The sequence below is a fragment of the Phyllobates terribilis genome, unplaced genomic scaffold (genome assembly GCF_046119375.1).
Source record: "Phyllobates terribilis strain yellow unplaced genomic scaffold, ASM4611937v1 Scaffold_11__3_contigs__length_659146591, whole genome shotgun sequence".
NCBI classification, from domain to species: Eukaryota; Metazoa; Chordata; class Amphibia; order Anura; family Dendrobatidae; genus Phyllobates; species Phyllobates terribilis.
The window spans coordinates 598,799,351-598,943,529 of NW_027362771.1; the positions used below are offsets into that span (position 1 = coordinate 598,799,351).

The 144,179-nt window shown below is 49.2% G+C and overlaps 1 protein-coding gene across 2 annotated transcripts; it reads right to left on the reverse strand.

Annotated features, from left to right (window-relative positions):
* Positions 1 to 19,823: 19,823 nt before the first annotated feature.
* Positions 19,824 to 84,007, reverse strand: LOC141165393 (nicotinamide N-methyltransferase-like). Of its 2 annotated transcripts, XM_073650983.1 has the most exons (4): positions 83,762 to 84,007; positions 66,965 to 67,035; positions 20,783 to 20,990; positions 19,824 to 20,377 (listed from the first exon to the last, which is right to left on the reverse strand). In XM_073650983.1, exons 2-4 carry the CDS (start codon positions 66,993 to 66,995, stop codon positions 19,948 to 19,950), a joined length of 669 nt encoding a protein of 222 aa, XP_073507084.1. In that variant the 5' UTR covers positions 66,996 to 67,035; positions 83,762 to 84,007; the 3' UTR covers positions 19,824 to 19,947. The 2 variants fall into 2 exon arrangements, with proteins under 2 accessions (XP_073507084.1, XP_073507085.1); XM_073650984.1 differs by lacking the exons at positions 66,965 to 67,035; positions 83,762 to 84,007 and adding an exon at positions 59,872 to 60,043.
* Between the last annotated feature and the right edge of the window lie 60,172 nt (positions 84,008 to 144,179).

Consider the following 144,179-nt stretch of genomic DNA (forward strand, 5'->3'; position numbering starts at 1 on the left):
TTGCTGAGCCCATTCTACTTGTTGGCTCAGCTCCAGAATCTCACTCTGGAGGAACTCCGCATCCTCCGGGGATAATTTACTGGCTTCTCCCTCCAGGGTGAGGGGGGTTGCTTGCCACTGCAGCAGGCCAGAGGCGGAGGCTGGATCCTGGCTTCCGTCCATGCTTGCTGCCGGGTTCGGTCTGTCTAGACTTGTTAAAACCACACCCTGTCTCCATTCCTTCTCTCTTCCTCCCCTCCCCTTTCGGGGGCAGTCCTGACGCGCCCCCTGGGCCATGTTCAGGGAATACCCGGAGCCGGATCTGTTGGGGTTAGTAGTCCTCGTGGCGGTGACCCGGTCCGTGCTCAGGGTGTCAAACTAAGTGGCGGAATTTAGTAGAAGATGTTATAGTGTTCGACTACGCCACCCGTTGAATGCGGTTATGAAGCCGCCGCTGCAGGGCAGACCGCTGAGGCCGGTGGTACGGTTGTGCAGCGTGGATAGTATAACCCCCAACGGGAGGGGTATGGCCTCAGGGCAGCGGACGTGGATGATGGGGATAGCAGAATTGCACGCAGGCACCAGGAACCACTCAGAGACGGTGCGGTGTAGTTCAGGGTCTTTACTGGAGGCAAAGGTAGACCCTCCCGGGAGTACTGGCTAGCGATCGGGGCCTGGTCAGTCCGTGAGCAGATAGGATCTCCCCCGGCCAGGCGGAGTTGTAGGCCTCCCCAACTAATTGTACTCTCCCTGGCTACCTTGCTAGAAGCGGGTAAAAGTAGCCCACGTCCCTGAGTGTACCGTGTGGTGCTCACCCGTATGGCCGGTGACTCGGGGCCTTCTGGTAGCCTCCGCTCCACGACGGCGGTGCTGGTCCCTTGCGTGTGACCGTGCCTTCGGGTTTCTTGGCCAGAGGACCTGAAATCCCCTGCCGGTCGGTTTCTGCTGCTGGGTATGGATCAGTCCCCACAGCCTCGGACTCCGTGTCCGGTGAGATCTCTTCAGTCAGGACGAGCTCTACAGCTTCCAGTCCCTGACCCCTTTTATCACTGCTCCCACAGAGCTCCTGATCTTGCTCTCCCTGTATCTGCTCCACTCCAGACCAGACTGTGTCTCTGTCTGGGACTCCTCTTCTTCTCCTCTAACCCCGCCTCAGTCCCAGTTTATATAGGGGAAGTTCTTCCCCTCCCAGGACTGGGCAGGAGGTGTTGCATGCTTAGGGTTCCTGACCAGGAGACCTCCCACCTGCTCTCAGACGTAATATTGCTATTACTGTGGTAACCAGACCCCTGGGGTGCCACATTCCCCCCTAGTAAAATTTAGTACTCCGGGACTAAACATATTTTTGAAAACATAACAGGGTATAAACAGGAACAATACAATAGGGAAAAAAAACACGTTAGGGTGGTCACGGCGTGTCCGCAACCGGGTGCAATTTTTGAAGCAATAAGGGTGACCATTTCACCAAAGAACGGGGAGCCGTAACCAGGTAGGGGTCTATTTTACATGGTCCAAGGCTACCAGTTCCAACGGCTGCCTGGTGACGATGGACTGCAGGGGAGTCTTCTGGCTGGCACGGTCCTTCCTTCTTAGGTTGCATGGGCCACAGTCTCTGCACCACCTCTCGATGGTTCCTCTCATGCCTACCCAGTGGAATCGCCCGCGCAACAGGAACTCCAGCTTCTTCCATCCGAAGTGCCCAGCTCCGTCGTGGTATGCCTCCAGTACCATAGCCACGTCTCTTCTTGGCACCACTACTTGCCAGATCAGTTCATGCGCCCGGGAGTTAACCATTCTGCGACACAACTTCCCCTTGTAAAGGAACAGTCGACTTTTCTCAGCCCACAGTTGCTTGGTCTCCTCCGGAGCGTCTGGGTCAAGGCGGGCATCTGGCTGAGTCAGCATCTCCTTCACTAGTCGGACGGCGGGGTCACTGTCTTGCGTTTCCGCCCAGTTGTAATGAGGTAAGGGGTTGAACGTAGCGGATTGCTTACCCCTTACATGGTGGGAATACTGGGTAGTCCCATGACGGTGAAACGCGGGGAGTTCAACTTCTTCCAGTTCCTCTGGATCTTCCCCTACGTCCGGTAGGTTTGGCATTCTGGACAAGGCATCCGCGTTGGTATTGGAGCGTCCTGCCCGGTATTTGATCGTGAACTCATAGTTGGACAGGCGGGCCATCCATCTCTGCTCCAGGGCACCGAGTCTTGCAGTGTCCAGGTGTGTCAACGGGTTGTTATCCGTGTACACGGTGAACCGGGAAGAGGCGAGGTAGTGCTTAAAGCGTTCGGTGACTGCCCACACTACCGCCAGGAACTCTAGCTTGAATGAGCTGTAATTCTCAGGGTTTCTTTCGGTGGGTCGCAGTTTTCGGCTGGCGTAAGCAATTACCCGTTCTCTCCCCTGCTGGATCTGGGACAGTACGGCTCCTAGCCCGATGTTACTTGCATAGGTGTAGAGGATAAAGGGCTGGCTGTAATCAGGGTACGCCAGGATTTCATCCCCCGTGAGGGCCATCTTCAGCTGGCGGAAGGACTCTTCTTCCAGCTTCTCCCATCTGAAGGGCGGCTTCTGGTTCTTGGCCTTCCTGGACTGGCCTATCAGGAGGTCCTGCATAGGAGCTGCCTTTTTGGTGAAACCGGGAATGAATCTTCGGTAGTAGCCTACCAACCCGAGGAACTGCCGCACTTCCTTTACGCTGGAGGGTCTTGGCCATTCCTTAATCGCGGTGATCTTATCAGGGTCGGGAGCCACTCCGTCAGCACTCACCACGTGTCCCAGGTACTGCACTTTTGGTTTTAGCAGGTGACACTTCGACGGTTTCACCTTCAGACCGTAGTTTGCCAGGGCTTCAAACACTTCCGCCAGGTGTTTCAGGTGGTCCTCGTAGGTTTTGGAATAAACTATAACATCGTCCAGGTACAGCAGGACCGTCTCAAAGTTCCGGTGTCCCAGACAGCATTCCATCAAACGTTGGAAGGTTCCTGGTGCGTTGCAGAGTCCGAACGGCATGCAGGTAAACTCGCTAAGTCCCATCGGGGTAGTGAATGCGGTCTTCTCCCGGTCCGCCTCTGCGACAGGAACCTGCCAGTACCCGCTAGTGAGTAGTGTTGAGCCACCCCCGTAGTGTTCGAGTTCGGTTCGGTTCGTCGAACACCCGTGTGTTCGCCGAACTGTTCGTCGAACTGTTCGTCGAACACCTTCGAACACCGTTAAAACCAATGGCAGGCAAACAAAAACACATAGAAACACATAGAAAACACCTTCAAAGGTGTCCAAAAGCTGACAAACTGCTCAGAAGACACAACTAACACATGGAAAAGTGACAAGTACATATAGTCATGCGAAAAGAAAAGAGGTGGAGGAGTAAAAGGAGGGGGAGACACAGATATAGGCATGTCATGCCCTTCTAAAATCCAAAAAGTGAGAAGCCGAGACGGCCAGTCCGCTCCTGCCCGTGCCACCTCCGTGTCGCCGGGTTTGTGCCAGAGCCGCGGTGAACCCTGACGGCCAGCCCCCCTCTCCCAATACTGGTGCCTGTCCGCTGGTGGGTCGAGAGAGCCCCCCTGTGGTGGAGGCAGCTCTAAGCTTTTTAATTTAAATTGTCCCTCTAATTTGAATGAATACACTTTAAATCCATTTACAAGGATCTATTGGAGGGCAAGTCTCATGCCAGCAGCCGCGTAATTCCAGCTCCAGTAGCGTCCACTAAAGCTGCTGCAGTTAAAAAGCTTTTATAAGGATCGAGCTCGGCTGTCCACCGCAAGGCATCCTAGTGCCAGTCCCAGCCCCTATGCCTTGGGGTGCCTCCTGATGCTCTTCACTAAGTATCCCGTGGTCCCGAAGCATTTCCTTTGAAAAAATTAAGTGTCCAAACTACAGGTGGTGTAGCTTGCTTAACAGCCGGGATAATCCGCTGACTAGCAGACACTGCTACTAGGCACAAAGTATTTCCTGGGCTAGATGCAGTTAAAAATTTGTAAGTAGATACTCTCGTTGGATGCTGAGAAAGCATTCCATAGAGTCTCCTGGCACGCCATATATGATTCTCTTAAAAAGCTTGGGGTAGGGGTCTAGGGGACCCTTTTATAGCCAAAATCACGGCCCTGTATCACAATACGTCACCTAGGCTGAAGATAAATGGAACTGTAGCACCGAGGGCTCGGTTGCTACAGACGTATTGCACCTCACCCAGAGGTGTGATATCTCACTCTCAGATAAGGATGGAGTGTGGATCAGGACCCGACACCTGCATGCATTACACCACATTGCCGTGGGGCAGGGCGACCAATATGCCCCTGAGATGGGCACGACAGTCCCTGTCCTTGGCTGGAGTGGGGGGAGGGAACACTGAGGAAGGGGAACCCTGCAGTGCAGGAGCAGGGAGGAAGCAGTTCCTGGGTGCATTGAGAAGGGAGTATAAAAGGTGGGCACCATCTTAGTTCAGTGCAGAGAAGTCTGAGCAGAAGTGGCAGGGAGCAGGGGCTCTGCATGAGCTCTGCTCCGGAGGCGGGCCTAGTAACAGAGGCCCAGGCCTGCAAGAGGGAGAAGGAAGGAAGAGGAGCGGAGAAGGCTCCAGGAACGAGGAATGAAGGGATCCCAGGGGTGCGGACGGGCGAGTCGCCACCGCACGCCCGAATCCACCTGCGTGGAGGGGTCAGGCCAAAGGGGGAGACCGGTCCCCGAACTAGTGGAGGCAGGAAACGACCCTCAGCTAGAAACCGGAGGCTCTGACATTTTATGTGGCGCAGCCCCTTGCTCCACCCGCTAGGAAGGCACCACATAGGGTCAGGGAAACTGGCGCCAAGTTTACCAAGAGGAGGCCCGAGGCAGCCGGACAGAAGTGTTGGTAAGAAAGGCCAGACAAAGGACACACAAAGGGGGTCCTGTGAAGCGCTCCAAAGTTATCTGGGAGTTGTCTGAGCCCCTCACCTGGTGAGCACAGTACGACGTGGGCAGCCGTTACCTGCAGACGTGGTCTGGATAATAAGAACTGTGAGTAAAGGCCCTGAACTGCATCACTGACTCCGTGTCGTTACTGCTGCTGCCCTGCACCATCACCCCCATCCTCCGCATACACTGCCCTGAGGCTATACTCCTCCCGTGGGGAGTTATGCTACGCTCTGCTGCACCCACAACACCAGCCTTAGCGGTCTGCCCTGTAGCGGCGGTTCACTCTGACCGCAATCCACGGGTGGCGTAGTCGGACATTTAAACATCAAAACCACATAAATAGTTCCGCCACTGGTTTGACCGCCCTGAGCCACGGAACCGGATCGCCGCCACGAAGACTACAACCACCAGCATCCACCAAAAAGGGTCCGGCTCCGGGTGTCCCAAGGCCCAGGGGGTGCGTAAGAACATTTTCATCACCTTTCACAATCACCAATGGGACAAGGCAGGGATGTCCTCTGTCCCCTCTCTTATACATCCTAGTGACGGAGCACCTGCTCTCATCAATTTGCCATAACCCCAATATTAGGTGGATTGAGGTGGGAGGCACCGAGTACAAGTGCTCTCTATTTGCTGATGATGTCCTAGTATATATCACTCAATCACATATATCCATCCCTGCTGTTATGGCTGAAATAGATCACTTTGTTACATGGTAAAATTTTAAAATCAATGCAGCGAAGTCTGAGGCCCTCGATGTCTCCCTCCCCAAATCCATATAGGATTCCATCCAGTCCAACTTTCCCTTTGCCTGGCCCTCACAGGGTATCAAATACTTAGGAATTCCTATTCATAGAGACCTCTCCCATCTATGTTATCTTAATTTTGGGCCCTTTATTGAACAATTCCATACAGACCACGGTTGGCAAGTTAGAACTGTAAGATTCACTACGTGAACCACTGGTGTTTTGTGGAAAAGCACATGTACACTGTGTTCCAAATTATTATACAAAAAGTGTTTAGGAGTGATAAGGGAAGAATTTGTTGTTTGTCAGTTAAACTCATTGATGGTGATGTGTGTCAGGGCTCTTTATATCACTGTAAGCAATTGCAGACACCTGTGCTAATTAGTTTGGCAGGTGTGTCCAATGAAAGGCAAGACTACTTAAGAAGGCTCTCTCACATTATTAAGCAGCCTACATTTTCTGCCAAAATGGGAAAGAAAAAGGATGTGTCGGCTGCTGAGAAGCAACAAATTGTGGAGTGTTTAGGTCAAGGCATGACTACAATCAACATTGTGCGATGATCAGGATGAAGTGTCTTGGCAATCAAGAAGTATGTAGCTGATTCACAGTACACACGTGTGCGTGCTGATAAGGGCAAATTGAGGACTCTTTCCTACAGGCAATTACGTCAGGTTGAAAGAGCAGCGGCAAAAAAGCCTTGTCATAGCAGCAGACAAGTTTTTGAAGCTGCTTGTGCCTCCAACGTCCCCCGAACAACAAGATGCAGGGTCCTTCAGAGGTTTGCAGCTGTGCATACGCCATCCTGTCGACCTCCTCTATCCACTTCACACAAGCAGAAACGGCTCCAGTGGGCCAAACATTACATGAAGACTGATTTCAAAACTGTTTTGTTCACGGATGAGTGCCGTGCAGCGCTCGATGGTCCAGATGAATGGAGTGGAGGATGGCTGGTTGATGGACACCCCACGCAAACACGGCTACAGCGCCAACAAGGAGGAGGTGGAGTAATGTTTTGGGCTGGAATCATGGGGAGAGAGATTGTCGGCCCCTTTAGGATCCCTGAAGGCGCTAAAGATGAACTCCATAATGTATGTGGATTTTCTCAAACAGCACTTCCTGCCATGGTTCAAGAAGAAGAACCGTGTATTTCACAGCAAGATCATTTTTCTGCATGATAATGCACCATCTCATGCTGCACATAAAACATCTGCATCTCTGGCTGATATGGGCATAAAAGGGGACAAACTTATGGTGTGACCCCCATGCTCCCCTGACCTCTACCCCATTCAGAACCTTTGGAGCATCATTAAAAGGAGTGTCTATGATGGCGGGAGGCAGTTCACATCTAAGCAACAGCTCTGGGAGGGTATTCTGTCCTCATGCAAAACAATTGAAGCAGAAACCATCCAAAACCTGACAAATTCAATGGACGAGAGAGTTCAGAAGCTCCTTTCGAACAAGGGGTCCTATGTGAAAATGTAACATCACCTAGAATAAAGTTTTGAGTTGAAAACTGTTTGATTTCAGTTTCTAACAACCTGCTAATGCTTATAATTTCAAAAATGACCATTTTTTTGGTCTTTATTAAAATGAAAAGGTTGATCGAAAAGTTTGGGGGATCTAAGAGTGTGGCAACCCAGTAGTCATGATTACTTCGAATTCTGACAATATGAGGGTCATGCTGCAGGTAGTGCAGCAAGAAGGCACTTATGTGTCTTACGCATCTCGGAGCCCCAAAATTATTTTCCGGGCTAGATGCAGCTAAAAATTATTTTTAATTTTAAATCTGGTGAAGCTTATTATAGATGGCCTAATAGGATCAGTGCTGCACACTGCTACAAAGCCCAAATTATTTTCCAGTCAAGATACAGATAAACATGATTAGTAATTTGAAAGCTTAAAACGGTTGGTAGGGTGATTTTAACCAATCATCAAGCTTTTACTCTCCCCAGGATGACACAGGGGTAGAAAAGTCGTTTCGGATCCATGATTTGTTCATCTTTATGAACGTGAGTCTGTCTACATTATCAGTGGAGAGCCGCGTGCGCTTATCTGTCAGCACACCACCAGCAGCGCTGAACACACGTTCAGACAGAACGCTGGCTGCGGGGCATGACAAGATCTCCAAGGCGTAAGTGGCTAGCTCCGGCCATTTATCCAGATTGGAAGCCCAAAAAGAGCAAGGGTCCAGTGACACAGTCGTGGCTTCAATGTTTACTTGGAGATACTCCTGTACCATCGTCTCTAGGCGTTGACTATGTGTCAGACTTCTTGTCTCCTGTGGCCTTGCAAAGGATGGGCTAAAAAAGTGGTGAAATGATTCCGCAAAATTGATGTTACCAGCAGATACTGTGGTTCTGTTACGGTTTGAGTGCTGAACACTTGACGGTCCCACGGTTGGCAAGTTGGAACTGTGAGATTCACTACGTGCACCACTGGTATTTTGTGGAAAAGCACATGTAAGATTCTGCAACAGTCTCTGCTGATACTCCTGCATGCGTGCATCCCTTTCTATGGCAGGAATAATTTCTGCAAATTTACTTTTGTACCGGGGATCTAACAGTGTGGCAACCCAGTAGTCAGGATTATTTCTAATTCTCACAATTCGAGGGTCATGTTGCAGGTAGTGCAGCAAGAAGGCACTCATGTGTGTTGCGCATCCAGGAGCACCAAGTCCCTGTTGTGTTGGTGGCGAGGTAACAATCATGCTTCCTTCCTCTGTCCTCTCCCCCCAACCTCGCACAACAGAAATGTGATCAAGGTCTCCCTCATCTGATGAGTCTTCCATCAGTTCGTCCTCCACTTCTTCCTGGGCTCCTGCACCTTCCTCACTAGTTTGGCTGCTACCATGCGCCCTGGTAAAATCATCTCCCCCACCCTCACATGCCTGCCGCCCTGGTGCTGCCGACCGTCTGGACCTTGCAGATGTTAGCCCTTCCGCATACAACTCCTCCTCCTCTACTTCCTCCACCTCCTCTTGTGCCACCACCTGACTCCGAATTCTGTTTAACATGTGCTCCAGCATGTAAATCACCGGAATAGTCATGCTGATAATGGCATCGTCAGCACTAAACATCTTCGTCGCCATTTCAAAACTGTGCAGAAGGGTGCATAGGTCCCTGATCTGAGACCACTCCTCCAGCGTGATTTGCCCCACCTCTGAATCTCGTTGGCCCAGGCTATACGTCAGAACGTATTGCACCAGGGCTTGTCGGTGCTGCCACAGTCGCTGCAACATGTGCAGAGTTGAATTCCACCGGGTAGGCACATCGCATTTTAGCCGGTGAAGTGGCAGGCCCAACGACTTCTGTAGAGATGTAAGTCGCTGAGCTGCGGGATGCGAACGGCGGAAGTGAGCACACAGCGACCGTGCCCTCTGCAGAAGGCCATCTAGTCTGGGATAGTGGGCTAAAAATTACTGGACAACCAGGTTCAACACGTGAGCCATACAAGGCACGTGTGTGACATTGCCCCGGCGAAGGGCCGCACCCAGGTTTGCAGCATTGTCGCACACGGCCTTCCCTGGTTTCAGGTCCAGTGGAGACAACCATTCATGAAATTGGTTCTCCAGAGCTGACCACAACTCCTCAGCTGTGTGACTCACATTTCCCAGACATTTCAATGTAAAAACCGCCTGATGACGTTGAGCCCTACTGCCAGCATAGTAAGGAGGTGTGCAGGATCCCTTCTGCGCAGTTAGAAAGCTTGTGGCATGACCAGACAGGCTTTGGGTGCAGGTGGAAGACCGAGAGGAGGTTGAGGAGGCAGAAGCAGTGGAGGAAAAATGACATAAAGAGGATTGACGCACAACTCGTGGGGACGGCAAGACTTGGACAGCAGCCCCTTGTCCTGCTGTCACCATAGTTACCCAGTGCCCAGTCAGCGACATGTAACGCCCCTGTCCATGCCTACTCGTCCAAGTGTCTGTGGTGAAATGCACCCTGTCACACACAGAGTTTCTCAAAGAAGCGGTGATGTTGTGTGCGACATGCTGGTGGAGCGCAGGCACACCTTTCTTTGAGAAGTAGTGCCGACTGGGCATCTGGTACTGGGGCACTGCGACGGACATAAGGTCTCGAAAATCCTCTGTGTCCACCAGGCGGAAAGGCAGCATTTCTGTAGCCAAGAGCTTGCAGATGGTGAAATTCAACCTCTTAGCTTTCTCATGGCTAGGAGGAAATGGTCTTTTACTTGTCCACATCTGAGGGACCGAGGGCTGGCTATTGTGCTTAGACGGGGTTGATAAGGGTGTCCCCGGCAAACTGCCGGTCTGTGAGGAAGATGCAGGCGGACATGTTAGGTTGCCTTGATCCAAAGGTGGTGCTATCGATGTCGGACAGCGCTCAAGACCAGCTGGTGTTACCACCTCCAAAGAAAATGATGACCTGCCAATCACGCTGGCTGTTGCAGGTAAAGAGGTGGCAGGTCTGCGCCCCAAAACAGGTGTGACTGCTGTCCCCCCAGTCACAGAGGATGAAGAGGCCGCGGATGCACAAGATATGGCAGACGGTGGTTGGCCCGGCCGGCTAGACCGCATTGTAGCACACTGAGCTTCCCACTGCAACTTATGCTTCATGTCCATGTGCCGGTTCATGCATGAAGTACTCAAACTATGTATTTTTTGGCCTCTACTTAGCTTTTGCTGACAAATGTTACAGATAACACGAGTTGGGTCATCTTTATCGATCTGAAAAAATGCCCAGGCTATGCAAGGCTTAGCACCCATGCGACCTGAAGAGCCACCACGACTTGTGGTGAGAGGCAGAGTTGTGTTTGAGGATGCAGTTGTTGACGTGCTTCCAGTACTACGTCTCTGTCCAGGAAGGCGCAACCTGACCTCGTCGTCACTAGCATCTTCCTCCACCTCCTCTGCTGACCTCATCTCTTGGCTGACTGTGGGTTGACAGTAAGTGGGATCTCCGACCTCATCATCATCACCCTGTGCGTTATCACACCCGTCGTCCTCAGAGCCAACCTGTTCCTGCCCTGACAAAAAACTAAAGTTGTCGCTCCAATCAGGTATTTGAGTCTTATCATCGTCTTCCTCATTGTCTCCACCAACAGGAGTTACAGTTTGGGAATGAGGGTCTACATTATGGTCAGAACCTTCTGCGTCTGGTCCTGGATCCGACTCATAAAGATTCTGGGCATCAGTGCAGATCATTTCCTCGTCTGGATTCACAGAAGTGCTGGAGTCGACCTCTGATTCCCAGGCTATAGTATGAGTAAACAGCTCTGCAGACTCAACCATCTGTTCTACCTCATACTCAGACGGGCAGCTGGAGATTTGGGAGCTGTGAGGAAGCAAGTGCGATTTGGGTGACACCTTTGAGGACTGGAGTATTTGTGATGTTGAAGTTGATGTGGAGGAGAGCCCACTTAAAGGAGCACTTGATATCCGTTGAAGCACCTGCAGTTTTTGTGCCTCATCTGGAATTTGTAGCGATTGGCGTGGCCGTAAGAAAGGGATCTTATCACATTGTCCGCTAAAAGAAGTAGACATTTTAGTTTGGCTGGAAGATGGTCTTTCTTCTGCACCTACCCCACGGACACAACCTTTTTTCCCCTTCCCAACACGCCTATTCCCCTTTCCACCAGCAGCAGGCCTTTTTCCACTCATTTTGGTGGTTAACTAATTCACAACTCTGGAGTTGTTTGCACAAAAAAACAATGGATGGTAACCGAGCAGAGCTGAGTGGCCAAACTGTGGTATTAGGCCAAAACTATTGGCTGGGTTAGATGCAGAAAAAAATTATTTTTAATTTGCAACCTGATGGAGGTCAGTATAGATGGACTAATAGACCAAGTCCCACACACCGCTAGAAGCCCAAATATTTTTTCAGAGCTAGATGCAGAAAAAAATTATTTTTAATTTGCAACCTGATGGAGGTCAGTATAGATGGACTAATAGACCAAGTCCCACACACCGCTAGAAGCCCAAATATTTTTTCAGAGCTAGATGCAGAAAAAAATTATATTCAATTTGCAACCTGCTGGACGTCAGTATAGAAGGACTAATAGAACAAGTCCCACACACTGCTAGAAGCCCAAATATTTTTTCAGAGCTAAATGAAGAAAAAAATTATTTTTAATTTGCAACCTGATGGAGGTCAGTATAGATGGACTAATAGACCAAGTCCCACACACTGCTAGAAGCCCAAATATTTTTTCAGAGCTAGATGCAGAAAAAAATTATTTTTAATTTGCAACCTGATGGAGGTCAGTATAGATGGACTAATAGACCAAGTCCCACACACCGCTAGAAGCCCAAATATTTTTTCAGAGCTAGATGCAGAAATTTTTTTTATTCAATTTGCAACCTGATGGAGGTCAGTATAGATGGACTAATAGACCAAGTCCCACACACTGCTAGAAGCCCAAATATTTTTTCAGAGCTAGATGCAGAAAAAAATTATTTTTAATTTGCAACCTGATGGAGGTCAGTATAGATGGACTAATAGACCAAGTCCCACACATCGCTAGAAGCCCAAATATTTTTTCAGAGCTAGATGCAGAAAAAAATTATATTCAATTTGCAACCTGCTGGAGGTCAGTATAGAAGGACTAATAGAACAAGTCCCACACACTGCTAGAAGCCCAAATATTTTTTCAGAGCTAAATGAAGAAAAAAATTATTTTTAATTTGCAACCTGATGGAGGTCAGTATAGATGGACTAATAGACCAAGTCCCACACACTGCTAGAAGCCCAAATATTTTTTCAGAGCTAGATGCAGAAAAAAATTATATTCAGTTTGCAACCTGATGGAGGTCAGTATAGATGGACTAATAGAATGATGCTATGCCCAAAAGATTTTACTTCACTAGGTGCAGTAAAAAAATTGGTATTCTATACACAGGTGGTATATCTTGCAACACAGATAGGCTACTCCACTGACTAACACACTCTGCAATAGGCCAAAAAGTATTAGCTTTGCTAGATTCAGCCAAATGCTGTGAAAAAAACTTGCACAGCACTGGCACAGACCTGCCTGGCAAAAACTGATAGGAACTGATGTAACCTAGTCCTGAAAAGGACTCCAATTACAATTAGTCTTTACTCCCACAATCTATCTATTTAAGAGCACAGACCTGCCTGATAAAAGTCGTAGGAAATGCTGTAACCTAGTCCTTAAAAGGACTGCAATCACAACTATTCCCTACTCCCAAGCTATCTGTATATTTGTGCGAAAATTGGCTTGAAATTAACAAGGTATAGCGCACACAGCAACAGCGGTGCCGTCTAACACGCAGCTGCAGCAGTGAGAAAATGGTGGCGACGGGGAAAATGGCTTGGTCTTATAGGGCAAGGACATGTGACATACACTGCCAATCACACATGCCCTTGCTTGTGTGAAAAAAAGCACTTCGCTCCGTGTGTGCGCTGCTGATAGGCTGACAGATTGCACCTCCCCACTGCAAATGCGGGAAAGAGAAAAAAAAATGGAGATCTTCATTGTTCCTGCAGAGATCCATCCCCTGCCCCTCCCCCCGCCCCGCTGTACACTCAAACTGCGTATTAACATTAATTTTCATCATTACTGAGAAAAAATCCAGTTATGATTTTGGTGCACGAACAGTTATCGAACATAACCTCGAACAGCCGAATTTTTCTCAAATTGTTCGTGTTCGCCGACCGGCTCGAACACCGCCCAAAACAGCTCGAATTTGAAATTGGCGAACAGTTCGAGTAGAACAACGCTCATCTCTACTAGTGAGATCCAAAGTGGAGAAGAAGTTAGCAGATTTTAAAGCAGCCAAAGACTCCTCTATCCTTGGTAAGGGGTACGCATCTTTGTGTGTGATACGGTTGATTTTCCGGTAATCTACACACATTCTCATGGTGTTGTCTTTCTTTTTAACCAAGACTAGTGGAGCTGCCCAGGGGCTACAGCTATCCCTGATTACCCCAGCCTCCTTCATATCTCTAAGCATCCCCTTGGCGTGTTGGTAGTGTGCAGGGGGTACGGGACGATACCTTTCCTTTATGGGAGGATGATCTCCCGTGGGGATGTGATGTTCCACTCCCTTTACTCGCCCGAAGTCCAGCGGGTGTTTACTGAACACTCTCTCGTATTCCTGGATCACCCGGTAGACTCCCTGCTTTTGGTGAGCAGGTGTGGAGTCAGTACCCAAATGCAGTTGCTGACACCAGTCCTCCGTTTGTTGCTTAGAGCCGTTACCTTCCTTTGGATGAGATGGAGGCAAGGGTTCCACGGACTGTACAGAATTTTGGTTGATGGTATACAATTTGGCTAGCATAGCATACCGGGGCAGGTACACTTCCCTCTTCCCGATATTTATTATGCGAACGGGCACCCTCCCATGGCGTACTTCAACCACCCCCCGTGCCGTCAAATGGGCCTACTGTCTGAGTAGACTGGTTCTACCATTGCCTGGTAATCTCTACCTCTCAGACCAATAGCTGCCCGGCACCAAATCATCATTTCACTTTTCGGGGGAATGGCAATAGGGAAAGGGTCACACATTCTCACGCTACCAATCTCACCACCGGAGAGTTCCACCTGTTGCCGTCGCATCAGTGCCCGGATCTCTTTTTGGAGCACTCGCTGCTGGCCGGAGCTGGCGTTCTTGGCAACCTGCTGTAAAATGAGAATCACCTCTGCAAGACAATTTTCAATCACATTAGTTCCTAGAGTTATCTTTGGGTGACTCTCGCGCTTGTCAATGTCCACAATGATCAGTCCCTGTGCTGCCAGTTCGACTTTACCGATTTTAATGGTCATCTCTTTAAATCCGATCTGTTGCACGGGCTGACCATTGCTGGCGATGATACTCAAGTCGTCGTCTGGGTAGCGGGTTATATCCGAGTCATTCCAGTACTGCTTGAAGAGCACGTACGGGATGGTGGTGACCTGTGACCCGGTGTCAAGTAGGGCACTCATAGGAATGCCATCCAGTACCACAGGCAAGACTGGACGTCCTCCCACGTATTTGTCATGCCAGTTCGATGGGCCTGGTGATCTTATTCCTAGGGGTTGGCCCTCTACCCCAGGTTGTGCCAGTTTAAAGGACAGTACCTTGCCATATGTCCGGGTTGATTGCAGAGGCGGCAGATGGGTTGTCTGTCCTCGTTGTATCGGTCGCTGGGTCTTCCTCTGGCCGGTGGGGTCCTCCTTGGTCGGTGCCACGGGATATCCTCCGGTCCGGATGCCAGCTGGATCTTCCCTGGAGTAGAAACCTGTAAAGACTGCACAGTTCGGGTTAGAGCGGCAACGCTTTTAGTTAGCTCTTGGACCTGATGGTGCAGGTCTGTAGCCGGGTCATTGTTTAAAGCCTGCGCATCAGCTCCCACAGGCCCTGCCGACAAGGGCGCCGTCTCCTGGTGGTAAGTGGTAGCAGGGCGTTTGTGGGTCACAGCGCCACCTGGTGCCGGTTCTCGGAGCACCCGGATGGCTCTGTCCTTGAACTGTGCAAAGTCCAGATGAGGGTCCTGTAAGGCCATTGCTCGCAACTGGGTTCAGTGGGCATTGCAATGTAGACCCTCTATAAATTGTTCAGTCAACAGCTTGTCTTCGTTTCCCACGCCGTCAGGGTCGGCCTGCTTAATGGCTCTCAGGGCCTCTTGTAGGTTTAGTGCATAGTCCCTTATATTCTCATGTGCTCGCTGCTTGCACCCGTAGAATCTAACCTTGATCTCGGCTGAGGTACGGGTATCAAAGGTGTCCTTCAGCCGGGCTAGTATCTCTGCGACAGTCCTCCTCCTCCCAAGTGGCCAGGACTTTACCTCCCTTTGGGCTGCCCCTGTTAATTGAGCCACCAGGATGCTCACTTTTTGCTCTTCTGTGAGGGGGTACACCTGGAAGAGGCTATCCAGCCTTTCTCTGAAGTCATTTAGGGTATGTGACTCCCCTGAGTACTGGGGTAGCCAGGCTGCCCCCGGGATATAGGGCATGGTGAAAGGCATGACCGCAGCAGCGGTGGCGCTGGCGGTGGCTGTGGCAGTGAAGCTCTCCTCCGTATCCGACATCCTCCTCCCCCCTAGTGGACCGTGGCCTACCTTGCGATGATCCTCTTCCGTAGGCCGCGGCTCCGCCGTGGATCGTCAGGGTTGAGGACCTTCCGTCGCGCTCCTGTGACGTCGGCGTCTGCTGGGCTCCTTCCAGGACCTTACGCAACATCCGGACGTGAGGCGGGGCTTCAGTTCTCGCGCGCTTTCGGAGTCTACGCCCCTCTTCTTCCCGCGCGGCATCCTCAAGATGGCGTCCAATAGCGGGAAAACTCCACGGATGGCGGGAAGAAGGCAGAAGATGGCGTCGGATGGCGGGAATCTTCACCACAGGTAAGTTTAACAGTCTTTTTCAGGCACGCAGTACCCGGTGGTTGCGGGCACGGAATCCTGCCGACTACGCCAAAGTTGACGCGCCCCCTGGGCCATGTTCAGGGAATACCCGGAGCCGGATCTGTTGGGGTTAGTAGTCCTCGTGGCGGTGACCCGGTCCGTGCTCAGGGTGTTAAACTAAGTGGCGGAATTTAGTAGAAGATGTTATAGTGTTCGACTACGCCACCCGTTGAATGCGGTTATGAAGCCGCCGCTGCAGGGCAGACCGCTGAGGCCGGTGGTACGGTTGTGCAGCGTGGATAGTATAACCCCCAACGGGAGGGGTATGGCCTCAGGGCAGCGGACGTGGATGATGGGGATAGCAGAATTGCACGCAGGCACCAGGAACCACTCAGAGACGGTGCGGTGTAGTTCAGGGTCTTTACTGGTGGCAAAGGTAGACCCTCCCGGGAGTACTGGCTAGCGATCGGGGCCTGGTCAGTCCGTGAGCAGATAGGATCTCCCTCGGCCAGGCGGAGTTGTAGGCCTCCCCAACTAATTGTACTCTCCCTGGCTACCTTGCTAGAAGCGGGTAAAAGTAGCCCACGTCCCTGAGTGTACCGTGTGGTGCTCATCCGTATGGCCGGTGACTCGGGGCCTTCTGGTAGCCTCCGCTCCACGACGGCGGTGCTGGTCCCTTGCGTGTGACCGTGCCTTCGGGTTTCTTGGCCAGAGGACCTGAAATCCCCTGCCGGTCGGTTTCTGCTGCTGGGTATGGATCAGTCCCCACAGCCTCGGACTCCGTGTCCGGTGAGATCTCTTCAGTCAGGACGAGCTCTACAGCTTCCAGTCCCTGACCCCTTTTATCACTGCTCCCACAGAGCTCCTGATCTTGCTCTCCCTGTATCTGCTCCACTCCAGACCAGACTGTGTCTCTGTCTGGGACTCCTCTTCTTCTCCTCTAACCCCGCCTCAGTCCCAGTTTATATAGGGGAAGTTCTTCCCCTCCCAGGACTGGGCAGGAGGTGTTGCATGCTTAGGGTTCCTGACCAGGAGACCTCCCACCTGCTCTCAGACGTAATATTGCTATTACTGTGGTAACCAGACCCCTGGGGTGCCACAGTCCCATGGCAGTCTGTTGTCAGTCACTCCTTGCGACGTCCTCCCTGCCTTGACGGACACATCTATGCGGATAGTTACTGTTGCAAGGGGCAGGGTGTGCTTTTGGCGCCATTCTGGGACCCGGCCCACGATGGGAGGTTCCATATTGTTGTCTTTGATCACGCACATAATGGTGCCCGTTCTTTTGGGGCGGGCGCCACATTCTATGTGGAAAAACAGTTCTTTAGGCACACAATACCCGCTGTTAACAGGCTGGTCACGTATCCTGTTCGTGGCGCCAAGATTGACTCGCCCCCAGGGCCGTGGGGTACTCGTCAGCCGAGCCTCTGGATGCCGATGGGGGGATATCACGGTGACTGGTCTGGTCCGTGGCCCAGGGCGATCAACAAAAAGGGGGTTTATTTATAGGGGATTTGTAAAGTGTTCATGACGCCAAAGGTGGAATGCGGCTAAAGGTAGCCGTCGCTGCGGAGCAGTCCTCTGGAGCTGGTGTTACGGCAGCAGGGATAGTGTGGCTCTCCACAGGTAGAGCTAGCTCCAGGGCAGTGTAGGAAGTGTAAGTTGCGCTGGGCATTGCAGTGCGGGGAGGCAGGAGGGCGCAGATGAAAGAATGGACGGAGGCAGTATGGTGCATTCATCCGAGTTTTTACTCACAGTTCTTATGACAGTTGCACTGGTGCACTGTACGGGTGCCAGCCTCCCACGTCGCGCTGCGTTCACCAGGCAGGGGTTTAGCACTTCCTCAGGCAGATTAGGAGCACCTGACGGAACCCCACTTTCTTGTGTTCCTAGCCAGACCGTCTTCGCGCTGGGTCTTTCTCCCTCCTGCCCTGCGCTTCCCCACTCTTAGTCTCACTCGGGTTCTCTGAGGTCCCTCCTGTCTTGCTGGAGTTCCCAGACCTGCTTGACCCTCACGGAGATTAGAATGAGGCTTCGGTAACTGACTATATAAGCCAGAAGCCTCCGGTTTTCCAAGCCGAGACATGGAGTAACACGGCTGGCCCAGGGGCCGGTCCCCTTCCTGCGGCATAGATCCCTCTGTCTTCTGGCAGATTTGGGGCATACGGATGCTGTCCAGCACTCGCCGTACCCCCTGGGATCCCTTCTTTATATCGGAGCCTACTCCTCTGCTCCCCACCTGGGCCTCTAGGACTGGGCCCTACTTGTGGAGCAGAGCTCCTAAAGAGACTCTGCTCCCTGTCTGACTGACACTCTCTTCTGTTCTCACCTCATTCTGTTCTGCCACCCTAAGATGGCTTCCCTTTTTATATCTCACTCTAGAGTGCTCCCCTAAACTGCTTCCTCCACCCACACCTACTACTGGTTCCCCCTACCTTTGGGTTTCCCCCACTCCAGCCAGGGTCAGGGCTCAGCTCTACGCAACCATGTTGCCCTTCCAGCCGGCCTGGAGTAGTGTAGTGTTGAATGCGGGTGTTGGGGTTCCAGGCAGCACTCCCTCCTTACCTGAGAGAAGGAGACACCACACCTCTGGGTGAGGTGCAGTACCTCTGTGGCGACTGAACCCTCAGGGGCGCCACACATATATACAGGGGCGAAGACAGAAGTGTAGTCAGTCAGTCCAAGGTCAGGGCAGGCAGCATGTGTTCAAAAAGCTAAACTGAGGTCAGGAGTGGAGAGGTCAGACAGAATAGGTAAAGGAGCCGGGTCAGTAACAGGAGAGATGAGACAAAATAACACAGGACTGATTGCCTCGTATAGGGAGGGGTGTACTGCTGATTTCTAGTTGGGACCTGGGGATTTATTTTTTGTTCCTTCATTCACAGTCGGAGCCGCCAGAAATTTCTCATTTTTATGTAGCTTCACCATATGACATCTGTTTTTATTGTGTCTGTTAAAGCCGTGTTCACACGTTGCATAAATACTGTCTTTTGTTTTCTGTAGGTGTCCGCACCAAACTGCACAATAAAAATCTCAGATTATTGCATTTTTGTGGCTTTTTTTATGCCTTTTCCCCCTTATTTGATGCAATTTTGGTGCAGATGTGAAGCAGCATTTTTAATTGGTTTTTATAGTACAGAAAAGTTTTGATTCTGCACCTAAAAAAAGTTTTTACATGCATTTTAGGATTCACATAGAAGCTTGTAGAGAAAAAAAACCACCAAAACCGCACTGTTCAGCAGTGTCTTTAGACCACAGGGGGCGTAGTTTTCATGAAATCACATCCACTTTGCTTCTAAAGTTAAACACAGCAGAATTTCTTTGAAAAAAAAAAGCAGCAGAAATTACGCAGCATTTACGCTACATGTGAACACGGCCTAAATGTCCAAGAAAAGTGGATGTGATTTCATGAAAACTCCTTGGCGCTGTTGTACTGTGCGGTTTTGGTGCATTTTTTCTCTATAGGCTTCTATGGGGAGCCTCAAAAAAAGGCATGTAAATAAAACAACGCAATTGCGTTTTTAAGCAATTATTAACTTGTGATGGATATGTCTTGCCGATGGTTTTATTTATTCCCTGTTTTGATTGTTGTTTGTGATTTTTTAAATATATATTCAATAAAAATAATGTTTTTATATTATCAAATTCTCTTCTTGGTTGTTGAGCAAAATCCTTTGGGCTCAACATAGTGTTGAAATATTGAATTTTTTGAAGAGTACTGATTCATTTTGGACATTTGTGATTATGTTTGTGAATACGGTCTCAGCGTTACATATTTCTTAAATTTTTTATGGGTTTAATGGAAACAAAAAATCAAGCATGCCATTTTTTTTTTACGCCATTTACTGATAACCATAAACAATCTGATCGCTGTGTTGTGCAAGTTGCTAAGATTATTATTAAGATTAAGACTTTTTATAATAAAGACAAATCATTTATAGTCTTCCACACTAGACACAGAATAATGACATTAATAGAATTTAGGCTTCAAATATAGCACTTGACTTGGAGACTCAGATTCTGTCATCTCAGACCGACATCTCTTTGTGAGCTGCAATGAATGAGACAGCCTTATAGTCAATGAGGTCACTCACAGACGTTCTCTCCTTAACCTTCAAACAGTCAACAATAAAACCTTCTCCACTGAGAGCTTTCAGGGACAAATTCTCATCGTAATTGAAAATATGGAACTTGTTTTTCCCGACTGTGTAATATGTTGCATTTAATGCCCCTATTAATATGAAGCGTCCTCCGGGTTTCAGCAGCTGTGAGATCTTCCTGAGATATCTGATGTAATCATCTTGGCTTTTGCTGATAACATCTAGGAGCCAAACACTGATGATACAATCAGCTAGTGGTAAGACGATGGGATCCACCATATTTTCTTTCTCGAAGTCACATTTCACAATATGTTGAAGGGCTGATCTCATTTTTTCATCTTTGTCCTCTAATTGGTCACTGAAAGAAATGCGAAAAATGAGGAAAGTGATTGTCCCATGGGATGACATGAGAGGTCCGTGGTTAGCGCTGGACTATTGGCTTCTAAGCACTGGGGAAAGACGTGAAAACAACCAAGACTATTGTATTTTCACACTGTGTCTGTGGCCAACTCATCAGCCAGTGGCTTATTTCTGTTAGAACAATACGATTGTCAGACCAAAAGTGGACATGTGTGATGGGCACCTCCCCTCACCACCAGTTAGCCACCACCCCATACACATTAGATTGTTGGCCGAACCTGTCGATATCTACTGGTTTGGCCAACATTAGCCTTAAGATTTGGACTTACGAATGCATTCATATTTTCTGTACTGTAGAAACAATGACATTGAGGCTCTCCCAATTTTTGGACAAATACTTCACCTTTTTTCTTCTATGTCTACATGAAGTTTTGCAGTATGTCCCCAATCAAATGCTCCTGTACGTTCGTCCACCCATCTTTTCAGCTCCATTATGCATCTGTCATTGGCTTTCAACACTATGATGTGCTTGAAAAATTCACAGGCGGCATAGAGAGGATGAATCATGGAACCAATACTGAGGTCAATCAAAACGTCTCCTTTAACATGACCTGCAGAAAAAAAACTCTGAATATTGAAACATCCAAACATTATAGGTGGCAACGTCACAATAATGGGAGACATAAACATCTAACATACAACTTTCATCATCAACTTTGTCTCCAGCAATGAACAATGAATGGAAAAATTAGAACGTAACTTCCCTGACAAAGCGATAGCGAAACGTGCGATAGAGTGGTGTGAGGGTTTTTTTTTTTTACACACACATATATATATATATATATATATATATATATATATATATACATATATATATATATATACTCTGTGTGCAGAATTATTAGGCAAGTTGTATTTTAGAGGATTATTTTTATTATTGATCAACAACTATGTTCTCAATCAACCCAAAAGACTCATAAATATCCAAGCTTACTATTTTTGGAAGTTGGAGTGGTTTTTTTTTTAGATTTGGCTATCTTAGGAGGATATCTGTTTGTGCAGGTAACTATTACTGTGCAGAATTATTAGGCAACTTAATAAAAACCAAATATAATCCCATCTCACTTGTTTATTTTCACCAGGTAAACCAATATCAGTGCAAAAAATTTAGAAATAAACATTTCTGACATGCAAAAACAAAAACCCCCAAAATTAGTGATCAATATAGCCACCTTTCTTTATGATGACACTCAACAGCCTTCCATCCATAGATTCTGTCAGTTGCTTGATCTGTTTTCTATCAACATTGCGTGCAGCAGCCACCACAGCCTCCCAGACACTGTTCCGAGAGGTGTACTGTTTTCCCTCCCTGTAGATCTCACATTTTATGATGGACCACAGGTTCTCTATGGGGTTCAGATCAGGTGAACAAGGGGGCCATGTCATTATTTTTTCTTCTTTTAAACCTTTACTGGCCAGCCACGCTGTGGAGTAGTTGGATGCATGTGATGGAGCATTGTCCTGCATGAAAATCATGTTTTTCTTGAATGATACCGACTTCTTCCTGTACCACTGCTTGGAGAAGTTGTCTTCCAGAAACTGGCAGTAGGTCTGGGAGTTGAGCTTCACTCCATCCTCAACCCGAAAAGGTCCCACAAGTTCATCTTTGATGATACCAGCCCATACCAGTACCCCACCTCCACCTTGCTGGCGTCTGAGTCGGAGTGGAGCTCTCTGCCCTTTACTGATCCAGCCTCTGGCCCATCCATCTGGCCCATCAAGAGTCATTCTCATTTCATCAGTCCATAAAACCTTTGAAAAATCAGTCTTAAGATATTTCTTGGCCCATCCTTGACGTTTTATCTTATGTTTCTTGTTCAAAGGTGGTCATTTTTCAGCCTTCCTTACCTTGGCCATATCCCTGAGTATCGCACACCTTGTGCTTTTTGATACTCCAGTAACGTTGCAGCTCTGAAATATGGCAAAACTGGTGGCGAATGGCATCTTGGCAGCTTCACGCTTGATTTTCCTCAATTCATGGGCAGTTATTTTGCGCCTTTTTTGGCCAACACGCTTCTTGCGGCCCTGTTGGCTATTTACCATGAAACGCTTGATTGTTCGGTGATCACGCTTAAAAAGTTTCGAAATTTCAAGACTGCTGCATCCCTCTGCAAGACATCTCACATTTTTGGACTTTTCAGAGCCCGTCAAATCTCTCTTCTGACCCATTTTGACAAAGGAAAGGAAGTTGCCTAATAATTAAGCACACCTTATATAGGGTGTTGATGTCATTAGTCAACACCCCTCCTCATTACAGAGATGCACATCACCAGATTTACTTAATTGGTAGTTGGCTCTCAAGCCTATGCAGCTTGGAGTAGGACAACATGTATAAAAAATATCATGTGATCAAAATACTCATTTGCCTAATAATTCTGCACACAGTGTAGTTAAGTAGCATTATTTATTCTGGGGACAACACACAGGAGGCCTTCTCCCTCCAAGCACAGACCATGTGACAAACAACAGCCTCCATTATATAGGCTGTTAACCACACCCAGAGGTGAGGTATGTGGGTAGCTGCATCCGCCCATTCTCTCCTAGCTACCCGTAACCTGGCTCCCAGGTGCACCAAACGATCCTCTTAGTGCTTATGTGACTAGAGGAACACTCCTGGCTACATCACAGAGACCAGCCATCTTTGTGATACATATCTCCCATCGACTACACGACCATTAGCCACCTCACATACCTCCCCCCTCTGCCTAAAGCCGTGGGGCTTGGCACTTTCTACTACCAGACAGGGGATTCTCTAGAGATCTTCGGCATTACCATGTAGCTTCCCTGCTCTATGTTCTACATGGAAGTTGAAATCCTGTAGGACTAAAAACCAGAGAATGACCCTGGCATTTTTACCCTTTGTTTCCCTTATCCATCTGAGTGTGGCATGGTCGGATACCAATCTAAATTTTCGACCTAATAGATAGTACCGTAACGTGTCCACTGCCTTCTTTATGGCCATGCATTCCTTCTCTATGACGGAAAAATTCTTCTCACATGAGGACAGCTTCCTACTCAGTTAGAGGACAGGGTGTTCCTCCCCGTGTATCTCCTGGGAAAACGCTGCTCCTAAACCAACATCTGAGCCATCTGTCTTTAGTACAAACTCTTTCTTGAAGTCGGGGGCAACCAGAACCGGTTGCCTACACAGAGCCACTTTCATCTCTTGAAAGGCCGTCTCCGCCGCTGCAGTCCACTTGGCCATGGCTGATTTTGTCGCTTTAAGGAGGTCAGTCAGAGGTGCGGCCACCATGGCGAAGTTTGGGATGAACCTCCTATAGTATCCCACGATCCCAGGAAGGCTCAAACCTGTTTCTTTGACAGCGGTCTTGGCCAGGTTTGGATTGCCTCCACTTTACTGATATGGAGTTTGATCTCGCATCTCCCCATTACATAACCCAGGTATTTGGCTTCATCTTTCCCCAAGGCACATTTCTTCAGGTTTATTGAAAACCCTGCCTTCCTTAGAGCATCAAACACTGCCTGGACCTTTTCCAGATGACTCTCCCATTCCGACTGAAGATAACAATATCGTCCAGGTATGCTGCGGCGTATTTCTTATGGGGTGCAAGGATTCGATCCGTAGCTCTCTGGAAGGTTGCAGGGGCCCACTGCAGTCCAAACTCCATCCGGACATCCTGGAAGCATCCGTCCGGCATAGAAAACGCAGTCTTCTCCTTTTCTCCCTGTGCCATGGGGATCTGCCAATATCTCTTTGTCATATCCAAGGTGGTTATGTACCTTGCTGGCCCAAGTTTCTCAATCAGCTCATCGACACGCGGCATCAGATACACATCGAATTTGGAGACTTCATTCAATTTCCGATAGTCATTGCAGAATCTCCACTCGCCATCAGGTTTTGGGACCAGGACAATCTGGCTCGACCAACCACTCTTGGACTCTTCAATGACACCGAGCTTCAGCATACAAGCCACCTCTTTGGAGATCAACTCTCGTCGGGCCTCAGGTATCCGATAGGGCTTCAAGTTCACATGCATATGTGGCTCCGTCAGAACCTTGTGTTCTGTGACACTGGTGCAGCCCGGCAATTCTGAGAACAGGTCCCTGTTCTTCTGCAGCAACTCCCGACACTGCTGTTTTTGCTCCTTTGTTAGCGTCTCCACTATTGCGACCCCTCCAACCTCACCTTCTGGTTTGAACAGCAAGCATTGAGCGTCCAACGCTTCTCTGTCTTGCCGCGGCTTGATGAGGTTGACGTGATATATCTGGTATGGCTTACGTCGTCCCGGTTTATGAACCTTATCATTCACATTGCCAACCTTTTCCACCACCTGATACGGTCCTTGCCACTTGGACAAGAACTTGCTTTCCACGGTAGGTATCAGAACGAGGACTCTGTCATCAGGATTGAATTGCTGCACTCTGGCTGAGCGGTTGTAGACCCTGGCCTGCGCCTCTTGTGCCTGGAGGAGATGTTCTTTGACAATGGGCATCACCTTCACAATCCTCTGCTGCATCAGTGTCACGTGCTTGATGATGCTTCTGTGGGGCGTGACTTCAGCTTCCCAGATTTTCTTGGCTATATCCAGGAGACCTCGCGGATGTCGGCCATACAGAAGTTTGAAAGGCGAGAACCCCATAGAGGCCTGTGGAACCTCTCAGATGGAGAACAGCAGATATGGGAGGAGACAGTACCAGTCTCTACCATGCTTTTCTATTGCCTTCCTCAGCATACTCTTTAGCTTTTTATTAAATATTTCCACCAGGCCATCTGTCTGAAGATGGTACATGGAAGTCCTCAGTTGGGAGATTTGCAGGACCTTGCATAACTCCCTCATCATCTTACTCATAAAAGGTGTTCCCTGGTCGGTCAGGATCTCGCTTGGTAAACCTGTCCGGGAAAAATACGTGGACCAATTCGCGGGCTATAATCTTTGCGGAGTTTCTCAGGGGAATTGCTTCCGGATAGCGTGTGGCATAGTCCAGGATAACCAAGATATATTGATGCTCACAAACAGATTTAACTTGGGGACCAACCAAGTCCATGGCAATTCTCTCGAATGGCACTTCAATAATGGGCAATGGCACGAGGGGACTTCGAAAGTGAGAGGTGGGAGCGGTTAACTGGCACGTAGGGCAGGACCTGCAATACTTTAATATTTCCCGGTGACACCCGGGCCAATAGAACCTCTGCATAATCCGTTCCTGTGTTTTTTCCACTCCTAGATGTCCCCCCAAGATATGCGAATGGGCCATGTCCAACACCTTCCGTCTATAGGGACCCGGCACTATTAACTGTTCCACCAGCTCTTCCCTCACTTTTGTGACCCGGTACAATAATTCCCCACTTATCATAAAATAGGGAAACCTGGTGTCAGCCCCTGGCTCCTGTGCTACTCCATTTATGACCATGACATTATTGAAGGCTTCCTTCAGAGTTAGGTCCATATGTTGGGCAGACCCAAAATTCTCGCTGGTCACCTCTAATTCTGGGATGTCAGACTCAGGGGATCCAACCTCCTCATCCTCCACAAGGACACAACAGGCTAATCCGTCTGATTCTGGCTGTGGTGATACCTCTTCAGGGTTACCTGGTTTCTTCACCGCGCCAGTGAACCCTGAACACTTCCCCCACAGATCCCAAAATAAACAAAAGTCCCGAGTCTGAACGACGCCAACCTTGTGGTACTTAGTACCATGGGCTGTTTCAATGTCCACTCAGGCCATAGGATAGTCCTTAGCATTGCCATGAATGCACCGTACACCGACCTTTTTGCCCAGGATCGGTTGGAGAGGAAGAGTGGCCCTCACAAGGGTCACCAGACTCCCAGAGTCTAGCAGCGCGATTACCTGCCGCCCGTTCACCTTCACGGGACACGCTTGTGACCCCTAACTGGGCCGTGGTACCTCCAGCAGATCACATCAACCGTAGGGACCTTGGGCACCACCTCCCCCGCCCCATTGGACCTTGGACACCCCACCCCCTTTTGGGCCTTCGCCCCCTGTTGGGATCCCCAGTATGGAGTGGGCTGCCTTCCCAAGGAACCTTAAACCCCCTGGTATCTCTCAACTAGTCCGACCAGTTCATCCGCATTCCAGGGTACACTCTATGCAACCCAAGTCTGTATGGGCCTCGGAAGGGAGTGCACAAACCTGTCCATTACCACTCGCTCTAGCATCTGCGTAGGCGTAGAGGACTCCGGCTGCAGCCACTTCTGGACCAGGTGCAACAGGTCAAACATTTGGGAGCAAAGGGGTTTGTCCCGGTAATATGCCCAGCAGTGGACCCGCTGTGCCCTGACAGTCATCATCACCCCCAAGCGCGCCAGAATTTTGTTTTTTAATTTACCATACTCCTTGGCGTCCTTCAAAGCTAAGTCATAATAAGCCTTCTGGGGCTCCCCCATCAAGTATGGCGCCAGCACCTCTACCCACTGCTCTGGCAGAAGTCTCTCTCTCTCTGCGACACTTTCAAACACCGTCAGGAATGCCTCTATATCATGCCCCGGGGTCATTTTCTGCAGGGCTCCCCTTACCGTCTTCCGAATGGAAAAATCGCTCACTCAACCTTATCATCGGAGCTGTGGCCGAGCCACGGATCACCTCTGCTAGCAAATCGATCTGCTGCTGCTGTTGTCAGCACTGATCCTGTTGGGCCTGCTGCTGGAGCTGGAGCTACTGCATAAGCAATTTGGTGGTCTCCTGTTGCGCCATCTGCAGTTGCAGTAGCATTTGTTGGTGCGGCGCTTGTTGCTGTTGATGCTGCGCTTGTTGCTGTTGATGCTGCGCCTGCTGCATCTACAACAGATGCTTGAGCAGGTCCTCCATCTTGTCTTGTGTCACTTGCTGACTTATGGCAGACTTCACCCAGGACATGAAGTCCTTCTTATAGCAGTCACACGTGTTCACTGAGAACGCTGCCCACACATCTAACACCAATTGTTGGGATTGTACTCACTCAGGTGTGATGAGAGACAAACAGGAGGCTTTAAATGCCCATAGCAGTTTATTAACTTCATAAACCGTTAAAAGCAAAATGCAAACAAACAGCCTTTAGTGCAGCCAAAAGCAAAAGAGAACAGTCCTTTAAGCAAAGTCTCTTGGTAAACCAGACCTGTGGTCACACAGGCTGGTAAGCATCCAGCACACAGCTCAGTCTGGAGACAACACACAGGAGGCCTTCTCCCTCCAAACACAGACCATGTAACATAGTAACATAGTTTTTAAGGTTGAAGGAAGACTAAGTCCATCTAGTTCAACCCATAGCCTAACATGTTGATCCAAAGGAAGGCAAAAAAAACCATGTGGAAAACACTAAGCTCCACATTGGGGAAAATTATTATTATTTTTTTTTAATGTGACAAACATAAGCCTCAATTATATAGGCTGTTAATCACACCCAAAGGAGAGGTATGTGGGTAGCTGGACCCGCCCATTCTCTCCTAGCTACCTGAAAACCCGGCTCCCAGGTGCACCAAATGATCCTCTTAGTGCTTATATGTACTAGAGAAACACGCCAAGCTACATCACAGAGTCCAGCCATCTCTGTGAAACATACCTCCCATCGACTACACAACCATTAGCCACCTTACAATACTGTAATGCAGTGGCTTGCTGCATTGCTAAAATGTCCAGGGGGTGTTTTCTGGCTGACCATTTACCTCCCCCTCAGGTGACTGATCACGTGACTGTGGCATCATCACAGGTCCTGTGTGCACAAAAGGATATATAAATCCTGGTGGTTTTTGAAATGGGGAGAGAGAGGCCTGGTGAGGCCTGGAAGGCAGAGGCTGGATCCCTGTGTCTAGGATACCAGTAGCCTTGGAAGGCACGTGACCTGGAGGCCACATCTGGTGAGCCTTAAACGAAAGCTTTGGCGGAACAGAGCTGAGAGAAGCAGCTACGACCCGGCAAAGGTAAAAACCTCTTGATGTGGACATTGATATTGTTACCTTGCTGAAGGCTGTATCTGGAGCCAAGTGGGCATATCTGTCACTGGAAAGACTCTTGGATATTATATGTGTAACATGTCGGCGAGCCAATGAGATGGACTATGTTATGAGTGGTTTATGATATGTAATAAACTGCTGGACTGTGAATTACCGAAAAAACGTTGCATGTGTGCTTTAATTGGCCCGGTGAAGTGAGTGCCCCTCAGGGTGATGAATAGCGCTACCTTACATGTGGTTGGAGAATGTGGGCAACTGCAGCCAGGTTGCTAGGGGTAACGACACAGGACGACGAATGTAGATGCCAGCATCTTGCTGTGGCTCAGCGGGGTCATGAAGATTAAAGCATCTGTCTGTAACTCGGCGGGGTTACGAAAATTGTCGTCGCACTAAAACCTGGTTTGCTGTGGCTCGGCAGGGTCACGAAGATTAAAGCATCTGGCTGTAACTCGGCGGGGTTACAAAAATTGTCGTCGCACTCAAACTTGGTTTGCTGTGGCTTGGTGGGGCCACGAAAAATTTCCGGGGAGAGCGGTGTGAAGTGTCTAATGTGAACAGTGTACCGTGATGGCTATGAATGGAGCAGTATCCCCAGATGGAATGGAGAAGTGGTTAGATAACCATCTGCAAACGCTCTTCAGAAAAATAGAGTTTTCTGAAGAAATGCAGGAGCAGATAAAGATGGCTGTGAAGGGAGCAGCAGATGAGACTGAAGTTGCTGAGCGGTTAAGGTACCTGTTAAAGTTACAGCAACAGGACATGGTGCAGGAACGGCAGGAGCTGTTGACACCGTATAGAATGGCGGCAGCGGACCATTCTGTGAGTTCTCCTGGGGCGCCGGGATTGTCCCAGAGTGCCCGGGGAGGTGGTAAGAGATGTTGTGAACTGGGTCCTAAGACTATCGCGAGGGGTTTTTTTTTTTTTAAAAAATCCCCCTACAGGTGTGGGTGTCCACAAGGGGGTGGAGTCTCAAAAGGGGCGGAGCTTCAAAAGAGCGTGGAGTATAGAAAAACAAAATTGGTTACTGGTTGTGGGTTGGTACCGCCTAAAAATGACAATTTGATCGTTGATAGCAGGGTAGCTCCAGTAGAAGGGGTTGACGTCAAAATGGGAGGTGACTTGTTGGTCCACAACACCATGGGGAGTGACACAGACCCCATAGCTGATGGTGACACTACAAAAATAGAAAGAGAGTTCAGTCAGGAGGAGCTAGACGAGGTGAGAAAGTCCCCCTCTCGTCGTCGACGGCGCAAGGGCCACAAAAAAGTTGCTCCTGTAGCCTTTGCTGAAAGGGCAAATAAAGAAAATGCAATGTTGTGTGCCTTTATTCCGAGTGTGGATCCTCCTTTAGAAGCAGAAGAGTTGGATGCAGTTGTGCAGATTAGTTACAAGCAGGGTGATCTACTGAGACAGAAGGATCAGGAACCAACAGCCCTGAAAGAGGAGGTGGCCAATCCTGACCAAGAGCTGGAGCCTGTCAGGCAGCAGTATCAGAGTGACGTGCAGCAGCTAAGGAAAAACCTGGAGAACGTGTCCTCAGACCAGCTGAGCCTGGAGTCTCAACGACAGAAAATAAACCAGGTTGTGAGGAACTTACAGCGAGAACTGGAGGAAAGCAGCAAGGAAGTCAACAACTGGAAGGAAAAGTTCCAGAAAAATAAAGAGGAGGTTTTTCAGTTGAAGCTTGACAAAGCGGAGTTTGAAGATGAGCTGTGCGAGATGAAAGATTGTTTCTCCCTGGTACAGTTAGAGCTGATGCAGGTGAAGCAAAAGCTGGATGAGGGTCTACACCAGAGGGATAGGGAGCTGTCTGCCCTAAAAGAGGCACTGCAGGATGAAGTTTCTGGACGTGATCAAAACCTAGAACGACTGTGCAAACAGTTCAACCGGGAGCTGTGTGAATCCAAGAAGGAGTATGGTGAACTTAGTAAGGAACTGCAACAAATTAAGAGAGACTATGAGGATCTCCTCAAGGTTAAGGAAAAACTAGAGGATGATAAGGCGGATACAGAACACATGCGCCAAGTGATTGAGACCACTATACAGGACACCCGGGATGAGAATGATGATCTCCGCAGAAAGATTCCAGGACTGGAAGCTCAGGTGAAGGAGCTGCAGATGTTCTGTGGTGATCTCCAGAGGGCAGAGATGTGCCTTAAGGATAGAATCTGCAGGATGGAGGAGTCTATCGGAGAAGGGAGGTATGAAGCAAATGCCTTCTCGAATAATGTGAGCTTGGATGATTCGGTGGATGTAAGAGCCGAGATCAAGGAGCTCAAGGAGACGTTACAAGCCCATTTGAAGCAAGAGAAGCTTGAGAGACTGGCTGTCGAGAGCCGAGTGGGCGCATTGGAGACAGAGAGGTCTGAGAGAGTTCTGCTGATAAAGGAGCAGTTGAAGCAGGAAGAGCTTCAGAGATGGGTTGCTGAGAGGTGAGTAGCTGAGCTAGAGGAAGAAGTTGTCGAGCTCAAAGGTCGCCTGGCAAAGTACCAATCAGTGAACGAGGCCTCCTTGGAGAAGGAGAAGGGCAAACAAGTTGCGCTCAATCCTTTAATCCATAAGAAGGTAGACCTGAGGAGAGCTGAGAGAGTGCTAAAAGAAGATAAGTATGAAATGGAAGTGGTCAAGACGAGAATTCTTGAGTTCATAGCTGGGAGTCAGCTCAGGGGAAGCATACAGGGCGAAGAAGCTGAAAGTCAGTTGTCCCTGAAACCTGAGCCAGATGATAATTTGGAGACCATTGGTGAGACAGAAACGTCTCGGTACAAGTGCCTCCTGTACCAGAAGATTTGAGAGAAGAATGCACCAGAGAGTCAGTGCATGAAGAGTTCAAGAAGGCCATGGGAGCCTGTAAGGTGTACTCTACCTCAGGAGCTAAACAGCTGGTGGTCCTGTCCACAACCGAAGTCACAGTGAAGAGGGTGGCTATCCTAAGTGACATGCACTGGCGATGTATTCGCACGAAGCGGTTTGTCCGGTTGAAGACAGAACAAGCCATTAGACAACTGGAGCTTATGAGAAAATCTCAAAGTCTGTGGGAAGAAGTCATCCGGGTGCCTCAGGCTCTGGTAAGAAAGCTCATTGGGAGAAATGGCTGAGCCATGCAAATGATGGTAAAGAAGTCTGGTGTGATGAAAGTAAGCAGTCCACGTGATCGTTAGGACTGGATACCAGATGAAGACAGCATGGTGTCATTCTCCGCTGTAGGAACGGAAGAAAGTCTTGCATATATACGCATGCTGATGGAGTACCAAGTGACCTACCTGCGAGAGGTAGAACAGTTGAATCTCGCCAGACTGCGAATGGAAAGACAGCATCGCCTGAGCAGCAGAAGGTGGCAGCCATCTAGAAATTGTGAGACCAGACCGAGAAAGGGCCCTTCCAATAATAGGACGGCTACAGTAGAAGTTAGAGACCTTTCAAGATGTCCTGAGGATAGTGGGCGTCCAGTAACTCAGGTCTGAGAGGCCCATACAAACGACCCAATAGAGTACAAGACAGCACGAAGTCAGACCTGACTACAAGGGCAAGTGAGTCACACTGCTGTATTAACCAATGGGAGCGGGGGAGGTCTGACAAGGTTACGACTCGGAAATGTGACTTGACGAAGTTAGTGACAATGAGAGATGGTAGGTCCATAAGGAATGGGCTAATGTTGATGACTAGTGTTGAGCGATACCTTCCGATATCGGGAAATATCGGATCGGATTGGATCGGACCGATACCGAAAAAGTATCGGATATCGCCGATTCCGATACCGGAAACCAATGCAAGTCAATGGGACAGAAATATCGGAATGAAAATAAACCCTTTCTTTCCTTGTAGGTTAATTCTACATGAAGGAAAACAACTAAGAATAATGTAGAATGTATTGGGGGAGACAATAAAGGCATAGAGGTTTAGCCCAATCAAATGGAATAGCAGGAATTAATATTTTTTTTTAAGACGTTCTGAGTTACGGAAATATTGACTATGTTAAGTATTTTTATATTTTGTCAGATATTTATGTTTCACTACTTCCATGCTCTTCACCTTCTTTTTTACTTCTCCCACACTTTCTCCTTCATCATCCTCAGCATCTTTTTCATCCACTTCTTCTTCACCTTCTTCATCTTCTTCTTCTTCACCTTCTTCGTATTATTCTTTTTTTTTACATTTTTCATATTCTACTTCTTCATCTTCTTCATCTTCTTCTTCTTCATCATATTCTTATTTGTGACAGGCATTCCTGTAGTTGTTATCTATAAAAGGTTGGACATTACACCTTTCGTTCTGCCCGTCACAAAAGATTTACAACAGGATTTGTCCGCGTTCAGTTTGGCCTGCAGCAGCAGGTCTTTTCCAGGGGCACCACGAGGAGGAACGGACTCACCCCCATACACTGCTTAGTCATCTTCTGCTTATAATTTCGATATTATCTTTTGCTCTGATTTTTAGTCTTATGCTTAATGTTCTTCCGCTTTTTGTTCTGCAGCTTCTTGTATATCTGCTTCTTGGTTTTCTGTCTCTTGTTTCTCTGTATCTTGGTGCTTGTCTTCTCTTCTTTGTCCTCTTGGTCAACTTCTTCAGGGTCATCTTCTTGGTCTTCTTCGGGGTGGTCTTCAGGGTCGTCGTCTTCGGGGGTCCTCGTCTTCGGGGTCCTCGTCTTCTTCGGGTTGGTCTTCTGGGTCCTCGTCTTCGGGGTCCTCGTCTTCTTCGGGGTGGTCTTCAGGGTCCTCGTCTTCTTCGGGGTGATCTTCAGGGTCCTCGTCTTCAGGGTCGTCGTCTTCGGGGTCCTCATCTTCTTAGGGTTGGTCTTCAGGGTCCTCGTCTTCAGGGTCCTCGTCAGGGAGATCTAGAGTGATTACCAAGAACCATTTCAAAAAGCTTGAACTTGGAAATGTAGCAGAAGGTACAAGAAAGCTGAGGAACTACCGAGGACCAGCTGACGGTACTGGAACCCGGATGGGTAGCAGAAGGTACAAGAGCCAATGGAACTGCCGAAGACCAGCTGACGGTACTGGAACTCGGTTACTAAGCAGGAGGTACCTGTGCCAGTAAGCACTACCAAGGACCAGCAGACGTTGGTGGAACTTGGATACCGAGAAGGAGGCACCTAATCCAAAGGCACTGCCGAGAACCAGCTGACGGTACTGGAACCCGGATGGGTAGCAGAAGGTACCCATGTAAAAAAAAGTTCAAGGCCGCGAACCGGCCGCAGTTACCAAAACCCACAGTCCTACAGGGGGTGCTTGTCCTATTGGCACTATGGAACCAGCCTTCATTGCCAGATCCCGCAGCCCACATAGGAGTCACCTAAACTGCAGGCACCATAGAGTCGGCTAACCCGACCGCAACACGACAGGACAACGCATTGGAGGCAAAGTGACGTTGACACTACCCGGAAACAGCTGGCGTGCTGGAACCAGGCTGGGCAGGAGGGAGTACCTATGCCAAAGTCACTGCCGAGAACCAGCTGACGGTACTGGAACCCGGATGGGTAGTAGAAGGTACAAGAGCAAATGGAACTACCGAGGACCAGCTGACGGTACTGGAACCCGGATGGGTAGCAGAAGGTACAAGAGCCAATGGAACTGCCGAAGACCAGCTGACGGTACTGGAACTCGGTTACTAAGCAGGAGGTACCTGTGCCAGAAAGCACTACCAAGGACCAGCAGACGTTGGTGGAACTTGGATATCGAGAAGGAGGCACCTAATCCAAAGGCACTGCCGAGAACCAGCTGACGGTACTGGAACCCGGATGGGTAGCAGAAGGTACAAGAGCCAATGGAACTGCCGAAGACCAGCTGACGGTACTGGAACTCGGTTACTAAGCAGGAGGTACCTGTGCCAGAAAGCACTACCAAGGACCAGCAGACGTTGGTGGAACTTGGATACCGAGAAGGAGGCACCTAATCCAAAGGCACTGCCGAGAACCAGCTGGCGGTGCTGGAACCCAGGGTAAATACTAAAAACAGAGTGGAGCCAGAGGTGTAATTGGAGCAAGTTTTAAATCAGTAGTACAGTGGATGTGGACAAAGCAGGAGAATTTGCCGGACACACAGCAGGGAACAGCTGACGTTACTGAACCCCAATAACATGGCAGCAAGTGTTGACTGTGCAGACGGCACTTCCGAGCGCCAACTGGCGGTGTTGGAGCTCAGGGATAATACTGAAAACAGAGGAGCCAGAGGTGTATTTGGAGGAGGTTTTAAATCAGTAGTACAGTGGATGTGGACAGAGCAGGAGAAATTGCCGTCCGCACAGCAGGGGAACAGCTGACGTTACTGAACCTCAATATCACGGCAGCAAGTGTTGACTGTGCAGACGGCACTTCCGTGCGCCAACTGGCGGTGTTGGAGCTCAGGGATAATACTGAAAACAGAGGAGTGAGAGGTGTAATTGGAGCAACTTTAAAATCTGTAGTAGTGAGAATGTGGACAGAGCAGGAGAAATTGCCGTCTGCACAGCAGGGGAACAGCTGACGTTACTGAACCCCAATAACACGGCAGCAAGTGTTGACTGTGCAGACGGCACTTCCGTGTGCCAACTGGCGGTGTTGGAGCTCAGGGATAATACTGAAAACAGAGGAGCCAGAGGTGTAATTGGAGCAACTTTAAAATCTGTAGTAGTGAGAATGTGGACAGAGCAGGAGAAATTGCCGTCCGCACAGCAGGGGAACAGCTGACGTTCCTGAACCCCAATAACACGGCAGCAAGTGTTGACTGTGCAGACGGCACTTCCGTGCGCCAACTGGCGGTGTTGGAGCTCAGGGATAATACTGACAACAGAGGAGCCAGAGGTGTAATTGGAGCAACTTTAAAATCTGTAGTAGTGAGAATGTGGACAGAGAAGGAGAAATTGCCGTCCGCACAGCAGGGGAACAGCTGACGTTACTGAACCCCAATAACACGGCAGCAAGTGTTGACTGTGCAGACGGCACTTCCGAGCGCCAACTGGCGGTGTTGGAGCTCAGGGATAATACTGAAAACAGAGGAGCCAGAGGTGTATTTGGAGGAGGTTTTAAATCAGTAGTACAGTGGATGTGGACAGAGCAGGAGAAATTGCCGTCCGCACAGCAGGGGAACAGCTGACGTTACTGAACCCCAATATCACGGCAGTAAGTGTTGACTGTGCAGACGGCACTTCCGTGCGCCAACTGGCGGTGTTGGAGCTCAGGGATAATACTGAAAACAGAGGAGCCAGAGGTGTAATTGGAGCAACTTTAAAATCTGTAGTAGTGAGAATGTGGACAGAGCAGGAGAAATTGCCGTCCGCACAGCAGGGGAACAGCTGACGTTACTGAACCCCAATAACACGACAGCAAGTGTTGACTGTGCAGACGGCAATTCCGTGCGCCAGCTGGCGGTGTTGGAGCTCAGGGATAATACTGAAAACAGAGGAGCCAGAGGTGTAATTGGAGCAACTTTAAAATCTGTAGTAGTGAGAATGTGGACAGAGCAGGAGAAATTGCCGTCCGCACAGCAGGGGAACAGCTGACGTTACTGAACCCCAATAACACGGCAGCAAGTGTTGACTGTGCAGACGGCACTTCCGAGCGCCAACTGGCGGTGTTGGAGCTCAGGGATAATACTGAAAACAGAGGATCCAGAGGTGTAATTGGAGCAACTTTAAAATCTGTAGTAGTGAGAATGTGGACAGAGCAGGAGAAATTGCCGTTCGCACAGCAGGGGAACAGCTGACGTTACTGAACCCCAATAACACGGCAGCAAGTGTTGACTGTGCAGACGGCACTTCCGTGCGCCAACTGGCGGTGTTGGAGCTCAGGGATAATACTGAAAACAGAGGAGCCAGAGGTGTAATTGGAGCAACTTTAAAATCTGTAGTAGTGAGAATGTGGACAGAGCAGGAGAAATTGCCGTCCGCACAGCAGGGGAACAGCTGACGTTACTGAATCCCAATAACACGGCAGCAAGTGTTGCCTGTGCAGACGGCACTTCCGAGCGCCAACTGGTGGTGTTGGAGCTCAGGGATAATACTGAAAACAGAGGAGCCAGAGGTGTATTTGGAGGAGGTTTTAAATCAGTAGTACAGTGGATGTGGACAGAGCAGGAGAAATTGCCGTCCGCACAGCAGGTGAACAGCTGACGTTACTGAACCCCAATAACACGGCAGCAAGTGTTGACTGTGCAGACGGCACTTCCGAGCGCCAACTGGCGGTGTTGGAGCTCAGGGATTACAGTTCAGGTGGTAGAAACATGAACAGAACAGGAGACCTGGATACTGTTGCCAACCAATTATTTATTCTGGAAGAGGACTGGCAAATTCATGAGAGATCCAGGCCTTGTTCATTTTGAGAAAAGTAAGCCGGTCAACGTTATCGGAGGATAGTCGCATGCGACGGTCTGTTAGTACACCACCTGCGGCACTAAAGACGCGTTCCGATAATACACTAACAGCAGGGCAAGCTAGCACCTCCAATGCATACTGACTAAGCTCTGGCCATGTATCCAGCTTACAGACCCAAAACTTGAAGGGAGAAGAGCCGTCTGGGAGTACACTAAGAGGGCAATACATGTAGTCTGTCACCATCTGACGGAAACGTTGCCTCCTGCTGACTGGAGCCGTCTGTGATGGTGTAGACATTTGTGGCGGCGGGGACACAAAACTTTGCCACATTTCGGCCATACTGGTCTTGCCTTGTGCTGAGGCGCTGCTTCTGCTCCCTCTTTGTGCAGAGCTTCCTCCACTGCCTCGACGCACTGAGCTGCTTTGTAAAGCACTAGCAGCACTGCTCTCGGTTGGAATGGAGAACATGATGGAATGCACCAGTGCGTCTTGGTACTCCCGCATTTTACGCTCCCGGTTCAACGGTGTTATGAGGCTTTGTAAGTTGTCCGGGTAGCGAGGATCTAGGAGGGTGGACACCCAATAATCAGCCGTGTTGAGAATGTGGGCGATGCGGCGGTCATTTCTCAGGCACTGCAGCATGAAATCAACCATGTGCTGCAGACTGCCAACTGGCCAAGAAACGCTGTCCCCTGCTTGAGGCGTGATCTCTGGCTGCTCTGCATCACCCCACCCTCGCTGTAGAGCATTGTGTACCTCCCTCCTCTGGACAGATGTCTTCCTCATCCATTGACTCCTCCTCATCCTCCTCACAAAGTGTCCCCTGCCTAGGCCTTTGTGAGGAACCACGTTGCGCAGACTGTAGAGAAGCAGATGGCATTTGTGACTCCTCATCCTCCACCTCTTCCAAAAGCTCGTCCCTTAGTGCTTGCAGTGTTTTTTCAAGCAGGCAGATAAGGGGGATAGTCATGCTGACTAGTGCATCATCTGCACTCGCCATCCGCGTGGAATAATCGAAGGCACGCAAAACGTGGCAAATGTCCTTCATAGAGGCCCACTCAGTGGTGGTGAAGTGTGAACGGCGCGCACTGCGACTTGTTTGCGCCTGCTGCAGCTGGTACTCCATTACTGCTGCCTGCTGCTCACACAACCTCTCCAACATATGTAACGTTGAATTCCACCTGGTGGGTAGGTCACATATGATGCGATATTCCGGAAGACGTAATCGGCACTGCAGAGCTGCAATGCGTGATCTTGCATTGCTGGAACGCCGCAAGTGAGCACACTCTATGCGGACCTTGTGAAGCAGTGCATCAAGATCCGGATAGTCCCTCAAAAAACTCTGCACGACCAAGTTGAGCACATGTGCCAGACGTGGGATGTGAGTGAGATTGCCTAGGCCCAGAGCTGCCACCAGATTTCGGCCATTGTCACACTCTACCATGCCTGGCTGGAGATTCGCTGGCACAAACCACACGTCGCTCTGCTGCTTGATGGCATTCCAGAGCTCCTGCGCTGTGTGGCTTCGATTCCCCAAAGAAATTAATTTTAATACGGCCTGTTGACGTTTGGCCACGGCTGTGCTCATATTGGTCACCATAACAGGTAACCGTTCACGGGTCGATGTGGAGGTAGACCGTGACGGCTCCTGCAGCGCTGATTCAGAGGAACTGGAGTATGAGGAGGAGTCAATGTGTACAGACTGGATTCCTGCAATCCTTGGAGTTGGCAGAACACGTACAGCGCCACTCTCAAGATCTGTACCCGGCTCCACAACATTTACCCAATGGGCAGTGAGGAAAAGGTATCGTCCCTGTCCATGCTTACTGGTCCACGCATCGGTGGTCAGGTGGACCTTGCTACTGACGGCGTTTTGTAGCGCATGTTTAATTTTTCCCTCCACATGATGTTGCAGGGCAGGGACGGCTTGCCTGCTGAAATAAAATCGGCTGGGCACGTTGTATTGTGGGACTGCCAATGCCATAAAGTTACGGAATGTGTCAGTCTCCACCAGCCTGAATGATAGCATTTCAAGGGCCAGTAGTTTAGCAATGCCAGCATTCAGAGCCTGTGCTTGGGGGTGGTTTGCCGAGTATGGGCGCCTTTTCTCCCATGCCTGTGCTAACGATGGCTGTAGACTGGCCTGGGAGTGTGAGGATGACTGGGAAAGTGGTGCTGTGGGTGGAATTACACTGTGTCTCTGTACAACAGTGCCAGAGATTCTTCCATGGCGATCCTGTGAGGAAGCCGAACCAGCTGTGTGTGAGCTGGAGGAAGAGGCTACAACACGAGCTGAAGAGGTGGTAGGTGGCGCTGTAGGTTGGCCTAGGTCTTCAGTGTGTTTTTGTAACTCCACCACGTGCTTGGTCCGCACATGTTTCCACATATTTGTGGTATTGAGGTTGCTGACACTTTTCCCTCTTTTCACCTTCTGATTACACAGCTTGCATTTGACAAAGCAAATGTCATCTGCAACTGTGTCAAAAAAGGACCAGGCACTGCAAGTCTTGGGAGCGCCCGCTTTGGATTTTGGAAGAGCCATGCTCCTAATGGGTGCCGAAGTGGAGGCTACAGGCAACCAAGTCTGCCCCCTCCCTCTCCCTCCTTTTTGGGCCGTTTGGGGAATCTCTTCCTCAGAGCTGCTCCCACCACCTTCCTGTCCCTCACGCCATGATGGGTCAAGGACCTCATCATCTACACCACCCTCTTCAAACAACTGCTTCTCCTGGGTAGTCTTGACAGTACAGTACGCACCAGAAAGTGGCACCTGAGTCTCATCATCAGATGCGTACTGAGGTGTGCTGATGACCATAGGCACTGGCCCACCCGCCTCTTCAGATTCAGAGAGACAAAACGGTTGCGCATCACTGCATACTACCTCTTCTTCAAATTCTCGAATTCTGCTTGGCTGGCCCCCTCTTTCCAAGCCAAGAGATTCAGAGAACAGAAGTAGAGATGGCTCCTGTCCAGGGCTCTCTGACTGCCTGGGCAATTTGGCAGGTGGTGAAGAGACAGATGGGTGCTCTTCAGTGCTCAGGACCTGAGAGGATCTGGAACTAATTGAAGTCGATGCGTTAGCTGCCATCCATCCGACAACGGCTTCAATTTGGTCCTCGCGCAGCAGTGGGGTACGGCTAGCTCCTACAAAGCTGCGCATAAAGGACTGTTCCCTGGTAAAACTGAGGGATGCTGAGTCACTGGTGCCCGCAGCAGGCACTGAATCCCCACGTCCTCCCCCTGCAGGCACAGAATCCTCACGTCCTCTCCCTGCAGAAACTCCACGCCCACGACCACATGCCTTACTCCCTGCCTTCTTCATCTTGGTAGACTGATAAAGATAGGCAGAAAAGTACTAAGGGCTTAGTGTGCTTATTCCTGAACAGCTGCTAACAGGTATAAGAAACACTAATTTTATAAAGTGTGGACTAGACTTTAATATGAGCTAATGTGGCCTACACAACTGTAAAGTGGAGTGTTTGGTGAACTTTATTTAGGGTTTTTTTGTCACAAAAAGACACTGGATGTGCCCAAAGATGTAATAACGATAGTATCACAAACTTTTTGTAGCTATTACAATGTAGGAAGGTAACCTACAATGCAATAGATGAGGCTGCAAAAAATAGGCTAATACTAATCTTGCTGGGGCTGCAGGACCCAATGCTGCAGAAAGGCTCCTCTAACTACTCCTATATAGTGTGTTTGGAACCAATTTAGCTGAATACGGATGGAACCACCACACTAATAGGAGAAATCAGGAAAAATTATGAATTGGCAAAAAAGGACAATGTATGAGGCAGTGACACACACTGAGTGCACTACAACCAGACGTGGTTGAAGCACACACTACAGGGTGAGCTGCACTCACACACCAGACCTTGCAGACAGCGGTGAACAGTACAGATGCAGAGCACTGTGCACTAGCGCTGCAAGAGCAAAAAAATTTCTCTATCTACTCCTATATAGTGTGTTTGGAACCAATTTAGCTGAATACGGATGGAACCACCACACTAATAGGAGAAATCAGGAAAAATTGTGAATTGGCAAAAAAGGACAATGTATGAGGCAGTGACACACACTGAGTGCACTACAACCAGACGTGGCTGAAGCACACACTACAGGGTGAGCTGCACTCACACACCAGACCTTGCAGAAAGCGGTGAACAGCACAGAGAACTGTGCACTAGCACTGCAAGGCACAGCGATTTATAAAGTAGCTTGGGTAAAGCAGAATAGACCAAATAGGTAGCTAAAACTGTCCCTCAGAACAACAGCGTCCTATCCCTAACTGAATTCACAGCAGAGTGAGCTCAAAATGGCGGCGGCGGCTTTTATAGTGCATCATGACATCATTTCAGCAGCCAATCACAGCCATGCCATTAGTTAAGATGCCTACATGCCTAACAGGATGTGCCCACACTTCTTAAGGTCCTCATTGGCTGAATAAAATGAAAATGGCTCATTGCATTATGGGAACTTCCGATTCCGGTATACGATATTGCAAAAGTATCGGAATTAAGTATCGGAATTCCGATACTGCGAATATCGGCCGATACCCGATATTTCAGTATCGGAATGCTCATTATTGATGACTAATGTTCCAGGGGCTGAGCAGCGCAAATGTCAAGTACATGGTCTCTGTGTGAATTGTGGGTTATAATGATTGTGTATATTATGTGTTCAACCCCACAAGTTTGAACGGGGGGGGGGGGGGATATGAAATGCAGCGGCTTGCTGCATTGCTAAAATGTCCAGGGGGTGTGTTCTGGCTGACCATTTACCTCCCCCTCAGGTGACTGATCATGTGACCCGCCCATTCTCTCCTAGCTACCTGTAAACCCGGCTCCCAGGTGCACCAAACGATCCTCTTAGTGCTTATGTGTACTAGAGAAACACGCCAAGCTACATCACAGAGTCCAGCCATCTCTGTGAAACATACCTCCCATCGACTACGCAACCATTAGCCACCTTACAATACTGTAATGCAGTGGCTTGCTGCATTGCTAAAATGTCCAGGGGGTGTTTTCTGGCTGACCATATACCTCCCCCTCAGGTGACTGATCACGTGACTGTGGCATCATCACAGGTCCTGTGTGCACAAAAGGATATATAAATCCTGGTGGTTTTTGAAATGGGGAGAGAGAGGCCTGGTGAGGCCTGGAAGGCAGAGACTGGATCCCTGGGTCTAGGATACCAGTAGCCATGGAAGGCACGTGACCTGGAGGCCACATCTGGTGAACCTTAAACGAAAGCTTTGGCAGAACAGAGCTGAGAGAAGCAGCTACGACCCGGCAAAGGTAAAAACCTCTTGATGTGGACATTGATATTGTTACCTTGCTGAAGGCTGTATCTGGAGCCAAGTGGGCATATCTGTCACTGGAAAGGCTCTCGGATATTATATGCGTAACATGTCGGCGAGCCATTGAGATGGACTATGTTATGAGCGGTTTATGAGATGTAATAAACTGCTGTACTGTGAATTACCGGAAAAACGTTGCATGTGTGCTTTAATTGACCCGGTGAAGCGAGTGGCCTTCAGCGTGATGAATAGTGCTACCTTACAATACATACATATATATATATATATATATATATATATATATATATATATATATATATATGTATATATATATATATATATATATACATATAAGTATATATATATATATATATATGTATATGTATATATGGTATACTGATAATGTCAACTTTGTAAAAATTCTATGAACATAAAAGTACATTTTTCTCATGGGTCTATATATGATGTAATAATATATTTGTATACATATTGCACATCCTTTTCCCTCATCTTTTATTTCTTTTAACTTGTCTGTTGTTCAATATATGTTTTTTTAATTAATATCATGTTATTAATTTGTCATTCATAAAGTTATGATATTATATTGCCTTGTTTGGAATACATTTTTTGTAGGATTTGTAACTCCTTTAATCAGTCTGTTTTGTAAACAAGTTAAGTGACAATTTTGCACCACACTATTCTTTTTACTCTTATGAATTAGAATTAGAATTATTATCGCCTTTGATTTTAGTTCAATGTGTTAAAATGTAGAAAATAAAAAATTCTGTATTACTATGCAGTATCTGACTGTCGCACCCAATATTGCCATATGTATTTCCTGCATCGAACGTACAGGTTTAAACACTGCCATAATACTTCATTCTTTTAAACTTTTTTGTGTCACAGGCGCACTAATATTTTTGCACTTGTACAGTATCTGACTGCCGCACCCAATATTACCGCTTGTATTTTCTGTGCCAACTAGACATTAATGTTAGTTCAGTCTTTTAAAAATGTTGTGAAATCAATTTTAGAAGGAAATACCAAAATAAACATTAGTTATAAGAATATGATAGAAGCCTAAAGAAAGCATTCCATAAAGGCCATAATAATTAGTATAACTAATGTATTAAATATGTTAACTTTATTGGACACAAATAACTCTAAACATGAATCACAGGATGATTAAAATCATGATTACGAAAAAACAATATTGGTGAAAAAACATTGTATAAATATTTAAAGTCTTATGACCATGCCAATTGATTTAATATAAAAACAAGATATAGTGGTAAAAATCACAATATTGCAGTGCCAGTGGGAGAAAGCTGCCTGGCAATAAAATATAATGAACCTAGTATATTGCAATCATGTATGCAGAAAAGTTTCTTTCTGCCAAAACTTTGGCATGAAGGTCAGATGGCAAAGCTAGCGAATTATTGTTTCCTCGTTTCACCTAAGCTTCCTCAGGGAGTACGGTGGCCGGAAGAAGGATATCCTTGAATATGTTAAAATACAGCTGTATTTAATGACTACTAATTGGAGGCATCATCTTACCTGGCGCCACTCCTTACATGCCGTGGACGCTACCATGACACAGTCGAGGAGATGACATCACTGAAGTGCAACTGGGGTCGCAGTTCATGATACGCAGTCACCCTGACCATGCCCTTGAAAGGGCAAAAAGATGCCCATGAAAACAGTAAGTATGTAGTTGAGGATCAATAAAGTAATAAAAAAAAATGAAAAACTGATGAAGATGCACATAATTGAGCATGCATGATTATAAAAAAATGAAAAGTAAAACTAACAATGTGAATAGAAATAATAATAAAAAATTATATATACATACAGTTAGGTCCATATATATTTGGACAGAAACAACATTTTTCTAATTTTGGTTCTAGACATTACCACAATGAATTTTAAACAAAACAATTCAGATGCAGTTGAAGTTCAGACTTTCAGCTTTCATTTGAGGGTATCCACATTAAAATTGGATGAAGGGTTTAGGAGTTTCAGCTCCTTAACATGTGCCACCCTGTTTTTAAAGGGACCAAAAGTAATTGGACAGATTAAATAATTGTAAATAAAATGTTCATTTCTAGTACTTGGTTGAAAACCCTTTGTTGGCAATGACTGCCTGAAGTCTTGAACTCATGGACATCACCAGACGCTGGGTTTCCTCCTTTTTGATGCTCTGCCAGGCCTTCACTGCGGTGGTTTTCAGTCGCTGTTTGTTTGTGGGCCTATCTGCCTGAAGTTTAGTCTTTAACAAGTGAAATGCATGCTCAATTGGGTTGAGATCAGGTGACTGACTTGGCCATTCAAGAATATTCCACTTCTTTGCTTTAATAAACTCCTGGCTTGCTTTGGCTTTATGTTTTGGGTCATTGTCCATCTGTAGTATAAAACGACAACCAATCAGTTTGGCTGCATTTGGCTGGATCTGAGCACACAGTATGGCTCTGAAGACATCAGAATTCATTCGGCTGCTTCTGTCCTGTGTCACATCATCAATAAACACTAGTGACCCAGTGCCACTGGCAGCCATGCATGCCCGCGCCATCACACTGCCTCCGCCATGTTTTACAGATGATGTGGTATGCTTTGGATCATGAGCCATATTTTTCTCTTTCCATCATTCTGGTAGAGGTTGATCTTGGTTTCATCTGTCCAAAGAATGTTCTTCCAGAACTGTGCTGGCATTTTTAGTTGTTTTTTAGCCAAGTCCAGTCTAGCCTTTTTATTCTTGATGCTTATGAGTGGCTTGCACCGTGCAGTGAACCCTCTGTATTTACTTTCATGCAGTCTTCTCTTTATGGTAGATTTGGATATTGATACGCCTACCTCCTGGAGAGTGTTGTTCACTTGGTTGGCTGTTGTGAAGGGGTTTCTCTTCACCATGGAGATTATTCTGCGATCATCCACCACTGTTGTCTTCCATGGGCGCCCAGGTATTTTGGCATTGATGAGTTCACCAGTGCTTTCTTTCTTTCTTTCTCAGGATGTACCAAACTGTAGATTTTGCCACTCCTAATATTGTAGCAATTTCTCGGATGGGTTTTTTCTGTTTTTGCAGCTTAAGGATGGCTTGTTTCACCTGCATGGAGAGCTCCTTTGAAAGCATGTTTACTTCACAGCAAAACCTTCCAAATGCAAGCGCCACCCCTCAAATCAACTCCAGGCCTTTTATCTGCTTAATTGAGAATGACATAACGAAGGGATTGCCCACACCTGTCCATGAAATAGCCTTGGAGTCAATTGTCCAATTACTTTTGGTCCCTTTAAAAACAGGGTGGCACATGTTAAGGAGCTGAAACTCCTAAACCCTTCATCCAATTTTAATGGGGATACCCTCAAATGAAAGCTGAAAGTCTGAACTTCAACTGCATCTGAATTGTTTTGTTTAAAATTCATTGTGGTAATGTCTAGAACCAAAATTAGAAAAATGTTGTCTCTGTCCAAATATATATGGACCTAACTGTATATTGTAAGGCGGCGGTGTTCACACCGTGCAGTAACTGAGGCAGTGACCCAAGCAAGTCCAGCATAAACAGCTTTATTCGGCAACTCACAGGTAAACAGAAAAGTCCTCCGGTTCGCAGCCGGGTTAACACGAGTCCTTAAACAACGGTCGGCGTGGGCAACGGCCGCGCTGGGCCGCCCAGAGCCTGACAGGTGCCTAGGGTTCCCAGGCGTGGGTTCAGCCACACACAGTCCTGCTGAGCTTTCCTGTTATGCTCCTAGCAGGTTCCAACATAGAACAACACCAGTGGCGTACCGCCCATAGAGGCAGACCATGCGACTGCTATGGGACCCCAGCATTCAGGGGGCCCGGAGCCGGCTGCTCTGTCCATAGACATGCCCCTCTAGATCACTGCGCTGCGTGCACAGCAGAGAGGAGCTGAGCACCCGGAGCGTGGTGATCATTGGAGCCTGGCTAATGGAGACAGAGGGAGCCGTCCTGGATGCAGGGGTGACACTCACTGCAGGTTAGCAGGGCAGCGCTGGGCTCTCTGTGTGAAATGACTCAGTCAGATGAGTTTCCACCTGCATGCTGATTGTTGGATGTGCGGGTGTTAAGGCCGGGGGAGGGGTCGTAAATAGAATTCTGCTAACTATTTACAGGTTTATGGGGAGGAGGGCTGTGATTGTGCACAAAGAGAGTCAGGAAGCCTCCTTCACACCGAGCTAGAGCTACTGTCACACTGTCCTGTGTCGGTCACCAAAAGGCTTGAGGGGGAACTTCTGGGACCAGAGGGGATTACAGCTGAACATTAATAAATTGTATAAATTACTGCTTTACACACATTTATCTGCACGGCAGCTCATGCTCTCCTAGTCAGGACTTGTAAGGGTCTGTGGGGTCTTATACTGTGATGAAGACTGCTGAAAGGGGGTCATCATATGATGTGGGGGGCTTGGGCGACCATCATATTGTGGTGGGGACTACTGTGGGGGCCAATATTATTTATTTATTTTATTTTACTCACCGTATTTTTCGGATTATAAGACACACTTTCCCCTCCCCAAATTTGGGAGGAAAAAGGGTGTGCGTCTTATAATGAAAAGTTATGGTTACTTGGGGGGCGGCGTCGGATAGGGGTCCCAAACACAGGAAGTTGGCGGCGGCTGCAGCAGTAGCAGGGCGATTCTTCGGCCCCGTCCCCAGAAGAAATGTCAGTGATTCAAGGCGGTGGTGGTGGCGGTGGGAGCTGGCCGAGTTCTCTAGAGATCTCGATCTGCGCATGCTCCGGCGGCCATTTTACAAAAGCACAGCGCAGGGCTATGTACAGGATAGGGAACCTCGCCTCCGCTCACCGCCGACGTCTGAGGACAGGGCCGCAGCATCGCCTCGCTGAACTCGCCTAGCTCCCGCCGCCACCACCACCGCCTTGAATCACTGACATTTCTGCTGAGGGCGGGGCCGCAGCATTGGCCGTCTCCTGCAGCAGCCTCCTCTGCCGCCAGTCTCCGGTATGTGTGAGCCTGGCTCCTGTGACCCCCCCTCCACTACCACTGCCCCCAGGTAAAAAGGATTATGAGGCGCACCATTTTATTTAAAAAAAAACAACAAATATTTTTTCCTATTTTGCACCCCAAAATTTGGGGTGCGTCTCATAATCCGCTAAATACGGTATATTTTTATTTTACTCACTTATATAGCGCCATTAATTCCACAGCGCTTTACAGACATTATTGGCACTGTCCCCATCTCACAATTTACATTCCCTATCAGTATGTCTTTGGAATGTGGAAGGAAACCGGAGAACCCAGATGAAACCCACGCAAACACGGGGAGAACATAAAATCTCCTTGCAGATGTTGTCCTTGGTGGGATTTGAACCCAGTACCCCAGCGCTGCAATGCTAACCACTGAGCCACCGTGCTGCTTACTGTGTGTGGGGGACCTGTTCTGACCATCATACTGTGGATACCTTCATCATATTGTTTGGAGGTCCTGTGGAGGACCTGTGGGGCCATCAAACTGTGTGAGGATCATCATACAATGTGGGTCTGTGGGGATCATCATACTTTGCGGGGACCTTCATACTGTGTGAGGGGGGGTTGCTGTGGGGTGTGTGTGTGGACCATCGTACTGTGTTTGGGTGCTGTCAGAGCTATCATATTGTGTGGGTGATTGTGTGGACATCATACTTTGCTGGGGGGACTATGGAGCCATCATACTGTGCGTGTAGGGGTTACAGTAGGGGAATTTACTGTAGGGGTTATCATACAGTGTGTTGGATGCATTTTTGGGGGTATTTAAATCCATAGGGCGATAAAAGGGGTGAGAACACTAAAAGGCTTCAGTATGGGCACATTTACTATGTATATGCTACAAGACATGTCCATTTCCCTGTCTTCAAAAGTAGATAGCTATGTCCTTTTGTGACTGCGCCTATACACTGTGATTCCAGTTACGTTGCAGATTTTTTTTTTTACGGGAAAGGGGAGCCCAATTTGGACTTTTGCTATGGGGCCCCATGATTTCTATGTATGCCCCTGAACAACACTAAACCTTAGAGCAGGTTTTTTAAAGGACCTGTGGCAAGAGCCACTGGAAAACCCGGGTTGGAGGGAGGAGGCCGCCCCACTGCCTCCTGTAGCCTTCTCCAAGAAATGAAGGCCCTGCCGGGTCTTACTAATCTGCCTTAGCCAGATAGCCTGACCAGGTCAATGCTCACCTTCATTCCTGCATTGCAGCCGCAGGTGAGTTTGTGACTGCAATGCACTCCAATGGGTTTAATAGGTCTCTGTACACATTCTGGGGGAGATATAACCCGTCCCTCGTATACGATCCCGGTCACTGCCTCACATATATATATATATATATATATATATATATATATATATATATAATACGATTACATTTGTACATTTGAACATGTGCCCTATGGCCGTGCAATATTGTGATTTTTACCGCTATGCTTGTTTTAATATTTGACGCCTTGATATGGTCATAAGACTTTAAACATTTATAAAATGTATATTTACAATTATTGTTCCCGTCATCATTATTTAATCGCCCTGTGTGCTTCAGAAACAGATTTGAACACCGCCATTAATTTTCTACAAAAATTTCTGATTCGCCTAAATACAAACTCTGTGATTTACTTTGTGCGAATTCAGCAAAAATAGTGCATAAAAAGTTAGACACACTCAGACAGTATACATCACATTAGATACACTGAGACTCTGCCATAAACATTACATAGGTTACACTCAGGCTTTGCTGTATAACATTACATAGGATATGTAACGGGTCTGGGAGGAGGAACCACTGAGCAACTTATACAAGGGGGCGGTCCTTGTAAGGAAGCGGGTGGCGACCAGGGAAGACAGGCAGGCAGTCACAGCAGGTGACCGGGACAGTCTCAGGGTAAACGGGCAGGAGGTCACGGCAAGTGATCGGGACAGTCTCTGGGTAAACGGGCAGGAGGTCACAGCAAGTGACCGGGACAGTCTCTGGGTGAACGGGCAGGAGGTCACGGCAAGTGACCGGGACAGTCTCTGGGTAAACGGGCAGGAGGGCACGGCAAGTGACCGGGACAGTCTCTGGGTAAAGGGTAGGTACGACCTGTGACGGCTGAGCCTCCAGGTAGGCTAGCAGGCAGATGGCAGATGAGTGCTCCCAGGTGAGCAGGCGAGAGTCTCTGGATAAGCAGGTGGTCACAGCATGTGACGGCGGAGCCTCCAGGTAGGCTAACAGGCAGGTAGCAGAAGAGCGCTCCCAGGTGAGCGGGCAAGAGTCTCTGGACTGGCAGGTGGTCACGGCACGTGACGGCGGAGCCTCCAGGTAGGCTAACAGGCAGGTAGCAGATGAGCGCTCCCAGGTGAGCGGGCAAGAGTCTCTGGACTGGCAGGTGGTCACAGCACGTGACGGCGGAGCCTCCAGGTAGGCTAACAGGCAGGTAGCAGATGAGCGCTCCCAGGTGAGCGGGCAAGAGTCTCTGGACTGGCAGGTGGTCACAGCACGTGACGGCGGAGCCTCCAGGTAGGCTAACAGGCAGGTAGCAGAAGAGCGCTCCCAGGTGAGCGGGCAAGAGTCTCTGGACTGGCAGGTGGTCACGGCACGTGACGGCGGAGCCTCCAGGTAGGCTAACAGGCAGGTAGCAGAAGAGCGCTCCCAGGTGAGCGGGCAAGAGTCTCTGGACTGGCAGGTGGTCACGGCACGTGACGGCGGAGCCTCCAGGTAGGCTAACAGGCAGGTAGCAGATGAGCGCTCCCAGGTGAGCGGGCAAGAGTCTCTGGACTGGCAGGTGGTCACAGCACGTGACGGCGGAGCCTCCAGGTAGGCTAACAGGCAGGTAGCAGATGAGCGCTCCCAGGTGAGCGGGCAAGAGTCTCTGGACTGGCAGGTGGTCACAGCACGTGACGGCGGAGCCTCCAGGTAGGCTAACAGGCAGGTAGCAGGTGAGCGGGTAAGCTGGTCCATAGACAGACTGACAGGAGTCGGAAGGCAGACCGTCGGACCTCAGGCTAGCAAACAGGTAAGCGGATAACAGGCAGGAATCAGACAGCAAACTGGCAGGAAACTGGAAGGTAACTGGCAGGTAACTGGCAGGTAACTGGAAACGGGACCTGAGGGCTGAAGCAGAGTAGTGAACAGTGCAACAACATTGCTCGGGCACCTCCATTTTGGAGGAGGTGCCTTATATATGGAGGGATCCTTAGGGCGACTCCTTAGGGCGACGCGCGCGGCCCCTTTAAGAGAGGGGAAGCGCGCCCTAAGCACAGTGACCGGGGGAGAGCGGGCGCTGCAAGCAGAGCGAGAGGAAGCCGCCGGGCACGGAGCAGAGAGGTGAGGGGGACAGCGTCCCTGCCTAGCAGGAGGCAGGGACGCCGACGCTACAGTACCCCCCCCTTTAGGCCCCCCTTTTTTAGGCCAGACAGAAATTTAGCAAGGATGAGAGGGGCATGGATGTTCTCCCGGGGCTCCCATGTTCTCTCCTCAGGACCAAACCCCTTCCAATCCACTAGAAAAAAGGTCTTTCCTCTTACCCTTTTGGTGGCCAGAATGTTCTCTACCTCAAACTCGTCTTCAGCAGAAACCGGAGCAGGAGGCGTACCTGTAGACTTGGAAAAGGAGTTAAGTACCACGGGTTTGAGAAGAGATACATGGAAGGAGTTAGGGATCCGTAAGTTGGCCGGGAGTTTCAATTTATAGGCCACCGGGTTGATCTGTTTGATAACCTCCAGTGGGCCGATGAACCGAGGCCCTAACTTATAGGAAGGAATCTTGAGCTGGACATATTTGGATGAGAGCCAGACTTTATCTCCGGGACGAAATTGTGGGGAATCCAGGCGTTTTTTGTCGGCGTGTCTCTTCATCCGCTCGGACGACTGAAGGAGTGCGGATCGGGTACTCTCCCAAATGGAGGAAAATTTGCTAACGAGAGATTCTGCGGCCGGGTTGTCCACAGAGGTGGAGACAGGAAAAGGGATCCGAGGATGCTGACCAAAGACTACAAAAAACGGGAATTTAGAAGAAGATTCGCTCTCGTGATTGTTGTAAGAGAACTCGGCCCATGGTAGGAGATCCACCCAGTCTGAATGGTGGGCATTAATGAAGTGCCGGAGGTAACTGGTCAAATTCTGATTGATCCGCTCCACTTGACCATTGGACTGTGGGTGGTAAGCGGAGGAGAAGTCCAGGGTGACGTCGAGCAGTTTACATGTGGCTCTCCAGAAGCGTGAGGTGAACTGAACCCCACGATCCGACACGATGTGGAGAGGCAGATCATGGAGACGGAAGATGTGGCGGATAAAGTCTTTAGCTAGCTCGGGAGCAGACGGGAGGCCTGGCAGGGGAATAAAATGAGCCATTTTGGAAAAGCGGTCAGCGACTACCCAAATGACCGTACAACCGGCAGAGACGGGGAGATCTGTTATGAAGTCCATAGCTATATGTTGCCACGGGGCAGCAGGTACTGGCAGAGGAAGAAGGCGGCCGGCAGGCAGGTGTCTCGGAACTTTGTTGCGGGCGCAGGACACACAGGCAGAAACAAAGTCAATTACATCCTTGTGCAGGGTAGGCCACCAGTAGTGCCGGGTAATAAGCTGGAGGGTCTTTTTCTGACCGCCGTGCGCAGCTAGCTTAGACGAGTGACCCCAGTGTAGGATCTTCTCCCGATCGGACACCGTTACGAACGTCTTACCGGGAGGGAGACGATTTAGACCCATGGGGGCTAATTGCATTACTCTGGCGGGATCGATGATGTGTTTAGGCTCCTCCTCAAGATCAGACACCAGAAAGGATCGGGACAGGGCGTCAGCTTTGATGTTTTTGTCAGCCGGACGAAAATGAAGAATGAAATCAAAGCGGGCAAAAAACAAAGACCACCGGGCTTGGCGCGGGTTAAGTCTCTGGGCGCTCTGGAGATATGCCAAGTTCTTGTGGTCAGTGTAAATTATTACCGGGTGGAGAGCCCCCTCGAGCAGGTAACGCCACTCCTCCAGTGCCATCTTAATGGCCAACAATTCTCAGTCTCCTATAGAATAGTTGCGCTCAGAAGAGGAGAAAAGTTTGGAGAAAAAGCCGCAAGTTACCTTTCTTCCGGAAGATGATTTTTGGGTAAGTACCGCCCCAGCTCCGGAGGAGGAGGCGTCAACTTCTAGGAAGAATTGTTTGTTGCCGTCCGGACGATGCAGCACCGAGGCGGAGAGGAAGGCCTGTTTTAAGGAAAGAAAGGCCTCCTCTGCTTCGGGCGGCCATTCTCTGGGGTTCGTACCTTTACGGGTGAGCGCAGAGATAGGGGCGGTCCGGGAAGAGAAGTGCAGTATGAACAGGCGGTAATAGTTGGCGAAGCCCAGGAACCGCTGAATAGCCTTCAACCCCTCTGGTCGGGACCACTTCTGGATGGCAGACAGTTTCTCAGGATCCATTTGTAGACCTGTCTGAGAGATTATGTAGCCCAGAAATGGAAGAGAGGTCTGCTCAAAGATGCACTTCTCATATTTTGCGTAGAGGTGGTTCTGCCTGAGCCTGAGCAGGACCTGACGAACGTCCCTCCGGTGAGTAGGAAGATCCGGAGAGAAGACCAAGATATCGTCCAGGTACACCACCACGCAGGAGTAGAGAAGATCACGGAAGATGTCATTGACCAACTCTTTAAAGACGGCAGGAGCATTACAGAGACCGAAGGGCATCACAAGGTACTCATAGTGGCCGTCCCGGGTATTGAATGCCGTCTTCCACTCATCCCCCTGACGGATACGGACCAGGTTATACGCCCCACGGAGATCCAGTTTGGTGAAGATTCTAGCCCCCCTCAGACGGTCAAATAATTCAGGAATAAGCGGAAGGGGGTATTTATTCTTCACAGTAATCTGGTTTAGGCCTCTATAGTCTATACATGGACGGAGTGAGCCGTCCTTCTTTTTGACAAAGAAGAAGCCTGCTCCCGCCGGGGAGGTAGATTTCCGGATAAATCCCCGGGCCAGGTTCTCCTCAATATATTCAGACATGGACCGGGTCTCAGCAGCGTACAAAGGGTAGATTCGCCCACGGGGAGGAGTAGAGCCGGGCATCAGGTCGATTGGGCAGTCGTATGGTCTATGAGGAGGTAAAGTCTCTGCCTCCTTTTTATTGAAGACATCCGCATAAGACCAATAGGGAACCGGAAGACCGGGCAGATTGGCTGGGGTAGGAGAAGGACGGGCAGGACGAACGGGAACTAGACAAGTCTTATGGCAGTCCTGTCCCCAGCGAAGGACCTCTCCGGTCTGCCAGTCAAGCACGGGTGCATGTTTCTGGAGCCAAGGCAGGCCAAGCAATAGTGCGTGAGAGAATCCAGGCAGAACATGAAAGGAGATGCTCTCAGAATGCAGCATTCCCACCTGTAGAGTCAGAGATTCGGTGATGAGTTGGATGGGATGTGGTAAGAGACCCCCATCCACGGCGGCGACAGATAAAGGTACGGCCAGAGGTTTGGTGGGAATGCGGTATTTTTCTACCAGGGATTGAGAGATGAGATTTCCAGCAGCTCCAGAGTCAAGTTGAGCCAGTTCAAAATAGCGGTTCTCTCCGCAGAAGATAGAAACAGACAGCATCAGGGATGGAGAGGGTTTACTTTTGTCTAGGGCGACCTCTCTGAGCGATCCTAGACACAGGCGTTTCCCGACCTCTCAGGGCAGGAACGGATCCGGTGCTCCTTACTGCCACAGTAGAAACAGCTCCCCTCGGCACGACGTAAGTCTTGACGGGTCTTGACCATCTTGGTCTGGTCGACCTGCATAGGCTCAGGTGAGTGTGCCTGGGGAGTAACAGAGGGAGTGACGGGTCTCTGGAAGGTAGGGACTAGACGTGGAATCCTCCTCTCACGGGTGACCTCCCTAGCGCGCTCCTGGAACCGGATGTCAATCCGGGTGGCAAGTGTAATCAAGTCGTCGAGAGTGGTAGGAATGTCCCGACCGGCGAGTTCATCTTTAATACGGCCGAACAGACCCTCCCAGAAGACGGACACCAGGGCGTCGTTATCCCAGGCCAGCTCCGAAGCAAGGGTACGGAACCGTATGGCATATTGGCCCACGGTGAGACTCCCTTGACGGAGGCGTAGCAGAGATAAGGCGGATGAGGTCTTCCGTCCGGGTTCGTCGAAGACCTTCTGGAAAGCCGTGAGAAAGGCTGGCAGGTCGGACACCAGAGGGTCTCCTCTCTCCCATAGAGGATTTAGCCAAGCCAGTGCCTCCCCCGTGAGATGGGACATGATGAAGGCTACTTTGGCCCGGTCGGAATTAAACTGGTGGGACTGGTGTTCAAAGTGCAGGGTGCACTGGTTAATGAAGCCCCGAGCTTGAGCGGAGTCGCCTCCGAAGCGAGGAGGTGCAGAAAGCCGGATTCCAGAGCAGGATACTATGGTATTGGTGGGCAGCGGAGCAGCCGGGCTGCGAGTCATGACACTAGCGGTGGTTGCTGGTGGGGCAGTCAAAGTGTCCAGGCGAGTATTGACATTCCGCAGGTGACCCAGGATGGACTCCTGTTGGGACCTCTGTCGGGACAGTTCATGACAAAGGTCCGAGAGCGAGGGAGCTTGGGTGCCACCGGCTTCCATGGCCCGAGCAAACTGTAACGGGTCTGGGAGGAGGAACCACTGAGCAACTTACACAAGGGGGCGGTCCTTGTAAGGAAGCGGGTGGCGACCAGGGAAGACAGGCAGGCAGTCACAGCAGGTGACCGGGACAGTCTCAGGGTAAACGGGCAGGAGGTCACGGCAAGTGACCGGGACAGTCTCTGGGTAAACGGGCAGGAGGTCACAGCAAGTGACCGGGACAGTCTCTGGGTGAACGGGCAGGAGGTCACGGCAAGTGACCGGGACAGTCTCTGGGTGAACGGGCAGGAGGTCACGGCAAGTGACCGGGACAGTCTCTGGGTAAACGGGCAGGAGGGCACGGCAAGTGACCGGGACAGTCTCTGGGTAAAGGGTAGGTACGACCTGTGACGGCTGAGCTTCCAGGTAGGCTAGCAGGCAGATGGCAGATGAGTGCTCCCAGGTGAGCAGGCGAGAGTCTCTGGATAAGCAGGTGGTCACAGCATGTGACGGCGGAGCCTCCAGGTAGGCTAACAGGCAGGTAGCAGAAGAGCGCTCCCAGGTGAGCGGGCAAGAGTCTCTGGACTGGCAGGTGGTCACGGCATGTGACGGCGGAGCCTCCAGGTAGGCTAACAGGCAGGTAGCAGATGAGCGCTCCCAGGTGAGAGGGCAAGAGTCTCTGGACTGGCAGGTGGTCACAGCACGTGACGGCGGAGCCTCCAGGTAGGCTAACAGGCAGGTAGCAGATGAGCGCTCCCAGGTGAGCGGGCAAGAGTCTCTGGACTGGCAGGTGGTCACAGCACATGACGGCGGAGCCTCCAGGTAGGCTAACAGGCAGGTAGCAGATGAGCGCTCCCAGGTGAGCGGGTAAGCTGGTCCATAGACAGACTGACAGGAATCGGAAGGCAGACCGTCGGACCTCAGGCTAGCAAACAGGTAAGTGGATAACAGGCAGGAATCAGACAGCAAACTGGCAGGAAACTGGAAGGTAACTGGCAGGTAACTGGAAACGGGACCTGAGGGCTGAAGCAGAGTAGTGAACAGTGCAACAACATTGCTCGGGCACCTCCATTTTGGAGGAGGTGCCTTATATATGGAGGGATCCTCCGGCCATTGGCCGGGGACTACTTAGGGCGACGTGCGCGGCCCCTTTAAGAGAGGGGAAGCGCGCGCGCGCCCTAAGCACAGTGACCGGGGGAGAGCGGGCGCTGCAAGCAGAGCGGGAGGAAGCCGCCGGGCACGGAGCAGAGAGGTGAGGGGGACAGCGTCCCTGCCTAGCAGGAGGCAGGGACGCCGACGCTACAGGATACACCAAGACTGGTGTATATAAATCACATAGGAGACACCGACTGCTGTATACATCACATAGGAGACACTGAGACTGCTATTTACATCACATAGAAGACACTGAAGCTGCTGTCTGTACAGTGGCATGTAAAAGTTTCTGCACCCCTGGTCAGAATTAATGTAATTATGAACAGTTAAGCAAGTTGAAGATGAAATGATCTCTAAAAGGGCTAAAGTTAAAGATGACACATTTCCTTTGTATTTTAGGCAAAAAAAAAAATATATATATATATATATATATATATATATATATATATATATATATATATATATAGTCATTTTTTACAATTTATAAATTACAAAAAGGAAAATGGGCCGATGCAAAAGTTTGGGCACCCTTGGGTACTTGTGTGCTCAGATAACTTTGACCAAGGTTTCAGACCTTAATTAGCCTGTTTTTGTTCACTATCATTGTTAGGAAAGGCCAGATGATGCAAATTTCCCAGCTTTATAAAAACTCAGCCTCCTCTAACATTGCGCCAAAAACCAGCAGCCATGGGTTCTTCTGAGCAGCTGCCTAGCACTCTGAAAATGAAAATGGTGTAGGCCTACAAAGCAGAAGAAGGCTATAAGAAGATAGCAAAGTGTTTTCAAGTTGCCCTTTCCTAAGTTCGAAATGTAATTAAAAAATGTCAGTTAACAGGAAGAGTGGAGGTCAAGATAAGGTCTGGAAGACCAAGCAAAATTTCAGTGAGAGAGGATTGCTAGAGAGGCAAATCAGAACCCCCGCTTGTCTGCAAAAGATCTTCAGAAAGATTTAGCAGACTCTGGAGTTGCGGTACATTGTTCTACTGTTCAGAGACACCTGCACAAATATGGCCTTCATGGAAGAGTCATCAGAAGAAAACCTCTCCTGCGTCCTCACCATAAAATTCAGCGTCAGAAATATGCAAAAGAACATCTAAACAAGCCTGATGTAATTAAGAAATAAGTCCTGGAGACCAATGAAGTTAAAATAGAAGTCTTTGGCCACAATGATCAATGGTATGTGTGGAGAAAAAAAGGGCATGTGGTGCAATGACCGGCGTCTCTGCATGGTGTTCCCTTCTCCCTCCATTCAGGGATGCCGGCCTTGTCACCACCCCGGCCCTGCGGCGTGGTTCCCGGCTCGCTCCCTGCTCCCTTCATTCTGGTCTGTTCAGAGTCCCAGTGGCGTGCCTAGGGTGTGCGCATGCGCTCCCCTGTTCTTAAAGGGGTAGTGCGTGCATACAGTGAAATGCCCTCAGCTTGATATAATTGTGTAAATCTGTATCCACACCAGTATAACACTGTACTTGTTGAAAGAATGTATATATATATATATATAAGGATTTAACTCTATGAATGATTTAAAATGTATTGTATTACATGATTATATAGGAGAATAAGCAGTTAATGTATTTATGATAGGGTAGTAATTATGAAATCTGCCCAACAACCAAAGGGGAGTAGGTGATTGGTCCAGCTCAAGTGTGGGAGGGGCTTAGTGCTCTGTGCTCAGAGGATTTCTCAGTGACAGTTGAAAAACGTACGTGACAGGAATAAGTGGAGCGGCCATTTTGGGAGTAGTCTGGAATATGTCCTGATCTGAACAGGACGCGCTGGAAGGGAATTCAGCAGCATCTGCTTGTGAAAATACCCCATTGACTGCAGGGAAACGGGATATTGAAGCTGAGATTGCTTACGACCGTATCCTGTCCAAATCTGAGGAAATTCCTGTCAGAAATGCTGTCCAGAGACGATAAAGACCAGGATCTATGGTGAAGAGGTGTTGGACATCACTGAGAAATTAAGCATTAATGGTATCGCTCACCTGTTAAAGGGGTCCCTCAGTGAGTAACAGTTCACACATTACATTTTGGCGGCAAAATATTCAAGGCTAAAGTATAACCTGTAGTTATTTAGGTATATATACTTCTTCACACAGCGATTGTGGCTAATATCAGCGTTCAGAACTTTTGGATTCGCTGCCACGGTTTATCCTGGTTTAATAACTATTCCCGATCCACGTTGCGGTGCCGACGCGGCACACTACGGACTCCGGATCATGTTTGAACTCCAGTTTGGTGCAGGAGGACGTTTCTGCACAGAATCTTAATACTGGACAGTTATTTAACTACGTGCGACTATATGTACGGCTAAACGGCCGTCACTGCAGTTTGTTTTGGGTATTTTCACTACAGTAGACGGCGGACTGTTCCTCTGTAAACCCTACGGGAAGGGAAATGGAAATCTGGTTGGGTAAATAGAGGAAATATTAGTAAGGTTGTAAACCCTCAGTGTTATACCGCTGGCTAGCCTGTACGTTACACGCATATAATTAATCTAATTCTTATGGTGTAAAACGGTAACAGGCGGCCGGTTTAGACAGGTGTGCCAGCAGGCAAATCTATAGAAAAAAGAGAGTAAATACGGATTGCTTAGTGCCACGCTGTATAGCACTGAGGTTCAGCTGCGGACTAATGTTAGCATAATAGTTAAATGTGGTCTTTTTGTATGGGCTCGGTGAACAATATACAGTTAAAAAAGTAAAATAGTTTAGTTTGAGATCAAACTGTGTAAGAGTTTGTTTTCTCCCCCGCGGCGCTGCCGCGTCCTGAAGAACACTCCCGATACACGACTTACAGAGGCATTTAGCATAATGAGTTCACCTGCTGGATGTCTCTCAGTCTATTACTGAGAGTCATCCTGTATAAAAGACTCCATCTCCCTTATAGAGTCACCGAGGCAACAGCTTTCATTAGTATGTAGTCTCCCCTAATAGTGAGTTGTTAGGTCCTCTGGTCCCGGTGTGGCCAGTGTCCTGAACCCGAATCCCTGGTCCATGTGTGGCCAGCGCCTGAACATTGTCCCCCTGCTGCCAGTCCTGTTTTTGAAGTCCCCTGGTCCCAGTGCGGCCAGTATGTGAACATTTCCCTATCTGAATCTCCGTGTCAGCAACCGTTCTGCAGTGATCCTGAACTGAACAGAGCCCTAGTCTGTGTCAGCTAACCTGACCTGTGGGGTCAGCTGCTGCTGTACCAGCATCTGCCTAGGGCCTAGGACTGGTACCTGGCATACTAACCATGAGATCATTTCATCTTAAACTTGCTTAACTGTTCACAATAACAGTAATTTTGACCTGGGGTGCCCAAACTTTTACATGACACTGTGCATCAAATAGGAGACACTGAGACTCTGCTGTATACACATCACATAAGATACCCTGAGACTGCTGTACATACATCTCATAGAATTCAAAAAGACAATGCTGTATATACATCACATAGGATACTCAGAGTGCTGTATACATCACATAGGAGACACTGAAATTGCTGTATGTACATCATATAGGATACACAGAGAGCTGTATACATCACATAGGAGACACTGACACTGCTGTACACCTAACATAGGAGACACTGAGACTGCTGTATCAGTAGCTCTCTATCATAGATCTATCGCTGTTAAGAGCAGGAGCAATGTGATGAGACTTTGGCATCATGAAAGAGCTGCATTTCTTGAAGTTGGTAAAACCCAATGCAAAATCTCCCAAAAACCTCAATCTACCATGGATCTATAATAATATTGGTCTTTTCAAATGGGCTGAAGGATTTTTTCTCCCCCCTCTCCTTCCTTCCTTAGGCTCCAGGTGAGACTGAAACTGCCGCACAGTAGATTTTAGCATGTTTAATGCATAGGGCAAATTAGAGGAAAATCTGTATAAAAAATCCAAAGGGAATCCACTTGTAACCCCTGCAAATTTTATTGTGGATCTAGATATGGATTTACTGTGGATCTTTATCAAAATTTACATCTTAAAATTTGTACATGTGAAAGAACCCTTACAGCAAATCTATAAGTAATTGTACCAACAAATTAAATTTTAGATGAAATGGAGAAAACAGAGGAGAAAGAATGAATCTACTAAACCCAGAGACTCTATAATCTCCATCGTATTTAAGAACTAGAGCTTTTGTTGATAAGACCGGGGCAGCGTGCTTACTCCCTCTGATTTCCAAAGCCCTAAAATTAAGTTTTGCCCATTTTGTATCTGGTAAAGCCCTATCAAATATAGAAAGAATAAGATACAAACCCTCCGTGAAAGTTTTTCTAAGATTCTCAATAGGAAATTTCAATGTATCTTCAGTAAAGACCATATCAGGGTCATCTGAAAAGTAAAGGTCCAAATATTGCCTGGAATCAAAGCTGTCTACGTGGTAGAGCTTATAGGGACTGGAATCCATCGTCCGATCTTGTGTCACAGACCAGGAGAAACTTTCTACACCGGGGAAGGAGGTCATTATATAATCACCAGGAATTAACAAAGCGCGTTAGTAAGGATTAATTATCATATCATGAGTTCTTATCATCCTTTAGTCAAGGGATCCTACATTTACCTGGTGACTGATAGCTTTATATGTAAAAATGCAACAGAAACAAGATTGTTTTTCCCATTAAGGACCAGGTCTTCAGGAGCACAAAAGTTTTGAGTTTGCTTTTTGCTATTGAAAATCTAGTAAAATATAATATTTTTGCATCAGCGCCTCTCTGTTTGGTTCTTTGTAGCCTTCCTGGGTGTAGTTTCTACTCGTATCAATGGGGGACAAGCGAAGAAACACCATTCTGCAATGTTTTTATTTCCTGATTTTTTTTTAAAGAAAAATTCCCCTTTTTTAAATTCATACAAAACATTTGTTAAACATATTTTCTTTCTTCCCCACATGGCTCAGCGCTCTGTGTAGTCTGGGGGTAGGCAATGTGTCTGGGAGCCCAGGAACATAATGCCAGAAACCCAAAAGGGTCATGTATTTTATGGATCAAGACTGCAGCCCTGGTGGATACTGGAGTAGGGAGATCAAAGGTTTGGGTCCTCGATAATCTGGCATTTTTCATTTGTGAATTAACTTTAGTCTCTTATGTCTTGTTTTTTTAGTTTTTGCAGAAAACAATATAGAAATCCTATCATATACAGTAGTGTTCAAAATAATAGCATTCCAATATGACTAACCAGATCAATCACTGTTTTTGGTATAAATTATATTACCACATGTCAAACAATTTACCAATTGGTGCAGTAGATTCTAAGAAAATCACCAGACTCCGAATTCATTATCTGCAGGTTTTTCAGTCTGAAAATTTGAATAATTAATTGAAAGGGGGTGTGTTCAAAATAATAGTAGTGTGGAGCTCAATTAGTGAGGTCAATCATTCTATGAAGAGACAGGTGTGAATCAGGTGGCCCTTATGTAAGGGTTATGCCAGCACATGTTGTACATGCATTTCTCCTTGAAAGCCTGAGAAATATGGGTCGTTCGAGACATTGTTCAGAAGAACAGCGTACTTTTATTAAAAAGTTGATTGGAGAGGGTAAAACTTATAAAGAAGTGCAGACAATGATAGGCTATTCAGCTAAAATGATCTCCAATGCTTTAAAATGGAAAGCAAAACCAGAGCGACGTGGATGAAAACGGAAGACTACCTTTCGAATGGATCAAAGAATAGCCAGAATGGCAAAGGCTCAGCCAATGATCAGCTCCAGGATGATCAAAGATAGTCTCAAGTTACCTGTGAGGACTGTGACAGAAGACGCCTGTGTGAAGCTAATCTCTTAGCAAGAAGTCCCACTGTTAATAAAAAGGCATGTACTGAAGCAGATACAATTTGCCAAAGAACAAATCAGCTGGCCTAAAGAGAAATGGAGAAGCATTTTGTGGACTGATGAAAGTAAAATTGTTCTTTTTGGGTCCAAGAGTCGCAGACAGTTCATCAGACGTCCCCCAAACTCTGCATTCAAGCCACAGTACACTCTGAAAACAGTGAAGCATGGTGGTACAAGAATCATGATATGGGCATGTTTCTCTTACTATGGTGCCAGACCTATATACCACATACCAGGGATCATGGACCAGTTTGCATGTATTAAGATACTTGAAGAGGTCATGTTGCCTTACGCTGAAGAGGATATGCCCTTGAAATGGGAGTTTCAACAAGACAACGACCCTAAACACACCAGTAAATGATCAAAATCTTGGTTGCAGTCCAACAAAATTGAGGTTATGGAGTGTCCAGCCCAATCCCCGGACCTTAATCTGATAAACCACTTGTGGGGTGACATCAAAAATGCAGTTTGTGAGGTAAAGCCAACAAATGCCAAAAATTGTGGGATGTAGTCAAAGCATCCTGAGCTGGAATAACAGTTGACAGGTGCCAGAAGTTGGTTGACTCTATGCAACATAGATGTGAAGTAGCTCTAAAAAACTGTGGGTATACAACTAAATATTAGGTTAGTGATTCACAGGAATGCTAAATCCACAAAAAAAGAGAGTACATATTGTGAGTTTGTAAAGACAAATGCAGACACTGCTATTTTTTAGAACAGCCCAATGTTCATTTTTTGTTATTTTCTGGTTAAAATTATTAACATTTCTCTTCATGTTTTGAATTAGAAAACAGTGTGTAATGTTCCCAGTGCTGGAAATAAAAACTTGTAGAAAGATTTTGTGCTTAATGTTTTTGAACACACTGCTTCCCACCCAAAAAAAGGGTAAACGGTTCATGGTTTCTTCTTTTTCTTGTCCTCCATCTCCACCATATGAATAGGGTCATCAGGCGGCCCTCGCTCAAAATCTTTATAGTTTCATCAGGTGACCCTCACTCAAAATCTTTATAGGGATATCAGGCATCCATCCTGTCTAGTGACCCAGAATCTGTGTTGTCTAATCCTTTCCTACCAGTGACCAAGTCTGTGTCCATGACTTCTATCCTGGCCCTTGGAGTCAGCTGCTGCAGTACTGGGGACTGCCCAGGAGTGGTACCTAACGGCTACCTGCAGCGCAAGCCTCACTCCACAATTAGGAGCTCTAACAAAGACCAGGTAAGCTGTTTAGCCTTGCCCCTCCTGCGTAATCCTGGCCCGTGGCTCAGTGGGTCCACGATCCACAGGTGTGACAGCGTCTAGGAATCCCACTAACTAACAATTTTAACAGAATATGTATGTGTAGCACCCCGAGGGCTCGGTTGCTACAGGGGTATTGCATATCAACCAGATGTGCGATATCTGACTTCCAGGTAAGGATGGAGCATGGCTCAGGACCCTAACACCCACATGCACTACACCACATTTCCGGGGGACAGCTCGACGGTGCTCCCATTATATGCAGGCATGACTGACCTTGTCCCTGGTTGGAGTGGGGGGAGGGAACACCTAGAGAGGGGAACCCGGTAGTGTGTGGGTGGGGGAAGTAGATCCCGGGTGCACTGAGTACAGGAGTATAAGAGGGGGGCACCATCTTGGAGCAGAGAATCAGAGTCAGAGTGAGAGGAGAAGACAGGGAGCAGAGCTGCTGCATGGGCTCTGCTCCACCGGCAGGCCCTGTCAGGAGGCCTGAGCCTGGAGAGGAAGAGAGAGGAGAGGAGCGGAGTAGGCTCCAAGAAAGACAGAAGGGACCCTAGGGGTGTGGACCGGCAGGTAGCCACCACACGCCCGCCGCTACCAGAGTAGGGGGGTCAGGCCAGAAAGACGAGTACCGGATCCTGAACTAGTGGAGGAGGGAAACTACCCTCAGCTAGGAACCGGAGACTGCAGCATTTCACGTGACACAGTCCCTCGCTACACCCGCTAGAAAGGCACCACATAGGGCCAGGGAAACGGAGGCCAACGTTTGCCCACCAAGACGGCCCGAGGCAGCTGGACAGAAGTGTGGTCACTAGTGGGGCTGAATGGCCAGAGAAATGACACATAGAGGGGATCCTGAAAAGCGCTCCGTAACTACTTGGGAGTTGACAGAGCCCCTCACCTGGTGAGCACAGCGCGACACGGGCGGCCACGGTCAGCAGCAGTGGCCTGCAGTACTAACCGTGAGTAAAGACCCTGAACTGCATCACAAAGACTCCGAGTTGTTTCTGCTGCGCTCGTGCACCATCACTCTCATCATCCACTCCGGCTGCCCTGAGGCTATACTCCTCCCGTGGGGAGTTATCCCATTTTCTGCTGCGCACACAACACCGGCCTCAGTGGTCTGCCTCGCAGCGGCGGTTCAGTGACCACAATCCACGGGTGGCGTAGTCGGACATTAACCCTAAAACCTATATAGACTGGCCATTTGGTTTGACCGCCCTGGGCACGGACCGGGTCGCCGCCACGGAGACTACAACCCCCAGGAGACCCGGCTCCGGGTACTCCCCCACACACACGGCCCAGGGGGCACGTCATATGAGGCAGGCCTTCCTTTATGTCTAATACAGGGTGTATCAGAGTCCCTCTTCCTTCTAATTTTTGGCAGTACTTGCACTTAGTGCATAGGCTTTTCCAGTCTAGGAGTCCCACTCCTAAAAAATGGGAAAACAATGTTTTTTGAGGCCCTCCTCTACATGTCTTCCATGGTGTATTGCAGTCCCTCCTTCTAATTTTTGGCAGCCCTTGCACTTAGTGGATAGATTTTATGAGTCTAGGAGTTCCACTACCTACCGGTGACTACCAGTGGGTGTAGTTTTATTTCCCCCTCTACTATGTCATCTACTGTAGTCATAGGTAATGGGGAAATACGGTGAGAGATGACCCAGCTATTAAAATATGGAGGAGTCGTTTTTTTTACTTATGTTTCTTTTTAATTTTGCCTTATATACAAGTCATTATACAGGAAAGAATGTTTCCTAAAAAATTTTTCCTGTAAAATCCATTTATTATGTTTTATTGTCAGTCCATAAAGGTGGAGTAATACTCTGAGAACATTGTTTCCAGCAGCTCCTGGGAGCCAGAGATGCATCCAGGCGCCGGTAAGTCCTGAGATCAGGCCCGACCACAGGGGCCCTGGTGGAAGCCTGCAGGCAGACTTAGAGAGAGTTTGGCGCCAAACGTGGATTCTCAGCTAGAGACATTGTTTGCTCATAGAACTGTATAACCAGAGCTAAATACTCACCTCATTAGGGGGAACTTGTATACATGTAGCCTAACAGAATTGTAATCCTAGAGAATTGTCACGTTTATGAATCTCTGGGCTGCACCACTGCAGGGGCCGCCTCTTGCACCCATGCAATTACACCTTCGCCCTTGATTAACTCTCATTTACCGCATTAGGCGGAACCACAGGTCAGGCAAATTATAGTGTATCCGATAGAACATCTTAGGCTTATCGGTTGTGCAGCGTAGGGGTCCTAGGTGTCCTGGGTTAGGTGTGTGTGAAATTTAACTGTATTTCTTTCTTGTGCTGTCGGGGTAACTCGAGTTCTGGTGTTTGTAAAAAGCCATTCCTTGACAAATTGTCTGGTTGTATTCTTTGTCCTTGGCCCGCTGTATTCTAAGAGAGGCCACCCGGGTACACGGTCTACATAGGCACCTGAAGCGGTTTTAGAAAAAATGTCCTGGCTGATTTATTAAGACTTCGTAAACCGCTCAGGAAACCAAACAAAAGGACAGCCTTTCCTGGCACAAAGTAAAAACATTCAGTATTGCGAGTTTGCCCACTTGGATTAGTGTCCAGATCTTGAGTCCTTAGCAAAGATCAACACACTGGAGGTCTACACACAGACACTGAATGAAACAACTGGTCCCCATTTTATCTGCCATACCACACCTCCGGAGTGGGGATATTTGAGCAGCCAATCCCACCCATCTCTTTGACTGCTCGTAAACCAGGCCCTGATATGTACTATTAACTCTCTCAGCACTACACGTGCTGAAGCTTACATTCCCGGGCTTACATCACCGGGAAAGCACATACACACATACCATATACATAGGCATGTACACACATATATACAGTATACACAGGTACATTAACGCGCCCCCTGGGCCGCGTGGGGAACCTGGAACCGGGCCCTTTTGTGGATGCTGGGGGTTGTAGTCACCATGGCGGTGACCCGGTCCCGTGGCTCAGGGTGGTCAAACCAGTGGCAGTCTATTTATGTGGTTTTTATGATTAAATGTCCGACTACGCCACCCGTGGATTGCGGTCCGAGTGAACCGCCGCTGCAGGGCAGACCGCTGAGGCTGGTGTTGTGGGTGCAGTAGAGTGTAGTATAACTCCCCACGGGAGGAGTATAGCCTCAGGGCAGCAAGTGCGGATGTTGGGGGTGATGGTGCGCGGGAGCAGCAGTAACGACACAGATTCCTGTAATGAAGTCCAGGGTATTTACTCACAGTTCTTTATCCACGTTACTACAGCTGGTCATAACATCCCACATCGCACTGTGTTCACCAGGTGAGGGGCTCAGCCTACTCCCAGATCATTTTGGAGCGTTTCACAGGACCCCCTTTGTGTGTCCTTTCTCTGGCCTGTCATACCCCGCCAGTGACCTCGCTTCTGTCCTGCTGCCTCTGGCCTTCTCTGGTAAACCTTGGTGCAGGTTCCCTGACCCTATGTGGTGCCTTCCTAGCGGGTATAGCGAGGGGCTGCGCCACATAAAATGTCACAGCCTCCGGTTTCTAGCTGAGGGTAGTTCCCCGCCTCCACTAGTTTCAGGGACCGGTCTCCCCCTTTGGCCTGACCCCCCTACGCAGGTAGATTCGGGCGTGCGGTGGTGACTCGCCGGTCCACACCCCTGGGGTCCCTTCGTTCCTTGTTCCTGGAGCCTCCTCTGCTCCTCTTCCTTCCTTCTCCTTCCTCCAGGCTCCGGCCTCTCTCTCAGGCCTGCCTGCGGAGCAGAGCTCAGTCTGAGCCTCTGCTCCCTGTCTTCTCCTCTTACTGAACTCTCCTTGCTCTTTCAGTGCTGGCTGGGCCTCACAGGCTAGGCCCGCCTCCGGAGCAGAGCCCCATGCAGAGGCCCTTACTCTGTCACTTCTTCTCTCTGACTGAACACAGAACTAAGATGGTGCCCACCTTTTATACCTTCTTCTCAGTGCACCCAGGAACTGCCCTCTCCCTCCTATGCACTACAGGGTCCCCCCTTCCTCGGTGTTCCCTCCCCCCACTCCAGCCAGGAGCAGGGACTGTCGTGCTCTACGTGGAGCATATCGGTCGCCATGCCCCCCCCGGAAATGTGGTGTAATGCATGCAGGTGTCAGGGTCCTGATCCACACTCCATCCTTACCTGGAAGTGAGATATCGCACATCTGGTTGAGATGCAATACCTCTGTAGCGACCGAACCCTCGGGGCGCTACAACATAAACACACATATATACACATACAGTAAATACACACCATATACACATATATACAGGCACATATATTGTAGGGATTGTACTCACTCAGGTGCGATGGGAGGCAAAACGGAGGCATGTTCCTTTAAATGTCTATAGCGGTTTATTAGCTTCATAAACTGACAAAAGAAAAATGCAAACAGACAACCTTTAGACCAGGAAAAAACAAAACAAAGACAGTCCTTTTAGCAAAGTCTCTGGTAAACTGGACCTGTGGTCACACAGGCCTGTAAGCATCCAGCACACAGCTCAGTCTGGAGACAACACACAGAAGGCCTTCTCCCTCCAAACACAGACCATGTGACACATAACAGCCTCCATTATAAAGGCTGGTAACCACCCAGAGGTGAGGTATGTGAGTTGCTGGACCCGCCCATCTCTCCTAGCAACTCGTACCCCGGCTCCCAGCTGCACCAATTAATCCTCTTAGTGCATGCGTGCACTAGAGAAGCACTCCGGGTTACATCACAGAGACCAGCCATCTCTGTGGTACATACCTCCCATCGACTAAACGACTATTAGCCACCTTACATACCTCCCCGCTCTGCCTCCCCGGCGTCTTCTATAACCAGACAGGGGATTCTCGAGAGGGCATCGTCATTACCATGTAGCTTCCCTGCTCTATGCTCTACATGGAAGTTGAAGTCCTGTAGCGCTGAAAACCAGAGGGTGACCCTACAATTTGTACCCTTTGTCTCCCTCAACCATCTAAGTAGGACATGGTCGGATACCAATCTAAATTTACGTCTTATCAGATAGTACCGTAATGTGTCCACCACTCATTTTATGGCCAAGCACTCCTTCTTTATGACCAAATAATTCCTCTCACATGAGGACAGCTTCCTACTTAGGTAGAGAACAGTGTGCTGCTCCCCGTGTATCTCCTGGGAAAGGACTGCTCCCAAACCGACATCTGAGGCATCCATTTGGAGTATAAACTCTTTGGCAAAGTCGGGGACCACCAGGACCGGTTGCTTACACATCGCCACCTTCATTTCTTGAAAGGCTGACTCCGCCTCTGCAGACCACTTCGCTGTAGCCGATTTTGTCCCATAAGGAGGTCAGTCAGGGGTGTGGCCATCACGGTGAACTTTGGGATGAACCTCCTGTACCTCCTCCACCCAGGAAGGCACTAACCTGTTTCTCTGACAGCGGTCTCGGCCAGGTTTGGATTGCCTCCACTTTACTGATTTGGGGTTTGATCTCGCCTCTCCACACTATATAACCCAGGTATTTGGCTTCTTCTTTCCCCATGGCACATTTCTTCAGGTTTATTGAAAACCCCACATTCCTTAGAGCATCAAACACCGCCTGGACCTTTTCCAGATGATTCTCCAGTCCGGGCTGAAGATAACAATATAGTCCAGGTATTCTGCGGTGTATTGCTTATGGGGTGCAAGGATTCGATCCATAGCTCTCTGGAAGGTTGCAGGGGCCCCCTGCAGTCCAAATGGCATCCAGACATACTGGAAGCATCCGTCCGGCATAGAAAATGCAGTCTTCTCCTTGGCTCCCTGTGCCATGGGAATCTGCCAATATCCCTTCAATAAATCCAAGGTGGTTATGTACCTTGCTGGCCCAAGTCTTTCAATCAGCTCATCGACACGTGGTATCGGATACGCATCGAATTTGGAGACTTCATTCAATTTCCGATAGTCATTGCAGAATCTCCACTCTCCATCGGGTTTTGAGACCAGGACAATCTGGCTCGACCAACAGCTCTTGGACTCTTCAATGACACCGAATTTCAGCATACGAGCAACCTCTTTAGAGATCAACTCTCGTTGGGCCTCAGGTATCCGATAGGGCTTCAAGTTCACACGCACATGTGGCTCCATCAGAACCTCATGTTCTATGATGCTTGTGCAGCCCGGCAATTCGGAGAACAGGTCCCTGTTCTTCTGCAGCAACTCCCGACACTGCTGTTTTTGCTCCTTTGTTAGCGTCTCCGCTACTGTGACCCCTCCAACCTCATCTTCTGGTTTGACCAGCAAGCATGGAGCTTCCACCGCATCTCTGTCTTGACGCGGCTTGATGAGGTTGACGTGATATATCTGGTATGGCTTACGTCATCCCGGTTGGTGAACCTTATAATTCACTTTGCCACCCTTTTCCACCACCTCATACGGTCCTTGCCACTTAGCCAAGAGCTTGCTTTCCATGGTAGGTATCAGAACGAGGACTCTGTCACCAGGATTGAATTGCTGCACTCTGGCTGAGCAGTTGTAGACCCTGGCCTGTGCCTATTGTGCCTGGAGGAGGTGTTCTTTGATGATGGGCATTACCTTCACAATCCTCTCCTGCATCAGAGCAACGTGCTCGATGACGCTACTGTGGGGCGTGACTCCGGCTTCCCAGGTTTCCTTCGCTACATCCAGGAGACCTCACGGATGTTGGCCATACAGGAGTTCAAATTCCGAGAACCCCGTAGAGGTCTGTGGAACCTCTCGGATGGAGAACAACAGATACAGGAGGAGAGAGTCCCAGTCTCTACCATCATTTTCTATGGCCTTCAACCAAATCCATGGCAATTCTCTCGAATGGCACTTCAATAATGGACACTGGCATGAGGGGACTTTGAAAGTGAGAGGTGGGGGAGGTCAACTGATAGGTAGGGCAGGACCTGTAATACTTTAATATTTCCCGGTGACAACTGGGCCAATAGAACCTCTGCATGATTCGTTCCTGCATCTTTTCCACCCCTAGATGTCCCCCCAAGATATGTGAATGAGCCATGTCCAACATCTTCCGTTTATAGTGCCCCGGCACCAAGAACTGTTCCACCAGCTCCTCCCTTACTTTTGTGACCCGGTACAACAAATCCTCACTCATCATAAAATAGGGGAACCTTGTGTTTGCCCTCGGCTCCTGTGCAACTCCATTTATGACAGTGACATTATTGAAGCCTTACTTCAGAGTTAGGTCCCTATGTTGGACAGATCCAAAATTCTCACTGGTCACCCCTAACTCCAGAATGTCAGATTCAGGGAACACTACCTCCTCATCCCCCATAAGGACACAAAAGATAAACCCGTCTGACTCTGGGTGTGGTGATACCTCTTCAGGGTTACCTGGCTTCTCAACCGCGTTGGCAAACCCTGAAGCCTTCCCACACAGATCCCAAAATAAACAAAAGTCCCGGTGCAACAAGGGTGCAACAAGTCCTGAACGACGCCACCCTCGTGGGACTCGGTACCGTTGGCTGTTTCAATGTCCACTATGGCCATCAGATATTCCTTAGTATAACCATGAATGCACCGTACGCCGACTTTTTTCCCCGGGATTAGTTGGAGAGGAAGGGTGGCCTTCACAAGGGTCACCAGACTCCCAGAGACTACCGGTGCTGTTACCTGCCGTCCATTCATCTTCACAGGACACGCTTGTTACCCCTCGCTGGGTGGACAGTTCACACTGCAGGCCGGATACACGTAATAGGAACAGCGGCGTCCCATGCTGCAGTCCATCTGCTCGGGGGTCAGGGGACAACGGGCGGCTATGTGGCCTGGGCAGTGGCACCTCCAGCTAATTACATCACGCGAAAGGACCTTAGGCACCACCTCTCCCGCCCCTTTGGACGCCCCACCCCCTTTTGGGCCGCCGTCCCCTGTTGGGACCCCCAGTATGGAGTGGGCTGCCTTCGCAAGGAACCCTTGAACCCCTGGTATCCCTCGACCAGTCCAATCATTCATTGGCATCCCGGGGATCACCCTGGGCAACCCAGGTCTGTATTGGCCTTGGCAGGGAATGCACAAATCGGTCCATTACCACTCACTCTACCATCTGCGCAGGCTTAGAGGACTCCGGCTGCAGCCATTTTTGGACCAGGTGCAAAAGGTCAAACATTTGGGAATGAGGGGGTTTGTCCCGGTAATACGACCAGCGGTGGACCTGCTGTGCCCTGACAGTCATCGTCACCCCCACGTGCGGCAGAATCTCGGTCTTGAGTTTACGATACTCCTTGGCGTCCTGCAAGCCAAGTCATAGTAAGCCCTCTGGGGCTCCCCCGTCAAAAATGGCACCAACACCTCGGCCCACTGCTTTGGCGGAATTTCTGCCTCTCAGCGACCCTTTCAAACACAGTCAGGAAGGCCTCTATGTCATCCCCCGGGGTAATTTTCTGCGATGTTCTCCTTACCGTCTTCCTGACCTGTGAATCATCACTTGGACTTCGGGGTGGAGAGGTTGCTCTGTCCCGGATCACTTCAGCTAGGAGCTCCATCTGCTGTATGTGCTGCATTTGCTGCATCTACTGCTGCTGTTGCCACTGCTGCTGCTGTTGATGCTGCTGGAGATTAGCCTGCACCAGTTGTTTTATTAGCTCCTCCATGCTGCCGGGCGTCCCCTGCTGGCTGGCAGCCTTCACCCAGGACATGCAGTCCTCTTTGTACCAGTCACACATATCTGCTGGGAACGCTGCCCGCACATTTAACACCAACTGTAGGGATTGTACTCACTCAGATGCGATGGGCGGCAAAAAGGAGGCATGTTCCTTTAAATGTTGTAAGGCAGCAGTGTTCACACCGTGCAGTAACTGAGGCAGTGACCCAAGCAAGTCCAACATAAGCAGCTTTTATTCAGCAGACTCATGGGTAAACAGAAAAGTCCTCCAGTTCGCAGCCGGGTTAACACAGGTCCATAACAACGGTTGCTGGGTGCAACGGCCAGGCCGCACAGAGCCTGACGGGTGCAGAGCCTTCCCAGGCATGGGTTCAACTACTCACAGGCCCGCCAAGCTTTCCCGTTATGCTCCTAGCAGGTCCAAACACTGAACCACACTAACCCTTAATGCAGGGTTTTTAAAGGACCTGTGGCAAGAGCTACTGGAAAACCCGGTTTGGAGGGAGGAGGCCAACCCACTGCCTTCCTGTAGCCTCCTCCAAGAAATGAAGGCCCTGCCGGGTTTTACTTAATCTGCCTTAGCCAGATAGCCTGACCAGGTCAATGCTCACCTTCATTCCTGCAATGCAGCCGCAGCTGTGTCTGTGACTGCAATGCACTCCAACGGGTTTAATAGGTCTCTGTACATATTCTGGGGGATATATAACGTCCCTCGTATACGATCCCGGTCACTGCCTCACAATGTCCATAGCGGTTCATTAGCTTCATAAACCGACAAAAGAAAAATGCAAACAAACAGCCTTTAGACCAGGAAAAAACAAAAGAAAGACAGTCCTTTTGGCAAAGTCTCTGGTAAACAGGACCTATGGTCACACAGGCTGGTAAGCATCCAGCACACAGCTCAGTCTGGAGACAACACACAGAAGGCCTTCTCCCTCCAAACACAGACCATGTGACACACAACAGCCTCCATTATATAGGCTGGTAACCACACCCAGAGGTGAGGTATGTGGATTGCTGGACCCGCCCATCTCTCCTAGCAATCCGTACCCTGGCTCCTAGGTGCACCAATTAATCATCTTAGTGCATGCGTACACTAGAGAAGCACTCCGGGTTACATCCCAGAGACCAGACATCTCTGGGATACATACCTCCCATCGACTACATGATTATTAGCCACCTTACATACCTCCCCCCTCTGCCTAAAGCCTTGGGGCTTGGCATTTTCTATAACCAGACAGGGGATTCTCGAGAGGGCATCATCATTACCATGTAGCTTCCCTGCTCTATGCTCTACATGGAAGTTGAAGTCCTGTAGGGCTGAAAACCAGAGGGTGACCCTAGAATTTTTATCCTTTGTCTCCCTCAACCATCTAAGTAGGACATGGTCGGATACCAATCTAAATTTATGTCTTATCAGATAGTACAGTAATGTGTCCACCACTCATTTTATGGCCAAGCACTCCTTCTCTATGACCGAATAATTCCTCTCGCATGAGGACAGCTTCCTACTTAGGTAGAGAACAGTGTGCTGCTCCCCGTGTATCTCTTGGGAAAGGACTGCTCCCAAACCGACATCTGAGGCATCCATTTGGAGTATAAACTCTTTCGCAAAGTCGGGGCCCACCAGGACCGGTTGCTTACACATCGCCACCTTCATTTCTTGAAAGGCTGACTCCGCCTCTGCAGACCACTTGGCTGTAGCCTATTTTGTCCCATAAGGAGGTCAGTCAGGGGTGCGGCCATCACGGTGAACTTTGGGATGAACCTCCTGTACCTCCTCCTCCCAGGAAGGCACTAACCTGTTTCTTTGACAGCGGTCTCGGCCAGGTTTGGATTGCCCCCACTTTACTGATTTGGGGATTGATCTCACCTCTCCACACTATATAACCCAGGTATTTGGCTTATTCTTTCCCCATGGCACATTTCTTTGGGTTTATTGAAAACCCCACCTTCCTTAGAGCATCAAACACCGCCTGGACCTTTTCCAGATGACTCTCCCAGTCTGGGCGGAAGATAACAATATCGTCCAGGTATTCTGCGGTGTATTGCTTATGGGGTGCAAGGATTCGATCCATAGCTCTCTGGAAGGTTGCAGGGGCCCCCTGAGGTCCAAATGGCATCCGGACATACTGGAAGCATCCGTCCGGCATAGAAAACGCAGTCTTCTCCTGGGCTCCCTGTGCCATGGGGATCTGCCAATATCCCTTCAATAAATCCAAGGTGGTTATGTACCTTGCTGGCCCAAGTCTTTCAATCAGCTCATCAACACGTGGTATCAGATACGCATCGAATTTGGAGACTTCATTCAATTTCCGATAGTCATTGCAGAATCTCCACTCTCCATCGGGTTTTGGGACCAGGACAATCTGGCTCGACCAACAGCTCTTGGACTCTTCAATGACACCGAATTTCAGCATACGAGCAACCTCTTTAGAGATCAACTCTCGTTGGGCCTCAGGTATCCGATAGGGCTTCAAGTTCACACGCACATGCGGCTCCATCAGAACCTCATGTTCTATGATGCTTGTGCAGCCCGGCAATTCGGAGAACAGGTCCCTGTTCTTCTGCAGCAACTCCCGACACTGCTGTTTTTGCTCCTTTGTTAGCGTCTCCGCTACCGTGACCCCTCCAACCTCATCTTCTGGTTTGACCAGCAAGCATGGAGCTTCCACCGCATCTCTGTCTTGACGCGGCTTGATGAAGTTGACGTGATATATCTGGTATGGCTTACGTCGTCCCGGTTGGTGAACCTTATAATTCACTTTGCCAACCTTTTCTACCACCTCATACGGTCCTTGCCACTTATCCAAGAGCTTGTGTAGCGTCGGCGTCCCTGCCTCCTGCTAGGCAGGGACGCTGTTCCCCTCACCTCTCCGCTCCGTGCCCGGCGTCTTCCTCCCTCTCTGCTGGCAGCACGCGCTCCTCCCCGGTCACTGTGCTTTAAGAGAGGGCACGCGCGCCGTCCTAAGGAGTCCCCGGCCAATGGCCGGAGGATCTCTCCATATATAAGGCACCTCCTCCAAAATGGAGGTGCCCGAGCAATGTTGTAGCATAGTTCATCACTCTGCTTCAGCCCTCAGGTCCCGTTTCCAGTTACCTGCCAGTTACCTGCCAGTTTCCTGTCTGATACCTGCCTGACTCGTGTCCATCTGCGGTCCGACAGTCTGCCTACCAGCCCTGCCAGTCTGTCTATGGATCCGTCTGCCCGCTCACCAGGGAGCGCTCACCTGCTACCTGCCTGCTAGCCTACCCGGAGGCTCTGCCATCACGTGCTGTGACCACCTGCCCGTCCAGAGACTCTTACCCGCTCACCTGGGAGCGTCCACCTGTTACCTGCCTGTTAGCCTACCTGGAGGTTCTGCTGTAACTTGCTGTGACCACCCGCTTGTCCAAAGACTCTCGCCCACTCACCTGGGAGCGTCCACCTGCTACCTGCCTGCTTGCCTACCTGGAGGCTCTGCCGTCACGTGCTGTGACCACCTGCCCGTCCAGAGACTCTTACCCGCTCACCTGGGAGCGTCCACCTGTTACCTGCCTGTTAGCCTACCTGGAGGCTCTGCCGTCACTTGCTGTGACCACCCGCTTGTCCAGAGACTCTCGCCCGCTCACCTGGGAGCGTCCACCTGCTACCTGCCTGCTTGCCAACCTGGAGGCTCAGCCGTCACTTGCTGTGACCACCCGCTTGTCCAGAGACTCTCGTCCGCTCTCCTGGGAGCGTCCACCCGCTACCTGCCTTCTAGCCTACCTGGAGGCTTAGCCATCTCTTGCCGTGACCACCCGCCTGTCAAGAGACTGTCCCCGTCACTTGCCGTGACCTCCTGCCCTCTTACCCAGAGACTGTCCCCATCACTTTCCGTGACCTCCTGCCCTCTTACCCAGAGACTGTCCCCGTCACTAGTCGTGACTGCCTGCCTGCCTTACCTGGGTGTCACCCGCTTCCTTACAAGGACTGCCCCTTTGTATAGTTGCTCTGTGGTTCCACCTCCCAGACCCGTTACAGTTTGCTCAGGCCATGGAACCCGGTGGCACCCAAGCTCCCTCGCTCTCGGACCTATGTCATGAACTGTCCTGGCAGAGGTCCCAACAGGAGTCCATCCTGAGTCACCTGCGGAATGTCAACTCTCGCCTGGACACTCTGACTGCTCCACCAGCAACCACCGCTAGTGTCATGACTCGCAACCCGGCAGCGCCGCTGCCCACCAATACCATGGTATCCTGCCCCGGACCCCGGGTTTCTGCACCTCCTCGCTTCGGAGGCGAGCCTTTTCAAGCTCGGGGCTTCATAAACCAGTGCACCCTGCACTTTGAACTCCTGTCCCACCAGTTTATCTCCGACCGGGCCAAAGTAGCCTTCATTATGTCCCATCTCACGGGGGAGGCACTGGCTTGGCTAAATCCTCTATGGGAGAGAGGAGACCCCCTGGTGTCTGACCTGCCAGCCTTTCTCACGGCTTTCCGGAAAGTCTTCGACGAACCCGGACGGAAGACCTCATCCGCATCATCTCTGCTTCGCCTCCATCAAGGAAATCTCACCGTGGGCCAATATGCCATACGGTTCCGTACCCTTGCTTCGGAGCTGGCCTGGGATAACGACGCCCTGGTGTCTGTCTTTTGGGAGGGTCTGTCCGGCCGTATTAAAGATGAACTCGCCGGTCGGGACATTCCTACCACTCTCGACGACTTAATAACTCTTGCCACCCGGATTGATATCCGGTTCCAGGAGCGCGCCAAAGAGGCCAACCGTGAGAGGAGGTTTCCACGTCTAGCCCCTACCTTTCAGAAACCCGTCTCTTCTCCCGCTACTCCTCAGGCACACTCACCCAAACCTATGCAGGTCGACCAGACCAAGATGGTCAAAACCCGTCAAGAGTTACGCCGAGCTGAGGGGAGCTGCTTCTACTGTGGCAGTAAGGAGCACCGGATCTGTACCTGTCTGGAGAGGTCGGGAAACGCCTGTGTCTAGGATCGCTCAGAGAGGTCGTCCTAGACAAGAATAAACCCTCTCCATCTCTGCTGCTGTCGGTCTCTATCATCTGCGGGGAGAACCGTTATTTTGAACTAGCCCAACTTGACCCTGGAGCTGCCGGGAATCTCATTTCTCAGTCCCTGGTAGAAAAATACCGCATTCCCACCAAACCTCTGGCTGTACCCTTATCTGTCGCTGCCGTGGATGGGGGCCTCTTACCACGTCCCATCCAACTCATCACCGAATCCATTGCTCTGTAGGTGGGAATGCTGCACTCTGAGAGCATCTTCTTTCATGTTCAGCCTGGACTCTCTCACGCCCTCTTGCTAGGCCTACCTTGGCTTCAGAGACATGCACCCGTGCTTGATTGGCAGACTGGAGAAGTCCTTCGCTGGGGACAGGACTGCCATAAGACTTGTTTAGTTCCCGTCCATCCTGTAAGTCCTTCTCCTACCCCAGCTAATCTACCTGGACTTCCGATTCCTTATTGGTCTTATGCAGACGATTTTAATAAAAAGGAGGCAGAGACATTACCCCCTCATAGACCATACGACTGCCTAATCGACCTGTTACCCGGCACTACTCCTCCCCGTGGGCGTATTTACCCGTTGTCTGCTGCTGAGACCCGGTCTATGTCTGAATATATTGAGGAGAATCTGGACTGGGGATTTATCCAGAAATCTACCTCCCCAGCGGGAGCAGGCTTCTTCTTCGTTAAAAAGAAGGACAGCTCTCTCCGTCCCTGTATAGACTATAGAGGCCTAAACCAGATCACGGTGAAGAATAAATACCCCCTTCCGCTCATTCCGGAATTATTTGACCGTCTGAGGGGGGCTAGAATCTTCACCAAGCTGGACCTACGTGGGGCCTATAACCTGGTCCGTATCCATCAGGGGGATGAATGGAAGACGGCATTCAACACCCGGGACGGCTACTATGAATATCTGGTAATGCCCTTTGGTCTCTGTAATGCTCCCGCCGTCTTTCAAGAGTTGGTCAATGACATCTTCCGGGACCTTCTCTACTCCTGCATTGTGGTGTACCTGGACGACATCTTGGTCTTCTCTCCGGATCTCCAGACTCACCGGAGGGACGTTCGTCAGGTCCTGCTCAGGCTCAGGCAGAACCACCTCTACGCTAAATATGAGAAGTGCCTCTTTGAGCAGACCTCTCTTCCGTTTTTGGGCTACATAATTTCGCAGACCGGCCTACGAATGGATCCTGAGAAACTGTCTGCCATCGAGAAGTGGCCTCGACCAGAAGGGTTGAAGGCAATTCAGCGGTTCCTGGGCTTCGCCAACTACTACCGCCTCTTCATACCGCACTTCTCTTCCCGAACTGCCCCAATCTCTGCGCTCACCCGTAAGGGCACTAATCCCAGAGAATGGCCGCCCGAAGCCGAGGAAGCCTTTCTTTCCTTAAAACAGGCTTTCTCCTCCGCCCCGGTGCTGCATCGCCCGGACGGCAACAAGCAATTCTTCCTGGAAGTTGACGCCTCCTCCTCTGGAGCCGGAGCGGTACTTACCCAAAAATCGTCTTCCGGGAGAATGGTAACTTGCGGCTTCTTTTCCAAATTCTTCTCCTCTTCTGAGCGCAACTATTCTATAGGAGACCGAGAGTTATTGGCCATTAAGCTGGCATTGGAGGAGTGGCGTTACCTGCTCGAGGGGGCTCTTCACCCGGTAATAATTTACACGGACCACAAGAACTTGGCTTACCTCCAGAGTGCCCAGAGACTTAACCCGCGCCAAGCCCGGTGGTCCTTGTTTTTTGCTCGCTTTGATTTCATTCTTCATTTTCGCCCGGCTGACAAAAACATCAAAGCTGACGCCTTGTCCCGATCCTTCCTGGTGTCTGATCTTGAGGAGGAACCTAAACACATCATCGATCCCGCCAGAGTAATGCAGGTGGCCCCCGTGAGTCTTAATCGTCTCTCTCCCGGTAAGACGTTCGTAACGGTACCTGATCGGGAGAAGATCCTACACTGGGGTCACTCGTCTAAGCTAGCTGGCCACGCCGGTCAGAAAAAGACCCTCCAGCTTATTACCCGGCACTACTGGTGGCCTACCCTGCACAAGGACGTAATAGACTTTGTTTCTGCCTGTGTGTCCTGCGCCCGCAACAAGGTTCCGAGACACCTGCCAGCCGGTCGCCTCCTTCCTCTTCCAGTACCTGCTGCCCCCTGGCAGCATATAGCTATGGACTTCATAACAGATCTCCCTGTCTCTGCCGGTTGTACGGTCATTTGGGTGGTCGCTGACCGCTTTTCCAAAATGGCTCATTTCATTCCCCTGCCAGACCTCCCGTCTGCACCCGAGCTGGCTAAAGACTTTATCCGCCACATCTTCCGTCTTCATGGCCTGCCCCTCCACATCGTGTCGGATCGTGGGGTTCAGTTCACCTCACGCTTCTGGAGAGCCACATGTAAGCTGCTAGACGTCACCCTGGACTTCTCCTCCGCTTACCACCCACAGTCCAATGGTCAAGTGGAGCGGATCAATCAGATCCTGACCAGTTACCGCCAGCACTTCGTTAATGCCCACCATTCAGACTGGGTGGATCTCCTACCATGGGCCGAATTCTCTTACAATAATCACGAGAGCGAATCTTCCTCCAAATCCCCGTTTTTTGTAGTCTTCGGTCAGCATCCTCGGATCCCATTTCCACCTCGGTGGACAATCCGGCTGCGGAATCTCTCGTTAGCAAATTTTCCTCCATTTGGGAGAGTACCCGATCCGCACTCCTTCAATCGTCCGAGCGGATGAAAAGACACGCTGACAAAAAACGCCTGGATCCTCCACTATTCCGTCCTGGAGATAAAGTCTAGCTCTCGTCCAAGTATGTCCGGCTCAAGGTTCCTTCCTACAAGTTAGGGCCTCGGTTCATCGGCCCACTGGAGGTTATCAAACAGATCAACCCGGTGGCCTATAAATTGAAACTCCCGGTCAACTTGCGGATCCCTAACTCATTCCATGTATCTCTCCTCAAACCCGTGGTACTTAACTCTTTTTCCAAGTCTACAGGTACGCCTCCTGCTCCGGTTTCCGCTGAAAACGAGTTTGAGGTAGAGAACATTCTGGCCACCAAAAGGGTAAGAGGAAAGACCTTTTTTCTAGTAGATTGGAAGGGGTTTGGTCCTGAGGAGAGAACGTGGGAGCCCCGGGAGAACATCCATACCCCTCTCATCCTTGGTAAATTTCTGTCTGGCCTGAAAAAAGGGGGGGCCTAAAGGGGGGGGTACTGTAGCGTTGGCGTCCCTGCCTCCTGCTAGGCAGGGACGCTGTTCCCCTCACCTCTCCGCTCCGTGCCCGGCGTCTTCCTCCCGCTCTGCTGGCAGCGCACGCTCCTCCCCGGTCACTGTGCTTAGGGTGCGCGCGCGCTCCCCCTCTCTTAAAGGGGCCGCGCGCCGTCCTAAGGAGTCCCCGGCCAATGGCCGGAGGATCTCTCCATATATAAGGCACCTCCTTCAAAATGGAGGTGCCCGAGCAATGTTGTAGCATAGTTCATCACTCTGCTTCAGCCCTCAGGTCCCGTTTCCAGTTACCTGCCAGTTACCTGCCAGTTACCTGCCAGTTTCCTGTCTGATACCTGCCTGACTCGTGTCCATCTGCTGTTATTCCTGCGGTCCGACAATCTGCCTACCAGCCCTGCCAGTCTGTCTATGGATCCGTCTGCCCGCTCACCAGGGAGCGCTCACCTGCTACCTGCCTGCTAGCCTACCTGGAGGCTCTGCCGTCACGTACTGTGGCCACCTGCCCGTCCAGAGACTCTTACCCGCTCACCTGGGAGCGTCCACCTGTTACCTGCCTGTTAGCCTACCTGGAGGCTCTGCCGTCACTTGCTGTGACCACCCGCTTGTCCAGAGACTCTCGCCCGCTCACCTGGGAGCGTCCACCTGCTACCTGCCTGCTTGCCTACCTGGAGGCTCTGCCGTCACGTGCTGTGACCACCTGCCCGTCCAGAGACTCTTACCCGCTCACCTCGGAGCGTCCACCTGTTACCTGCCTGTTAGCCTACCTGGAGGCTCTGCCGTCACTTGCTGTGACCACCCGCTTGTCCATAGACTCTCGTCCGCTCTCCTGGGAGCGTCCACCCACTACCTGCCTGCTAGCCTACCTGGAGGCTTAGCCATCTCTTGCCGTGACCACCCGCCTGTCAAGAGACTGTCCCCGTCACTTGCCGTGACCTCCTGCCCTCTTACCCAGAGACTGTCCCCGTCACTTGCCGTGACCTCCTGCCCTCTTACCCAGAGACTGTCCCCGTCACTAGTCGTGACTGCCTGCCTGCCTTCCCTGGGTGTCACCCGCTTCCTTACAAGGACTGCCCCTTTGTATAGTTGCTCTGTGGTTCCACCTCCCAGACCCGTTGCAGCTTGCTTTCCATGGTAGGTATCAGAACGAGGACTCTGTCACCAGGATTGAATTGCTGCACTCTGGCTGAGCGGTTCTAGACCCTGGCCTGCGCCTATTGTGCCTGGAGGAGGTGTTCTTTGATGATGGGCATTACCTTCACAATCCTCTCCTGCATCAGAGCAACGTGCTCGATGACGCTACTGTGGGGCGTGACTTCGGCTTCCCAGGTTTCCTTCGCTACATCCAGGAGACCTCACGGATGTTGGCCATACAGGAGTTCAAATGGCAAGAACCCCGTAGAGGTCTGTGGAACCTCTCGGATGGAGAACAACAGATACAGGAGGAGAGAGTCCCAGTCTCTACCATCATTTTCTATGGCCTTCAACCAAATCCATGGCAATTCCCTCGAATGGCACTTCAATAATGGACACTGGCATGAGGGGACTTTGAAAGTGAGAGGTGGGGGCGGTCAACTGATAGGTAGGGCAGGACCTGTAATACTTTAATATTTCCCGGTGACAACTGGGCCAATAGAACCTCTGCATGATTCGTTCCTGCATCTTTTCCACCCCTAGATGTCCCCCCAAGATATGTGAATGAGCCATGTCCAACATCTTCCGTTTATAGTGCCCCGGCACCAAGAACTGTTCCACCAGCTCCTCCCTTACTTTTGTGACCCGGTACAACAAATCCTCACTCATCATAAAATACTGGAACCTTGTGTCAGCCCCCGGCTCCTGTGCAACCCCATTTATGACAGTGACATTATTGAAGCCTTACTTCAGAGTTAGGTCCCTATGTTGGACAGATCCAAAATTCTCACTGGTCACCCCTAACTTCAGCATGTCAGATTCAGGGAACACTACCTCCTCATCCCCCATAAGAACACAAAAGATAAACCCGTCTGACTCTGGGTGTGGTGATACCTCTTCAGGATTACCTGGCTTCTCAACTGCGCTGGCAAACCCTGAAGCCTTCCCCCACAGAAGGCATGCGTGCACTAGAGAAGCACTCCGGGTTACATCCCAGAGACCAGCCATCTCTGGGATACATACCTCCCATCGACTACACGACTATTAGCCACCTTACAATATATATATACAGTCACATAAACACATATAGGCACATAAACACATACTCTTAATACAGGCACATACAGGTGCATCTCACAAAATTAGAATATCATCAAAAAGTTAATTTATTGCAGTTCTTCAATACAAAAAGTGAAACTCATATATTATCTAGAGTCATTACAGACAGAGTGATCTATTTCAAGTGTTTATTTCTGTTAATGTTGATGATTATGGCTTACAGCCAATGAAAACACAAAAGTCATTATCAATGTGGCATGGAGGCGATCAGCCTGTGGCCCTGCTGAGGTGTTATGGAAGACCAGGTTGCTTTGATAGCAGCCTTCAGCTCGTCTGCATTGTTGGGTCTGGGGTCTCTCATCTTCCTCTTGACAATACCCCATAGATTCTCTATAATAGATTCTCTATGGGTTAAGGTCAGGCGAGTTTGCTGACCAATCAAGCACAGTGATACTGTTTTTGTAAACCAGGTATTGGTACTTTTGACCGTGTGGACAGGGGCCAAGTCCTGCTGGAGAATGACATTTCCACCTCCAAAAAGCTTGTTGGCAGAGGGAAGCATGAAGTGCTCTAAAATTTCCTGGTAGACGGCTGCGCTGACTTTGGTCTTGATAAAACACAGTGGACCTACACCAGCAGATGACATGGCCCCCCAAACCATCACTGATTGTGGAACTTCACACTAGACCTCAAGCAGCTTGGATTGTGGTCTCTCCACTCTTCCTCCAGACTCTGGGACCTTGTGGAGTGTGTCAATGACTGCCTTCTGGACATCTGTCAAGTCAGCAGTCTTCCCCATGATTGTGAAGCCTACTGAAACAGACTAAGGGACCTTTTTAAACGCTTAGGAAGCCTTTGCAGGTGTTTTTGTTAATTATTCAAATTTACTGAGATAATGACTTTTGTGTTTTCATTGGCTGTAAGCTATAATCATCAACATTGGGAGAGGGTCAGAGTTTATTTACACAGTGTGCAGGGAAGCCAAAGGAAGAGCCTCTTGCTGGTTCTGGGGCCCATTGGAATTCACTAGCTTCCTGGTGGATCAGTTCGAGCTTGGCCATATTTATTATCTGTAATAGTGTTTAGGGCCCACTATCCCCTCTGGGCCTCGTTACAGCTAGACTGGCTATATTTACTGCCTTGTGTTTCACCCTACAAATTACAGCTTCTTCTGGGGCTTGGTCAGCGTTTTGGTGACAGCTTAAAATATATCATGATACATGACTAATTACAGCCAAGTGATTTGCAAACGACAGAGTTCTGCACATAAAACAGCTTCACATACAGCATACCATGCCATATATTCAGTCAGTATTTGTTTACCAATAATAGTTACAAGCTGCAAAAATGAAGCAAAACAGTAAATATTTATATAGTGAAAACATAAAAACACCACTAAACATCACTAAAACAGAATTATTAATAATAAATAAACAGCTACATAAAGGGAATAGAAAAGTCCTATATATTATTGATTGCATGAACAAACTATATGGTACAGTATATTATATTGGTGGTGTCACAAGGATGGAGGGTGCATATATACAGAGGCGAAGACAGAAGCGTTGTCAGATGGTCCAAGGTCAGGCAGGAAGCATGGGTTCACAAAACTAAGCTGTGGTCAGGAGTGGAGAGGCCGGACAGAATAGGTAAAGGAGCCGGGTCAGTAACAGGGGAGACGAGACAAAATAGCCACGGACTGATTGCCTCGGATAGGGAGGGGACAGGAGGAGGAGCAGCTAATACATCCCCTGCTTGCAGGGATAGGCGGAGGAAGCCGCGAATCTCTTACCTTACCACCTTCCCAGCCCAGACGTCGACGGTCAAGCCCCGAAGATCCGAGTGACGCCAGTCAAGGTTCCTCACCTGGAACACGACGGTCAAGCCCTGTAGACCTGAGCGACGCCAGTCAAGGTTCCTCACCTGGAACACGACGGCCCAGCCCTGAAGACCTGAGCGACGCCAGTCAAGGTTCATCAGCTGGGAGACGACGGTCAAGCCTCAAAGACCTGAGCGACGCCAGTCAAGGATACCCAGCCCAGATGTCGACGGTCAAGCCGCAAAGACCCGAGCGACGCCAGTTAAGGTTCCTCACCTGGAAGACGACGGTCAAGCCCCGAAGACCTCAGCGACACCAGTCAAGGTTCCTCACCTGGGAGATGTCGGTCGACAGAACGGCAACAGGTTGTGGTGGCACAGTTCTCTGACGTGTGCACCACTGACAGGAAGTCACAGAAGCTCCGAAGGTGTCAGATCGGAGATTCACGGTCGGGTCGGTGACCAGGAAGGACGCGCGAGACGGGCCGTCACCTCTGACAGAGACATCTGGTACCGGGTACGGATAGAGGGAAAGACAGTAGTCAGACAGGGACCAGCAGATGCCAGAGTGGCAACGCGAAAGTGGATAGAGTTACGGGGAAAACGGGCAGCGAGTTGTCATAGGAACAGAATATTGCCAAAGCTTTAAAAGACTGCCCCTTGCCTACTATAGTTAATATAGTTCCCCTTCCCTCCAGTAGATAGTTTTAAACTACCAGCCCCTACCAGCCCTGAATTCTAGTGTATTCTGATAATATATTCTGTTATGTGATTTACTGCTTATTTTACTGTCAAACGTTGTAAAGAAATTGTTACATATAATACGTTTTACAATTAATATTAGTTGTTAAATAAAAGAAATATATTATATAATATTGTTCCGCCTTTGTCTCCGCTGTTGCATACTGTTTACCTGTATTATACCTGGCATGACTTTTGCCCAATGTTAGTCTATGGGAGACCCGAGCATTTTTGCGGCTGCATCCCCGGCAGTCTGTAGAAAGCCTAAAAAGTACCCAAAACGATAGTGACAGTGCTCAAATTACATGGGGACAGCATGGGGATCGCCCCAGGAAGCATTTCTGACCCCCAGGTCACTGCTGTCAACAACGTGGTCAGAGGTATTAAGCCACTTTAACGGACTCACAATAAAACGTTCAAAAACGAAACTGAAACAGCTTTCTTGTGAAATATGTTAAGGAAGTTCCTTTCCAGGGTAAAGACTTGTGTATAAGGTAAAATAAATAACCGAAAACAAAAATACTCCTCCACACCTTGGGCTATGTTCACAAGTAGCATTTTTCATGCGTTTTTGCACTTTTGTATTGCTTTCAACCGTGACAAATGCATTCACCGGGAAATGTCATTTTAACATTTTACAACCTTATCTGGAACAGCATAGGGAAGACCCCTGGAAGCATCTCTGACTCCCAGGTCACTTCCTAAAAGTGTGCTTATCAGAAGTGATCCTTGCCGCATCAGAAGATGCAGACTTGCAACTATCTCCGTGCAAGTCCTTGTCCCAGGGCAGTGTTCAATTGTACCTCCCCCATTCCTTGCAATGCAAGAGCAAATATGCAGCTAACCACCAACCCACCCGCAGGCTGCATTACCATACTGCTAGCTTTCACTTGAAATGGGGCCTTTTAGTTTGGAGGAGGCCGAAGCTGGCCACTACCTCATGGCTGCTTCAGCAGTGAGGTATCCATACTCAGTCCCCAGTCGCCCGGCGGCCGGGTGTCCACGCTCGGTCCCCAGCCACCAGTGGGCGGCCGGGTGTCCACACACGGTCGCCAGCCGTCTGAGGGCGGCCGGGTGTCCATAAATGGTCCCCAGACGCCCCTATTTCTCCTGTCACCTTCCCACACACTTTTCTTAGCCTGGCCTGCTTTAGGGCAGCATTGGACGAGCCTACCAGAGAACTAGACTATTACGGTGGGCCCTGGCTTCTCCATCAGGGGAGTTGAAAGTGCCAAGGTGAGGAGCATGATGATGATAATAGAAGTTAGCATCTGCTTTGTTTTCTTTTAATGCAAGCGTAAGTGTGCAGCCTGCCACCCACCCACCCCCAGGCTGCAATGCCATACTGCTAGCTTGCACTTGAAATGGGGCCTTTTATTTTGGAGTAGGCCGAAGCTGGCCACTACCTCATGGCTGCTTCGGCGGCCGGGTGTCCATACTCAGTCCCCAGCCGCCCCGCGGTCGAGTGTCCACACACGGTCCCCAGCCGCCTGGGAGCGGCCGGGTGTCCATAAACGGTCCCCAGCCGCCCCTATTTCTCCTGTCACCTTCCCACACACTTTTCATAGCCTGGCCTGCTTTAGGGCACCATTGGACGACCCCACCAGAGAACCAGAATCCTCCTGTGGGCCCTGGATTCTCCATCAGGGGAATTGAGAGTGCCAAGGTGAGGAGCATGATGATGATGATAGAAGTTAGCATCTGCTTTGTTTTCTTTTAATGCAAGCGTAAGTGTGCAGCCTGCCACCCACCCAACCCCAGGATGCAATGCCATACTGCTAGCTTGCACTTGAAATGGGGCCTTTTAGTTTGGAGGAGGCTGAAGCTGGCCACTACCTCATGGCTGCTTCGGCGGTCTGGTATCCATACTCCGTCGCCAGCCGCCCGGCGGCCGGGTGTCCACGCTCGGTCCCCAGCCGCCAGGGGGCGGCCGGGTGTCCATACTCGGTCCCCAGCTGCCCCGCGGCCGGGTGTCCACACACGGTCCCCAGCCACCTGGGGGCAGCCGGGTGTCCATAAACGGTCCCCAGCCGCCCCTATTTCTCCTGTCACCTTCCCACACACTTTTCTTAGCCTTGCCTGCTTTAGGGCAGCATTGGACGAGCCCACCAGAGAACCAGACTCCTCCGGTGGGCCCTGGCTTCTCCATCAGGAGAGTTGAGAGTGCCAAGGTGAGGAGCATGATGATGATAGATAGAAGTTAGCATCTTCTTTGTTTTCTTGGAATGCAAGCGCATGTATGTAGTAGCGGCTAGGCCTGAGGTGGTCAGCGTTTTGGCGCATATCCTACCTCCTCCGAGGATTGCTGGGTATTTTCCTGCTACTATCCCAGTTCTATGACTCCCGTTAAAACAAAGCTTCAGGAGATAAATGATGGATGAGGTGGTGGCAAAGGAGAAAGAGCAGGAGGAACAGGGACCATTCACATCAATATCAGGCCAGTCAACCACATATGTCTTGTAGGATATGTTTCTGTACCAAAAGGAGCGGTTCGGCTACACAGTTATAGGGTATACAGTGAGTGCAATGCCTACCAAAAATTTAGAGGCACTCTAATGCCCTTTGGAAGTGACATGGAGGTCAGAAGGCCTTAACTAAACCATTTTTTCCATTTATAGCAACTGGGTCTCCTGTGCACTGTTGGCCTAAGCAGTGAATGGAAGGCTTTCCAAAAATTATGAGGAACTGCAATGCCCCTTGAAACAGACGTTGATTACAGCGTACTAAAAACCTTCTACCCATTATTGGGGAGTGGGTCTCCCTTAGTGTTTGCCTATGCATTAAAAAGCAAAGTCGAGAGTCGTGGAGGTCGCAGTAGCTTAACATGGCGGTTTTAATGCCCCTTGGAAAAGTGGTGGAGGTCACAGTAGCTTAACAAGACGGTTTGAATGCCCCTTGGAAAAGTGGTGGAGGTCACAGTAGCTTAACAAGACAGTTTGAATGCCCCTCGGAAGAGACGCGGAGGTTGCAGTAGCTTAACAAGACGGTTTTAATGCCCCTTGGAAAAGTGGTGGAGGTCACAGTAGCTTAACAAGATAGTTTGAATGCCCCTTGGAAAAGTGGTGGAGGTCACAGTAGCTTAACAAGACGGTATTAATGCCCCTCAGAAGAGACGTGGAGGTCGCAGTAGCTTAACAAGACGGTTTTAATGCCCCTTGGAAAAGTGGTGGAGGTCACAGTAGCTTAACAAGACGGTTTGAATGCCCCTTGGAAAACTGGTGGAGGTCGCAGTAGCTTAACAAGACGGTTTTAATGCCCCTTACAAGAGCCATATAGTACAGCATCTTAAAAACATTGTTCCCATTATTGGGGAGTGGGTCTCCCATAGACTTTGCTTATGCCTTCCAAGCAAAAGCTGGCAAAAATTAGGACGGAGGAACTTGCAATGCCCCTTACAAGAGCCATGCAGTACAGCATATTGCAAACATTATTCCCATTATTGGGGAGTGGGTCTCCCATAGTCTTTGCTTATGCCTTCCAAGTAAAAGCTGCCAAAAATTAGGAGGAAATGCAATGCCCGTTCGAAGAGTCGTGGAGGTTAGAGTTAATTAAAAACAACATTTCAATGCCCCTTGGAAGAGCTGTGGAGTTCAGAGTGGTTTAACAAGACGCTTTTAATGCCCCTCGTAAGAGACGTGGAGTTCAGAGTGGTTTAACAAGATGGTTTTAATGCCTCTTGGAAGAGACGTGGAGGTCGCAGTAGCTTAACAAGACGGTTTTAATGCCCCTTGGAAAAGTGGTGGAGGTCACAGTAGCTTAACAAGATGGTTTTAATGCCCCTTGGAAGAGACGTGGAGGTCCCAGTAGCTTAACAAGATGCTTTTAATGCTCCTTGGAAGAGACGTGGAGGTCGCAGTAGCTTAACAAGATGGTTTTAATGCCCCTTGGAAAAGTGGTGGAGGTTGCAGTAGCTTAACAAGACGGTTTTAATGCCAATTTCAAGAGCCATACAGTACAGCATCTTAAAAATATTATTCCCATTATTGGGTAGTGGGTCTCCCACAGTCTTTGCTTATGCCTTCCAAGAAAAAGCTGACAAAAATAAGGACGGAGGAACTTTCAATAATGGCAACACGGACCACGGTCACCCTGGTGGTATAGTGGTGGTGGAGGCTGAGGATAAGGAGAAGAACATAAAACAGCCGAAATGAGGAAGCGTATACCCATGTGTGGGTGTGAAGCGGTTCATGTGAATACACCTCCCGAAATAACACAGTGGATTTGACTTTATGTTACTCTGCTGTCATTTGGTGGTGATGAGAAGTCTGGCCCAATCCAGCCCTTGTTCATTTTGATAAGAGTCAGCTTGTCAGCATTATCAGTTGACAGGCGAGTGCGCTTATCAGTTATAATTCCCACAGCGGCACTAAAAACACGCTCCAATAACACGCTAGCGGCAGGGGAGGCCAGGACCTCCAAGGCGTACAGAGCGAGTTCATTCCAAGTGTCCTGCTTGGATACCCAGTGATTAAAAGGCACAGAGGAATCACGGAGGATGCTGGTACGGTCGGCAAGGTACTCCCTCACCTTCTTTTGAAACTTTCCACTCCTTGTGAGAGTACCCCGCGCCTCAGGGTCTGTCCGAAGGGAGGGTCTGAGAAAACTGTCCCAGAACGTTGACACTGTTCCCCTGCCTCTGCTGGATTGGAGTTGCGTCTCTCTCGCATGTACGCCTTGGTTGGGCAACGAACTGTGACCTCTGCCGCTAGCGTGTTCAGATGGGAATTTTTTTAACAGTTCTGCAGCAAGGGCCTTCTGGTACTGCCCCATTTTTGTAGACCTCTCCACCTCAGGACTAAGAGAGTGAAAGTTCTCCTTGTAGCGGGGGTCTAAAAGTGTCACCAACCAGTAATGACTGTCACCCAACATTTTGACAACGCGAGGGTCACGGTTAAGGCAGCGTAACATAAAGTCAGCCATGCGTGCCAGACTGGTAACGGGCAAGACTTCCGTGTCCTCACCAAGATGATGACTGACCATGCTCTCCTCCTCCTCCTCCTCCTCCCCCCTGTCCTCAGGCCACCCACGCTGAACCGACGGTATGACAGTTGTACAGGTACTACCGTCTACAGCGCATGATACAAACTCCTGTTCTTCCTCCTCCTCCTCCTCCTCTCCCTTATTGTCCCCCAATGCACGTTGGGATGAGATGAGGCTGGGCTGTGTGTAATTGACCGCTATGGCTTCTTGATCCGTCTCATCATACTCTGGCTGCAATGCCTCCTCTTTAATTCTCTGCAGAGAGCGTTGCAAAAGACCGACAAGTGGAATGCTGACGCTAATGACTCCTCAAAGTTAATCAAGATGGTACATATGTCAGACATCCAGGTCCACTCCTGAGGTCTTATGTGTGGAGTCTGACCTGAATATTGACGGCCTAGTTGCCGCTGGTACTCCACAACTGCTCTCTTCTGCTCACAAATCCTTTGCTGCATGTGGAGGGTAGAGTTCCAACGTGTGGGGACATCACACACCAGTCAGTGTGACGGAAGCTGCAAACGCTACTGCAACACAGCAAGGGCGGCGGAAGCTGTAGCCGACTTGTGAAAATGAGCTGACAGGCGGCGTACTTTGACGAGCAGATCTGGCAACTCGGGGTACGATTTAAGAAACCGCTGAACCACGAGGTTAAGCACATGAGCCAGGCATGGTTCGTGTGTGATCTCGCCTCGCCTCAGAGCCGCCACCTGGTTACGGCCATTGTCACACACGACCATGCCTGGATGTATGTTCAGCGGTCTCAGCCACAAATCTGCCTAGTCTTTCACAGCTGTCCACACCTCACAAGCAGTGTGAGGTTTCTCACCTAAGCTTAGGAGTTTCAGCACAGCCTGTTGCCGCTTGGAGAAGGCAGTACTGCAGTGCTTCCAGCTTGTAACTGATGTGTTGATATCTGAGATGGAGGCTGAACATGAGGAGGAGGAGGAGGAGGATGCACAGGAGCTGTACACTGTGGGGGCAACTCTGACTGACATAGGGCTCACAATCCTCTGTGTGGGGAGGATGTGTTCCGTCCCAAGGTCCGACTAGGTCCCGGCTTCCACTATGTTTACCCACCGTGCCGTCAGGGAGATGTACCGTCCCTGGCCACAAGCACTTGTCCACGTGTCCGTTGTCAGGTGGACTCTCCCAGTAACTGCGTTGTTGAGGGCACGGCAGATGTTTTGGGACACGTGCTTGTGTAGTGCGGGGATGGCACACCGGGCAAAATAGTGTCGGCTGGGGACCAAGTACCGAGGGACAGCAACCGCCATAAGGTTGCGGAAGGATTCTGTCTCCACCAGCCTAAAAGGCAGCATTTCCAATGCAAACAGTCGTGAAATGTGCCAATTTAGGACTGTGGCCTGTGGGGCGTTGTCTGCGAATTTCCGCTTTCGTTCACAGTTCTGGGATATGGACAATTGAATGCTGCGGTGGGACGTGGACGTGGACGTTGATGCTGTTTCTTGAGAAATTGCCAGAACAAGTGAAGACTGAGAGGAGGGAGCATCTTTGCATGCAGTATGGACAGGGGATTGCCTTGCACACACAGCAGGGGGTTCTATTGCATGCACATCAGCGGAAGAAGCAGTGGTGACACCCGCTGACACTGGTCGTGGACCCTGGGGTTCACCCCACAAAGTCGGGTGCTTTGCTGCCATGTGCCTGATCATGCTGGTGGAGGTCAGGGTGGTAGTTTTGTCACCCCTGCTGATGCTGGTATGGCAGGTGGTACAAATGGCCTTTTTGGGGTTATCAGCAGAGTCTTTAAAAAAATTCCAGACTCTGGAAGACCTACATGTTGTACTGGTAACGTCCCTCGTGTTGGTGTTACGGGGAACAGTTGCCTGCCTTCTGTGTGCAGCCACCACACTGCTTCTTCCTGCCTGTTGGGGTACTCTGCCTCCCTCCCCCTGTGTGCTGCTGGCCTCGCTCTGCATGTCCTCCTGCCACGTTGGGTCGGTTACTAGATCATCCACCACCTCCTCCTCTTCCACTTTCGCACCACGATCCTCCTCCTCACTTCCTGGCAATTGTGTCTCGTCATCGTCCACCTCTTGTGACAAATTGCCAGCGTCGACTTCCTCTGGCCGTGCCTGTTCAAATATTTGGGCATCGCTACATGGGATCTCCTCTTCCACCACTTCCAGCGGAGCAGGCGGGGGGCACAAATCTGGAAATGGACCAGTGAACAGCTCTTCAGAGTGTCCAAGTGTGGGATGAGTTGCTGTCTGACGACACTCGGCATTGTGGGAGGAAGGAACATCAGCGTATGCGGTCAAGACTCACGGCTACTAAGATTTGATCGTGTGGAAGACAGACCGGAGGTGGTGGTGCCCAGGTAACTGGAAGTATTATCTGCTATCCAATTAAAAACCTGTTCACACTGATCAGTTCACAATACTGGTGTTGTTCTGTGCTTCCCTAGTAATTCAGTCAAGAAGTGGGAGCGAGAAGATGTGGCTGTTGGTTGTGGCACATTTTCACCTTGGCCACGGCCCAGTAGTCTGCACGCACCATCACCAGAACGTCCAGTTCCACGTCCCTTGCCACGCGCCTTGCCCATTGTAAAGGAAACAAGGAAAACCACCGAATGATCGGTCCAATCAAGTAGAATGATTCAAATAAAAAACCTTTATTAATACTATGGTTTAAGTGGCACTACATGCACAAGGAAAGTCGCACTGTAGTGACCAAACAGAATTTTAATACAAAAAATATATACTAAATTCAAATTATATTTTTGAATCACAGAGGCTGGTATATGTGAGACTGGTAATCAGCTAGTTCACAATAATATCATTTCTGACATAAATCAACAGACTATCAGATATGGGGCAAAACATGGGTGGTCATAACATATATATAGAGATATTATGTAGGAGAATGATCATGTACTTCATGTCGCTGCACACTCATGTGCACCATATCCTTTCATATAATAATAAAAGTTTAACAAATGCTGACTCAACAAGAGAGTATGAAATAAAGTACCTGCACACTGGTCCAGTGTATATGAATGGCACCACGCGGCGTAACCCCGACGCGCGCTTCGGACATACGACAGACAGCACATGCGTGTGACGCCAGCACGTAACCATAGGTACCAAGTGGCTTACATAACATCCAAATTACGTCTGCAGTCAGAAAAGAAGAACGAAGGAAGTGCTACAGACAGGATAATAAAGTAAGTGGTAAACACCCGTTTAAAACCATGTGTAGAATGTATAAAAACCGTGAAATGGACAGCAATATCTAAAATATATTAATCCAATATGTGTGACAACATACTACGTGCATACACATGGTGAATGTGAGATATAATTATCCTGGGTTAAAAGAAGATGAAATAGATAATTAAAAGAATTTTTTATTATATATGAACCGTTTATAAGAAATATATATTTATTTAAAAACAATACTTTAGATAGACCCCATATACCAAAAGTGTTCATGCCTGTGAACAATTATATAATAAAAAGAAAGAAAATAATAGATACATATGGAGAAGCATGTCCACATTGTACATATGGGTGAATACATGTTTAAACGCCTACCATATCTCTATATATATGCACACATGCCCACAGATTGCATATATGAATAAACAGGTGAATACACATAGATGATGCCGCATCACAATATATATACATATGCCTACAGATTATATATACGAATAAATAAATAAATATTCATAACTGTTACAATATTACTCAGCATGCATGAACGCCCATACTCAAACGAGAACATGTCACTAAAGAATAATACATACTGGATATAGATGTGGCACTCAAACTCCATGAATATACATACATATGTGCAGCCATGTGCAGAATGTAGCATGAAGAGTCATACATTCATACAACAGCACAGATATTAACCCATCAATATACCAAAGGGACATAATTATCATGGCCAATGATTTGTGCTATTATATTCAGTGTTGTGTGTATCTTATATTTCTACTGTGTTTTGCACAGGCCTCGTTCACTCTGGATATGGATCTCAAAGCCAGGGAATTATCCTGGCAAGGACAAATTAATGAAGTATTTGGTAATAGTGGTGCTACGGCATTGGATTCTATTGGTTTACAGGTTGATACAGTTACGAATCAGATTTGGAATTTATTGCTAAAAAGGACACGTTTATGGTGGAACAAAGCATTTTATAGAAAATTATATTTTGAAACAGTTGATCCCCCGAGGCTTGAGAGTTCGGGTCATACCATCCTTTCTAATTGAGGATAAGGATTTTATTAAAGATTGGGAGCAGGTGTGTAACGACACATCCAAGAGATTCATGGAATTATTGATTCAACTTAATCTCAAATCCATCAATGAAATTGATAAGACTCTTGAAACTACATATTCTAATGCAAAGGTGGACTTGTCTGGGGACCAAATTAGTTTGATTGATGCACAAATGAATAAGTCCATGGATTCATGGGTGAAGGATATCCAGGCTAATCATGCCAAAAAACTGACGAGGGACCAGAGGGATCTTGCCATGGGCAGAATATACAGGTGGAAGAAATATACACCTCCAGGTACAAATAGGGATCGTGCCCCATCCCTTTCATCAAATCCGCCGACCAGTGAGGCCTCCTCTTCCGTCTCTGTTTCCTCTGTATCCACTCCAAGACAAAAACGCGAGTTACGCTTCCCTCCCAACAAGCGTAATTATACCTACTCGCCGGAGAATAGAGACAGCTTAAAGGTAATCAATTTGAGTCATCATACTTTTTCACAGATGGAGATTTCTCTATTGAATAAAGGTTTAATGTTTCGCCCCACAGCACAATTCGATAGGTTCATGGCAATCAAAGACCTTCACCTTTTTGCAAGAAAACTACTGTTTAAACGACATTTTCATGATGAGGCTACTCTTCGTTTGTTTCCCACAGAGACAGAACAGGAGGCGTTAGCGGATCTGGAGGAATTGGCGGAGGAGCATAACAGTTGGATAGGGGGTAAGATCCCTCCCTCTATTAAGCCACGGTCTCAGAGATTCCCACCCCTGTCTACGTGTCCCACCATTGATGTATTTGTAAAAATGGTGAGCAAAGATTTTGAAAAACTCCCACGGTATCCAACATTTGACAACTTGACTAGAGATGAGAGACAATGTCTCCAGCGACTGCGGAAATTGTCAGATGTGGTATTTAAACCAGCTGACAAGGGTGGGAATGTGGTGATCTGGCCTAAGTCTATGTATGAGGAGGAAGCATTCCGCCAATTGAAAAACTTGGAGTGCTATAAAAAACTCACCTTCAACCCTATAATAAAGTATCAGACGGAATTATCTTCCATTTTACAAACAGCTAGGGACAATTGAATTATTTCCGAAGACTTACATAGGGCACTTCAGGTCAGTGAACCCTCTATTCCCACCCTGTATCTTTTACCGAAGGTGCACAAAAACTGCCATGCACCACCGGGGAGACCAATTATCTCAGGGAGAGGGAACTACTTGGAAAACGTAAATCGTTTCATTGATACCCAATTACAGCCTTTGGTGGAAGCACTACCGTCTTTCACTAAAGACACCTCGGAGTTTCTAAAGAAAATAGATGGACTTCACATAGATACGGATACCATTCTAGTGACATGCGATGTGGAATCGCTATACACCAACATCCGACATGCGGATGGGATACGGGCTACCCAATTTTTTCTACACTCTTCATCTATGATATTAGATATGGGAAATCTTATTAGCCAACTATTAGATTTTACCCTATCTCATAATTTTTTCTTGTTCAAGGAGTCCTTCTACCTACAGCTCCAGGGCACCGCTATGGGTGCTGCTTTTGCACCAGCCTATGCCAACCTGTTCCTGGGGCTGTGGGAGAGGGACATCTTCCTGTCTGATCGGTATCCATCGATGGACCGCGTTCTCTTTTGGACACGGTACATCGATGATATATTTTTGATCTGGCATGGGACCACTGAGGATTTACACCTATTCATGAAAGACTTGAATCAGAATCATTTGAACATCCATCTGACGTATCAATATAACTTGGATTCTATTGATTTCCTGGATGTTAGGGTCTATAGGGATGCCCAGAACTGCCTACAATCTTCACTTTTCCGGAAGGATACAGCAGTGAACTCTCTACTGTTGGCATCCTCACCTCATCCCCCAGCAATGATTAGGTCAATTCCGGTGGGCCAATTTCTTAGACTGAGGAGAATTTGTTCCAATGATGCAGATTTCATGCAAGAGGCCAGCACACTGAAGTTGAGATTCTTAGAAAGAGGCTATAGTCGCCGTTCCATCAAAAGGGCATTTAATAGGGCCAAACACATCTCTAGGCACACGGCACTCTATTCGAATAAGACAGAAACACCAAACAGTACTGTGAGATTTATCACACAGCACCATGGTCAAATTAATCTGATGCGCCATCTTTTGGAGAAATCTTGGCCCATTCTACAATCCAATCCGGTGCTCTCCAGGTATTTGAGTCCAAAACCTAACATCACTTTTCGTCGGTCACGCAATCTACGTGATGACCTAGTGAGAAGCCATTATTCTAATGAAGCTACAACATTTTTATCTAAAGCAAAATTATCCAAAGGCTGTAGACCTTGCAGTAAATGCGTGGCCTGTCCCAATGTGGGACGATCCGATAATTTCTACAGTTCGGATGGATCAATGGTGTATAACATCCAACACCACATCACATGTACCACAACTGTAGTGGTATATTATGCCACATGCCCATGCTCACTAATCTATTTAGGGTTGACAACCCGCCAATTGAAAGTCAGAGTACGTGAGCATGTCCTGGGTATTATAGCAGCAAAGGAAATTAACGATCCATCCCTCCTGAAGACTCTACCGAGACAATTTAAATTATTTCATGAATGTGATGCTACATTACTGAAAGTAATTGGTATAGACATAATTCCACCAAACATCAGAGGGGGTAAGATAAGTAAATCCTTGGCCCAGTTAGAAACAAGATGGATTTGGACGTTAAAAACTGTCTCCCCTTTAGGGCTCAATGAAAACATCAGTTATGTTCCATTCTTGTGACTCTCGCCCTAGTTTCTATCAATAGCTATGTTCCACTCCTGTAACCAGTTTAGTCCTTGAACCTGCTTGTTTTTATGTATTTTAAATGTGTTGATATTAATTTTAATTATTTTTTCATAGTTCGTGTTTGATGTGGCGTTTGATGTTATCTCCGGATGGGGCTCCAGTGTCATCTTACATGCTGTGATTGAAGATCGGAAACTGCTACCATGTCTCTCTTGCCTGTGTTTCAGTATACATATATATTGGATGATTGTGTTATACATACATTGTGTTATACATACTGCCTTTGGCTTCCAGATATTGACCTGGGTGATACGTAGGGTGGAGTATATCGCATATACATGTGTGTACATGAGCATATATATATATTTATGTGCATACATATCAATTTCTGTATATATATTTTTTCATTTTCTCATATATTTAGTGGGTTGCTATCTGTATACCTTAGATAATTATGTCCCTTTGGTATATTGATGGGTTAATATCTGTGCTGTTGCATGAATGTATGACTCTTCATGCTACATTCTGCACATGGCTGCACATATGTATGTATATTCATGGAGTTTGAGTGCCACATCTATATCCAGTATGTATTATTCTTTAGTGACATGTTCTCGTTTGAGTATGGGCGTTCATGCATGCTGAGTAATATTGTAACAGTTATGAATATTTATTTATTTATTCGTATATATAATCTGTAGGCATATGTATATATATTGTGATGCGGCATCATCTATGTGTATTCACCTGTTTATTCATATATGCAATCTGTGGGCATGTGTGCATATATATAGAGATATGGTAGGCGTTTAAACATGTATTCACCCATATGTACAATGTGGACATGCTTCTCCATATGTATCTATTATTTTCTTTCTTTTTATTATATAATTGTTCACAGGCATGAACACTTTTGGTATATGGGGTCTATCTAAAGTATTGTTTTTAAATAAATATATATTTCTTATAAACGGTTCATATATAATAAAAAATTATTTTAATTATCTATTTCATCTTCTTTTAACCCAGGATAATTATATCTCACATTCACCATGTGTATGCACGTAGTATGTTGTCACACATATTGGATTAATATATTTTAGATATTGCTGTCCATTTCACGGTTTTTATACATTCTACACATGGTTTTAAACGGGTGTTTACCACTTACTTTATTATCCTGTCTGTAGCACTTCCTTCGTTCTTCTTTTCTGACTGCAGACGTAATTTGGATGTTATGTAAGCCACTTGGTACCTATGGTTACGTGCTGGCGTCACACGCATGCGCTGTCTGTGCTCCGTGGGGCTGGGGTGCGTGAGTCTCTATGCGTCAGGTGACTCGGGTCATGTGTGCTCCCGAAGTCAGCTGATGCTTGACGCGAGGCCCTCAGCTTCCGGTCCCTCCTGATGGCGCATGCGTGAACACAGGACGCCGCTCGTACACATCGGCTGTCATCCAGCCGCGCGTGCCTGCCCCGTCTAGGAGAATGATTGGGTGACATCCTGATCGCGTAGGCGGTCCGGCGGTGACTGATTGGCCACATCTGCTTTTTATACGGTTTGGTTCAAATGGACGCTACCCCCTGACGAAGGACGTGGGTCCGAAACGCGCGTCGGGGTTACGCCGCGTGGTGCCATTCATATACACTGGACCAGTGTGCAGGTACTTTATTTCATACTCTCTTGTTGAGTCAGCATTTGTTAAACTTTTATTATTATATGACAGGATATGGTGCACATGAGTGTACAGCGACATGAAGTACATGATCATTCTCCTACATAATATCTCTATATATATGTTATGACCACCCATGTTTTGCCCCATATCTGATAGTCTGTTGATTTATGTCAGAAATGATATTATTGTGAACTAGCTGATTACCAGTCTCACATATACCAGCCTCTGTGATTCAAAAATATAATTTGAATTTAGTATATATTTTTTGTATTAAAATTCTGTTTGGTCACTACAGTGCGGCTTTCCTTGTGCATGTAGTGTCACTTAAACCATAGTATTAATAAAGGTTTTTTATTTGAATCATTCTACTTGATTGGACCGATCATTCGGTGGTTTTCCTTGTTTCATGTGTCTTACCGAATGGTCTGCCATTCCATATTGGTCCATATAATAAGCACACAATGTTTGATAGGCCTATTGATCTGTGGGTCTGAACATGGCCAATGATTTGTGCTATTATATTCAGTGTTGTGTGTATCCATTGTAAAGGAAGTAAAATAGCTTACACTTGCACTATCAATGGAAAAAGGGTAATAAAAAGTAGATTAGAACCGTGGAAGAGGAAAATCACAGTTCTATTTCTCTGGCCTACACCCGACTCTTTTTAAACAATCTGAACAATCAGGGAGAAACTATAACTGTTTTTCTTTACGGAAAAAATACTAAAAAGCTGAATAATAAAGATTTTTTTACTGTGGAATGGTAAAACCACAGTTATTGTTTACTGGTGTATACCAGACAATTTTAAATAGATATATTTACGGCTGAACAGTGAGCGACACACTCAAACTGTTTTTTTTTTTTAAGTAAAAATGGCCCAAAATGGATAATACAGAGGTTTGAACCGTGGAACTGCAAAACCACACTTCTATTTCTCTAGCCTACACCAGACTATTTTAAAAAAATATATTTGTGTCTGAACTGTCACAGACAAACTTTTTTTTTTGGGGGGGGACACCAAAAGGTTAATAAGATGGGTATTTTTACAGTATGAAGGAGGGGAAAAAAAAATGAGGATTTAGATGAAAAAAAAAGGATTTTTCCTGTCCCCTGAGACCTGGTGATAAGTCCAGCAATTTCAGCAACAGGAGCACACAGGATTGTATTGCAGCGTTTGCTGGTATAACCACTGTGTCTCCTATACAGCCTGCCTGCCTGCCTGATATCTGGGATGGATATTAGTCCTGAGAAGGACTGTTTGTTTGATCTGGCAGCCTTTACAGACCCTACACTAACTATTTCGCAGTATATCTCCCTAAATCAGCAGCTCTGTCCCTACACTGGCTGATCCCAGCCGTCTGTGTCCAAGATGGCGGCGCCCGGTTTTAAATACTCGAGGTGACGCTGTGCAGCCAGCCAATCACTGTAATGCCCACAAACAACATGGCTGCGGCATTACAGTGACTGGCTGGCAATCCCTGCATGTTCATTGGCTCTGTAAAGAGCGCCAAACATGCAGGGCGGAGACCCGAGCTCCCGCCCGAGTAACCCGGAAATGCTCGGTGCTCGCCGAACATCCCGAGTAGCGTGATGCTCGGGTGAGTACCGAGCAGTGTCGAGCATGTTCGTCCAACACTAGAAACGGGTCAAATATTTTATTTTTGCATTAGCGCCTCTTTGTTTGTTTCTTTGTAGCTTTTCAGAGTGTCGTTTGTACTCGTATCAATTTTAGATACGTCCATGGGGGACAAGCAATTAGAAACACCATTCTGCAATGTTTTTATTTACTCATTTAAAAAATAAAAAAAATTCCCCTTTTTTAAATTTATACAAAAACATTTGTTAAATATATTTTCTTTCTTCCCAGCATGGCTCGGAGCTCTGTCTAGTCTGGTGGTAGGCAATGTACATGACCCCAAAAGGGTCATGTATTTTATGGCTCAAGCCTGCAGCCTTTCTGGTTAATCTGAAAACTAACTACAACACGAAGGGATAAGGGGAAGGGAGCCCAGACACTAGGGAAAGAGGGAGTGGAGACCTCCTAGGCTGATCTGATATCTTCCTGTCTCCCCTATCGTCCCTATATTGGTTCCTCACCAATTGCCACACAGGAACCTAAAACCCTGTATTTCCCTAGAGCTAGGCCCTGGTAAGGAGGGGGGGGGGTGGTGAGCGCTAGTCAGTCCCCTCTAACAACTAAAGACAACAAGGTAGACAGACACGGGGAAAGTGGGAAAGTATCTTAGCTTGAGCTGACTTCAGAAAGATTGCATGCACATCCTCTTAGCACCAGAGAGGAAGTAATAACTGCACTTGCTCCAAGCTTTCTCAAGAAAACATGTGAATATCACCGGCGCCGCCCTAATGCAGACTGAAAGTATTTAAACACCCAGTCCAGCGAGTCATTTAGAGCAGGAGGGAGGTGGCCCCTGGGTCCCAGAGTGAGACAGTTTTTAAGAAGGTGTCTGTAAAGCCAAACGAAGAGATCTCCTGCAATCAACTGCAGGATGACTGTCTGTCACATCTGACACACCAGTAACAGTACCCCTATTTTACGAGTGGCCTTCGGACACTCAGGACCGGGTTTCTCCGGATTAGATGTGTGAAATGAATGAACTAACCTGGGAGCGTTCACCTCTGATGCTGAAACCCACATCCTCTGTTCTGGATCATAACCCTTCCAGTGCACCAAGTATTGTAGGGAACGACAATCCTCGAAATCTGAAACTCCAGATTACCATCAACCATTACTGGGGGGGTGGTAGGGGTGAGGGCTCAAGAGCTTCCACATATTTCTTGAGTAAGGACCTGGGGAAAACATTGTGGACCTGCTGGGTTAATGACGGTGGTTATTTTATAGGGACCAATAAACCTAGGTCCCAGCTTCCAAGAAGGGACCTTCAACTTGATATTCCTGGTAGACAACCACACAAAGTCATTCACATTCAGGTCCGGACCTGGCAAGCGTTTTCTGTCAGCCATACGTTTATACCTGTCTCCCATGATCTTTAAATTACTCAGGACCCCCTACCACACCGAGGAGAGTGACGAAGCATAACGTTCCTCTTCAGGAACTCCCAAAGCTCCTCCCCCACTAAAGGTACCAAACTGTGGATGGTAACCGTATGCACCAAAGAACCAAAGAACGGTGACCTGCCAGTGGATTCTTGATGATGATTATTAATGACAAATTCTGCCAGCGGTAAGTAGGATGCCCAATCCTCCTGATTTTCAGAGACAAAACACCTGAGGTAGGTTGGTCTGTCCATTTGACTGAGGGTGGAAGGCAGAAGAAAAGGACAGCAACACCCCCAGTTGAGAATAGAATGCTTTCCAGAAGTTGGAAACAAACTCGGTCCCCCAATCTGACACCACATCGAAGGGAACCCCGTGAAGCTTCACAATCTCATTTATGAACACCTGAGAAAGTTTCTTGGCATTTGGAAGAGCAGGTAATGCGACAAAGTGAACCATTTTACTGAACCTATCTACAACCACCAAAGCACCGTTTTGCCTGCAGAAACCGGTAGGTCAGTAATAAAATCCATTGACAAGTGTGTCCATGGCCTACTAGGGATAGGTAGCGGAAGAAGAGTACCAGATGGACGGGTATGCAAAACCTTAGAACGTGCGCAAATACCACAAGCAGATGTGTTCACTCACATCCCGACGCAACTCTGGGCCACCAAAAATAATGAGAGAGGAGGTCCGCGGTTGCCTTACCACCTGGATGACCTGCAAGCACAGAGGTATGATGTTCCTTAATTAGTTTGTGGCGCAGATTAGATGGTACAAATAACCTTCCTGAAGGGCAGAGGCAGGGGCATCCCCCTGAGCCTCCAATACCTCACCCTCCAGTTCAGGATACAATGCCGAAATGACTACCCCCTTCTGTAATATTGGGGCAGGGTTCTCATGGTCACCACCACCAGGGAAGCTCCGGGACAAAGCATCAGCCTTGACATTTTTGACCCCTGGACAAAAAGTGACAACAAAATTGAGCCTAGTAAAAAACAGGGCTTGCCTAGGGTTGAGATGTTTACCTGACTGGAGATATGACAGGTTCTTATGGTCAGTAATAACAGTATTAGGATGGACAGCCCCCTCTAATAAATGTCGGCATTCTTTGAACGCCAATTTGATCGCCAAAAGTTCCCTATTACCCACGTCATAATTTCTCTCACCGAAGATAATTTTTTTAGAAAAGAAGGAGCATGGACGCCATTTACCAGGGATGCATCAACTTCCACAATAAAGGGTTGGTAAAAATCGGGTTGACTGAGTATAGGTGCAGTGGCAAAATAATTCTTTAAGAAAGAAAAAGCCTGGAGGGAGGCATCCGACCATTTGGAAAAATCAAACCTCTTCTTAGTCATGTCAGTAAGGGGTTTCACAATTGAAGCACAGTGGCTCAGTGGCTAGCACTGCAGCCTTGCAGTGCTGGGGTCCTGGGTTCAAATCCCACCACGGACAACATCTGCAAGGAGTTTGTATGTTCTCCCCGTGTTTGCATGGGTTTCTTCCAGCTCTCTCCCGCACTCCAAAGACATACTGATAGGGAATTTAGATTGTGAGGCCCAATGGGTACAGTGCTGATAATGTCTGTATAGCGCTATGGAATTAATGGCACTATATAAGTATGTAAAACATAAAATAAATACTGAGTAATTTTGGATGAATTTTCAGTAAAAATTAGTAAAGCCCAGAAAACGTTTTAGAGCCTTCAGGTTCTCGAGATGGTCCCAATCAAGGACCGCACGGATCTTCTCCGGATCCATCCAAAAACTCGAAGATGACAACAAGTACCTCAAAAACTGCACATCCTGAACGGTGAAAACACATTTTTCTAGTTTGGCATATAGTTTGTTATCCCTTAATATCTTGAGTACCTGTTTAACATGCCCCCTATGTGTCTCAAAATCAGGTGAGTAAACCAAAATTTCGTCCAGATAGACCACCACAAACCTCCCCACCAATATCATTTATGAAATGCTGGAACACCGCTGGTGCAACATTGGTCAAATCGAAAGGCATAACCAGACTCCAAATGCCCTTCAGGGGTATTGAATGCTGTTTTCCATTCGTCCCCTTCTCTTATTCTCACCAGATTGTAGGCTCCCCTTAAGTCCAATTTGGAGAATACCTTAGCTCCCACTACCTGGCTGAACAAATCTGGAATCAGAGGAAGAGGGTAGAAAAATATTTACATTTTGAGAGTCCTCAGGGGTTGATACCCCATATCTAAGAAGCATCATTGTCAGAAGCTCTCTGTCATCTCCTCCAGCTACAGGTACCTTTCCGTGCAACCAGAAAAAATGTAAAACCTGTCCATTTATAACGACCACAGACAAGATGAAGATTCCCAATTCACATCAGGACTATAAGATCCCAGGTACGTTCAGCTGTATCACATCTAATGTAGTGTACTTAATTATATGTACCAAATGTCCAGCTGGGGGTCTGTATGTAGGGGAGACAGGGCAAAAACTTAGGACAAGAATGAATCATCATCGCCACACAATAAAAGAAAAAAGAATAGATCTATGTAGCGCCGGCGTCCCTGCCCTCTGCTAGGCAGGGACGCTGTTCCCCTCACCTCTCTGCTCCGTGCCCGGCGTCCTCCTCCCGCTCTGCTGGCAGCGCGCGCTCCTTCCCGGCCACTGTGCTTAGGGCGCGCGCGCTCTCCCTCCCTCTTAAAGGGGCCGCGCGCGCCGTCCTAAGGAGTCCCCGGCCAATGGCCGGAGGACTTCACCATATATAAGGCACCTCCTCCAAAATGGAGGTGCCCGAGCAATGTTGTTGCACTGTTCACTACTCTGCTTCAGCCCTCAGGTCCCGTTGCCAGTTACCTGCCAGATACCTGCTAGATTCCTGCCAGCTTGCTGTCTTATTCCTGCCTGATATTCTGCTACCTGCCTGCTAGCCTGAGGTCCGACGGTCTGCCTTACTACTCCTGTCAGTCTGTCTAAGGACCAGCTTGCCCGCTCACCTGGGAGCGCACATCAACTACCTGCCTGCTTCCCTGAGGTCCGACGGTCTGCCTTCCAACTCTTGTCAGTCTGTCTATGGACCAGCTTGCCCGCTCACCTGGGAGCGCACATCTGCTACCTGCCTGCTAGCCTACCTGGAGGCTCTGCCGTCACGTGCTGTGACCACCTGCCTGTCCAGTGACTCCTGCCCGCTCACCTGGGAGCGCTCATCTGCTGCCTGTCTGCTAGCCTACCTGGAGGCTCTGCCGTCACGTGCTGTGACCACCCGCCTGTCCAGAGACTTCTGCCCGCTCACCTGGGAGCGCTCATCTGCCGCCTGTCTGTTGGTCTTCCTGGAGGCTCCGCCGTCACATGCTGTGACCACCCGTTTATCCAGAGACTCTCGCCTGCTCACCTGGGAGCTCACGTCTACCATCAGCCGCCACAGGTCGTACCAACCCTTTACCCAGAGACTGCCCCGGTCACTTGCCGTGACCATCTGCCCGTTCACCCAGAGACTGCCCCGGTCACTTGCCGTGACCATCTGCCCGTTCATCCAGAGACTGCCCCGGTCACTTGCCGTGACCTCCTGCCCGTTCTTCTAGAGACTGTCCCGGTCACCTGCTGTGACTGCCTGCCTGGTCGCAACCCGCTCCCTTACAAGGACCGCCCCCTTGTATAGTAGCTCAGAGGTTCCGCCTCCCAGACCCGTTACAGTTTGCTCGGGCCATGGAACCCGGTGGCACCCAAGCTCCCTCGCTCTCGGACATGTGTCATGAACTGTCCCGTCAGAGGTCCCAACAGGAGTCCATCCTGGGTCACCTGCGGAATGTCAATTCTCGCCTGGACACTCTGACTGCCCCGCCAGCAACCTCCGCCAGTGCCATGACTCGCAATCCGGCATCTCCGCTGTCCACTAATACCATGGTATCCTACCCCGGACCCCGGCTTTCTGCACCTCCTCGCTTCGGAGGCGACTCCGCCCAGGCTCGGGGCTTCATAAATCAGTGCACCCTGCACTTTGAACTCCTGTCCCACCAGTTTAACTCCGACCGGGCCAAAATTGCCTTCATCATGTCCCATCTCACCGGGGAGGCCCTGGCCTGGCTAAATCCTCTATGGGAGAGAGGAGACCCCCTGGTGTCCGACTTGCCTGCCTTTCTCATGGCTTTCCGGAAAGTCTTCGACGAACCCGGACGGAAGACCTCATCCGCATCATCACTGCTACGCCTCCGTCAGGGAAGTCTCACCGTGGGCCAATATGCCATACGGTTCCATACCCTTGCCTCGGAGCTGGCCTGGGATAACGACGCTCTGGTATCCGTCTTCTGGGAGGGTCTGTCCGGCCGTATTAAAGATGAACTTGCCGGTCGGGACATTCCTACCACTCTCGATGACCTAATAACTCTTGCCACCCGGATTGACCTACGGTTCCAGGAGCGTGCCAAAGAGGTCACCCGTGAGAGGAGGTTTCCACGTCTAGCTCCTACTTTTCAGAAATCCGTCTCTCCCCAGGTACACTCTCCTGAGCCTATGCAGGTCGACCAGACCAAGATGGTCAAAACCCGTCAGGACTTACGCCGTGCCGAGGGGAGCTGCTTCTACTGTGGCAGTAAGGAGCACCGGATCCGTGCCTGCCCGGAGAGGTCGGGAAACGCCTGTGTCTAGGTTCGCTCAGAGAGGTCGACCTAGACAAGAATAAATCCTCTCCATCTCTGCTGCTGTCAGTCTCAATTGTCTGCGGGGAGAACCGTTATTTCGAACTAGCCCAACTTGACTCTGGAGCAGCTGGGAATCTTATTTCACAGTCCCTGGTAGAGAAATACCGCATCCCCACCAAACCTCTGGCTGTACCCTTGTCTGTTGCTGCCGTGGATGGGGGTCTCTTACCACGCCCCATCCAACTCATCACCGAATCCATTACTCTGCAGGTGGGAATGCTGCATTCTGAGAGTATCTCCTTTCATGTTCTGCCTGGACTCTCTCACGCCCTCTTGCTAGGTCTACCTTGGCTCCAGAGACATGCACCCGTGCTTGACTGGCAGACCGGAGAAGTCCTTCGCTGGGGACAGGACTGCCATAAGACCTGTCTGGTTCCCGTCCATCCCGTCCGTCCTTCTCCTACCCCAGCTAAGCTACCTGGACTTCCGATTCCTTATTGGTCTTATGCTGATGTCTTTAATAAAAAGGAGGCAGAGAGACTACCCCCTCATAGACCATACGACTGCCCTATCGACCTGTTACCTGGTACTACTCCTCCCCGTGGGCGTATTTATCCATTATCCGCTGCTGAGACCCGGTCGATGTCCGAATATATTGAGGAGAATCTGGCCAGGGGATTCATCCGGAAATCTACCTCCCCGGCGGGAGCAGGCTTCTTTTTCGTCAAAAAGAAGGACGGCTCTCTCCGTCCCTGTATAGACTATAGAGGCCTTAACCAGATCACGGTGAAGAATAAGTACCCCCTTCCGCTCATTCCGGAGTTATTTGATCGTCTGAGGGGGGCTAGAATCTTCACCAAACTGGACCTCCGTGGGGCGTACAACCTGGTTCGTATCCGTCAGGGGGATGAATGGAAGACGGCATTCAACACCCGGGACGGCCACTATGAATATCTGGTAATGCCCTTTGGTCTCTGTAACGCTCCTGCCGTCTTTCAAGAGTTGGTCAATGACATCTTCCGGGACCTTCTCTACTCCTGCGTAGTGGTGTACCTGGACGACATCTTAGTCTTCTCTCCGGATCTCCAGACTCACCGGAGGGACGTTCGTCAGGTCCTGCTCAGGCTCAGGCAGAATCACCTCTTCGCTAAATACGAGAAGTGCCTCTTTGAGCAGACCTCGCTTCCGTTTTTGGGCTACATTATTTCTCAGACCGGCCTACGAATGGATCCAGAGAAACTGCCTGCCATCGAGAAATGGCCTCGACCGGAGGGGTTGAAGGCCATTCAGCGGTTCCTGGGCTTCGCCAACTACTACCGCCTCTTCATACCGCACTTCTCTTCCCGGACTGCCCCAATTTCCGCGCTCACCCGTAAGGGTACTAATCCCAAAGAGTGGCCGCCCGAAGCAGAGGAGGCCTTTCTTTCCTTAAAACAGGCCTTCTCTTCCGCCCCGGTGCTGCATCGCCCGGACGGCAACAAGCAGTTCTTCCTGGAAGTTGACGCCTCCTCCTCTGGAGCCGGAGCGGTACTTACTCAAAAATCATCTTCCGGGAGGATGGTAACTTGCGGCTTCTTCTCTAAACTCTTCTCCTCCTCAGAGCGCAATTATTCCATAGGAGACCGAGAGTTATTGGCCATCAAACTGGCATTGGAGGAGTGGCGTTACCTGCTCGAGGGGGCTCTTCACCCGGTAATAATTTACACTGACCACAAGAACTTGGCTTACCTCCAGCATGCCCAGAGACTTAACCCGCGCCAAGCCCGGTGGTCCTTGTTTTTTGCTCGCTTTGATTTTGTTCTTCATTTTCGCCCGGCTGACAAAAACGTCAAGGCGGACCCCTTGTCTCGATCCTTTCTGGTGTCTGATCTCGAGGAAGATCCGAAACACATCATCGATCCCGCCAGAGTAATGCAGGTGGCTCCCGTGAGTCTAAATCGTCTCCCTCCCGGAAAGACGTTCGTATCAGTACCTGATCGGGAGAAGATCCTTCACTGGGGTCACTCGTCTAAACTGGCTGGCCACGCCGGTCAGAAAAAGACCCTCCAGCTTATTACCCGGCACTACTGGTGGCCTACCCTGCACAAGGACGTAATAGACTTTGTTTCTGCCTGTGTGTCCTGCGCCCGCAACAAGGTTCCGAGACATCTGCCAGCCGGTCGCCTCCTTCCGCTTTCTGTACCTGCTGCCCCCTGGCAGCATATAGCAATGGACTTTATAACTGACCTCCCAGTCTCTGCCGGTTGTACGGTCATTTGGGTGGTCGCTGACCGCTTCTCCAAGATGGCTCATTTCGTTCCCCTGCCAGGCCTCCCGTCTGCACCCGAGCTAGCGAAAGACTTTATTCGTCACATCTTTCGTCTTCATGGCCTGCCCCTCCACATCGTGTCGGATCGTGGGGTACAGTTCACCTCACGCTTCTGGAGAGCCACTTGTAAACTGCTAGACGTCACCCTGGACTTCTCTTCCGCTTACCACCCACAGTCCAATGGTCAAGTGGAGCGGATCAATCAGAACTTGACCAGTTACCTCCGGCACTTCGTTAATGCCCATCATTCAGACTGGGTGGATCTCCTACCATGGGCCGAGTTCTCTTATAACAATCACGAGAGCGAATCCTCCTCCAAATCCCCGTTTTTTGTAGTCTTCGGTCAGCATCCTCGGATTCCTTTTCCTGTCTCCACCTCTGTGGACAACCCGGCTGCGGAATCTCTCGTTAGCAAATTTTCCTCCATTTGGGAGAGTACCCGATCCGCACTCCTTCAGTCGTCCGAACGGATGAAAAGACACGCTGACAAAAAACGCCTGGATCCTCCACAATTTCGTCCTGGAGATAAAGTCTGGCTCTCATCTAAATATGTCCGACTCAAGATACCTTCTTACAAGTTAGGGCCTCGGTTCATCGGTCCTCTGGAGGTCATCAGTCAGATCAACCCGGTGGCCTATAAATTGAAACTCCCGGCCAACTTACGGATCCCTAACTCCTTCCATGTATCTCTACTCAAACCTGTGGTACTTAACTCTTTTTCCAAGTCTACAGGTACGCCTCCTGCTCCGGTTTCTGCTGAGGACGAGTTTGAGGTAGAGAACATTCTTGCCACCAAAAGGGTAAGAGGAAAGACCTTTTTTCTAGTAGATTGGAAGGGGTTTGGTCCTGAGGAGAGAACGTGGGAGCCCCGGGAGAACATCCATGCCCCGCTCATCCTTGCTAAATTTCTGTCTGGCCTAAAAAAGGGGGGGCCTAAAGGGGGGGGTACTGTAGCGCCGGCGTCCTTGCCCTCTGCTAGGCAGGGACGCTGTTCCCCTCACCTCTCTGCTCCGTGCCCGGCGTCCTCCTCCCGCTCTGCTGGCAGCGCGCGCTCCTTCCCGGCCACTGTGCTTAGGGCGCGCGCTCTCCCTCCCTCTTAAAGGGGCCGCGCGCGCCGTCCTAAGGAGTCCCCGGCCAATGGCCGGAGGACTTCACCATATATAAGGCACCTCCTCCAAAATGGAGGTGCCCGAGCAATGTTGTTGCACTGTTCACTACTCTGCTTCAGCCCTCAGGTCCCGTTGCCAGTTACCTGCCAGATACCTGCTAGATTCCTGCCAGCTTGCTGTCTTATTCCTGCCTGATATTCTGCTACCTGCCTGCTAGCCTGAGGTCCGACGGTCTGCCTTACTACTCCTGTCAGTCTGTCTAAGGACCAGCTTGCCCGCTCACCTGGGAGCGCACATCAACTACCTGCCTGCTTGCCTGAGGTCCGACGGTCTGCCTTCCAACTCTTGTCAGTCTGTCTATGGACAAGCTTGCCCGCTCACCTGGGAGCGCACATCTGCTACCTGCCTGCTAGCCTACCTGGAGGCTCTGCCGTCACGTGCTGTGACCACCTGCCTGTCCAGTGACTCCTGCCCGCTCACCTGGGAGCGCTCATCTGCTGCCTGTCTGCTAGCCTACCTGGAGGCTCTGCCGTCACGTGCTGTGACCACCCGCCTGTCCAGAGACTTCTGCCCGCTCACCTGGGAGCGCTCATCTGCCGCCTGTCTGTTGGTCTTCCTGGAGGCTCCGCCGTCACATGCTGTGACCACCCGTTTATCCAGAGACTCTCGCCTGCTCACCTGGGAGCTCACGTCTACCATCAGCCGCCACAGGTCGTACCAACCCTTTACCCAGAGACTGCCCCGGACACTTGCCGTGACCATCTGCCCGTTCACCCAGAGACTGCCCCGGTCACTTGCCGTGACCATCTGCCCGTTCACCCAGAGACTGCCCCGGTCACTTGCCGTGACCATCTGCCCGTTCATCCAGAGACTGCCCCGGTCACTTGCCGTGACCTCCTGCCCGTTCTTCTAGAGACTGTCCCGGTCACCTGCTGTGACTGCCTGCCTGGTCGCCACCCGCTCCCTTACAAGGACCGCCCCCTTGTATAGTAGCTCAGAGGTTCCGCCTCCCAGACCCGTTACAATCTACCTGTAGCCAAGCATTTTTGTTCCCCTGATCACAGCATAAAAGACATGAAATTACTCATATTAAAAGGTAACTTCAAATCTCAAAGAGAAAAGAATCTCAGAATATAAACTGATGGTGACATTTAACACATTCAGAGCAGGAATGAATGTGTCGCATGGATTTATGTCATTCTGTAACCTACCTGGCGGCGTGCTTGCATAGTGCACCACCTCCCACTATGCAATCTTAACCTTCAGTCCAGTCTGCTAGTCTTGCTCCTCTTCATGCTGTCTGCTTGCCTCTGGTCTGTTTGCTTAGGGTGGCGGCCCGGTTACTTCCTGATTCTTATAGCTGCTGTGGGCACACTCCTAATGTGTCCCCAGCCTATCGCTGTGAGTCACAGGATATTTAAACCCTTTCCACCCTGTAGGTGGTGCCTGAGCAACACTAATTTCAGTGTGCTCCTACTCTGAAGTTGCCAGGTCTTGTTCTGTTTCTTGCCTGTCCCGCCATTCTGGGGGCTGTATTCCCAGACTTGTTATCTGTGTCTTCTAGCCTGTTTCCGCCTCTCTGGGGGCCGTATACCCAGACTTGCTCCTGTATCTCGTTGCAGTGTCAGTTCCTGTCTGAACACTCTCCTAGCCTGTTTGTCCGCCATACTGGGGGCCGTATACCCAGACTCGCTCCTGTATCTTGTTGCAGTGTCAGTTGCTGTCTGAACACTCTCCTAGCCTGTTTGTCTCTGTGTCTGTACCTTCCCTTTTCCTGCAGTCTCTGAACCTGCACCTAACTTCTACTCGTTGTCTCTGTACTTCTGTTGTGAGTTTAGAGTCCACTCGCTACTTCATTGCAAGTACCTTGTGTGTATCTGGTTCTGCTTGTCCCTTCCAGTCTGTTCAGTGTGAACAGAGCCCTGTCCTCTCTGCTCTGCCTTGTTCACCGCTCTGGCAGTTTCGCTCTGCTCTGCCTTGCTCACCGCTCTGGCGGTTCCTTCCTGCTCTGCCTTGCTCACCGCTCCGGCGGTTCCTCTCTGCTCTGCCTTGCTCACTGCTCCAGCGGTTCCTCTCTGCTCTGCCTTGCTCACCGCTCCGGCGGTTCCTCTCTGCTCTGCCTTGTCCACCGCTCTGGCGGTTTCGTCCTGCTCTGCCTTGCTCGCCGCTCCGGCGGTTCCTCCTGCCCTGCCTTGCCCACCGCTCCGGTGGTTTTGCCCTGCTCTGCCTTGCTCACCACTGCCTTCCAGTACCCACCTGTCTGCATACCAGCCGTACTTGCCAATACCCACCTGCCTGTATGCCAGCCTAAATTGCCTGTTCCTGCATTCCCCGGTGTGGGTCAACAACTGTGACCGGGGTCTGACCTGGAGTCGCACCTGGTCCCTCTGCTCAGTTCCTCCTTGGTCCACGGAGTCGACTGAGCTGCCGTGCGACCTTGATCGGATCGGGTTGATACTTAGTTACGCCCCTCCAGGCACTCCTCGGTTCATGGTACAATGGGATCACTAATCATGCACACGCCAGTCAGCCCGGGCGTGTGCATAACAATTCTACATCAACTAAGAAATGTGCTCCTCAGACTTGTGAGGCAATCATAACACTGGACCTAGTCACAGGACAATAAAACCTTCACACTCCTTATCTATTAACTGCTAAAATATTTATAGCCAGAACTGTTTATCTCTTCCATAATAACTCTGCTTTCCATCACCTGTCTTATCTTTGCATTATTTTTGTGTCTTATTGTGTATAAATATGTGACTCTTCAGATTTTGTGTTATACTATGCCTGATGAAGAAACCCGAGTAGTCTCGAAAGCTTTCAATTTGTTACCATCTTTTCAGTTAGCCATTAAAAGGTATCAACCACTGAGGACTCTCAAATCTAAATATTTTTCTATCTACTGGCTAACAAGGTATAAGAATATATATTTTCCCTATATCAAAAGGAAGAGGGTATAGATCTCGGATGGTAATTTGATTTAATTCACGGAAATCTAAACAGGAACGTAGACCGCTGTCATGGAAATATTGAAAATATTTCTTCTACCCTGTCATAGAAATTAAGAAAATATTTTCTCTCCCCCTGAAGCTGCTCTTTCCCCTTCCTTTATCCACCATCAGTGCAAATTGGCACGCGCAGGAAAAGTGGCCTGTGTGCAGATGCCAGTACAAAGAGAGGTGGCAAACCCAATTATCACAGACCTGCGATAAATTTACACCTGAGTGAGGAGGACGCAGCTTGTTAAGTACAAACATTACTCACAATAACCAGGACAATTCCCAGCTGCAAACTCCAGGATTTTCGACACCGACATGAAATATGGAATATCTGGAGTTCTATACTTCCGATAATAATGGGGCCCATATTTTTAGTGGCAGGGTCAGCTAAGGAACAATACGCATCTTTTTCAGTAGCTGTATGCCCCTCCGGGATGCTGTGAAGCAAAAGTGCCAGAATAAAGGACCGCAGCTATGTCATGTGTGGTCTCTAAAGAAAGGTAAATTCATAATGGAAAATATGGCATCGCTCGCAAGCTTCTGCAATCAGCCAGAGATAAGTTATCCCAGAAGTTAGAGATTGTAATAAAAATATGAAGGCTGGAGCCCAGCCCACATGAGGTCATCATGGGGGTGTGTGTGCTGGTCTCCCCCTGTGGCATAAAAGACACAGCCAAAAGGGGGTCAGTATTCATTGCCGGGGGGTACAGAGTCTATAAGCAAAGATCACGTTTGATAACGGTCAAATCATTGGAGCACCCCCCCTCCAGCTAACAGCTAAACGGAATCATCTCTCAGATTTGTCTAATACGCAAGTCTTCTTTAATCCTGTTTATTTTGTGTAACTGTATATTCTGTACTGTAAATGTCCATTTGTAAAATCTTTGTATATTTTTCATAAACACTGCCTCCCTTTTGGATTAAATATAAAATTTAATAGTTCAGTTTCTTTTGCTCTGTAATCGTTCCCTCCGCCCGAAGCCATATACGCTACCAGAATGCAGGCTTCCGACCCGGCCTGTATTATATTTCAAATTGGGTCGGTGGTGGCAGCGAATAATAATAATTGGGCTATCGTGAAGCTGGCAGTAACCGTACGGGGGAGTATACACATATTCCATGCGTTAGAATACGGAGGTGTGTATTGCATATGCTTTCTGCTCACTTGCCGATAGCTACGTAGTGAGTAATCGGGATCGTGTGTGTGCAAATCCCTGCTCAATCCTGACAGAGTGATGGCAGCGGTGGGATATTGTGTGATCTCCCCGATGTCGTCACTGATGTCCCTGACAACCGCCATCATTTTTCTTCACGAAGGAGAACCCTGCCGCCACAATCAAAGATCAGGGCCTAATGTGTCCCTTCTCCAGGCTTTCCACAATGATATCCTTCATGGCTTGTCTCTCAGGGCCAGAAAGATTATACAGTCTGGACTTCGGTAGTTTAGCTCTGGAGGTCAGGTTAATAGGACAGTCATAAGCACGATGTGGAGGCAAATCCTAACACTCCCTCTCAGAAAAACCGTCCTCGAAACCAGACAGAAAAGCAGGTAAAATTTCTATAGAAACTGTAGCAAGGGAAATATCTAAACAGTTCTCATGGCAGTAATCTCCCCATTCAATAATCTCCCCGGTTTGCCAATCCACCAGCGGATTATGTTTTACCAGCCAGTAAGACCCAAAACAATCGGAGTGTAAGATTGTCCAGGACATAGCTCGGGATTATTTCACAATGAACTGACTCTACCCTCAGTTTTACATTATGTACAATCTGAGTAAATGCTTTCTGTGCAAGTGGCGCCGAGTCGATGGCGAAGATGGGAATAGGCTTAGCTAAAGTACATATGGGGAGATTGCAGAGAAAAACAGGGGGGACCCTAAATACTGTGCATCCCAATGGACTCATCCTAAATGAAAATCTGAGTTTTGTAGCTTTTTTGTGATCATGACATTGCTCTCCACATTATCTTTCATGTACTTTGTTCCATGGTGGCTTGTTTTTATTTGTTTTTAATGTGTTTGTAGCTAATTAATTCTTTTATCACCCATAGGCCCTGTATCTCTTGTCATGTGATCCACTAAATATACAACACGTTATTGGAGATGATTTGAGCTGAATGTTGCCACCCCTATCAGATGTTGTTATTATTATATTTATGTTATTAGTATGTATGCATTTATTATATCTATGGTATCTAGAGGAATGATTGTGATTTGTACAACAGATCTTATGGTGATATATAATATTTGTCTATTTCCTATAAGTACAATTTGGTATGTGTTACAGTAAATAAACACACTATGTATTTATATTACTGCTTGTAATTGTAATTCTGAGCCCAATTGCAGTACCCCGCTTTGGTGTATATATGCGTTCCCCTCCTATTTCGGCAATATTGCTTTATTATAAAAATTATCTGAGGATATATATATGGCAACTGCAGATCCCAGCAGTGGTTGCGGCCAGCCCCTGTATGTGCATGCTCCCTGGTCCCTGCACTCCCGCTGGCCTGTGGCATCTTACCCAGTTCTCCTGTTTCACATGGGAGTCTGGTTGATGCCACGGCCGCCGGGCGTCCTTGTTTCCAGGGTGATGTGCGCTAAGCACTTCTGGGTATGTTCAGCCCGGTTGCATAGCAACAGGCATTTCCGGTCAGCTGATTGCCACATGACCAGCGATATCAGGTCCTATTGGCATGTAAGGTGCCCCAGCGAGGTAGTTGTGGGCGAGCTGTAGCCCCCTCTCGCTCTGGCACCCTACAGACAATTCGTGTCCTCCCTCTGATGTATGGCTGTGTATGTGGTGCTCTCCACTTACTTCAAACCATCCGATCGCGGCTGTCTCCAGGCATTTCTCTTCTGGGATCAGGGCAGCAATAAATTCAGAGGACACGAGGTTCTTAACCAGAACTTGAACTTTACCTGAGGAATATTTACAGTATTTACAGGCAGATATAATGGATAAGGCCCGACAGGTTATTATCTCTCTCACAGGCACTGGCAACATCTTCAGCCCTGGTTCCCTCTTTAACCCCTTAAGCCCCGGAGCATTTTTTGCTTTTGCATTTTCGTTTTTGCTCCCCTTGTTCCCAGAGCCATAGCGTTTTTATTTTTTGGTCAATATAGCCATGTGAGGGCTTATTTTTTGCGGGACGAGTTGTACTTTTCAACGCCATTACTAGTTTTACCATATCCTGTACGAGAAAACGGGAAAAAAATTCCAAGTGCGGTAAAATTGCAAAAAAAGTGCAATACCACAGTTGTTTTTTATTTATTTTTTTTACCACGTTCACTGAATGCTAAAACTGACCTGCACTTCTTATTCTACAGGTAATTACGAGTTCATAGACACCAAACATGTATAGGTTCTTTTATATTTAAGTGGTGAAAAAAAATTCCAAAATTTGGTAAAAAAAAAAAATAAAAAAATAGCGCCATTTTCTAAGACCCGTAGCGTCTCCATTTTTCGTGATCTGGGGCTGGTTGATGGCTTATTTTTTGCGCGCCGGGCTGACATTTTTATTGATAACATTTGGGGTAGATCCGATGTTTTGATCGCCCGTTATTGCATTTTATTGCAATTTTGCGGCGACCAAAAAACGTAATTCTGGCATTTAGAATTTTTTTCTCGTTACGCCGTTTACCGGATCGGATTAATTCTTTTTTTATATTGATAGATCGGGCGATTCTGAACGCGGCGATACCAAATATGTGTATGTGGGTCTTTTTTTTATATATATATTTTATTTTGAATGGGGCGAAAGGGGGGTGATTTAAACTTTTATTTTTTTTTATATTTTTAAAAACTTTTTTTTTTAACTTTTTGCATGCTTCTATAGTCTCCATCGGAGACTAGAAGCAGCAACTATCCGATCGCCTCTGCTACATACAGGGGACGAGCAGGTCCCCTGCATGCAGCAGAAATGGTCCTGTGCTATGAGCGCCGACCACTAGGTGGCGCTCATAGCGACAAGATCATGACAACCACAGGCGTCTGCTGCAGACCCTGGGTTGTCATGCACGCCCATCGGCGACCCGCGATCACGTGACGGGGTCGCCGGTGGGCGGGGCTTATGACGCGCTACCCGGAAGCGCTCGTTAAATGCTGCTGTCGGAGATTGACAGCAGCATTTAACATATTAACAGCCGCGGGTGGATCGCGATTCCACCCGCGGCTGTTGCGGGCACATGTCAGCTGTAAGAATCAGCTGACATGTGCTCCGTTCAGTGAGGGCTCAGCGCAGCAGCCCTCACTGAACGGAGGGATCGCAAATATGCGTACTAATACGTCCCCGGTAAGTAAGGGGTTAAACAGTTACCTGGATTAAATGTCTCCCCCACGTCTTAGCCTGGAGTCCTATTTATCTTCTTCTGCTTCCTGCAGACTAGAAGTGCCTCGGGTCCTCACTATCTCTGATGAGTTTCTCCGACCAGCTAACAGGACTCTTGCTCTTGCGTGAGGAGACTTGCACAGTAGTGATCCCACTGCCTGAGGGTGTAGAGCTCTCGTCTACCCTAACAGCCACTATAGTCAGGCTGTCCGCACGATTCCCCGTACTGTCTCTTACTAGCCTCTGGACACTAAAACCGAGGCTTTTTGCCAATGTGCCCACCCCCTGTGAGCTGTCATCACACAGCATTAACTCATCACTGCCTGCAACCCTGCTAGCAGACTCAACCTGACATCTGCACTCAGAACAGTGGCATCTTGTGGCCGTTTACAGGTACTGCAGCCCACAACGAATTATGCCAGGGACAAGCGCTATATCACTCAAGGCTTGATCCAGGCACTAAGTTCCCCCTTTACTCTACTGACTGGACCAGTAAAGCTAACCCCTTAGCTTGGTCTACCAACAGTTCAGAGAGATCTGACTTCAGGAACACTCCCTTTAACTATCTCAGTACCAAGGGAAGGCTACGCCCTTCCTCACTATTACATTCCCCGACACTTTAATGTTGGTCGTCCCCGACCACACTAAACAATAAACACAAATCAGCAGCTATGACATTATATCACATTACTAAATTTTACTAAAACATTTTAGCAAACGACTGGTCCTGAGGTCATCTTCTTGGATGGAAGACCGGCCCTTCTCGGTTAAGGGCCCCGGAAACGAAGTGTCCATGTCCACATTTTAAGTCAGGTCAACACCTCAATAGCCCCCAATCGTCTCCTGGGGCTGCATTTTGAGGCACACAGTCACAGGTAACACCCTGTGAGTCTCTTTCTTCTTGGCCCTAGCGGGGGTCACCGGTTCTTCCCGCTAGGCCGCAAGTCTCTTAGATTTGGAGGATATTCATCCTCAAGGTGTGCCTCAGCATTTTAAATTCCAGCAGAAAAAGGGGCAACAAGCGCAACAAAAAAAAAAGAAAACAAAAGTAAAAACAAAAAGAGCTGCTCTCCTGGGCACGCAACTTTTGGGTGCTGCTTAAGGCCTTCCTGGCCTAGGAGGTAGGGGAACAGTCCTCCATTTTTTCTTCTTTCCACTTAAGTCAACATGGGGCACTCCGCCCCCACTGGGTAACAGTCCCAAACTACAGACAGGACCACCACCGATGGGTCCTAAAGAGAAAAGTGGAAGGTCAACGGACCTTTTAGCCAGCTCACTTCTTTCGGGCCTCCTTCTTTAAGGCGGCCCATGCTGCAGAGGAAGGTGGCTTCCTCCACCTCCAAGGCTGGTCAGGGTACCGGCTACGCCCGGGGTCCTCATCCGAGGAGGTGGCGCTGCCACAGCCAACTTGCGTGGGGCCGTAGCTGGTCACGGTGAAATTGTGAACCTCCTGACTAACAGCAGCCTGAGTCCTTTCGGCGATTCCACTATTAACCGCCTCGGCCCCTCCTGGGTGTTTGGTTGTTGAGCCTATAGCCTCACTTGGAGAGTCAGCCCTACTACGACCCGGGACATCCTCCTCTTTTCCGACACCATCTCCCCGCTGCTGGCTTCCGGACTCTTGCTCCTGCGGGGTGCCGACCTTGGGAGGGGACAAGAATCCTCCCGGGGCTTCCCTAGCTCGACGTTGCCGGGCCTCCCTCTCAGCCCTTCGTCGGAAGACCTGCCGGTCCTTCTCTAGGACGTCTTCCCATTTATATGGGCGGGTGACCGCAGCCGCGTACCACCCCCTGGCACACTCACATTTTACGAAGAGGACAATTTCCCCTTCACGCAGGTTGTGGAGGCGATCGGGCAGGTATTCGCGTTTGATGGCTTCCCGGCTGATAAATACCTCATGCCCAGTCCACTCTTCCTCGAGGAACCCGTATCCCTCGTGGACACGGAACTCCACAACCCGCCCCCGGGTCTGGGAGTCCTCCACTGACTCCCTCCACGCCGCGTTGGACCCCTCTAGCCAGCCTCGTAGGAAGGTGTCGGTCCACCGCCGCTGCCCCCGCGAGGTCATCGGAGGGTCTCGGGTGGCCCACTGTGGACTTCCGGGCTTGGTGTACCGCTCTGCGGAGGGGGAATGTAGGGCCTCCAAGGCCAATGACCAGAAGCTCTCTTGCGGGGCCTTTCTTTTAGGAGGCTTCTCTTCTGCCCCGCCTCTTGAGGGCCTGAGGGTCTCTGTTGTCGCCGAGACTGCTGGGGCAGGTTCTACAGGGGTGACCGGCCGCTGGGGCATGGACCGCTCACCTTCTCTTAGCTCCGCTGCAACGATTGCTCCGGCCCCTCCTGGGTGTTCTCCTCCCTCAGCCGAGGGGGACGACTCCTCCGGTATCCGGCTCCAACACCACACCCGAAGCTCGTGAAGTAGCAGGCCCAGCTCCGGATCGGGCCTAGTGGCCCACTGAACAGCCACTGGGGGTAACGGCAACGGTACATGGGCAGCGCCCACCAGCGAACGGCTTCCGGCCGCGGCCCCTGGGGTAATAATCTGTAGAGGTTCCAACTCTCCGCCGGTCTCTCGCACGCTGTTATGTCCTGAGGCTGCCATTCTTGCAAGACGTCCACTGCCGGATCTCCTTCTCCTGACGTGCCGGACAGAAAATGGCGCCGGTCGCTTACCGGTGACGCGCGTCCTGCGCGTCCAGCTCGGCCTCTTCCTTGGCCGGACCTCTGACGCGACCGCCGCCTCACTCGTCACTCTCGGCCACTCCACCTTCAGCCGCACCCCCTCTCTGTGCGCGCTGATACTCAGGGGGCCGGGCTTCACTCTACGCCGCACCCTCTTCCTCTCTGGACGTCCCATCCTGGGGCGCATCTTCACCGCTGGGCCCATCCCTCTTCGGGCCGGAACTCGTAGGGGCCGGACATCTTTTCACGCTCTCCAGCGCCGTCCACTCCCACGAGAGGCGGTCCTTCTCCCAGACTTTACCGCCGTCATCACCATCTTGGAATTCATGCTTCGGGCCGCCATCTTGGGCCGCATGCCTTCCAACACTTTCTCCTCAGTGTTCTGTGTCGGCTCTTCCCCGCTTTCTTCGTGCGAGGAACTCGCATCCTGCCGACTACGCCAAATGTAAGGTGCCCCAGCGAGGTAGTCGTGGGCGAGCTGTAGTCCCCACTCGCAATGGCACCCTACAGACAATACGTGTCCTCCCTCTGAAGTGTGGCTGTGTATGTGGTGCTCTTCACTTACTTCAAGCCATCCGATCGCGGCTGTCTCCAGGCATTTCTCTTCTGGAACCAGGTCAGCAATAAATTCAGGGGACACGAGGTTCTTAACCAGAACTTGAACTTTACTTGAGGAATATTTACAGTATTTACAGGCAGATATGATGGATAAGGCCCGACAGGCTATCATTTCTCTCACAGGTACTGGCAACATCTTCAGCCCTGGTTCCCTCTTTAAACAGTTGTAGTGAGCTGGCAGGCTCTGGCTGTTCGGTGATTATTGATATAGAGCCTGTTACAGAAGTGATTACACAGGATGATGTTGCCACCTTGTGGCCAGAGGTTGCACCTGCGCAGGGTGTGATGACAGAGCAAAAGACTGAGCCTCCTGTGTCCGGCCCTAGAGAGTCACGTGACCAAAGTGGGAAGCAGAAAAAAGCGCGCGAGGAGTTTGCTGTGGGCTGTGAAAAGAGCCAGGACGGTGTGCAGGCCCTCGTGTGTGGCGCAGGAGAGACTCTCAACGGGATTTCTTTTACCTGACACCATATCCTCGGGGCCTTCCCCAGCTTCTTCACTGCTGAGGGATACTGCTATTACACTCCCTGCTACTGGAGTGTGGACTACATAAGGGATCCACCAAAGCTGCTATCCGGATCAGAGAGACTGTAAGCGGGTCCTCTGGCGAGAGGCCGAAGTATTCCCTCCTTTCAGCGTAATTTGTTGTTCCTGTTTTTTTTTCTCCGGCTGGGACGCCTTCCTGCAAAGACAGACAGGCCTGCGACGGGGGACATATCCTTCTGGAGTAAAGGACTGGTAACGTGTGAGTAGGGACAGTGAGGGTCAGCTTATCAGTACACGTTATTACTGTGCATATTTACTGTTGTCATTTATTGTTTTTCTTTGCTGTTAAAAATGTATACGAGTAAAGATACGGTTATCAAGATGGAGTCTGTGTGTGGGGATCTTGCTGGGCCAGATTATAGATACCAATGCGCGGCCTTGCCCGCGGTCACTTCACAGTGACCTGGATCAAATGTCTCCCCCACGTCTTAGCCTGGAGTCCTATTTATCTTCTTCTGCTTCCTGCAGACTAGAAGTGCCTCGGGTCCTCACTATCTCTGATGAGTTTCTCTGACCAGCTAACAGGACTCTTGCTCTAGCGTGAGGAGACTTGCACAGTAGTGATCCCACTGCCTGAGGGTGTAGAGCTCCCGTCTACCCTAGCAGCCACTATAGTCAGGCTGTCCGCACGATTCCCTGTACTGTCTCTTACAAGCCTCTGGACAGTAAAACCGAGGCTTTTTGCCAATGTGCCCACCCCCTGTGAGCTGTCATCACACAGCATTAACTCATCACTGCCTGCAACCCTGCTAGCAGACTCAACCTGACATCTGCACTCAGAACAGTGGCATCTTGTGGCCGTTTACAGGTACTGCAGCCCACAACGAATTATGCCAGGGACAAGCTCTATATCACTCAAGGCTTGATCCAGGCACTAAGTTCCCCCTTTACTCTACTGACTGGACCAGTAAAGCTAACCCCTTAGCTTGGTCTACCAACAGTTCAGAGAGATCTGACTTCAGGAACACTCCCTTTAACTATCTCAGTACCAAGGGAAGGCTACGCCCTTCCTCACTATTACAGGCACATCCCCCCTTTTTATACTGGCCGTTTGATTTGTGACACATACCCCTTGAGGAAGGCGTTCTGCCGAAACGCACGTCGGGGTTGGAGCTCCGGAAGTTCTTCTAGCACCACGGACCCTGATTGTCTTAGGTAAAACATTTTATACCTTATGGATTGTTACTAATATAGGATAAGCCTTTAGGTTGATCGCTGTATGTAATACCTCGATTGTATAGTGACCATGATTGTGGCCCTTCTACATACATATTATGATTAGTTCCGCCATGTGGTTTGGTGTTGTCCACCAGTGCATCATTTTATATATACCCTATCTACCTCACTTGTATGTTATTGTATTAATAAAGTGTTTTTTTATATTTATAAATTTGACCATGGCTCATCTCCTTTTGGCCATCGGCCTTCCTTCCCCTGTTAGCTAAAGTACAGCAAACAAGACCATGGGTTTTCACAAACTCAGCATCAACCATGCTGACTCCAGCTCCACTGTCAACAAACACAGAAATTTTCTCGGTTTTAACACCACCTCTGCTGTCAGGACAAACCGGAAACTGCAGGTTGGCGACAAATGCACCCCTTGCTTATCCAACTCCAGGCTACCAAGAGTTAATCAAGTCTCATTTTGTTTAGGAATTGAAGGACAGGTCCCAATAAAAATTTCCCTTTTTCTTACAAAAAAAAATACACCTTTTTCCTTGAAAATCTCCGGGGAAATGTAGGATGTGAAGTCACACCCTAACTGCAGGGGTTCCTCCACCTCCCCCAGTACTGGCTCACCGGCACACCTCTCCCCCGGCAGAGGTACATAATCCCGACAAGAAGGCCCTAGAGAAGGTGGTCTCACCCGTCTATCCCGAAAGTGTCTATCGTGTCTATCGTGACGTATGGCCAACAACATGGCAGCCTCCAAGGACTGAGGGGTTTCATATACTGCCAAAGCATCTTTCAACCTTTCAGTAAGATCCTCACAGAATTGACTTCTAAGGGCTGAGTCATTCCATTTACGTAATTCAGAACTGTACGTTTCCACTGACCGATTCCCCTGCTGACTGCGATGTAGCCTAGACTCAGCCAAGGCGACTCGGTCAGGGTCATCTTAGATGAGGGCAAGAGCTCCGACTGCTTGGCTGTCCAATCCTGTGAGTGGCAAGTCAGGCTCTCAGTGCTTTGATTGACAGCTCGGCTGTCCAATCTTTGACTGGGATTTGCAGGGCAGTCTCCAGGTGTTCAGTGTTCTGGAGATTGCCCGAGCTATTTAACTGAGCTGACTGCCCCTGTTCCCTGCCAGATGTAGTTTGTGCTTCCTGGTGAGTGTTTGCCTAATTCTGTTGTTCTGTGTTCTGATCTTCTGCTGCCTGACCCTTTGGACTGTGCTCTGACTACCTCCTTGTCTTACCCTTTGGCTTTGTTCTGTTCTCTCTTGATATTGACCCTGGACTGTGACCTGACTTACGCATCTGTCTTCTCCCTTGGTATCTATGAGCTCTCTTGGTATTGACCTCGGAACATCTGACTATCCGCCTCACGGTCGCTCCGTGAGTTAGTGACTAGCGTCACATTACGTCTGGCCATACATTTTTTTTCCTCTCACCAATGGATCCAGTTCGTGCACTGTATGATCAGGTGACGAGTCTGACCCAGATGGTTCAGGATCTGGCCAGGAATCTCCAGAGGCTAGAATCCTCACAGTCCCAGGTACAGGGTCAGTTTAGTACTCTGGGTGTGTCCCAAAGCTCTCCGCCAGCGACAGTAGTTATGTCTTCTGGACCTACTGACATATAGTTGACTTCCCTCGAACCAGTTGTGGCACTTCCTGCCAAATTATTGGGGGTGGGGAGGGTTCAATTTAGGGTGTTCAAGGTGAGCTGTAAATTATTTTTTACTCTGCGACCTGGTCTTCTGGGGATGAGTCCCAGCGGGTGGGTATAATCATGTCCCTATTGCGTGGGGGTCATCAGACTTGGGCATTTTCTTTGTCCCCACTAGCCCCAGAACGGTCTTCTGTCGACGCCTTTTTGATGCTTTGGGGATGATTTATGATGAACCTGACAGGGTCCAGGTCGCAGAGGCTAAGATCACAAACCTGAGTTCCTCTGAGGTTTTTTGGAACGATGCTGCTCTCAGGTGGCAGTTTCGCTGTGGCCTCACGGATACTCTTAAGGACGCTCTGGCCTTGCATCCTCCACCCCTGTCTTTGTGGGAGGCTATGACTCAGGCCATTCGTATGGACCGCTGGATTCGGGAGAGAACTGATGAGCGAAAAGGGGTTTCGGTCATTCTTCCTGAGCCTTTTTTCTTACCTGAGACGGAATCAATGGAGGTTGGAGCAGCCAGCTCTCGGACTGTGGAGAGGAAACGTCGGTGCAATCTCGGACTCCGCTTCTACTGTGGTCACGCTGGACATTATCTCAAGGTCTGCTCGACTCGCACTCAAGCAAATAAGTCGTCGGGAAACGTCTAAGCCTGGGTGATTGTCGAGAAGGTTACCCAGGCTTCCAGGTACCTTTTTACTCCTCAGATAAAGTACTGTTGAACTCTGTTTTCAGAACCTATCGTTATCTGCACTTGCTTTCATTGACTGTGGGTCTGCTGCAAACTTTATTGATTCTGGACTGGTTCTTAAATTAGGATTAGGGACAGTTAGATTGGAAAGACCCATTCAGATTATCGCCATTGACAAGACACCGTTACTCCAGAACTTTGTCCAGCTGGTAACGGTGGAATTCACACTAAGTGTTGGATAATTTACCTGCTGGGTTGGTGTTGGGGTTTCCTTGGCAGCATGTTCATAATCCTGTTATCGATTGGTGGCAAAAGGATATTGTTAAATGGAGCCCCAACTGCCATGAAAGAAGTATTCGTTTTGTGCAAATTTGCTCCGCTAGTCTGTAGGGTCTGCCGCTGTACCTGAAAGACTTCGGAGATGTGTTATCGGAAAAAGAGGCAGAGATACTACCTCCCCATCGTCCTTATGATTGTACTATTGATTTAATTCCTAATGTCAAATTGCCTAAGGCTCGCTTGTACAATTTGTCGGGACCTGAACAGACCACTATGAAAGAATATATTAAAGTAAGTTTACGGAAGGGTCATGTCCATCCTTCCTCCTCGCCTGTAGCTGCTGGTTTTTACTTTGTGAAAAAGAAAGATGGTGGCCTCCGTCCCTGCCTTGATTTCCGTGAACTAAACTAAATTACTGTTAAAAATACTTACCCCCCTTCCACTCATCCCTGACCTATATAATCAGCTTACTGGGGCTAAATGGTTTTCTAAACTTGATCTCAGAGGGACGTATAATCTGATACGAATCTGGGACGGTGATGAGTGGAAAACAGCGTTTTTAATGTCCGTGGGTCTATATCTGGTCATGCCTTTTAGTTTAACCAATGCACCTGCTGCTTTTCAGAACTTTATGAATGACATTTTTTCTGATATCATTGGAAGGTTTATTGTGATATACCTTGATGACATTCTAATTTTTTCGTCTGATCTAAGTTCACACTATGAGCATGTTCGTTTTGTTTTACAAAAACTCAGGTAGAATTCTTTGTTTGCCAAATTAGAAAAGTGTACTTTCTCTGTTCAGTAAATATCTTTTCGGGGGTTCATTGTATCTGCTGAGGGTTTTAAAATGGATCCTGGGAAGGTGCAGGCTATAATTGATGGGGCTCAACCTCACGACCTTAAAGCACTACAGCGTTTTTTAGGATTTGCCAACTACTATAGAAAGTTTATTAGTGGTTTTTCGCAGATTGTTAAACCTCTTACTGATCTCACGTTTAAGGGGGCGGATCTTAAGGTTTGGCTACCTCCTTGTCTTGCCCTTTGGCTTTGTTCTGCTCTCTTGATATTGACCCTGGACTGTGACCTGACTTATGCATCAGTCTTTTCCCTTGGTATCTATGGGCTCTCTTGGTATTGACCATCTGACTATCTGCCTCACAGTCGCTCCGTGAGTTAGTGACTAGCATCACATATTGGTTCCTCACCAATCGCCGCACAGGAACCTGAAACCCTGTATTTCCCTAGAGCTAGGCCCTGGCTAGGGAAGGAGGGGGTGAGCACTAGTCAGTCCCCTCTAACAACTAAAGACCACAAGGTAGACAGACACGGGGGAAAGTAACTTAGCTTGAGCCGACTTCAGAGAGATTGCACCCACTTCCTCTTAGCACCAGAGAGGAAGCAAGAACTGCACTTGCTCCAAGCTTTTACAAGAAAACATCTGAATATTACCAAGCGACTGAAAGTAAACAGCCAGGCCAGCGTGGCAATAAGAGCAGGAGGGAGGTGGCCGCTGGGTCCTAGAGTGAGACAGCTAAGAAGCAGTCTGTAATGCCACACTTGTGACAGTATTGTATATATACTGATTATTGAATAAACAAACATCCAAGCAAAAGTTCATATGTAAGCTATATGTTTTACATGGTGCCATATAAAACTTTGTTTGTTGGGAGTTCAAATATGATCCCCTTCTCAATATAGAAATCAAATTTCCAGGCCAAATTTGAGCAATCTGCCGAATTTGAGACTTATCAGATGCATTCATTTCAATAAGTAATCCAAAATGGTGCCAGTAATCTCAATGGCAATGTGTGTCCTCCGTATGGCACTATGTGGCCTCAGTATGGCACTATGTAGTCATTACTGAATCTGTACTGACACCATTTGATTGCATGTGAGCACAATACTGTACACCACTATATGGGCACTGTATGACGCTATAAACACTGACTGCAGGGACAGCTCTAAGGTCCCTAGAGAAGCAGGTGATATACAGAATATTCGCTAAGATCATTTTTTTGCAAGATTCATACAATGTGTAATTACTAATCATCATCATGGAATCATTTGACTCTTTATGATTTCTGTATATGAAGAAGGCAATAAGCGACACTCTCTCAACGGACGCAAAGTCAGAAGCTCCAAGGAACCAACTTACAGATAGTCCAGTATATTCACAAGAGAAGGTGTTCAAATCCCGGGTGTAGAAGTAAAACTAAATTTATTCTGCCATATACAAAAGGTGACAACGTTTTGACCTTTCACAAGGTCTTTGTCAAGTATTTTCTTATGATTTCTATGTCAATAGTGTTATGCACACGCCCGGGCTAAGCAGCGTGTGCGTGTGATTGGTAGTGATTCCACTGGACCGTGCCGGAGAGTGAATGCCTGGAGGGGCGTGACTAAGTATTCACCCGATCCGACCAGGGTCGCACGACGGCATACGACGCCAGTGCACCAAGGAGGAACCGAGCAGAGGGACCAGGTGCTACTCCAGGACAGACCCCGGACACGGCTGTTGACCCACACAGGGGAATACAGGAACAGGCTGGTAGGCTGGCACACAGACTGGAGGGTATAGGCAGGCACGACTGGTATGCAGGCAGGCGGGTATGCAGGCAGGGGGGTAAAGGCAAGCACAGCTAGAGTGCAGACAGGGAGGCACTAGCAGGTAGGAACACAGGCGGGAAAGGACCCAGTACACACCGGGACTCAGGAACAAAACAGGCAGAGGGTTACAGGCAAGCACAGCTAGAGTGCAGACAAGGCTGAGCAGGGAGGACAGGGCTCTGTTCACACGGAACAGACAGGAAGGGAAAGACAGAGCCAGATACTCACACAGTACTTGCAGAGAAAACAAGCAGGAGTTAGGTACGAGTTCAGACTCTGCAGAAAAAGGAAGGGAACGGACATAGAGGCAAAACAGGTAAAGGACAGGAGAGTGTTCAGACTGGAACTGAGTGTACGGAGGAGACCGACACTACAGCGGGATACAGGAGCGGGTCTGGGAATACGGCCCCCAGAGAGGCGGAACGAACAGGCAAGGAGCGTGTTCAGACAGGACAGACCAGAAACAGGAGCGGGTCTAGGAAATCGGCCACTAGAAGGCGGAACGAACAGGCAAGGAGCGTGTTCAGACAGGACAGACAAGAGAACACAGAAAGGACTCAGTTCAGACACGGGAACTAATACCGCAAAGCAGGAGACATACAGGACACAGTTCAGACACGGGAGCTGATACCGCAAAGCAGGAGACATACAGGACTCAGTTCAGACACGGGAACTGATACAAAAAGCAGGAGACATACAGGACTTAGTTCAGACACGGGAACTAATACCGCAAAGCAGGAGAAATACAGGACTCAGTTCAGACACGGAAACTGATACAAAAAGCAGGAGACATACAGGACTCAGTTCAGACACGGGAACTAATACCGAAAAGCAGGAGACATACAGGACTTAGTTCAGACACGGGAACTAATACCGCAAAGCAGGAGACATACAGGACTAAGTTCAGACAGGCCTGGAAATACAGCCTCCAGGAAAGGCAGACAAGGAAACAAAGACGGGACCTGGCACCTTCAGAGTGCAAGCACACACTGAAGGAAAACACTATGCTCAGGCAGGGATAGAAGGGAGCTGCTGAGCTATATACCAAGTGTCAGACAGCAATAGGCTGAGGACGCACAAGGGGTGTGACCCACAGCAGGTACAAAAAGCAGGAAGTGATCGGGCGCCGCCCTTAAGCAGCAGAAACAGACACAAACAGACAGCATGGAGGGAAGCCAGAGAGACATTCCGGACAGGAGATCAAGTGCGCGCTCCTGCACAGTGGGAAATGGACCACTATGCAAGGACGCCGCCAGGTATGTTACAGTACCTCCCCCCTTACGCCCCCTCTTCTTCAGACCTGCCAGAATCTTCCGCAGGGAATTCGAGGACCAGTCGTTCACTGGGTTGGAGGGGGACAGAGACTTGAGGGTAATCTCTGCTTCGAGGTACATCTTGTCAAGCTCACAGGAAAAAATAGACGGGTTATCAGGTACATAATGAGGAAAAGTCACTGTCTCTTTGTTTTCTGGTGGTACCCCGGAGGATTCAGGAAACAACTGGAGGTCCTCCGCCGGGTCAGAAGAGTGCAGAGGCTCAGAGAAATCAACTGCTTCAGAGTACACTATGTCGGACTCACTGGAGGAAGCAGGCGAGGTATCGGGTACCGAGTATAGGAAAGTCTCTGTCCATTCACCACCAGGTGGCACCCCGAAGGGTTCTGAACACAACTGGAGGTCCTCCGCCTGGTCGGAGGGGTGTAGAGACTCGGGAGTAACTTCTGCTTCGGAGTACACTAGGTTGGACTCACTGGACGAAGCGAGCGAGGTATCAGGTACAGAGTATAGGAGAGTCTCTGTCCTTTCGTTACCAGGTAGCACCCCGAAGGATTCTGAACACAACTGGAGGTCCTCCGCCTGGTCGGAGGGGTGTAGAGACTCAGGAGTAACCTCTGCTTCGGAGTACACTAAGTTGGACTCACTGGACGAAGCGAGCGAGGTATCAGGTACAGAGTATAGGAGAGTCTCTGTCCTTTCGCTACCAGGTAGCACCCCGAAGGGTTCAGGAGACAACTGGAGATCCTCCGCCTGGTCGGAGGGGTGTAGAGACTCGGAGGTAACTACCACTTTGGGGTACCCATTGTCAGGCTCACAGGACGAAGCGGACAAAGTATTGAGTACCGGGTGTAGAGAAGTCTCTCTCCATTTGTCATCGAGTGGTATCCCGGAGGATTCAGGAGGCAACAGGGGATCCTCCGCCAGGTAGTAGAGGTGCACAGACTCAGAGGAAACCACAGCTTTGGAGCATCCTTGGACATGCACACCGGTTAAAGAGAGAGAAGCATCTGATGCCGGGTGCAGGAAGTTCTCCTGTGTGGAGTCTGGATGGGCAGAAGTCTCTTCGGGCAGGAGAACTGGTGCACTACCCACGCACATTACCCATTGGGGTTTCTCCGGGATACAGGGAGATGAAGCTTCAGTAGGGACTTCAAGGTTGGGGTCAGGAGGTCTCAGGGAGGACAGACCCTGGCGTGACGGCTTGCCTCTAAGTCTAGCACGTCTGGACTGCCTCTTGAGGTTGAGAGAAGTATTCCGGAAAGCGTAGTCACCCTGTGAGGATTCTGGGTGGGCAGTAGTCTCATTGGGCTGGAGGACTATTGCGCTACCCACACACATTACCCATTGGGGCTGCTCCGGGATATTGGGAAGTGAAGCTTCAGCAGGAGCCTCCGGGTTAGGATCATCGAAGACCACTAGAAAGGCCACCAGGAAGGCCATTAGGTCCCGGAGGATCGGATCCTGTGTTTCATATAGGGGGTTGATCCATTCCAAGGCATCACCCGCCAGGTAAGACATCATAAAGGCCACTTTAGCCCAATCGGAAGGAAAATAAAGAGGGTAGGCCTTAAAGTGTAACATGCATTGCTCCACAAATGCACGACACTGTCTTGGATCCCCATAGTAACGTGGCGGATCCGCAGGAACGAGAGCTGATAGATCCATCTGGACGGTGCGTAATTCGCCTGGAACTCAGCTAAGGGAAAAAAAAATTATTTATTTATTTTAATGCATGTATTCGCTGGAAAAACTTCTCAGAGAGCGAAGGCCGTGGGGCTCAACGGGAACCAAGGCCTGAGCATGCTGTTATGCACACGCCCGGGCTAAGCAGCGTGTGCGTGTGATTGGTAGTGATTCCACTGGACCGTGCCGGAGAGTGAATGCCTGGAGGGGCGTGACTAAGTATTCACCCGATCCGACCAGGGTCGCACGACGGCATACGACGCCAGTGCACCAAGGAGGAACCGAGCAGAGGGACCAGGTGCTACTCCAGGACAGACCCCGGACACGGCTGTTGACCCACACAGGGGAATACAGGAACAGGCTGGTAGGCTGGCACACAGACTGGAGGGTATAGGCAGGCACGACTGGTATGCAGGCAGGTGGGTATGCAGGCAGGGGGGTAAAGGCAAGCACAGCTAGAGTGCAGACAGGGAGGCACTAGCAGGTAGGAACACAGGCGGGAAAGGACCCAGTACACACCGGGACTCAGGAACAAAACAGGCAGAGGGTTACAGGCAAGCACAGCTAGAGTGCAGACAAGGCTGAGCAGGGAGGACAGGGCTCTGTTCACACGGAACAGACAGGAAGGGAAAGACAGAGCCAGATACTCACACAGTACTTGCAGAGAAAACAAGCAGGAGTTAGGTACGAGTTCAGACTCTGCAGAAAAAGGAAGGGAACGGACATAGAGGCAAAACAGGTAAAGGACAGGAGAGTGTTCAGACTGGAACTGAGTGTACGGAGGAGACCGACACTACAGCGGGATACAGGAGCGGGTCTGGGAATACGGCCCCCAGAGAGGCGGAACGAACAGGCAAGGAGCGTGTTCAGACAGGACAGACCAGAAACAGGAGCGGGTCTAGGAAATCGGCCACTAGAAGGCGGAACGAACAGGCAAGGAGCGTGTTCAGACAGGACAGACAAGAGAACACAGAAAGGACTCAGTTCAGACACGGGAACTAATACCGCAAAGCAGGAGACATACAGGACACAGTTCAGACACGGGAGCTGATACCGCAAAGCAGGAGACATACAGGACTCAGTTCAGACACGGGAACTGATACAAAAAGCAGGAGACATACAGGACTTAGTTCAGACACGGGAACTAATACCGCAAAGCAGGAGAAATACAGGACTCAGTTCAGACACGGAAACTGATACAAAAAGCAGGAGACATACAGGACTCAGTTCAGACACGGGAACTAATACCGAAAAGCAGGAGACATACAGGACTTAGTTCAGACACGGGAACTAATACCGCAAAGCAGGAGACATACAGGACTAAGTTCAGACAGGCCTGGAAATACAGCCTCCAGGAAAGGCAGACAAGGAAACAAAGACGGGACCTGGCACCTTCAGAGTGCAAGCACACACTGAAGGAAAACACTATGCTCAGGCAGGGATAGAAGGGAGCTGCTGAGCTATATACCAAGTGTCAGACAGCAATAGGCTGAGGACGCACAAGGGGTGTGACCCACAGCAGGTACAAAAAGCAGGAAGTGATCGGGCGCCGCCCTTAAGCAGCAGAAACAGACACAAACAGACAGCATGGAGGGAAGCCAGAGAGACATTCCGGACAGGAGATCAAGTGCGCGCTCCTGCACAGTGGGAAATGGACCACTATGCAAGGACGCCGCCAGGTATGTTACAAATAGGATGAACTATAATGTCTCTTTAATGAACTCATCCTGAACAAATAAAACACAGCACATGAGGATCAGGAGAACTGATCATCCGCTAACGGCCAAGTGCACCGCTGACGCGCAGAGTCACACGGCAGTGAGAGTCTTATTTAACCCTTTACACTGCTCTGAGCGCAGTGTATTCAGCAGGAGAGAATATTATCTATGTAGATTCAAATAAAATATAACTTTTAATGATATATATTAAAAGACGATTCCTAGGAATCAATAACACAACCTTAAAGTGCAAGTGATCAAAATGTCAACCAGTGCTCAATAAAAACTGGTTTGATCTCACCACTTGTATGATGTTTTCAGGAGGCAGAAGACTGGTAAATCAGGAGTCAACAGTGCCAGCAATGGGTGCAGGGAAAAAAGGAATGTTCATCTCACATTAATCACCCCTGCATTGCTCCTGCCCTGACAAGGGCAGTCCCCAAGTATAGAGCTAAACTTTTGTACCCCACCAAAGCAAGAAAATGTATCCTGTATGCAGGTATAACCCCTATGCGTTTCCTCCCCCGGTGTGGAGGATTCATCAGGGGATATAGAAAATCATGGGTACTGGTTCCTGCAGTGGCAGGTAGCCAGGAATAAGGTCTGACTAGCATGGCCACTGCTATTTGATATGGTCCTATCTATGTCCCATCAAATCTGTCGTTTTTAAATATTTCCCACGTTACTGCCGGCGTCTGAGGTAACTTCCGGTCCTGAAGTGGGCCGTACTAATGGGAGGGAATACTCTAACCAAGCATGCCACAGACATCACATTACGCCGTACAACGTCCGCCATGATTTATGGTCATTGGACCGCATCATGGAATGCACGGCCGCGTCACTTCCGGCCGCGACATATCCGGTTACTGTCTGGACGCGCTGAGTCAAGCATCGCCACGTCACTGCGTTATCCCGCATCATTTCCGGTCTAAAGACCGGATGGCTCATACTCAAACCCAACATGATGCTATATTCAGTTGGTGGACCGCAAATTGGAATCCACCACAGCAGCAGTGATCCCAGCTTGGGTATATAGCCCAGAAAACAATTGGGTTTGGGCACAGGGTGTTAACGGACAAAGTCCCACATGCACAGTAGGCACCGTGCCTGACCAACTGAAAGAGGGAGACCAGATAGGGAATATGATTGATTGATGGATAGGATATAGATGGCCCTAATTCAAAGGTAGGGTCCACAAGGGGGTTTACCGTAACACAAACCAAAATAAGTTTGGTTGAAATCACAACAATCCAAAGTTCTGAATTGTCTTATTACAGTCAAATCTGCTTTATAGGCAGGCAAATAGATAAATCAGCAAAATTGGTAGATTATAGAATTTCAACAATGGGGTAGGAGGAGAGTGGGAGGAGACTTATATGAGGGGGGATGTAAAGGAGACGCTCAGGGTCAAACGTAAGTAAAATACACCCAAATGTCCGATGGGTAATTCTAGATAGGGATTTATACAAATCAAAGGAAGCAACAGAAATGAAGTTGTTCATTCAAACCATTTGGCTGATAAGTGTCCAAATGAAAAATCCAACGTAGTACCTTCTGTAAAATTATTTTGTCAAAGTTACCACCCCTCATGGGTGGTGTCACCTTGTCAATACCCATAAATTTGACGGCTTTCAAGTTCCCGCCATGGGATTCATTGACATGCTTCGCCAATGGAGTCTCTCTTTTGTTGCGAATGTCTCTTATGTGTTCCACCACTCTCCTCCTAAACTCCCTGATGGTCTTGCCAACATAGCTTTTGCCGCAGCAGCGCGTTGCCTTGTAGATAACTCCTTGAGTTTTGCAATTGAAAAAATCTTTAACTATAAAGGTTTCGCCAGTAAAATTGTTACGAAATTGTTGGCCCACTTGAACATTGTCAGGATTGAGCAGGGATTCGCGTACACACGATCCCGATTACTCACTAAATAGCTATCAGCAAGCGAGCAGAAAGCGTATGGTGTACACACCTCTGGATTCCAATGCATGGAATATGATATATGCCCCGGTACGGTTACTGCCAGCTTCACGATAGACCAATTATTATTATTCGCTGCCACCACCGACCCAGTTTGAAATATAATACAGGCCTGGTTGGGTGTCTGCTTTCTGGTAGCGTATATGGCTTTGGGGGAAGAAACGATTACAGAGCAAGAAAAACAGAACTATTAAATTTTATATTTAATCCAAAAGGGAGGCAGTGTTTATGAAAAATATACAAAAGGTTTTACAAAAGGAGACATTTACAGTACAGAATATACAGTTACACAAAATAAACAGAATAAAAGAAGACTTACGTACTAGACAGGTCGCAGAGACGATTCAGTTTAGCTGGAGGGGGGGCGCTCCACTTGATTGGACCATTATCGAATGTGATCCTTTGCTTATAGAATCTTTACCCCCCGGCAATGAATACTAACCCCCTTTCGGCATAAAAGACACAGCCGAAGGGGGGGTCAGTATTCATTGCCAGGGGGTATAGATATGAGACCTGCCCACACTCCCTGTGATGACCTCACATGGGCTGGGCTCCAGCAATCATATGCTACTGAAAATATCTAGTTTCTGCTATAATTTCTTGCTGGTTGATCGCAGATGCCCGAAAGTGCTACCATATTTTCCATTATGAATTTACTTTTCTTTAGAGACCACACATGACATAGCGGCGGCCCGTTATTCTGGTACTTTTGCGCCACAGGTCCCCGGAGGGTTATACAGCTACAGAAAAAGATGCATATTGTTCCTTGGCAGACCCTGCCACTAAAAATATGGGCCCCATTATTATCAGATGTATGGAGCCAAATGTCCGATGGGTAATTCTAGATAGGGATTTATACAAATCAAAGGAAGCAACAGAAATGAAGTTGTTCATTCAAACCATTTGGCTGATAAGTGTCCAGATGAAAAATCCAACGTAGTACCTTCTGTAAAATTATTTTGTCAAAGTTACCACCCCTCATGGGTGGTGTCACCTTGTCAATACCCATAAATTTGACGGCTTTCAAGTTCCCGCCATGGGATTCATTGACATGCTTCGCCAATGGAGTCTCTCTTTTGTTGCGAATGTCTCTTATGTGTTCCACCACTCTCCTCCTAAACTCCCTGATGGTCTTGCCAACATAGCTTTTGCCGCAGCAGCGCGTAGCCTTGTAGATAACTCCTTGAGTTTTGCAATTGAAAAAATCTTTAACTATAAAGGTTTCGCCAGTAAAATTGTTACGAAATTGTTGGCCCACTTGAACATTGTCAGGATTGAGCAGGGATTCGCGTACACACGATCCCGATTACTCACTAAATAGCTATCAGCAAGCGAGCAGAAAGCGTATGGTGTACACACCTCTGGATTCCAACGCATGGAATATGATATATGCCCCGGTACGGTTACTGCCAGCTTCACGATAGACCAATTATTATTATTCGCTGCCACCACCGACCCAGTTTGAAATATAATACAGGCCTGGTTGGGTGTCTGCTTTCTGGTAGCGTATATGGCTTTGGGGGAAGAAACGATTACAGAGCAAGAAAAACAGAACTATTAAATTTTATATTTAATCCAAAAGGGAGGCAGTGTTTATGAAAAATATACAAAAGGTTTTACAAAAGGAGACATTTACAGTACAGAATATACAGTTACACAAAATAAACAGAATAAAAGAAGACTTACGTACTAGACAGGTCGCAGAGACGATTCAGTTTAGCTGGAGGGGGGGCGCTCCACTTGATTGGACCATTATCGAATGTGATCCTTTGCTTATAGAATCTTTACCCCCCGGCAATGAATGCTAACCCCCCTTTGGCATAAAAGACACAGCCGAAGGGGGGGTCAGTATTCATTGCCAGGGGGTATAGATATGAGACCTGCCCACACTCCCTGTGATGACCTCACGTGGGCTGGGCTCCAGCAATCATATGCTACTGAAAATATCTAGTTTCTGCTATAATTTCTTGCTGGTTGATCGCAGATGCCCGAAAGTGCTACCATATTTTCCATTATGAATTTACTTTTCTTTAGAGACCACACATGACATAGCGGCGGCCCGTTATTCTGGTACTTTTGCGCCACAGGTCCCCGGAGGGTTATACAGCTACAGAAAAAGATGCATATTGTTCCTTGGCAGACCCTGCCACTAAAAATATGGGCCCCATTATTATCAGATGTATGGAACTTCAGATATTCCATATTTCATGTCAGTGCCGAAAATCCTGGAGTTTGCAGCTGGGAATTGTCCTGGTCAGGGTTGGGCTTGGACACAGAAGAATTATCCCGTGGGCCCAGGTCCTCAGCGGGCCCCCGAGAAGGACGCACAGGGGCCCCTGGTTAACATGGCCGCCGCCGCTCCGCACTGCAAGAGCCCGGAGGGTCAGGAGGGCGCTTGCATTGTGGCTGATGGCAATCTGGCCTGCTTCTCGGACCCCCAGGCTCCGGGGGGCCCATGGCCAGATTGCCCTCATCCTGTGCGGCGGGCAGGGAGCGATCCCTCCAGCTCCGCTGCCAACAGGAGGAAAATGGCAGCGGAGCTGCAGGGATCTGTCCTCACCTCTGCTTCCTGCCCGGCGCTTCCTCCCTCACACAGGCTCACGCTGCTTAATGACGTCATAATGCAGCGCGAGCCTGTGTCAGGGAGAAAGGTGCCGGGCAGGAAGCAGAGGACAGTGCTGCGGGGGAGCACGCTGAGAGGTACGTTTCTTTTTGTTTTTTTTAAGGGAGAGCAATGATGATTGAGGAGGTGGGGGGAGATATGACATGGCGGGGGAAGATATGGCATGGCAATGGGGGTGGTGGGGGGAGATATGACATGGTAGGGGAAGATATGGCATGGCAATGGGGGAGGTGGGGGGAGATATGACATGGTGGGGAAGATATGGCATGGCAATGGGGTAGGTGGGGGGAGATATGCATGGCACGGTGATGGAGGAGGTGGGGGAGATATGGCATGGCAATGGGGAAGGTGGGGGGAGATATGACATGGTGGGGGAAGATATGGCATGGCAATGGGGGAGGTGGGAGGAGATATGACATGGCGGGCCATATATGGCATGGCAATGGGGGAGGTGGGGGGAGATATGACATGGTGGGGGAAGATATGGCATGGCAATGGGGGAGGTGGGGGGAGATATGACATGGTGGGGGATATATGGCATGGCAATGGAGGAGGTGGGGGGAGATATGACATGGTGGGGGGAGATATGGCATGGGGTAGGTGGGGGGAGATATGCATGGCAGGGTGATTGAGGAGGTGGGGGGAGATATGACATGGTGGGGGATATATGGCATGGCAATGGAGGAGGTGGGGGTAGATATAGCATGGCAATGGGGTAGGTGGGGGGAAGATATGTATGGCATGGTGATGGAGGAGGTGGGGGAGATATGGCATGGCAATGGAGGAGGTGGGGGGAGATATGGCATGGCAATGGGGGAGGTGGGGGGAGATATGACATGGTGAGGGAAGATATGGCATGGCAATGGGGGAGGTGGGGGGAGATATGACATGGTGAGGGAAGATATGGCATGGCAATGGGGGAGGTGGGGGGAGATATGACATGGTGGGGGATATATGGCATAGAAATGGGGGAGGTGGGGGGAGATATGCATGGCATGGTGATGGAGGAGGTAGGGGGAGATATGATATGGCATTAGTGATAGAGGAGGTGGGGGAGATATGGCAATGATGATGGAGCAGGTGGGGAGAGATATGGCAATGATGACGGAGCAGGTGGGGGGGGATATGGCAATGAAGGAGAAGGTGGGGGAGATATGACAATGTTCGAGAAGGTGGGGGATATCAATGATTGGGATGGGAGGGAGCAATGATGGAGGAGGTGGGGGGAGAGCAATGATGGGGATGGGGGAGAGCAATTATGGAGGTGGGGGAGAGAAATGATGGGGAATTATTTGGACGCTATATGCTGTTAATATCTGGTCTGGTCATGGCGTGGTGGTATTTCTCCCTTGTATGTAGTATTATTCGGTCACTATAGGGTAGTAATATCTGGTCTGGTCATGGTGTAGTGGTATTTCTCCCCTGTATGTGGTATTATTCGTTCACTGTGTGGTGGTAATATGTGGTCTGGTCATGGTGTGGTGGTATTTCTCCCTTGTATGTAGTATTATTAGGTCACTATGTGGTGGTAATATCTGGTCTGGTCATGGTGTAGTGGTATTTCTCCCTTGTATGTGGTATTATTCGGTCACTATGTGGTGGTAATATGTGGTCTGGTCATGGTGTGGTGGTATTTCTCCCTTGTATGTAGTATTATTAGGTCACTATGTGGTGGTAATATGTAGTCCAGTCATGGTGTGGCAGTATTTCTCCCTTGTATGTGGTACTATTTGTGTTGGTACAGTGGATTGTGTTGTGTATGGCGGTCATTTGTTCTCCCTGATATTAATTAGGAGAAGATTCTTTATTTCCATTAGTGATTAAATACTTGGAATAAGATGCACTTACAGGGGTTCTCCGATGAAAACAAGTAATCACCTCTCCACACGATAAGTGATAAGTTATTGATTAGAGGGGGACTGATAGCTGGGACTCGCACCGATTGGTAGAATGTGGAGCTTTTATCCCCATTAGACTGGAGCTCATGTGCGACTTGACCACTGATCCATTCATTCCCTCAGTGGCTGTTCTTGTTTTTTTTTCTGGAAACCCCAAAGAGAATGAATGGAGCTGCGGTCAGACGTCCCACCTGTCGCTGCATTTTAAAATGGCTATAAGTGTCCTGACAGGGATAAAACGTCCCCATTCTTCCGATCGGTGCGGTTTCCAATGTTCCAATGTTCGGACCCAAATGATCAGTAAGTTATCACCTATCCTGTGGAGCCCTTGGATCGGTGATAACTTGTTTTAAACAAAGAACCCCCTTACTGCAAACTACCGTAATTGTACATCCCAGTTATAGTGGCACACAGTAGACGTGCAGAAGCCACCTGTGATTTACAGCAGACGCTCCACTGTAACGGGGACATCCTGCGCATGCGGTGCCGGAAAATGACATCACCGCTTGAGCAGGAGAATTCTCCCACGCTGTCAGTGACGTGCATGAGGTGAGCCGAGTTCATCTGGATGCCGTCACAGCCAGACACTGAGGAGCGCAAGCATGCCTGCGCTCCTCAGTGTCTCTGCGGCATGGCAAGCTGGATGGCAGCGTTCTGCTACGATCCAGCCTGCCATCTCAATGTAGCAGAGCTGGAGCCGTCGTGGGAACCATGGAAAGGTAAGAATGAGGTTGGTTTGTTATTTTACTTTTATTGCAGGAGATCGTTGGCTTCAGCTGAAATAGGCGTGACGGTAAGTATGGTTTAATTTAGAATATTAAAGTATTGTCTGTTTATTTCAATTAAAGGACTTTATTCTGAGTGTTGGTGTTTTCTTTAACTTTCACTATGGGGTTAGTAATGGGGGTGTCTTATAGACGCCTCTCCATTACTAACCTGGGCTTGATGTCAGATTGGCATTATTGTGGCACCCCAGGGGTCTGGTTGCCACAGTGGTAGAAATACCATGTCTGAGAGCGAGCATGGGTTTTCCTGGTCAGGAGCAATATTGCATGCCACACCTCCTGCCCCAGTCCAGGGAGGGGAGGAACCTGCACTTTATAAACTGGGTCTGGGGCGGGGTTAGAAGAGTCTAGTTCCAGAGGAAGGGACAGAGCAGCAGCAAGGAGCTCTGTAGGAGCCAGGAGCTGAAGACCAGGGACTGGAAGCTAGCAGAGCTCGTCCTGGCAGAAGACGCAGAGAACCGGACACCGGAGTCCGAGGCTGTGGGGATATCTACATCCAGCAGCAGAAACCACCTGGCAGGGGATTTCAGGTCCTCTGGCCATAGAAAGCCTGGAGGCTCAGTCACACGCAAGGGACTAGCACCACCATCGAGGAGCGGAAGGAACCAAAGGCCCCAAGTCACCAGCCATACGGGTGAGAACCACACGGTACACTCAGGGACGTGGGCTACTACACGACTACAGCAGGGTAGCCAGGAAGAGTGCAGTCAGACGGGAAGGCCTATATCTCCACCTGGCCAGGGGTACTCTTGTTCGCTCACAGACTGACCAGGCCTCTAATGTTAGCCAGTACTCCCGGCAAGGCCTTCTTCATTACCAACAGTAAAGACCCTGAACTGCACTGCACGGACTCTGAGTCATTTCTGCTGCGCCCACGCACCACAACCCTCACCATCTATAGACACTGCCCTGAGGCTATACTCCTCCCGTGGGGAGTTATACTACCCTCTGCTGCGCACACAATATCAGCCTCAGCGGTCTGCCCCGCAGCGGCGGTTCTCAGTGACCGCAATCCACAGGTGGCATAGTTGGACATTTAAACATTACAAAACCAAAGAAACAGATCCGCCACTGGTTTGACCACCCTGAGCCACGGGACCGGGTCGCCGCCACGGAGACTACAACCCCCAGCATTACACAGAGACCCGGCTCCGGGTATTCCCCTACACACACGGCCCAGGGGGCGCGTCAACTTTGGCGTAGTTGGCAGGATTTCGTGCCTGCAACCACCGGGTACTGCGTGCCTGAAGAAAGACTGTGATATTTACCGCGGTAAAGTTTCCCGCCATCCGCAGCCGTTTTCCCGCCATCCGCCGCCATTTTCCCGCCATTAGGCGCCATTTCTGGGACGCCACGCAGGAAGAAGAGGGGCGTGGACGCCAAAAGCCCGCGAGAGCTGAAGCCCTGCCTTACTCACTGACGCTGCGCAAGGTCCTGGAAGGAGCCCAGCGGACGCTGACGTCACCAGCGCGCGACGCAAGGTCCTCGACCCCGACGATTGCCTGCGGAGCCGCGGCCTACAGAGAAGAAGCAACGGAAGGTAGGCCACGGTTAAGTAGGGGGGAGGAAGACACCAGGAATGGAGGGAGCTCCCACCAACAGCGCGGCTGCTGCCGCAGTGATGCCGTTCACGATGCCGTATATCCCCGGAGCGGCATGGTTACCCCAGTACTCAGGGGAGTCGCATACCCTGAGCGACTTTAAAGAAAGACTGTATAGCCTATTCAAAGTATACCCTCTGTCCGAGGAACAAAAAGTGAGCATCCTGACAGGCCAGTTAATCGGGGCAGCCCAAAGAGAAGTGAAGTCCTGGTCAGCCAGGGAAAAGGGGACGGTAAGGGAAATACTGGCCCGTCTAAAGGACATTTTTGATACCCGCACCTCAGCAGAGATGCATTTTATGGATGCAAACAGCGGGCACAAGACAGTATACGGGACTATGCTTTGAATTTGCAGGAGGCCCTGAGAGCCATTAAGCAGGCAGACCCTGACAGCGTGCGGAATGAGGATAAGCTGTTGACTGAACAGTTCATTGAGGGTCTACAGTCCAGCATCCACCGAACCCAGTTGCGTGTAATGGCCTTGCAGAACCCTGATTTGGACTTTGCGCAGTTCAAAGACAGGGCCATCTGGGTGCTCCGAGAACCGGCACCAGGTGGCGCTGTAACCCACAGGCGCCCTGCTATCACCTATCACCAGGAGGCGGCGCCCTTGTCTGCAGAGCCTGTGGGAGCTGATGCACAGGCTTTGGACAAAGACCCGGCTGTAGACCTGCACCATCAGGTCCAAGAACTGACCAAAAGCGTTGCCGCGCTAACCAGAATTGTGCAGTCTTTACAGGTGTCTTCCCCAGGAAAGATCCAGCTGGCTTCCAGTCCGGAGGACGTCCCTTGGAGTCGACAGAGGAGGATCCTATCGTCCAGAGGAAGGCCAAGCGACCGCTACAACCAGGATGGACAACCCATCTGCCGCCGCTGCAACCAACCAGGACATATGGCAAGGTACTGTCATTTAAACGGGCCCAACCTGGGGCAGAAGGCCGACCCCCAGGCACCAGATCACCAGGCCCATCGAGCTGGCGTGACAAGTACGTAGGGGGACAACCGGTCTTGCCTGTGGTGCTGGATGGCATTCCTATGAGTGCACTACTGGACACCGGGTCGCAAGTAACCACCATCCCCTTTGTGCCCTTTCTGCGGTACTGGAATGACTCGGATATTACCCGCTACCCAGACGACGATTTGAGCATCATCGCCAGCAATGGTCAGCCTGTACCGCAGGTGGGATTCAAAGAGGTGACCATTAAAATTGGTAAGGTTGAACTGCCAGCGCAAGGACTGATCATTGTGGACATTGACCGTCGTGAAAGCCACCCTAAGATAACATTGGGTACTAATGTTATTGAAAATTGTCTTGCAGAGATAATTCTCATAGTACAGCAGGTTGCGGTGAACGCCAGCTCCAGCCAGCAGCGTGTCCTACAAAAAGAGATCAGAGCCCTGATGAAAAGGCAACAGGTAGAACTGTCTGGTGGTGAGATTGGTAGTGTAAGGATGAGTGACCCGTTCCCTATCGCCATGCCCCCAAAAAGTGAGATGATGATCTGGTGCCGGACTGCAATCAGGTTAAGAGGGAGGGACTACCAAACCATGGTAGAACCCGTCTACTCAGACAGTAGGCCCACCATTTTGACAGCACGGGGGGTAGTCGATGTACGCCATGGGAGGATACCCGTCCGCATCCTAAACATTGGGGAAAGAGAAGTATACTTTCCCCGGTATGCCACTCTAGCCAAATTGTTCACCGTGAACCAAAACTGTGTAAAGGCCGTGGAACCCTTGCCTCCACTTCAACCAGAGGAGGGTAACGGCTCCAAGAAACAAATGGAGGACTGGTGTCAGAAACTGCTTGTGGGCACCAACTCCACTTCCTCAAACCACAAACAGGGAGTCTACCGGGTGGTTCAGGAGTACGAAAGAGTTTTTAACAAACACCCGCTAGACTTTGGGCAAGTAAAGGGGGTAGAACACTACATCCCCACAGGAGACCATCCACCCATAAAGGAAAGATACTGACCTGTACCCCCTGCACACTATCAGAATGCCAAGGGAATGTTGCGAGAAATGAAGGAGGCTGGGGTAATCAGGGACAGCTGTAGCCTCTGGGCAGCTCCACTAGTTCTTGTGAAAAAGAAAGATGGCACCATGAGAATGTGTGTAGACTACAGGAAGGTCAACCGTATTACACACAAAGATGCGTACCCGTTACCTAGGATAGAGGAATCTTTTTAGCTGCATTAAAATTTGCTAACTTCTTCTCCACTTTGGATCTTACTAGCGGGTACTGGCAGGTTCCTGTAGCAGAGGCCGACAAGGAGAAGACCGCGTTCACCACCCCAATGGGTCTCAGCGAATTCAACTGTATGCCGTTCGGGCTCTGCAACGCACCAGGAACCTTCTAGCGGTTGATGGAGTGCTGCCTGGGGCACAGGAATTTCGAGACGGTCCTGTTATACCTGGACGATGTCATTGTGTATTCCAAAACATACGAGGACCATCTGAGACACCTGGCAGAAGTGTTTGACGCCCTGGCAGGCTACGGCCTAACAGTGAAACCCTCCAAGTGTCATCTACTGAAGCCAAAGGTACAGTACCTGGGACACGTGATGAGTGCTGATGGAGTAGCTCCAGACCCTGATAAGATCACAGTGATTAAGGACTGGCCAAGATCCTCCAGCATAAAGGAAGTGCGGCAGTTCCTCGGGTTGGTAGGCTACTACCGAAGATTCATCTTCGGGTTCACGAAAATGGCAGCTCCTATGCAGGACCTCCTGATAGGCCAGTCCAGGAAGGCCAAAAACCAGAAGCCGCCCTTCAAATGGGACAAGCTAGAGGATGAGTCTTTCCGCCAGCTGAAGATGGCCCTCACGGGGGATGAAATCCTGGTGTACCCCGATTACGTCCAGCCTTTTATTCTCCACACAGACACGAGCATCATCGGGCTAGGGGCGGTGCTGTCCCAGATCCAACAGGGCAGAGAATGGCTAATCGCTTATGCCAGCAGGAAGCTCCGGCCCCCAGAAAGGAATCCTGAAAATTACAGCTCCTTTAAGTTCCTCGCGGTGGTATGGGCAGTGACCGAGCGCTTTAAACATTACCTTGCCTCTTCCAAGTTCACCGTGTATACGGACAACAACCCGTTGACACACCTGGACACTGCAAAACTTGGTGCCCTGGAGCAGAGATGGATGGCCCGCCTATCCAACTATGAGTTCACCATCAAATACCGGGCGGGACGCACAAAGGCCAACGCAGACGCCCTGTCCAGGATGCCAAACTTGCCGGACGGAGGGGAAGATCCAGAAGAACTGGAAGAGATTGAACTCCCTGCGTTCCACCGTCATGGGATTACCCAGTTTTCCCACCGTGTAAGGAACAGTCGCTCTGCCACGTTCAATCCCTTACCCCACCACAGCTGGGCGGAGATGCAAGACAGTGACCCAGCCGACCACCTGGTAAAAGAGATGCTGACACAGGCTGATGCCCGCCTTGACCCAGACGCTCCGGAAGAAACCAAACAGCTATGGAAGGAGAAGAGTAAACTGTTTCTCTACAAGGGGAAGCTGTGCCGGAGGATTGTCAACTCCCGGACACATGAGCTGACCTGGCAGGTAGTGGTCCCGAGATGAGACGCGGCTATGGTCCTGGAGGCATACCACTACGGAGCAGGGCACTTTGGATGGAAGAAGTTGGAGTTCCTGTTGCGTGAACGGTTCTTCTGGGTAGGCATGAGAGGGGCCATTGAGAGATGGTGCAGGGACTGCGGCCCATGCAACCTGAGAAGAAAGGACTGTGCCAGCCAGAAGACTCCCCTGCAGTCCATCATCACCAAGCAGCCACTAGAACTGGTAGCCCTGGACCATGTGAAGCTGGCTCCAAGTAGGTCCGGGTACGTCCACGCCCTCACCATCATAGACCCTTACTCCCGATTCCTGGTGGTGGTCCCTGTCAAGGACTTAACAGCTCAGACAGCAGCACTTCTGCCGTCCACACGGGTATCCGGAGCAAGTGTTGACTGACCAAGGTCCGGCCTTCAAAGCGGAGGTCTTCCAGGAGTTCTGCAACCTGTATGGCTGCAAGAAAATAAGGACAACG

Excerpts from the sequence above, each read along its gene's own strand:
- LOC141165393 (XM_073650984.1), bottom strand. The coding sequence starts at position 60,022 with ATGGATTCCAGTCCCTATAAGCTCTACCACGTAGACAGCTTTGATTCC. Across the intron at positions 20,991-59,871 it reads TAGAAAAACTTTCACGGAGG|GTCATGTTAAAGGAGACGTT; the intron begins GTTTGTATCTTA and ends TTTTTTCTGCAG. Across the intron at positions 20,378-20,782 it reads GTAGACATAGAAGAAAAAAG|TGACCAATTAGAGGACAAAG; the intron begins GTGAAGTATTTG and ends CATTTCTTTCAG.